The 143,016-nt window shown below is 38.0% G+C and overlaps 9 protein-coding genes, 2 long non-coding RNA genes and 4 pseudogenes across 16 annotated transcripts; 11 read left to right on the top strand and 4 right to left on the bottom strand.

Moving 5' to 3' along the window:
- The first annotated feature begins 1,138 nt into the window (after positions 1–1,138).
- On the top strand, positions 1,139–5,512 carry LOC131794700 (uncharacterized; annotated as a pseudogene).
- A 3,033-nt stretch (positions 5,513–8,545) lies between these two features.
- LOC136276928 (uncharacterized) lies at positions 8,546–9,906 on the top strand (annotated as a pseudogene).
- A 5,057-nt stretch (positions 9,907–14,963) lies between these two features.
- Positions 14,964–17,655, top strand: LOC131794711 (tripartite motif-containing protein 2-like; annotated as a pseudogene).
- A 2,390-nt stretch (positions 17,656–20,045) lies between these two features.
- On the top strand, positions 20,046–23,187 carry LOC131794709 (tumor necrosis factor alpha-induced protein 8). 2 transcript variants are annotated; one of them, XM_059112250.2, is made up of 2 exons: positions 20,046–20,222; positions 20,321–23,187. In XM_059112250.2, the coding sequence occupies exon 2, from the start codon at positions 20,405–20,407 to the stop codon at positions 20,990–20,992; it is 588 nt and encodes a 195-aa protein (XP_058968233.1). In that variant the 5' UTR covers positions 20,046–20,222; positions 20,321–20,404; the 3' UTR covers positions 20,993–23,187. The 2 variants fall into 2 exon arrangements, with proteins under 2 accessions (XP_058968233.1, XP_058968232.1); XM_059112249.2 differs by having other exon boundaries at positions 20,047–20,222; positions 20,318–23,186.
- Positions 23,188–24,612: 1,425 nt separating this feature from the next.
- On the top strand, positions 24,613–42,098 carry LOC131794675 (uncharacterized protein KIAA0825). The gene is made up of 25 exons (XM_059112207.2): positions 24,613–24,933; positions 25,586–25,769; positions 26,054–26,909; positions 27,469–27,612; positions 27,953–28,168; positions 29,157–29,203; positions 29,301–29,444; positions 30,107–30,225; positions 30,433–30,583; positions 30,975–31,165; positions 32,357–32,501; positions 33,299–33,435; positions 34,038–34,128; positions 34,640–34,691; positions 35,310–35,520; positions 36,795–36,858; positions 37,116–37,168; positions 37,723–37,856; positions 38,267–38,374; positions 39,066–39,118; positions 39,423–39,573; positions 39,811–39,919; positions 40,071–40,165; positions 40,750–40,796; positions 41,521–42,098. Exons 1-25 carry the CDS (start codon positions 24,779–24,781, stop codon positions 41,869–41,871), a joined length of 4,008 nt encoding a protein of 1,335 aa, XP_058968190.2. The 5' UTR covers positions 24,613–24,778; the 3' UTR covers positions 41,872–42,098.
- An 8,692-nt stretch (positions 42,099–50,790) lies between these two features.
- Positions 50,791–52,852, top strand: LOC136280621 (uncharacterized). The gene is made up of 2 exons (XR_010717417.1): positions 50,791–52,131; positions 52,562–52,852. It is a non-coding gene; the product is annotated as an uncharacterized lncRNA (long non-coding RNA).
- A 3,803-nt stretch (positions 52,853–56,655) lies between these two features.
- Positions 56,656–67,351, bottom strand: LOC131794676 (maspardin). The gene is made up of 8 exons (XM_059112208.2): positions 67,083–67,351; positions 65,763–65,924; positions 64,829–64,909; positions 61,876–62,021; positions 61,172–61,280; positions 60,121–60,228; positions 58,907–59,047; positions 56,656–57,797 (listed from the first exon to the last, which is right to left on the bottom strand). Exons 1-8 carry the CDS (start codon positions 67,155–67,157, stop codon positions 57,657–57,659), a joined length of 963 nt encoding a protein of 320 aa, XP_058968191.1. The 5' UTR covers positions 67,158–67,351; the 3' UTR covers positions 56,656–57,656.
- A 309-nt stretch (positions 67,352–67,660) lies between these two features.
- LOC131794722 (tetratricopeptide repeat protein 28-like) lies at positions 67,661–75,566 on the top strand. Its single transcript, XM_066165554.1, has 3 exons — positions 67,661–67,685; positions 70,955–74,510; positions 74,656–75,566. The coding sequence occupies exon 2, from the start codon at positions 70,994–70,996 to the stop codon at positions 74,492–74,494; it is 3,501 nt and encodes a 1,166-aa protein (XP_066021651.1). The 5' UTR covers positions 67,661–67,685; positions 70,955–70,993; the 3' UTR covers positions 74,495–74,510; positions 74,656–75,566.
- Positions 75,567–78,900: 3,334 nt separating this feature from the next.
- On the top strand, positions 78,901–85,420 carry LOC131794701 (tetratricopeptide repeat protein 28-like). 3 transcript variants are annotated; one of them, XM_066165602.1, is made up of 3 exons: positions 78,901–78,919; positions 80,304–83,739; positions 83,886–85,420. In XM_066165602.1, the coding sequence occupies exon 2, from the start codon at positions 80,331–80,333 to the stop codon at positions 83,721–83,723; it is 3,393 nt and encodes a 1,130-aa protein (XP_066021699.1). In that variant the 5' UTR covers positions 78,901–78,919; positions 80,304–80,330; the 3' UTR covers positions 83,724–83,739; positions 83,886–85,420. The 3 variants fall into 3 exon arrangements, with proteins under 3 accessions (XP_066021699.1, XP_066021700.1, XP_066021698.1); XM_066165603.1 differs by having other exon boundaries at positions 78,906–78,919; positions 80,500–83,739; XM_066165601.1 differs by having other exon boundaries at positions 78,910–79,069.
- A 74-nt stretch (positions 85,421–85,494) lies between these two features.
- On the bottom strand, positions 85,495–89,657 carry LOC136280443 (uncharacterized). The gene is made up of 3 exons (XR_010717231.1): positions 89,461–89,657; positions 86,806–86,885; positions 85,495–86,363 (listed from the first exon to the last, which is right to left on the bottom strand). It is a non-coding gene; the product is annotated as an uncharacterized lncRNA (long non-coding RNA).
- Positions 89,658–89,885: 228 nt separating this feature from the next.
- LOC131794737 (tetratricopeptide repeat protein 28) lies at positions 89,886–94,114 on the top strand. The gene is given in 4 exon segments (XM_066164895.1): positions 89,886–89,959; positions 90,641–91,056; positions 91,059–92,176; positions 92,178–94,114. Coding segments are annotated over 4 exon segments (2,325 nt in total). The 3' UTR covers positions 92,895–94,114.
- Positions 94,115–97,040: 2,926 nt separating this feature from the next.
- On the top strand, positions 97,041–115,860 carry LOC131794680 (long-chain-fatty-acid--CoA ligase ACSBG2). 3 transcript variants are annotated; one of them, XM_059112214.2, is made up of 20 exons: positions 97,041–97,205; positions 97,522–97,647; positions 102,922–103,301; positions 104,660–104,748; positions 106,063–106,183; positions 106,479–106,562; positions 106,703–106,804; positions 107,163–107,210; positions 107,789–107,890; positions 108,560–108,628; positions 109,198–109,256; positions 109,462–109,584; positions 110,078–110,129; positions 110,610–110,855; positions 111,396–111,512; positions 111,937–111,970; positions 112,292–112,431; positions 113,044–113,235; positions 113,718–113,772; positions 114,167–115,860. In XM_059112214.2, exons 2-20 carry the CDS (start codon positions 97,557–97,559, stop codon positions 114,244–114,246), a joined length of 2,184 nt encoding a protein of 727 aa, XP_058968197.2. In that variant the 5' UTR covers positions 97,041–97,205; positions 97,522–97,556; the 3' UTR covers positions 114,247–115,860. The 3 variants fall into 3 exon arrangements, with proteins under 3 accessions (XP_058968197.2, XP_058968196.2, XP_058968195.2); XM_059112213.2 differs by lacking the exon at positions 97,041–97,205 and adding an exon at positions 97,246–97,402; XM_059112212.2 differs by lacking the exons at positions 97,041–97,205; positions 97,522–97,647 and having other exon boundaries at positions 102,634–103,301.
- Positions 115,861–117,814: 1,954 nt separating this feature from the next.
- On the top strand, positions 117,815–121,659 carry LOC131794702 (tetratricopeptide repeat protein 28-like). Its single transcript, XM_059112241.2, has one exon. It carries the CDS (start codon positions 117,815–117,817, stop codon positions 121,535–121,537), a length of 3,723 nt encoding a protein of 1,240 aa, XP_058968224.2. The 3' UTR covers positions 121,538–121,659.
- Positions 121,660–121,900: 241 nt separating this feature from the next.
- Positions 121,901–130,170, bottom strand: LOC131794682 (general transcription factor IIH subunit 2). The gene is made up of 17 exons (XM_059112216.2): positions 130,098–130,170; positions 129,332–129,409; positions 128,771–128,807; positions 128,285–128,371; positions 128,108–128,158; positions 127,968–128,022; positions 127,304–127,409; positions 126,853–126,943; positions 126,660–126,747; positions 125,858–125,934; positions 125,209–125,239; positions 124,913–124,958; positions 124,332–124,389; positions 124,194–124,239; positions 123,482–123,596; positions 122,807–122,852; positions 121,901–122,081 (listed from the first exon to the last, which is right to left on the bottom strand). The coding sequence occupies exons 1-17, from the start codon at positions 130,154–130,156 to the stop codon at positions 121,968–121,970; spliced, it is 1,185 nt and encodes a 394-aa protein (XP_058968199.2). The 5' UTR covers positions 130,157–130,170; the 3' UTR covers positions 121,901–121,967.
- Positions 130,171–132,092: 1,922 nt separating this feature from the next.
- LOC136280435 (polyunsaturated fatty acid 5-lipoxygenase-like) lies at positions 132,093–139,222 on the bottom strand (annotated as a pseudogene).
- Between the last annotated feature and the right edge of the window lie 3,794 nt (positions 139,223–143,016).

The raw sequence follows: 143,016 nt of genomic DNA, 5'->3' as shown, positions 1-143,016 counted from the left end.
TCGTGAAATACGATGATTTTGGAACCCTCTAGGAGATTATCAACAGGCTCAATTATATATATTGTCGTGCCTCGGCCACAAGGCTGTCTTGCATGAACTTTCAAGCGGAACCTCATCATTATCATCATCCTCTTCTTCCACCTCGAAAGGGTGTGCAGGATCTTCCCGTGATTGTGATTGAGAATACTTTTGGCCCGCCTCAGAGACAAAAAACGATCTGTCTTCATAGGAACTACTTCCTCCAAATTTGTACTTTGCATATGTTGCATTATAGTAGCCAAAGACTCAAACAAGTGATCAATATTCTCAGCTTTAAGACGCTGAGGAACTGCGTCCATGACTTCTCATGACACCTTCTCAAATTTAATGCTCTGGTTTGGTTTCACGACCCGAAGGAAAAGCTTGTTCACATGGTAGACGATGTACAGAACGACACGGTCTTCCGCTAATAACAGTGTTTCAATGTCGCTGACTTTCAGTTTTTCGACCGGGTTAGCTCCTTGAATGAAGCATTGTTTTGACATTAAATCTGCAAGTTCTCTAGCACACCAAGTTCGTTAATGTACATAGCTTTGTTCACATCCTCTTCTGACTGGCACATTAAGCAAACGAACAACTTGAAAGGGAAAATGTTATCGTTGCCAAAAGAGACTCTGAAGTGATCCTCTTTGATACTTGATACTCTTTGATTTCGTTGTAAGTTTTCGATTAAAAATTTGATGAATTAAGCATAAGGAACACTTACCCATCGAAAGGTGTGATTCTAAGGCTGTATTGTCATTACAGTAAAGAACCCTATTAAAAAGCTTCAACGGGTCTTGAACAGGACAGTAAGGACGATGAGTCTCACTCCCGTAGGTGACCAAGACAGAATTTCTTCTCACTATATCTGCACAACATCATGCAGACAAGTGATGAGAATAAAGAAAAATATCAATTATGGAATTACTAATTGATCCGATACCAAATTTTCCAAACTAACATGGTGAGAATCATTTGGCAGACACTAAGGAGAATTATTAATGAGATCTTGAGAGTTAAAGGGTTAAACAGGCTTTCATCTAACAGAACTTTACACTGCCTTTTCGGAGTAAGTGACTATTTGTCCATGCAAGAAACAACTGAATAATTAACTAGCATGCTGGTAATTCCAACCACATACTATTCTACAACCACTGTTCAGCATGTAACTCCAGCAATATCTAAAAGTTATAGTGAATTTTTATGTCCATTTTCCATAGATACCAAATGATTTGCCTCAGCCCGAATTAGCATGGATGGGACTATACTTTACAATTACCCAGCTGTCTGTGATGCATGTACAGATTGGTGATGGTCTGTCTGTTGGGGATCAGGAGAGTGACTGTGATGATGACGACAGGCGGGAATTGATCAGTCATTATGCCAATGACAAGTACCTCAGTAAATGGGAAGTGGCTGAAGAGGAAGAAGAGATTGAAGAGGAAACAGAAAAGTTGGATGGGAAAGAGCCAAATATAGAAAACTCAGAGTAAGTTTTCGTGTTTGTTGATTGCAGCATTTTTAATCCTTTACACCCTAACATCAGTGTTTTTATTCTCCATACTGTTCTCTATACATTTCCTAAGCAGCTGACGAGGAGAATTTGTTTAACAATCAAGAGGTTCTGTAGTTGCTGATTATTTCCTTTACTCTCGTAACCTTAATGAGTGATACAGGGGTGATACTGTGAGGAGAAAATAATTTCTGCTCTTTCTTAGGGATTAGAGGGTTAACCCTTCAAGTCTTTTTAACTCCTTCAATCTGTAAATTGACGTATAAATTCTCCCCCACTGTAGTCTTCAATATTTTGGTTTCTTTTTGGATAATTGTTATAGTTTGTATTATAGATACTGGCTCAAATTCTTTGTGAATGAGTTGCAAAATGACTCATTCTAGAAACAACTGTAGGTATATAAAGGTACAAACAAATGGTACATTTTCAATAAAAGTTGGTAGAGGGTATAATTGTGTAATTGTTAAGGGAGTTATAAAGCTTGACATAGCTTAGATCTAAATCAAGATCATCAGAGTGAGATGTGGACAGTTTTTATTCTGGCTTAAAACAGAGTATCCTTGACCTTTCAACTCAGTTCCAATTGATTGGCACATGTGGTGACTGGTAGTCACCACTATCCGTGTTCCACAGATCATCAATTGTAGTTGAGTAAATTGTCTTCTCTTCCCTTTTTTGCTAAGAAGAAAGAGGCAGCTGGAGACAAAACTGTCCAACGTTTAGTGACAGCCAGTGACTGTGATGATCTCTCTCTTGTGTCGTACAACAGTGTTAGGGACTGTAACCCATCGGCTGCTCCAAAGACAGCCCCCACGTCAGTACATCATCACCTAAGACTGCTGTCTGAGTTCACTGGTGATGGATTGAAGGTATGTCCTAACAGACCAACTTCAAGTAGATTTATGCCACAGGCTATTTTGTATGGAGCCAACTAAGAACATCTATTAAAATCTGAGTGGTTTGACGGTTTTTACTGTTATTGTTATTATTTTTTATTTTTTTTTAATCGTTATTATTATTATTATTGATAGTGATATTATCATTATTATTTATATTGACTTTATTATTATTTTTATTATTATTGTTGTTATCGTTATTATTTTGTAAATATTGACTTTTAGACTATTTATCGCTCACAAGTATTTGAAAGATTAAATTCTAAATACTTGCTGTTTATTTTGATAATTTTACCTGTGAACTCCTATTTTGTTTCAGCTATGCAAGTTCTTCAAAGTTAAATACATTTTTGTACACAAGACACAACTTGTTTTTGTTCCATACCCATCGGTAAATATTCTAACTGAGTTGTGAATAAAGCATTAAATTTTTTTTATTATTATTATTATTATTATTATTATTATTATCAATATTATTATTAATACTTTAGTAGTATGGAACTTCTCTTTCAGGATGTCCACCCCCACTAAGGGTACACAATTTCTAGTGTTGAGGGTGTCCCAAGTGGTCTTAGTTTTCATTGTAATACGCCAAAAGATGTCGAAGCCTTGTTCAGACTGCGTGTATGGAGATACATTCGAGTTGTTAATGTGGTTGTGGGTTTCTCTCCACAGCTTTGGCAAGGTTACGGAGGAAACATTTATTTTAATGCCGTCCGTTGTCAATCAATGCGGATCAACAGTGCCAAGTATGGAAAACTGAAAAAGGACTTTACAAAAAGATGGAAATCTAAATATTGCACCCCATTGAACAGAAAAGATGATTATCAGACACAACTAGTGAGTTCAGCCAAATCAGATATGGACATAGCGATACCCTCCAGCAGCAATCTGGGCAGTCTACGTATGAGATCTTGTAAGGAGAAGAAATGCAGAACAGCCACGTGTAGACACGGCAAAATTCCTAAACCTCCAACTGGGAAGATATGTAAGGGGTTGAGTGAAAAACTTTTAACTGAAACGTTTAAGCGGTTACAGGAAGATAGTGGTTATGGACTGAAAGGGGAATCTTTGTCTGTATCTGGGGGACAAGTTGGCGATGCACTGATCGATCCTATAGATAAAGTGAGGCAATTTAATACTCAGTTGAAAGGTAGAGACATTGCAGTGAGTTTGGAGAGAGGCTTCCCTACCTTACTCTCAGATAGTTCATTTTTCTCACACAGTGACCACAGAAGTTCAACTGTTGTCACTGCCAACGCAGACCCATTTGTAAAGCTTCCTGTTCTTGGGAACTCCGACGGGAAAAGAAATAGAAAAACCGAGAATGGAAGTTCAACTGAGAACAATTCGAACGAGCCAAGGCCTGTGTTCATTATTCCATTTGGTGCATTTGATGATCCTGAAAGTGAACCTGAATTAAAACGAAAAGCAGATAGAAGAGAGAAGCCTTTGTCTAAGAGCCTTCGAAATGACAATTCGCCAGGGTCTTAAAAAGAGGCGGAAAATTCTCCGGAAAAACTGGACGATTCTGTTATAACAGAATGCCCCGTAGATAAAGTTGCAGACGGCAGTGCTTATAGTCAAGAAAACGATCAAAATTTAGTCAAGTATTTAGTAACATCCTCTGGTGTTGTCAAGGATGAAAAGGCGTCATGTAGCCCTCGATCACCCAAACAAACTGTACCCGACTTTCATCTAAAGAGAGAAATAAGCGAACCTTTCTCTGAGTAACTATCTGAAGGCTGTACCCACACGAGGTTCACATGAACGGGATAGTCTGACATCTCCCAGGTCAAATCTAATGCCAAAGATTAGCTAGACCAAACGATCGCGAGCCTTGCCGACATTTTACATAGTAAACAATTCCTTGCATCAAGTTAATCACGCTGGATTCAATTCACCGCGAACGAATACATCCCAGGTGTATGGTGGATATTTTCCGACCACAACGATATTTTCCGAAATGAATCGAAAGTGTTTTACGCAGAGATCAGCACCAGTTTAGAGAAGAACTCCTCGCCAAGTGGTGATGATAAAATGCAAGGATTCTTGAGAAGAACGAGAAGCACAAGCCCTACGAAAGTCCTTTCAAACTCTCAGATTCGGTTTTTGAAGGCCAGTTACCTATCCAGAAAGTCACTCTCACGAAAAAGTGTGGAACGATCGCCAAGAGCTCAAAACTCTCTGAAATCTGACCAGAGTTTATTGCACGTACCTGTTACAGGACACCAATTTTCGAGGTTGAGTGGAGCCAGTGATAGATAATTATTTTGCACTCTGGTGCTGGGGTGAAAATGAGACAGGGTCAAACGTTTGCGCATGTGTGAGCGTTGAAACGGCCTAGAGTCTCCTAAAATGGTCTTCCTACATCGTGCTCACAGGCCGGCAAAAACTTGGTCTCACTGGAATTTGAAATAGCTGAAGTTTTTCTCCAAAAACTTTATCTCCCTTTAAAGATTTCTTTTTTCAACAAAAACTGAGATTTGCCAAGAAAAAAAGTTAGAAATTTGTTAGTGACGTGAACGACATGAAGATGACGTGACATGACTTGAAGATAACGTGACGTGATAAAGACGTGACGTGAAGATGACACTAAAAAATCTGCAGTAGTTTTTAGGAGAATTCTACTCTAACAAATGTTCCTGAACCAGTGTCTTATCGAGACCGTTGGATAGACCATGTATTAGCGTGGCTTTTTAGATCTTTTATATCCATTACTTCCTGTTAGATCAGAATTTAAAGGGTAAATAATATAAATAATAGCTTAATATAATTGATGAAACCCCATAGGGGCTTATGAATTGATATAGTGTTAATATATGTGTTCCCATACTTTTGATACGAGCATAAATGGTGTACCAAGAATTGTGAAAGAGTGGTACGATGATGAATATCGTGACTTACCTACCCATTTAATATCTAGGGGTGCTTTAATTATACGAAAGATGTGTTTGTTGTTAACTGTGGTTGTATTGCTGTGTGAAGTTCAAATATCATGATCAATAGCAGGTGGCGGTATTTCGCCTGCTTTTCGGCTAGTCTCGAAAGACACCGAAGGCCAGTAGTGTAGCAGTCAAAAAGTCGCCAATTACAATCTATATTGCCTGTAGGTTGCGAAACGAACGACTAATTGCCCATCTATTTCATTATTCTTCAACATTCTTGAGAGCGTGTCTGCGCCTTTAACCTTATAGTAACTAAGTTTAAGTGCCTAAACATTTACAATGAGTGCCATAAAAAGTTCAGGCAGTTGTGATTCGTTCCACGTCATGAACAATTTTTAATAATACAGAACTCAAATGTTTCTTCCAATCGGAATTCTTTGTCCATTAACAGGTGAATATACAATTCGTAAAGAAAACCACTCGTCTCGATCACAAGAGAAGCCGGAAAATTAAAGCTATTAATTACATGAAGGCCTCAAATTAAGCTGAGACAGTAACCTTCAATTCATTTACCACCAGAAAGTGTTTGTACACAACCAGCCCATCTACAGCAGCAAGAACAATGGCAAACATCAGTTCAGCTGGAGATGTAGTACAGCCGCCGCTTGTAGGCATAGTGGTATTTTTCGTTGCCTTAAACGTTTTTCTCTCCATCAGTTCAATTCTGGCCAATACTCTTATCCTAGTTGCCCTTCATAAAGTGTCGTCTATTTATCCACCTACGAAACTCCTCTTTCGATCTCTGGCGATCAGTGATCTTTGTGTTGGCCTAACTTCGCAACTGCTCTTTTGTGTAACCCTTACGGGTAGAATAACAAACATAAGAAACAATCTATTCTACTACAGCGGTCGATTAAGTATTATTACAAGTTATGTTCTGTTGATGGTTTCTGTCTTGACATCAACTGCAATAAGTGTGGATAGACTTCTCGCGCTGCTGTTGAGGCTAAGGTACAGACAGACTGTGACATTGAAGCGCGTCCGAAAGATTGTAATTGGCATTTGGTTTATTTGTTGTGTATTAGGCGTATGGCGACACAGTACAAGGGGGAAAGAAGTTTCTCGGGTCACATTCGTTGTTTTTCTTGTACTGTGTTTGATAATCTCTCTTCTCTCGTACATCAAGATCTATCTTCTCCTGCGCCATTATCAAGAGCAGGCGCAAAACCACTTTCAACAGCCAAACAGACCAACGATGCCATTAAATATGGCAAGATATAAAAGAACGGTTCATGGCATAGCTTGGGTACAGTTGACATTGCTTGTTTGTTATCTCCCCTTCTGTGTTGTGCTCATGTTATTTTCATACGACAAAATACCTGAAAGTGCATCGGGGATGGCAGTTCTTCGTTTCACAATTACGCTTCTTTACCTAAACTCACATCTGAACCCAATCCTTTACTGCTGGAGGATTATAGAGGTGAAGGAAGCTGCAAAAGATACGATCAGATCATTAAACTGTTTTAAGTCCGACTAGACGTTCTCTTTTTGTCAGTTTTGACCTGTGATTGGAGAACGGAAAAACTGTGCGAAACGGATGACCTTGGACGAAAAGAAAACGAAAGCGGGAATGAGCTCAACAGCCCGAGTAATTAATTTAAAGGTGTAATTCTCCAATTTTTAATGTTACGTGGTCCCCAATTTGAACAAGTGGTGCCCACCGGCTGACTTGACAGTATCTCTTCTCAGAACCTCTTCTCATCTATTTCATCGTTTCATGAAGTTATTCACTGCTGCTTTTCCCACGGACTAGATGGTCATAGAATTGCTTCATGAACTCCAATGTAGCTTTGACGTCCACGACCCACAAAGAAGCCAACGCAGATCGTGCTCCAGATCTCAAAAAAGGCTGGCGCTCGAGTGATTCCGAAAATTCGTTCGGCTTTAATTTGCCCAAAGTACCACAAGCAGTAGCTCGCAACTGGACCTATGACACATCGCCCATAGTCAGTATGAAATCATCCTTTTCAGAGATTTTATTCGCGTAACGGATAGGTGCTAAGCATATCTCATCTCTGACTGCATCACCATGCGCGGCTAAGTGGATTAAACTTATTTCGTTCATCTCCTTCAGCACAGCGCGCTTAGTGTTATGTTCGCCAAACAAGATTCTCGAGGGCTCAAATTCTAGTAGCTTGCCAATCATCTCTGCTTCCATCCTCGCACATAGTAGTTCAGATATATATTTTCCTTCCTCGTTCAACAAAACTACTCCAAAATCGATATCTCCCACAATCAGAGCATCCTTCCCCTGTGATAATTAATCCACTGGGCTGTCGTGGATTGACTTGAGGGTAGTTACAGATGGAACCACCCTGCTCTCATACTGATGTCTCTGACAGATAATTTCCATTTTCGTCCTCCATAGCTTGAAACAGTACCCTGTGCAACTCTCTCTCGGGAAATACGATGATTTTGGAACCCTCATGGAGATTATCAACAGGCGCAATTATTATGTCGTACCACAGCCACAAGGCTGTCATGCATGAACTGTCAAGCGGAACCTCATCATCATCATCGTCCTCTTCTTCCACCTCGAAAGGGCGTGCAGGATCCTTCCGTGATTGTGATTGAGAACACTTTTGGCCCGCCTCAAAGGCAAAAAACGATCTGTCTTCATAGGAACTACTTCGTCCAAATTTGTACTATGTATATGTTGCATTATATTAGCCAAAGACTCAAACATGTGATCAATATTCTCAGCTTTAAGACGTTGAGAAACTGCATCCCTGACTTCTCTTGACACCTTCTCAAATTTAATGCTCTGGTTTGGTTTCACGACCCGAGGGAAAGGCCCGTTCATATGGTAGGCAATGTACACAACGACGCGGTCTTCTTTCAATAACAGTGTTTCAATGTCGCTGACTTTCAGTTCTTCGCCCGGGTAAGCTCCTTGAATGAAGTATTGTTTTGACATTAAATCTGCAAGTCCTCTAGCACGCCTAAGCTCGTCAGTATACATAGCTTTGTCCACATTCTCTTCTGACATAGCTTAGATCTAAATCAAGATCATCAGATTGAGATGTGGACAGTTTTTATTCTGGCTTAAAAACATATCATCCTTGACCTTTCAACTCAATTCCAATTGACTGGCACAGGTAGTGACTGGTAGTCACCACCTTTCCTGTTCCACAGATCATCAATTGTAGTTGTTGTAGTTGAGTAAAATGTCTTCTCTTCCCGTTTTTGCTAGGAAGAAAGAGGCAGCCGGAGACAAAACTGTCCAACGTTTAGTGACAGCCAGTAACTGTGATGATCTCTCTCTTGTGTCGTACAACAGTGTTAGGGACCGTAACCCATCAGCTGCTCCGAAGACAGCCCTCACGTCAGTGAGGACAAGTTGGCGAAGCACTGATCGATCCTACAGATAAAGTGAGGCAATTTAATACTCAGTTGAAAGGTAGAGACACTGCAGTGAGTTTGGAGAGAGGCTTCCCTACCTTACTCTCAGATAGTTCATTTTTCTCACACAGTGACCACAGAAGTTCAACTGTGGTCACTGCCAACGCAGATCCATTTGTGAAGCTTCCTGTTCCTAGGAACTCCGACGGGAAACACAGAAATAGCAAAATCGAGAATGGAAGCTCAAGTGAGAACAATTCAAACGAGCCAAGGCCTGTGTTCATTATTCCATTTGGTGCATTTGATGATCCTGTAGAAAAGTGAACCTGAATTGAAACGGAAAAAAAAAAGGTGGGAGAGAGAAGCCTTTGTCTAAGAGCCTTACAGATCGAAATAACAATTCGCCAGGGTCCTTAAAAGAGGCGAAAAATTATCCGGAAAAACTGGACAATTCTGTTATAACAGAATGCCCCGTAGATAAAGTTGCTGACGGCAGTGCTTATAGTCAAGAAAACGGTCAAAATTTAGTCAAGTATTCAGTAACATCCTCTGGTGTTGTCAAAGATGAAAAGGCGTCATGTAGCCCTCGATCAGCCAAACAAACTGTACCCGACTTTCATCTGAAGGGAGATATAAGCAACCTTTCTCTGAGTAATTATCTGAAGGCTGTACCCACACGAAGTTCACAGGAACAGGATAGTCTACCATCTCCCAAGTCAAATCTGATGCCAAAGATTAGCTACACCAAACGATCGCGAGCCTTGCCGACATTTTACATGGTGAACAATTCCATGCATCAAGTAAATCACGCTGGATTCAATTCACCGCGGGTGAATACCTCCCAGGTGTATGGTGGATATTTTCCGACAACAGGCCGAAATGAATCGAAAGTGTTTTACGCAGAGATCAGCACAAGTTCAGAGAAGAACTCCTCGCCAAGTGGTGATGATAAATTGCAAGGATTCTTGAGAAGAACGAGAAGCACAAGCCCCAAGAAAGTTCTTTCAAACTCTCACATTCCGTTTTTGAAGACCAATTACCTATCCAGAAAGTCACTCTCACGAAAAAGTGCCGAAAGATCGCCAAGAGCTCAAAACTCACTGAAATGAAATCTGACCGGAGTTTATTGCACGTACCTGTTACAGGACACCAATTTTCGAGGTTGAGTGGAGTCAGTGATAGATAATTATTGCCTTCTGGTGCATAGGGTGAAAATGAGACAGGGTCAAACGTTTGCGCATGTGTGAACGTTGAAACGGCCTAGAGTCTCCTAAAATGGTCTTCCTCAATCGTGCTCACAGGCCGTCAAAAACAAGGTCTCACAGGAATTTGAAATAGCTTAAGTTTTTTCTCCAATAATTTTATTTCCCTTTACAGATTTCTTAACAGTGAATGGTTTGGAGACTTCTGCGAAACTTTAGCTTTTCGTGAATTTTGTGGGGCACCGGTTGGTTTTATGGAGGTCTTTGTGTAGAATTTGCGCGGGAAATGGTGCGCACCTGGCACTGATTTTTTGCGCATGCCCATCGTTTGACCACTGCCTCGACAGTAGACCTAGACAGACTGTAATCAGGTATTCAGCGCCAATATACAGGTTTGGGAAGAGTTTTCAAGGCTAAGTTTACGCCTGCAAGTTTTACTCGGCAAGTGCTGTTGTCGCACTCCTCAGGTTTTCAACAAAGACTGAGATTTGCCAAGAGAAAAAGTTAGAAATTTGTTAGTGACGTGAACGACATGAAGATGACGTGACATGACTTGAAGATAACGTGACGTGATAAAGACGTGACGTGAAGATGACACTAAAAAATCTGCAGTAGTTTTTAGAAGAATTCTACTCTAACAAATGTTCCTGAACTAGTGTCTTATCGAGACCGTTGAATAGACTATGTATAAGCGTGACTGTTTAGATCTTTTATATCCAGTACTTCCTTTAAGATCGGAATTTAAAGAGTAAATAATATAAATAATAGCTTAATATAATTGATGAAACCCCATAGGGGCTTATGAATTGATATAGTGTTAATATATGTGTTCCCATACTTTTGATACGAGCATAAATGGTGTACCAAGAATTGTGACTAATCGTCATCATCCGCTTGGCGAGCTATCAATCTTTTCCTAATATCCTCTTTATTTGCATTTCTCAACAATATTTCCCGGACGTAAACTGTACTTAACACGTTGAAAAGCAGACTTTACTGAAAGAGGCTTATTTTAAAGTCCGTTTAATTTTGACTCATCAACACTTATTGCGAGGTTGTGAAGAAGCCTAATTGATGCATAACGTAATGAAAGACAAGCGCGCGTGTTCTGTCGCACTTCGTAATAAGACCATCACACTTTGTAATAATTCTTGCTCTTGCATTTTCCAATACTTCGCAACAACACTTACCACAATTTGCAAAGTGCGACGTGTGTTGTTACGAATGCTTCAGCGTATTTTAATAAAATGTGCGATGATCTGTCGTAACAAAGAGATACAGCTGTTCCCAAAGTGCAACTTATATTTTGGACATTTGACTGATAAACATACTTTAAACTCGGTTTCAAAGATGCAAATTAATGCAAATTTGTGGCATAAAACTGCTGCTTTTTTTCTTTTTAAGAAAACTTCTTGAAATAGATAGGAAGTTAAAATTAAAGAAAAGCACGAACTGTTCTTCATCCTTGTTCCGAAACATACCCGACCGTTTTTCTTATCGTATGTGTTGCGCAAGCAGTTTGGAAGAAGCCGATGTAAATGTCATTCAACTTCCTAGCATAAACATCTGGCTTTCTCTTGAACAAATTTGAAATAACTTAAAGATGGCAGACAACCTGGTGCTTTATTAACTTCCTGCTTGTTCGCAAAATAAATTAACTTATCTATTTAAACGTCTACCCGGATGAAGACGAAAAATCCATTTTCATCCCATTAGCGTATATATATGTTCTAACCTTACAATGAAGCACGAAACCATTCGTTACGTGTCATTTGCGGGGGTAAAAGAGAAGCAAGGTCTAATTGACTATGGCAAGCTTCATCTTTTATTGGCTCGTTAAATGTCACTGCGCAGTAAGAACTTAGAGAAGTGTTTATAAAAAGAAATACTTCGGAATTCTTTTTCCGTTAACAGGTGAATATGTATATAACTCGTAAAGGAAATTACTCGTCTCGATCACAAAAGAAGCCGAAAAATGAAAGCTTTTAATTACATGAAGGCCTCAAATTAAGCGGAGACAGTAAACTTTAATTCATTTGCAACCAGAAAGTGTTCGTATACAACCAGCTGATCCGCAGCAGCAGGACCAATGGCGAACATTAGCTCAGCTGGAGATGTAGTACAGCCACTGCATGTAGGCATCCTGGTATTTTTGGCTGCCTTAAACGTTCTTCTCTCCATCAGTTCAACTCTGGCCAATACTCTTATCCTAATTGCCCTTCATAAAGTGACGTCTATTTATCCACCAACGAAACTCTTCTTTCGATCTCTGGCGATCAGTGATCTTTGTGTTGGCCTGACTTCGCAATTGCTTTTTTGTGTAACTCTCACGGGTAGAATATCAAACATAGGAAATAATCTACTCCACTACAGCGATCGATTAAATACCACTACAAGTTATGTTCTGTTGATGGTCTCTGTCTTGACATCAACTGCAATAAGCGTGGACAGACTTCTCGCGCTGTTGTTGAGGCTGAGGTACAGAAAGACTGTGACTTTGAAGCGCGTCCGAAAGATTGTAATCGGCATTTGGTTTATTTCTTGTGTATTAGGCGTATGGCGACACAGTTCATGGGGCGAAGAAGTTTCTCGGGTCACATTCATTGTTTTTCTTGTACTATGTTTGATAATCTCTTTTCTCTCGTATTTTAAGATCTATCTTCTCCTGCGCCATTATCAAGTGCAAGTACAAAACCACTTTGAACAGCCAAACAGACCCGCAATCCCATTAGATATGGCAAGATATAAAAGGACGGTTCATGGCATAGCTTGGGTACAGTTGACATTGCTTGTTTGTTATCTCCCCTTCTGTGTTGTGCTCATGTTATTTTCATACGGCAAAATACCTGAAAGTGCATCAGGGATGGCATTTCTTCGTTTCACAATTACGATTGTTTACCTAAACTCATCTCTGAACCCGATCCTTTACTGCTGGAGGATTATAGAGGTTAAGGAAGCTGCAAAAGATACGATCAGATCATTAAACTGTTTTAAGTCCAACTAGCTAGGCGTTATCTTTTTTAGTATTGACCTGTGATTGGAGAACAGAGAAACTGTGCGAAACTGATGACCTTGGACGAAACGAAAACGAAAGCAGGAATGAGCCCATATTCAGTATGAAATCATTCTTTTCAGGGCTTTTATTCACGTAACGGATAGGTGCTAAGCATATCTCACCTCTGACTGCATCACCATGCGCGGTAAAGTGGATTTAATTCGTTTCGTTCAAGTAAATTAGCACAGCGTGCTTGGTGTCATGTTCGCCACGCAAGATTCTCGAGGGCTCAAGTTCTAGTAGCTTGCCAATCATCTCTACTTCCATTCTCGCACATGGTAGTTCAGATATATATTTTTCTTCCCCGTTCAACAAAACTACTCCAACATCGAGATCTCCCACAATCAGAGTATCCTTCCCACTGTGATAGTCCATTGGGCTGTCGTGGATTAAGTTGAACCACCCTGATCACATACTGATGTCTCTGACAGATAATTTCCATTCTCGTCCTCCATAGCTTGAAACGGTACCCTGTGCAACTCTTCCACTGGAAATATGAGGATTTTGGAACCCTCAAGGAGATTATCAACAGGCGCAACTGATATGTCTTACCACAACTGCAAGCCTGTCTTGCATGAACTATCAAGTGGAATCTCATCATCATCGTCCTCTTCTTCCACCTCGAAAGGGCGTGCAGAATCTGCCCGTGTTTGTGATTGAGAACACTTTTGGCCCGCCTCAAAGTTAAACAACGATCTGTCTTCATAGGAACTACTTCGTCCAAATTTGTATTCTGCATATGTTACATTAGCCAAGGATTCAAACAATATTCAATATTCAATATTCACAGCTTTAAGACGCTGAGGAACTGCATCCATGACTTCTCTTGACACCTTCTTAAATTGATACTCTTGTTTAGTTTCATGACCCGAAGGAAAAGCTCGTTCACATGGTAGGCGATGTACAGAACGACGCGGTCTTCCTTCAATAACAGTGTTTGAATGTCGCTGACTTTCAGTTCTTCGCCCTGGTTAGCTCCTTGAATGAAGTATTGTTTTGATCTGCAAGTCCTCTAGCACGCCTAAGCTCGTCAGTATACATAGCTTTGTTCACATCCTCTTCTGACTGACACATAAAGCAAACGAGCAACTTGAAAGGAAAAATGTTATCGTTGGCAAAAAAGACTCTCAGGTGATCCTCGTTGCCAAGAAAGCCTCTAATGTCCTCGTAGACGTTGACACTTTCTTATAACTTTGGGCCAAAAAAGACTCTCCGATTTAACATAAAACTCTTTGATTTCGGTGTAAGTTTTCGATTAAAAAAATCAATAAATTAGGCATATGGAACACTTACCAATCGAAAGGTGTGATTCTAAGGCTGTATTGTCTTTACAGTAAAGAACCCTATTAAAAAACTTCAACGGGTCTTGAACAGGACAGTAAGGACGATACGTTTCGTCCCCAGGTAAGCACGGTTTAGCTTCAAGGGTAATCTGATACTTGACCCTTCGTTCAAGTTTCGGGGAACGTCCTTCTAAATGGCCGAAAACAGTATATATTTTGGATGCAAGTTTTACTGAAGAGAAAATAAACTGACATACGGACAAAAACGAGCAAAAGCAAGAAAAAAAACAAGACAAAGCAAAAACATACAAGACTCCAAGATAGCTTTGACAAAAAGAACTCGTGACTTTTTTCCTAGTCTGCAGTGTTAGCGTCTTATTACATGAGGGTAAGTCAACATTTATACCAAGCCATATTTGATTTGGAGTTAGAGGTTAGAGTACGTAGGGGCGGGGAAAGGCGAGAGGAACCACCCTTCCCCTATTTGGTCCAAATTTCCTTCTTTCCCCAGCCTACTGCTGCTGTAAAAATAAAAAATTGCAGCTATACTTTTCACTAAGAAAATACTGAGTGCTCCCTTGCCAAAATTACGCCTGCTCTTGCTGGCTACTATTGTTTAAAATGTTCTCAACGGAACAGGATGGTCGTATTTGGCGCGTTGCACTTCCAGACGAGGCGTCAGAAGAGGCACGGTTCCTTGATCATGCGTACTACTTTGTTTGCTTTGAGATGAGACAAAACAAAATGGCGACCGCCATGCTGAGCGACGTGGTTGCGGCAGTCGAACTTGAAATCAGTTGTCCCATTTGTTTGGAGGACTTCGAAGAACCTAAGTGCCTTCCAAATTGCGCTCACAATGTCTGTCAACATTGTCTTGAGGGAATGCTGAGGAAGAAGAAAGATTTTGTAGAATGTCCTGTATGTCGCATCGAGTCCGCTATTCCTCAAGGCGGTATTGCTGCTTTCCCAAAAAATCACCTCATTGTTCGCTTGATCGAGCGTACACCTGGAAGAAAGGAGAAAGAGGCCATCAAAGAAGCTCTTAAAACTTGTAAAGGTAAATTAGAAGGTGCCGAAACTGCTCTGAAGGATATGGAAGATCGCTATGTTACTTCCAGAAGTAAAGCACAAGAAATCAAACAGAAGATAAAGTCGATCGCCGAAGATGTTATCACAAAAGTACGGGAACACGAAAGCAGAATACTCGATGAAATTGATCAAAAATTGACTCAGAATCGCAATGAGGTAACGTTTGAAACTCATAAATCCAATGCCACGGAGCTTTGCGAAAATGCCACAAGCTGTATTCAGACTGTTGAGGACATACTGCATAATGGTGAGGTAAGCGATCTGAAAGATCTCAAAGACGCCCTTATCGAAGAGTTACACGAATTCTCGGAGTCCTTGGAATCACGAAAGTTTTGGGCAAACTGTGAGTTCACTCATCCATTTGATGTGTCATTGTCTAATACTGACCCAGTTGATAAGTTTCTCCAGAATGACTGTTCGTTAGGCAATCTGCGTATAAACACGGCTTCAGATGCAGATCTGGATTCTGCCTCAGCAGCTGAAGAGATTCCTGAAGTTTCTGTTTTCTCAGGTGTTTGTTTTGATACACCTGTTGATGTGAGAAATATGGACTTCTCAAACTGTGGTACTTTAATTCAGACAGTGGATAACTTGACTTGTGAATTACAAAAATTTAACCCCTTCTCAGTTGCAGTGGCCAGGAATTCAGGCCATTTTGTAGCACTGGATGAAGAATTGAAAAATGTTCACATCTTCAATGAGGAAGGAGAACATTCTAAGAGATTTCGTATCATGTATGGTGACTTGTGGGACATTGGTGTTTCAAATGAAAATGAGATAATTGTGTTAAATCGGGAAAGCAACCGAATCTTGCATTATGATATGAATGGAAACTTTCGGAAAAAATTTGTGACTCCTCCAAGACAAAATGTGAAGTTTACATCTATATCTGTTGACATGCATGGACGGTTTGTAATCACCTCTAGTCCATGTTATGAAGAAACTCAAGAAGATACTGAACCTTGCATTCTAGTATACAATCAATCAGCAAAACTTACAATGTCATTTGGAGATGGGATTCTTTTATCACCCCAAAAAGCAGTATTTCTCAATGGTAAATTTTTTGTGGCTGATGCTGGGAAAGAGAGCATTGTAGTCTTTGACAAGAGTGGGATATTTCTCGAAGAGATTGCCAAAGGTTGCTTGGAACATCCATGCAGTGTTGCTGCTGATTATACCCATGGAAATATTGTGGTTTGTGACCGTGGAAATCCTTCAGTAAACATATATAGTCAAACTGGGGAGCTTCTGCACCACCTTCAATTTGAGGATATTCCCTTGCAAGTTGCTTTTACCAAGAACTTTGAGAATCTACTTATTTGCTTTGAGGTTGATAATGGCAACAAGAATATACAGATGTTGACATATTCATAGAACAGTATATCTGAGTAATCATACTGTGAACACATATATCTACATGTATGTAATAAATTAACTTTTTCACTCCCATGAGTTGCCTAAAACAAATTTCCCCCCAAGATATCAGTATATTTTCAAGCAGCAAGGCAATGAGAAGACAGAAAAACACTAATTTAGAAATAATGTTTAATTTGACACCAATTTTTCTGCCAACGTTCAAGGAAAAGTTGAGCCAACAGTGTGGATATTCGATATGTAGATCCTGGGGGTGAAACAGTGAAAAATAATTGTCTTTGTAGCTAAGTTTTGTTGATAAAGATCTTTTTTCAGCTTGTATCTATTTATTATTATGATCTAAAACAAAAGAGAGATATTATTAACCATGGTCTAACACCTTTATATCAGGAAGAAAGTTTAACTGAAAAAGCATACTTTAAAAGCAGCAGATGATACACTCTAACTGAAATATAAATGTGTTATCAAGGTGTAGAAGAGCTGCTCCCATAGAACACCAATTGATAGGATTGTTTAAATTTTGGCCGCACATCTTTCCACCTTGAATAATGAACACTGCAATAAAGTTATTTATGTGTTCTACTTATAGTTTTGTTTTGAAGAGTGTCACCTGTGTTCTATTGTACGGTTAGCTTGGAAAATAGGTTAAAAACAACCCTTTTCTTTTTCATCCCTTCAGCTCCTATTGAAAGTTTCATGAGTATTTGATAGTCTAGAATTGCTATTGGCTCATCCTCAAGCAACTATTATGCATCTCTGACATTAAAATAGCACATTTTTAACTTTAGAAAGTGGGTAACACTGTTCATATCAGATTTGTTGATCATACAAATAGCTACTGTATTTTCCCTCCAATCAGAAATTATTGTAAGCTCTTCTCCATGTTTAGTTGGGAAAATATATTACATTACACTAAGCCAGCTAAAACATAACTTACATTTGTCTATTTCATGTATTAGAGAGTGTAAGTTCTAATGTCTTTTTACTGTTGAAGAGCAAATGCAGCCATATTTGACCTGAACCAATGAGTTAACGCTTTAATTCCTAGAAGTGATTGACTTGTAACTTCCCCTTATAATATCCATACATTATCACCAAAGCAGTAATGAGAATACTTAAACTCATCAAGTAGAAGTGATTATCTTGATCTAACACCAAATTCTTGTAACTAATTCACAAGGAAATGTGTAGGAGCTAAAGGAGACAATTAACAATCAGACATGTAGAAATGATTTTTTGAGAGCCACAAAAAGAATACTCAATTTCTGGCTGCTATTTATCAAGAGCCTTAACCCTTCAACTCCCAGAAGTGATTAAATGTAACTTCTCCCTATAACATCCACACATCCATCCATGTAGTGAGAATATTCAAGCCTATCAGAAAGAAGTTAGTGGTCTTGATCTAACACCACATTCTCGTGACTTATTTACGAGGAAATGTGTAGCAGCTAGAGGAGAGAACTAACAGCCAAATCTTGGGAGTTAAAGGGTTAAAAACAAACAAACAAAATAGAATAAAAGGGGTAAGTTTCTAAAGATACTGTGGTGCTGCGTCGGTGGGAGAGTATAGCAGGTAATTTAGTGTTAACAACTGAGTTGAAAACGTAAATTGGCCACCGTAAAGGGTAAAAAAGCTGACGTTTCGAGCTTTAGCCCTTCATTAGAGCGAAATAGAAGTCAAACAGTGATAGCAGAAAAAGAGAGAAAAAAAAGAAAAAAGAGATTTTAGTAATAATGATAATATGAGTAATGTTTATAGTTGAATAGAATAAAGAAGAGAACCATACCTAACATAACTGAATGAATTTTCACTTCCTCTTTACATCCATGTTTTTTTCAGATTCCAGTTGTCTGGAGCCGCGATTGCGATAGAGGTCGAGGCTTATGGCCAGCATGATCAAGATGATTGGATTAGTATTAATCAGCTTTCAAACAATTCAGTCTCTTTGAACTTTCGGCGGGCACACTCAGAAAAGTGAAAGAATCCAGGCTAGAATTTAACACCACTTGACTAACAACCCCGATGAGCAATTGTTTAGCCCTCTTCGGGTTGTCTGCGAGTTTTTTTTTGTTTTTTGTTTTTTTTTCAGTTCGTTATTCCGAACTTGTTTAGCAATTTATGATAACAATTGCAATTGTGAGGTTAAATTCCTTTAAAAACTTGGAGATACAAGAGTTGTAAAGATATGAAGGTCAGTTACAGATTTCTTTACCTTCATATGAAGAAGGAGACTAAGGAGGCAGGTTGAACGCAAAGCCTGGTAATCTTATCTTCTTCTAGAGAGGTAGTAATGATTGATGGGTGTGTCCTGAATGTGACGATACCAACGTTAAAGCGAAGGCTGCAGTGTCAATGACAGCTGGTAAGCGCTCGTCCGACAAGGTCATAATGATTCATGGGATTAGACCTTGAGAGTTCCAATCATCACATGTTACTGTCAGCTTCCGGCGAGCTCGGTCACCTGCTTGCAATACGTAAAAATTGCGTGAATAATGGCCGACACGGAACCAAGGAATGTGTTCGATCGCGCTTGAACAGATCACCCACAAGCAGACTACATGACACACAGAATTTTTCTCCGTCTTGTCATTGAGAGGCCATCTTTGGACCTTAAAATTCTCCATTTTACAGTTCAAAACGATGGGTGTGATCGCGTGTTTCTGTTTTGATTTATCGGAAAATTTCCCAATCGCGCCTTATTAAAAGCAATCGATAAATTGAGATTATAATTGAGAACTGGTGTGACAATTAGGCACCCTACCAAAGAAATGATCAACCACCCAAGCCACAACACGAACTTAATAAACGTTTCCGCAGATGACCCGGCCAGAAATGATTTCTGTTGTATCTGATCACATTTCCTTCATAGACGTGCGATCAATTAACGAAGTATTTTTTTCCTGTCAGCTGTGACCTTCCTCTGATTATTGTCGAGACAGCCTTTGAAAAGGAAAGGCTTGTAATGAACTGAATATTGGCAGGCAAAGGACCTGAAAAGGACAACACCTTTATCTTCTTCATTGACACACCGAGACAACTGTGACAGGTTTGGGAAATATCACTGCGGTTTTGGTCATAAAACAATTAGCGAGTGTAAACAAATCGAATTGTAAGCGAGACTTCGGTGTCTCTTACGCTGTGGACGAAAGATCCGTTGTTTACAAAATGTCGATGGCTAATGAAAAGAAAAGTTATCTGTAAAGTCTGGATTTTAAATATAAATGTAGATAATTCCCAAGGGTAGCAATGATGAGAAGCATGATATTCATATTATAATATTACAAAGTTTACTTATAACAGAATCACGTGTCTTTGTCGTGTCAATCATTCGGCTTTAGTAATCTCACTGAATTTTATTTCGATTTCATAGTACACTGTGTACATGCATTACTGCGTTGCCCGAGGGCTTTAGAAAGCGAATTACTTCACACTTTGATTATAAAACGGACGAAACTGGTTGCATGGAAACCTAGCATTAGCGAAGCCTTTAGAACTCAGGTATTTAACGCTCTCGAGAAGTGTTTCAGCTTGCAAATGGCCTTAGTGGATATGAGCTTTCAAGAGTAACCGCTCTTCTTTCTATTTGTTTATAGCAGTAGACGTATCCCTGCAGGTTTATTGTGTGCAAGTGGGGAGATTAATCTGTTCTTTTTACGTGTTTCCATCATTGTAAGAACAAAATGGCCGAAGCAGCTGAACCTGGTAGTGGATTTAACTCGAAAAGCGTTGCGTTGCGAGCGCAGAAGAAAATCCTGGGCAAAATGGCCTCGAAAAATGTGGCGAAAGCTTTCGTGGATGACACCACAGGCGAACTGCTTGATCAGCTATACAAGCTAGCGAAACTGGAGACAGGAAATAAGAAAGAAGCTGAAAAACTCGTGAAAGACTTAGTCAAAATTGTCGTCAAGATCAGCATACTGTTTCGAAATGACCAACTGAACCGCGAGGAAATTCAAATAGCAGAGAAATTTAGGAGAAACTTTCGATCTGCAGCCATGACTTTTATTAGTTTCTACGAGGTGGATTTCTCTTTCGATAAGAAATTTTTAACCAAGAACTTGGAGGACTGCCGAAGCCTGATTCATCAAATTATCGATCGGCACCTTACAGCGAAATCGCATGGAAGGGTTGATCACGTTTTTAACTACTATGCAAATGGTGAAATGTTAGAGCGTGTGTTTCAAGCAAACCGCGATGGACCTTACGGCACTATCCTTAAAAACATTGTAGACAATCTTAATAAGCTTATGGAAGAGGGCAGTTTATAGAATACTGGGCTTTATTGAGGTTTGCCTTGTATGTAATTGTGCATTTGCTTTGTGACGACCCCTCTTGATGCAGAAATAACAAGCTTTCCGTTTGGCTTGATATATCCTTTTCAAAGTATGCAAGGCGTGTGTTTAACATACACAGCCTTTATTGTCATGATATTTATTTAACCTTTGCTTATATTAGGCCTGTAAGCGTTGAAATTTTTGAGGAAGAGCCCAAAATATTATTTGAAACCTGGAAAATTTTGTCGCGACCGCATATGTTTCTAATGTTTACTAGCACCAGCTGTCCGACCTTCCTGTTAAAATTACATGGATTTCTACCATTTTCGTGAATTCGCAAGGCGGAGGTTGGTCGTCGATGCAATCGCTATTTTTGGACAACTCGCTGAAGCCAAAGTTTCCCTTGCGAACTGTGAAATGGTTTTAAGGGCTTCTCGGTCTTTTCTGAGTTACTCATAGCTGATTTAATTATTAAAATTTTGAGACTTGTTATAATAAAGCAATCGTAGATTTTCAGATGTTCTTAGAGTTTCATATCATCGTAACCATTTGAAAAAAATTCGCTCTTTATGTACGATTTAATATCTTAAACTTTAATCTTTATCAGTGGCCAATCTCATGATTCTTTTAAAGGAGATTAAAGCCGACATTTCGTGCAATTTAACTCTGCCATTAACTCTACTTCCGTTACGAGAACCTTTGAGTTTTGAATTATTTCTTTTATTTGAGAAACTATTTCTGAGATGAAATCTTCAAACTGCAAGTGCTATAGAAAGATTTCTCGGATTAAAAAATATCCCAAAGAATTGTATAGTATAGTAGAGAAGTGATTAAGTGACTAACTGTTTAGATCGTGAAAATTTGCTATATGTTTTAAGTCGATTTTAGATAATGGTGACATTCAAAAGAATTATTCCGAAATCCTTTTGTTTTATTTCCAATCAAACATACTGTTGATTTTCAAAAGAAAGAAAAAAAATTTTGTTTTTAATTTTTTTCTCAACAAATTAAAATGTAGGTACAGTATTAGAAACAAATGACTTTAAAAAGGTTGATTTTAGATGTCTGTAAAAGGGTTAGGGATAATTTTAATATTTAATGACTTTGGTTGTAAGTAATGGTTGTTCCTAGATTTTTAGTTATGAGTTGAACATGATTAAATTAATTCTCCAGTGGATTTTATTTTGAGCTTATGGGCTTTTTTGTTCTCTCTTATCTCTGCTAAATGTTCCTTGAAATTAATTTTAGAATTCAATTAGCCACCTTTAATTCTAAATGATCTAAAATTCTAACAGTTCATTTTGGAAAAAAGACATCTTGTCATTGTAATGACAAAATTAGAGACATTTGCACCAGGCAATTTTCGGTTTAATGAGAGGTGACAAGTCATGGCTAATTTTTAAACTGGTGCTGATGTTCAGCTTTGATTATTTATTTTGATGAGTATTCTTAACCTGGCACATAAAACTATTGTGCATGTTCATCTGCACGAGTAATGGGATGGGGTAAAACTCTTTCAAATAATGTACTGGTCAGTTAAAGTTGTATAATGTAACAAGGAGTGTAGATTCAACAGGACTATTGTAATGTGGTTTTAGGTGTGCCTACAGTTAGGATCAGATCAGTAAAGAACATAAGATAGATGTTGCCAATTCATAAATGGCTGTAGATGCTCTTTTGATATCATCTGAAGATAGTGTTGAGGCGATTTTCCACCGTTGTCTTATAACTATATTTGGCATCAATTCTACCTGCACTATGTACATGAAATCTTTTAACAGAGATTGAAGTCCATTGAGTGTCCAGGGGAAGTTTATTGAAATATGATCCTGTAATTCTTTGATCAAAACAGAGAATAAGGCTGCACATATTTTACAAAATGAAAAGAGAATCCTTCTCAGCTGACAAATAGAGACAGGTGAAAGATACAGCCTGCAAAATGAAAAAAGAAGTGCTATTAGCAGGATCTCATTAAGGAAATGTGTTGATCTCATTTGAATCCCTTCTAAGTAGGTTTAATCCTTTTAATCATATCAACATGGACTGCATGTTGTCTATAAAAAGTATCTCAAATAATGTATAATAACTTTATCATACCATTGACAGTATAATTGAGTGTTTTTAACAACTTGTTTCAGGCACAGTCTTTGACATGACAGCACATTGGAATTTAGAGGAGCTTTCTACAAGAGAATAAAGCTCAGAGTGAATCAAGCTTGATTTTGATGGTTTTTCTAGCCCTAAGCCCCTGAAAATGACTGGCATCCAATTTCTCCTTACAGTATCCTCCCTGAATCACTTATTTATGTCACATGAATCAAGAAAATGATCAACTTAAGAAGCTCTTGATTTTCAAGGAAATTCTAGTTGTCAGCACCTTAGAAAATGCACAATAAACAGTATGGAGAATATGCATACTGATGTTAGGGTGTTAAGTGTTTAGCCTGGCTGACAAATTCTCCCATCATCGAGAGTGGAGCATAAGCTTATTTTACACACAATGACTGGCTATAACACTGATAAATAAAGACCATTAGTATAAGGAAAAGAAGCAACAAAGTTATTCTGCATTCATATCATACCACATCAAGGTGTTCAGCCTAATGTTAATTGCTCTGCTCTGCATGTTCTCACCAATGGATCATGCATGCCCCTCAAAATTTAATAAACACCCTTCCCACTTCTATGTAACTCCAAAGTATGAGATTTTTGAAAGAGTGCCAGGTTTTTTCTTAAAGGATCCCCTTACATCCAGGGATAACCAAACTTTGGCAAAGATATTTGAAATATTTCTGTGGGTGTTGTGATGATTTGATACAACTTTGTCTTCAGCACCATTTTTGGTAAGATCAGTTTTGATGATTGTATAATTGTTTCTCTGGTGAAGGACACAACTCTATATGCTGATGCAAAGTTTTGTGCCTGTCTGCTTATCATCAATTAGTGGATTATTAGTTAATCCAATACCAAATTGTCAGAATTAATTAGCATCTAAAGTCTAAAATCATCTGTCTAAAGTGTAAAAAGCTGGTATTAACACACGTAGCTACCAGTAATTAATACACAACTTCTGATGAAAATAGATTACTTCTTTTTCACCTGATTGCGATAACTTGTATGTGCAATTCCATCTAGTTAGTAACATTCTTAATACAAAGCTACCGCAGTCAATTTTTTTTAAGTTTAGGTAATTATGAACTAACTTTCAGCCTTGCATAATTCATTCAGATTTATCAAGTACTAAAATCAATGTAAGTCTATCGAAGTTAAGCAGTTATCCTTAGTCACTTTAAGGCACTACGACTTCAACACAGTCACGAAGACTTGCACACAACCATGTCCTCCCCTCAGGCCTGTGCATAGGAAATGTGCACAGAACAACTCTTTCAATTTAATTAATTCGTTGTTTCAATAACGGCTGAAGGAATCGGACTTAAAGCGATTAAAGGTCGCGCGCGATGAAATATCGCGAGGTTTGTTTACGTTTATTTGCAAGAATATTTCCCGCGTTTATTTCATGTGTTTATTTACCGCGAGATACTCGGGCCCATAAAGTTAAATATGGTAATGATAACCTTGTATGGTAATTTTTACCAAAACCATCTGCGCCTCGCGAAAAAGCTTCGTGAAAAGAATACAAACATATTGAAATCGTGTCAATGTACAGTTTATTATCACTGCTGAGATTTAGGCAAAAAGGACTCGCTTCTAGTCGTTAAGCGATACAGAATCTCATCTGTGACTTTTGCGCCGATTTTTGATGTTCGTGCTCGCTTCAAGATGCCGAAAAGAGAGCCGAAGACGAAGGTGAAGAAACATCAAGTTGAAGAGTTGTCACTGCTGGTAAATGGTTTGAGCTTTTCATCGCTGGATGTCGGATCCATCAGGGATGCAATTCAGAAACTTGATGCTCGATTAGAAGAAAATACAGCAAGGTAAGATTTCAAGGAGATCGATTCCTCTTTAGGCGGTTTTCACGAAGTACAGATGTGGTCCTATCTTCTTGATCAAACAAATTAATTTACATTTTCGTCGACTTGCTTGTTGTGAAAACCTCAGTCATTCTAATGATTTACACTATTAATATAACTTAATAAAATTCATGTAGTAAAAATCTACAACACCTCCTGGCTTCACTTGCATTTTTCTTTAACCCTTTAACTCCTACAAGTGATTAACATGAAACTTCTCCCTATAATATTCATACATTATTCAGCAAACAGGTAATGAGAATATTCAAACTTGTCAAGTAGAAGCTGCCATCTTGATCTAGCACCAAGTTCTCAAAACTAATTTATAAGGAAATTTGTAGCAAATAGAGGTAAGAATTAACAATTAGATCTTGGGAGTTAAATGGTTAACAGCTAGGGTCTTAATTGAGATGTGGAAGCAAAGGAATAGTGTAGGTTGCTTGGATAATATAAGCCTATTACAGAATGAAAATACCTCAGACCATTGAAATGAAGCTGGCGAATTCCCTGATCCTTGTTACTGGTTGAACCCCTGTAATGTGTGCCTTTGTGTCCAGACATAGTGTTTTGTGTGTTAGTACTATGAATGGTGAAATAAGTTCCTCTTCTTTTACAGCTTGCAAGAAAGCTGGGGCCAGTTTGTGGATGTTTGCAGCACAATTTCTAATGAAAAAACTCAGGATCCACCAGAATGGTTGAGCTCCAAAGATGCTGTAGATTTGTTGGCATCTTCTGATGTTATACAGACCAGTTCTTGTCCATATGAACCTATTGCACTCAACTGTTTCTTAAACAATGTGGTGAGTTTGTAGCGACAATGCAATTCATTTTTCTTCCTGTTTACTCAAAAAGCATACTTTTTCTATCTTCTTCTTATTTTTATTCTTGTTAGTGAACAGTTAGTTTTATGTGCAAGAAGCTTAATTTTGAGGGTTACACTCAAGATAAAAAACCTACACTTAATAATAATGGGCAAAATTTTTTAAATTAGTTACAGATACATTACAAAATGGATTCCAATTAAATATTTCTTGTTGCGATTTCTAGAAATAATCGATAAAATTGATTACCCTTGTCTTTGTAGATTCAAGCCTTAGAGCGAAATCCAGGTAAAGAAGAGTCGATATTTGAAGATCTAGTCCAGTTTGCTTCCCAACAAGGCATTTTAATGCCATTTGGTGCACCAGAAAAGAATGGAGATGGTGATGAGACATCTGAGTTACCTCTGAACACCATTGTGATAGAAGATGAACAAGCCACTGATGTATTGTGGGAAGCTATTAGAAGAAAAATTCGCAAAGGAATGTGGACACTTCTAGCAAATCTACCTCTCTCAAACCAGCACAATGAACTTAACTGTGATCAGCAAACTAAAATTAAACTTTTAGCTGACTTGTGTTTTCTGTACCCAGCTGAAGACATCTGGAAGGGATACCAGAATTATAGAAAAAAGCTGTTGGATCAATACATTGCAAGCGAAGCTTTGTTAGAGGAAGTAGAAACAGACCTTGCCATGTCATCTGAGACACCCAATGATGTAAGGATGTTTGTCAAGTTATGTAAAGCTTCTGAAATAATGATTTACGAGGATGCAATGATTCTGCAAGAAGGAATTTTCTCCACAACAGTACCTAGTGTTGAGTTTATACATGAGTCATATTTATTAAGAATAACTGAAGAATTGCATTCTGTGTGCCAAGCAGTGTATAATAAGGAAAAGGAAGAGCAAGTACTTTTGAATGAACTAGGACAAGCATCCAGTCACAGAAGAGGCTCAAATGTATCATTTGGAAGCAGGAGGGGCTCCACTTTATCAAATGTGAAAAAGATTAACTCTAGAGATATCCTTTTAGCCTATAAACATTGCTTCATGGCAGTGGTTCATTTGGAAAGACTTGTCAATAAAGTAACAAGCCAAAAGGACACAGAAGGAGGAGCAGGTAAATTGATGGTAGTGATGCAGAATCATGCCAAACAATATATTTGTTTGGCATGATTCTCAGATATGAAAAATATGATATGACAAATATATGTATTTTTATTACTGTTAAATAAATGCTATTGATAATTTTCTTTTGGTTAATAAACTTCAGGAATTTTGATAAATATTCATCAAAATGCAGCTTGCAATCAAATCCCCTCTCTAAAGACAGAAAGATTTAGTGTGTACTTGTATTGAGTGGTCTCCATTTGACAAAAATAAATTGATTCCCTGACTTTTATAGCATCACCAAAGCATAGGGTACAAGGTCTCTCTCCTACACTTTTTGTACACAGGCAAGAATCAGAGGAAGGGAGAATCTTTTCTGTGATGGTTATTTTTTTTTTGTCCTCTGGGGTGACTGTAAATAGGTTTTCCAATAATTGAGGTCAAGGAATATTTATTATTATTGATAGAAAGTTGTTCCTTTCTTGAGGTATTGCTGCACATTATTGGTTTTTACACTCTCCCCAGTCCATATTTACACTAACTCAAATGTTATAATTTTGGTCATCAAGGAATTAGAGGTACCAGTCTACAGAATGCTTCAAGGTCTCTCTCTAGTCCTGTCCTAAGTCACAGGAATCCCAGTCGACACAGTTCTAAAAAGAACCCTGATATGCCACTTTATGTAGCAGAGGGAAATTTGCCTTTACCATTTGGTAAGTGCTGGATTTAGAGGCCATGTTCAGATTTTTAGTTTCAGTGTATGTTGTTTGTGTTATGCTTCTAGGCAGGATACTTTTACTCAGAGTGATAAATGGAAGGTAACCTTCGCACAAAATGTCTTTCAGAATAGAACTCTATTCAAGACACCGACTTTTACAAGTAACAACTGTAACAGAAATGATGAACCACAAGGCCTGGACTGAGAGCCTTCTCCTCCCTATTTTTCCATCTTTTGTCTGTGTTTGGTGGAAATCTGAATTAATTGAATTAGTAGTAGTGCTGAGGAAGTGATGAGGTTATTCATTCAAATTTTTACTAATGATTTATGTTCAGGCTCTGGCAGTAGTAGACTTGACTCTCAGCCCCTCAGTAGTGTATCAGCTCCAAACCCCAACTCTCTGTGGCCATGGAGAGAGGAGTTTAAGAGTCACATATCTAAGTTATCAATGGCTCTGAGTGAGAGCATCAAACACACTTGTGAAAAGGCTCTGGAGGAAGGCATGCAGATGTACAAATCTACTCAAAGAATTCCTACAGTCAGGCTTAGAGGTGTGAAAATGAAGAAAGGTAAAATGGTTTCCGTGTTTACATAGCCTGATGTAAACACGCAGGAGGTTGGGAGAACACGAGATAAGTGTAGGAAACCACAACGTGAAGCGGAGTGGTTTCCAGCTTATTGAGTTTTCTCTCAACCTCCCAAGTGTTTACATCAGGCTATGTAAACACGGAAACCATTTTACTTTTCTTTTATAAAATAACTAATGAAAGAGGAACGAAAATGTGTTTACATATGCTCATGTAAAATGGTTTTATGGCCAATCAGAGCACGGGTACTATTTGAATTATTTTATAATAATTATTGTCAGTCATGAATTTCCCTATTCAGTAATACCATAATGATTATATATTTACACTAATTATTGTACATGTAGAATAAACTGGGAAAAACACAGCATGAATTATGAGGCAAATGAACATGTTACACTTGCCAAGGGTTAGAACTGACTTAGCTAAAAGCTATTTTTATTGTAATGGTTCTGTAAATTTTAATAAGCTAAATTTTTAATGTTTTATGATTTTATTCATTTTTACTGTAACTGTATATAGCCCATACTTTAAGATTAACTGAACTTTTCCTAGGATTTACCTGTAGAAGTAGTATTTTAGCATGATTGTGTAGCTCTTATTATTTTAATTTTTATCAGGGCCCCAATCTATAGCAGTGCCTAAGTTACCTGAATGGGATACCCTGAATAAATAAAGGTCTTCTTCTTCATCTTCTTCTTCCATACATGCATTTGGGGCAAAGATGTGTGTGGTGCAACTGAATACCAATCTTCCATTTTCACACTTTCCTTAAATTTAAAACTGAATTCAAATCAACGTTTTGTTTTTTTCAATTTTCCTTTTAACTCAATAGTTCCAGTCAAGAATATTTGACAATGTCTTGTTGTGGGATTCTTTGTTTGGTGACACAACTAAACAGATTCTGAGGCTGAAGTGTTTTTTTTTTTTTTGGTTTATTTCTCTCAATCAGATGATTTCATTGGTGGTAAACAGGACTATCCCAGGAGGATTGATAAGGTATGTTGATTTTTTAATTTGAATTACGAGGTTCAAGTATGATTTACTGTCAATCAATAAGAATTAAATTTCATGTGATCATTTGATAAAAATTTAGTGTTGTGCAGCCATTATGGAAGAAGCTGATGAAGTTCTACCATTAGCCAGCAGTCAAGGAGGGAAACTATTCCACGTCATCAGATCATCTTTTGTGGATTCTCTTGAAGCATCTCTGAAGAGTTACCATACAAGATTGACACAGGTACATAGCAGTCAAGGTTTTGCAAGTCACACAGTGGTGTTTCCAGTTTTGACTCTTCATCAGAGCACCTTGAACTTAGCTTATCTTTATCGTATGTTAACCTCTTACTTCCTGAGTCTGAGGGCAAATTCACTCAATGTATGTAAAAACATTCTTCCCTGGATGGTCTGTAAATTTGGTGTTACTGTACATCCAAATGGTATTGTTGGTTGATGACATTCTCATTTCTCATTACATTTTTTTTTCAAATGCATTTAAAGAGAAAATGCCTCAGGTGTCAGTGCTCTTTCCTAATTTGAGAATAAGACTTTTTAATTAACTCTTTGTTTATTGGATTCCCCTGTCTATTTTCAAACTCCCACAAACTGGATTGCAATCATAATCAATACAAAAATATGTACAATGTAACTGGGTTCCAATCCAATTGATTTATATTAGACAAGATAGTATTTTTTTGTCCCAAAAATATGATTGCAAATAAATTTTAAAAAGTGGGACCATTGTATGGAAGATTGAATCCTTTATCTCTTCAAATGAGAAACCTGTTTCTTGAAAAGAAACGCTCATCTAGTGTCAAACCAGATGAGACTGTGATTAACTTTTGAACAATGCTGTACCTTTTTGTCAGTGATTTTAATTTGTTGCACTGTTTTTAATTTCAGCTTCTGTCTGACTTTCCCAAAGTGTGTGATGTGGAGTGCCTCTTCATTGTTCTTGGTAGTGCTGTTTTCATCAGGAACCACCTGGTTCACTATGAAGATGTCTTAGGCTCTGAACCAAGGTACAAGGTTTTATTCATCAACAAGTGACCTGCATATCAGTGCTAGAATAAAATGTTGAATATACTTTCACATGACTGTGTGATTGTTTTATGAAGCAATATTGTTTCATGTGAGTAAACTATTACTCTTCTAGGGTGAACAAGGTGGTCCTTCACTCAAGTACCAACGACAAAAACTTATGTCTTACATTTTCTCTTTATTTTTAGACGCCCCTTTCCTTTGTTACACCGACAATTCAGTGATCTTGTGGATAGTGTTAGTGATCAGATCATCAGTTACCATGACAATGTGATTTCTATGGTCATTCTACAAGATGCTCGCAGTAATAACTGGTCAGACTCCAGACCTTTTTTCGAGGTGATTATGGTAGTTATTACTTGAAACTGTGGCTCACACCACTGTGATACTTGACTTAGAGTTTAGGGTTAGGGTTGGGAAATGTTCATGTTTGGACCCTCAAGCCAAGGAAAATTTAGAAAATGGAGAAAAATACTTAACTATACCAGTACAGTGTACCGCCTTCCATATAGGAAAATACTGTGAATGAGTTCCAGGAAACTGTCAGAAAAAATTGACCCACTTGGCTTAAGTGCAATAATTAAGGAGGGAACTGAATGTTAGAATGTGCCACTAGAGCACTGATAAGATCTCTGACAATGTTTTATCATTTCAGAATGGTATTCTAAGGAGTTGGAGAAGTTGTAATAATTATTTTGTCACAAATACTGCTGTATGAATTGCTCTGCAGGATCAAAGGTGTTCCTTTTCTGTTCAGATGTGGAACTACCATCTTCAAGGTTTGCGACATGACCTTTGGAATTACTGCCCTCCTGAAAAAGCTCAGGAAATGTTTACATCTGTTCTTCACAGTTCTTTAGTTACCATAGTGACAAGATACAGCCATGTTTGTCCTACAAGCAGACGAGTGAAACAGTTTAGGTACATGTGTAGATTTAAGCAGAATTATTTGATTTATGATGTTTAACTCATCTAAAAAAGAAAAAGAGGATTACCAGTAATTTCTATCATTTATGTACAAATCATTTTTACTTCACCAAATGGTCTCCAGAAGCACTAGCACCTGGTGGTTTGTTTCTGAGGCGCTGGTTACTTCAACAAGACAAAACAGCAAAATGCTTTTCTCTAATAGTATATGAAATACACTGTATAATTTTCATTAATCTTTGCTTTCTTTTGGTTTATGATATCTCTCAGGTTATTATTTACCTCAGTTAATATGATTAGTCAATTTAGAGGGCCTTTTTTACTCCAAAGTCAGAAGTTTGTTTATATTGAAATCTTTCCCTCTGTTTGAACTAAGAGATATTTTGATATTGTACGGACCTCAACTCAGTTAGTAAGAGTACATTTCTCCGAAAAGAAAGAAAACAATTTGTACAAGTAAAAGTGTTGGGAAAGATGCCAGCAGAGGAGATGCATGTGCCCTTTAGGCACTCACTTGTTTCTTGTAGGCTTCTGTTTTTTATGGCTGGCTTCTTGAGAAATTTCTGGTAAACGCTGTTCATTTATGTGAATTGACCACCGTTGAAAGTTTCAAAGCTGACGTTTAGAGCGTCAGTCCTTTGTCAGAGCGAAGGGTTCTGATAATACCGAATTATCTTGTTATACCCTCCCACCGACACAGCACCACAGTTTAATCTTAATCTCACCTTAAGAGACTTACCCCCCTTTATTCACTGTTCGTGTACGGTTTGGCTCCCTTTCGGATAATGTGTCAATGCATCAAGCCAAGATGGACCGAAGAGGCTGCTATTTTTGGCCATAGGAATTGAAAACAGGATTTTGATTCACTTCAACCACGGTTTGCAGTAGTCACACAGCATACACGTATAGTTGTTGTTTTTTGAAGGCACTTTGATACATTTCTAAATAAGCATCGTGGAAGGATACTTTAACACTACTTAAACCTTTATATATGTTCGAACGCTTTCTGTAATTTCTATTAACGATCTTCGCAATTTTTTGTGATAGGTATATAAAATCTTGTGATTGATACATGTACCTAGGTTAAAATATTCCTTGTTTGTTTTGCTTTTGGCTGATATTGGTGGTTACTACACTTGCCCGTAAATGAGTGAGTAATAATGATGTTTTACATATTTGTTTCAGATCAGACATCACGGCCATGTTATTGTCTACATTATCTTTTTTGTGGTCGTGTTGCAAGTCAGTTCCAAGTTTGTTAGATCCCAAGTGTTCTGTGGCTCCATTTCCAACGATTCACAGCCTTTGCTCTTGTCTGTTAACCACACTGGTAAGATTAGAGCTTTTATATAGACTTTTTAGCCTCACCATTAATAATTCGCGTTTTAAACCGGGTGTAAATTGCCGGTTTTTCTAAATAATGTGGCCTAGGTTCACAGCCTTTGCTCACAGCCTTTGCTCATTTCTGTTCAGTAACCACACTGATAAGATCAGCACGTTATATTGACTTTTTATTATGCAACTCACGTTTTAAACGGGTAAAAATTACTTCAAAATAGAGTGGCCTGGGTTCGATCCCTCAAGGGATTGATCCCAGGCCACAAAGGCAGGACAAGAGCATACTAAGTTTCATCCCAGCGCCTCATCTCAATATTTTCTTCATGAGAATTCTCGCTTACATTCTCCGTTTTAGCATACATGCAGCCAGTATAGTTGATTTAGTTTGGAGAGCCGACAGATTCCTTCATTAACTGTTTTTGTTAATTATTTTGATCTGACCATGCACATCGCCGGTATAGAGACATTCCAATCAATAGTGTTCTTTGAACTATATAACCAATGGAAACTAATATTCAAACTTATCAGATAGATCACGATCTTGCATCAAGTTCTCAAAACTAATTTATAAGGAAATGTGTAGCAGCTAGAGGGGAGAATTAACAATCAGATCTTGGGAGTTAAAGGGTTAATTTGTTCCGTCAAGAAGAGTGATCACCAGAACAAAAGATTTTGCACGGTCAGGGAACTCTTTGCCTTTACCAGAGCATCGTTGTTTTCCGCTTTGAATATAACGGCTTTCACATTCATCCATTTCTACAACTGTGTTGTTGGTTTGCGTCAATACAGGCTGTTGTGGGTTCTCCCTTGGATTCTCTTTGTTCTCATGTTATGGGGGAAACATCAGGATCCACAGAGACGGCACAGTCCAAAACAGCTTGGTTGTCATGGATATATCCCGAAGTTTTTAAAAGTCACGAAGGAAGGTGAGAAATAATTCCAACCTCGTTCCTTATTTTTGCTCCACTTCCTCCCCTCTCCTTCCTTTTGACCGTCGCTCACCCCCTTAGTACAAATTTCTTTCTCTCCCCAGCCTTCCACTCCCTTGAAAATCAAATATGGCAGATACAATTTTCACCAAGAAAATACTAAGCACTCGTTCTTAAAAAATTTGCGCATGCAAACCGTCTAACGTTGATGCAGGAGATGGGGCTAGCGGTTTATCCATCCGTAGCAACTAGACAGTTCAATCGTTTGTTCTGTAATGATAAAAGGAATTGAGTAGCCTGCAATTTACATAGAGAATACTTTTTAAAGCAGCTCTCGGTTGCCATGTTGACTTTTAATGCATGAATTGCACTAGAATCAGGTATTACAGGTCAGCACATGTCTGTGATGGGGGCGGCTGATGTGAGCTGCTAATTGTGGGATGCTGTAGGACCCTTGTAGTTTAGTCGATGAAAGTAAAACCGCGAATGAAGAGAATTTAACACTTCCGTTGGTAGCTCTCTTGTCAAAACAAAGTACATGTAGAAAGAACTAAATAATGTTCGGAATTATTGAATTTTCTCTTTACCTTTGTTTCTAGTTTGGCTGCATTAACAGACAGACAAGCAACATTTGTGCTTTTTAAACTCATGGTCAATCAACCAGGCCCTCAGTGGCCGTTATTCATACGAGTAAGTTGTAATCCATCGATGCTATGACTAGCTAGATATAACGTCACGTTTTTAATACTGTACCAGAATTGCTGTTAAGAAGCGACGGAAGCAGTGCCTATCTCCATCCAGGAGTATAAATGGGTACCAGTGAATTGTCAAGGACACTTGATGAAATGCTGAGTGGGAGGGAGGGGGGGGGGGGAGGTATTCTGCGATGAATTGGCTTCCCAGAAGGAAAATTTGCAATACTTTAACTCTCTTCAAGCTACGGAAACTAGATAAGGTTCAGCAGCCATGCGAGCCAGTCAGTAGAGTCTCGTGTACGGACTTAACCTTACACCTCTTATCTTCGCTTTTGTACTGAAAAAGTGTGTGCGGTGTTTATCAATCTATGCCTTTTTTTGGCGATCCTCTGCTTCTTTGAAATTCTTATTCAATTGTTGTTCAGTATGTTGATTTAAATATATGTATGTAGAGAATTCGTGAAAAGCACATCTTAAGACTGATGATCCCATATCTTACATCTTAGGCACTTCTGAGTAGAAATGCAAAACTGCCTGTCACAATTGTGAAGTATGGAGGTAAACGATAACAGCTTATTTAGTAAATTTAAAGTTGTAACAGCAATTCTTAAACCGTTTTTATTCAACCAGAGTTCTAAGCGTATTTTTCAAAGTCCGACATCCTTTGACGACCTAAAATCGCAAAATGGTCTGTGCCCAACACAAAATTTTAGTTGCCAAAAAACAAAAGGGAAAACGAACGGAGAAAGACAGTTGTCTGTTTACACAGTCAATGATAAAAATTTAACACCTTTTTACATGGTTTCCGAAGACGGGCCGCTAGAATTCAAACTTTCGTTTCAAATTTACTCGTCAATTTTTTACCTACTGAAATTCGTTTCCTTCCTCGACGCTCACAGTTTTAAAAGCTGTGTTTTTATCATTACCATTATTATTATTATTACTATTATTATTATTATTATTATTATTATTGTTAATTAAAAGAAAAATTTGTAATGGATAACTTGGATTTAATCCACTCGGTGTTATTGAAAACTCTCCATAAGTAGTACATTATTTGACTGGTTATATATTCAAAGACCAACTTTTGCCTTCAAATGTAAATGAAAGGCCCTTAATTGCTGCCCTGTTGTCAGTAAGAGTTGCTCGACGCTAATCAGTGCTTACTCTTTGCAGAACTCAGTAGTCTCAGAACTCCAGTAAACGGCTCACATAGTGAACTTGTCCAGGCCGCGGGATCAAGCTTGTTTGAAGAGGAATCAACGTCATCAGTTCAGAGTGCAAACAAGTTTAAAGAAGGCGTGGTGTGTTCATTGTATCACATTCTCTTCCAGTGCTCAAACGAAATGCCAGGGCTAGTCAATTATCTCATGGCAATCGTCAGTAGGTAGGGATTCAAATGAAAAAGGTTCTTTTATTAGTTGTGAAGAAGTTTTATTGTAATCTTTACACTTTTAACCCTCTACTTAGGGAAAGACAAGTTCATGTTAGTTTTCAAGCAATCAGGAACATCAAGGGAAAACGTTTCTTACCAAGATATTTTTCCCCCTTCTTCTGTTTCATTTGCGCAGTTCCCTGAACTTCGTTTCCATGTCCAGCCTGCTAGTAATGAATTTCCAAAATTCAAACGAAATTGTGTTTGATTGTAAATGGTATATACAAAATGAAAGAAAGTCTTAATTTGACCTGTCGATAAAAGACGAATTGCTTTCCACTGGCTCTTAAGAGTCAGAAAAAAATTCCAGGCTTCGTCGGGCATTATTCTCTTGTCACAAGTATAAAAAAGAATAACATCTCTGTCCCACGCTTATGAAAAACATCCGTCCTATCCAAAAGAGTGTCTTGTAAAAGAAAACGAAATTCCGATCAAGTTGTTGCACATACTGCAGCACTAGGTTGGAAACTGAATTGCGTGAAAGAACATTTTTTCGTGAAAGTATTTGTCTCAAAATGCTCTTAATCGCCTGCAAAGTACCTTCTCTTTACTGTAGATGAAGGGCAAAAAATGTAGTGTTATTAAACGAAATAGACATTACTCGATTTGGCGCCTCAAAGCTCTCTAGCTTTTTTTTCAAGCTTGCGCTTAAATGATAGTTGAGACAATACAGTGGGAGAATCGTTCATTTAACATGAAGAAAAAGTGGCATGATTTGGATTTACTAAACGTAAAGCAAACGTTTCGCATTGGCCTTACATCGCTATCTTCCATTCATAAAGGGCCTCTCCTGAAACATTCTCTTGGAAACCTTAGTATTAAACATGCCACTTTCTCTTGTTACCTCAACACCTCCTTAGTAACAAATACTTATGTAACACGCAGCTCGTAGGTATTTTTTAAATATATTTATATCGATGCATGTTTCGAAGAAAAACGTCCCTTTACGTGAGCTCTGCCCGAGCACTTGACGTTCGAATGGCGAGGGATAGAAGGGCGAATCAAGGAATTTCTCCTGGTTATAACATAGCAAACTCCGCCCTTACTACCGATTGGTTACTATCGTACCTGGTACAAACCTCCCAACGGGTTATCATACAAACATACCCTGACATAAAAAACATTATGTCTAGACATAATGTTTGTCTTTTGAGGGACAACACATTGATTGTATTGCTTATCTTCAGCTCGTTTAAAGAAACTCTTTTGACTATTGCTTTTTGAAGGGAGGCTAGCTGGAAACTTTTTGATGATGGCTCCTCAGGATTGAAGATTTCAGATGCTACGGAGGTATAAATATTATGAAATAACATCCCTTGTATAATGTCAATCGCGCCCTCAACAGATATCGCGTCATTGCGATCTGGTTATTTTTGCTTTGTCGCACAACATGTATTATACTTGTCTCATGTCAAACAGTTGTTGATCCAAACAACTAATTAAATCCTTGCCCTACAGTTACAGAAGTTTTTAAGGAGGTACCTCAAATATTTCAATACGTTTAAGACTTAATTTTTGTCACTTTCCATTTTTTCTTATAAATGTAGAGCCCTGTTTGGCTTGAGTGTGTGTTTAAAACGTTTGACCCATATGTTGTCAGGTAAGTCTGTTTTAAAAATGTTTAGCTGATGATTCTTTTGATTGCTATTACATTTTAACAGATCGAAGATTTCAGTTAAGGGAATGCAAGATTTATCTTCTTATTTCCTCTCTAACATTTAAAACAGTTTTTGCATCAGGACAGTGAAGAGGCAAAAGAAAGGGTCACCGCGTTTCCATTTTTTCTCCAGTGATCATTACGTGAACTTGTTAACTTCCGTGCAAACTCTTTTTTCTTATTTTCCGTGCAAACTTTTTTTTGAGTACTTTTACTTTGCCAATTGGCCGGATGGGATAAATCTGAGGTGATTACCTTTTGCTCGAAAGTTGTGCTCGAAGGGTTAATTATCAGCTGGCTGTACTGAGATTGTATTGTGTTTTCCACCATTTTCCCATATGTTCTTCCATTCCCTTCGTTGACAAGAACAACACATTTGTTGTTCTTTTAACGAACGAAAGATTTGCGTCAGTGACTACATCAGTCACAATCCCATCCTCAATGATGCACTTACTGTACGAGAGGATCTTGATCAATGTTTGACTTTCTCTTGCCAGGTTTCTATATCCATCACTGCTCCTGTTGTGTGAGCAGGACAAGAAAGTGACAAAATCGTACAACTTTACCTCGATGAGCGCACTTCCTTGCGGTTGTCAGCGAAAGAAGTCGCCAAAGACTAGAGACACGAAAAGTAAGTTATTTAACCCGTATATTTGCCCTTGTGTAATAATATTTCTCTCGAAATTTGAACAAAAATCAAGCTCAAAACAGTTAATATCCCGGCCATCTTTGCCGCACAAGAACAACACTGAGAATTGGAGTTCTCCACGAAGCACATTGTAGTGTGGTTGCTGTGCTGTGAGTGCATCATGTTTACTTCTGAATGAGCCAAGACAGAGATTATTAGCATAGCTTGCAAAATGTGTTTGTTGCTTCACTTTAGTCTTACTGACTTTTCTCTGTATCAGTTGCAGTTCCAAATTAAAAGAATCCAAATAAGTGTTTTTTTCTTACCAGTCCTTTCTAAACTTTTGTTTGTTTTTCCTTAATTATCTAAATGGAATCATTTTCCATGGTAAAAATGGATGCTTCTCATTGCAGGTCAGACCGATGTTCAGTACACCGCTCTTCAGGATTTGTTAAATCAGCTGACAAAGCATTTCTGTGCCATCCCGAAAATTATGTGTCAGTTTTTGAACAAGCTTCAAGGTATTAATTTTACTTCTACTTACTACAGTGGACTCTCGCCCTGCGGACACCTCGCTAATACGGACGCACCGCCATAGCCAAGAGCCAGTCCCCTCAGGCCAGCCCCCCCGGCAGAACGCATAAAGAAATGACTGAAACAAACGCCCGTTATTACGGACTCTCGCTTTTACGGAAATGCGGACACTTTTATGCCCCCCCCCCCCCCACCCCTAGCGCTTCATTTTACTTGTTTTTCTCTCCCACCACAGCGGATACTTGAATACTTCTTCTAAAATCCTAACTCGCTTAATATAAAGCGACATTTCGTGAGGCCACGTTAGAAACTTTATGTTTGCGTAGATACATATTATTTCATGTGTTCGAAGCCCGCTATCACCGTTCTGTTTTCATTTTTAATTTTTTATTTTCTCAATGCCCACCAAAGTGATAATTAAGGTACTGGAGTTTATACTCTTGGGCATAGATATGGTTTGGGCCCCCTCTCTGGGTCATTTTACCCTCGCTTATCGGGCCAAACTGCCTCTGAGTCGAACCCTGAACGTATTTATGTCTGCGAACATAAACTCTGTTCTATTTCCTAACATATTTTTAAACTATATACATACGTTACTCGATTCAGGTTTTGTTACTATTAGGGTCAAATGGTGAATAATTTCTGTCTGTTATCTTGATAAGACTTCTTAATTTACAGAATCGGTGCATCAGAAGTCGACTGATCAATCAAGCGAGACTGCCGGCATAACGGTAGGGCAATTCTCTAATGATGTTGATAATCTGCTTAGGAATTCTTGCTGGTTAGCTTGTGTAAAAAAAAAATGCTTGTTCCGCTCGAAACGTGATTTTCAGACGAAGTCACTTTTCAGGGATGCAGTTAGTTTCTTTTTAAGTTTTGCTCGCAATGGATGATCAGAAATGCGACTTAACCGACGGGTGTTTGATCGTTCGGTTAGTCGGTCGGGCCGTCAGTTGAAATCCTTACTGATTTGTTTTACGACGAGTTATTAATCTTTTAGTGAGTTGATGTTAATTAGTGAGTCCAATCTTGCAGGTCTTGGCCAGCATTCTGTATCGTTGGCTCATGGATTTCGACAAAGTTTGTGTGGCCTGTGAGGCCCGACTGAGCCCGGAGACTCAGAGAAGCGTTGCTATGTTTGCTGAAATAGTTTGGCATGTTTTTGTCAATTTGGGAAGAACAGAAGGTTGGCGATTCCACTGAATATTATGCTTCTTCTTCTAATGACCCATGTTTGATCTAGCAGTTCGTGAAATTCTTCTTATGAGGGTGTGTGAAAGATAGCGAAAACCCTAAGAACCCTAAGAATGGTGAAAAACTAAGGATTAGTTTCCTCAACCACTGAAGGCTGATAAGAGTTTTTACTGAAAAGTATTTCTGATAATTGAAAGATTTGACCTGTATTTTTTTGTGTTTGATTTAGGAGGTGTACGTAACCCAGCTCTCCCATCTGATCTTGATGCTCTGTTGATATCCAAGAGAGACTGGTTGAACCAAAAGGTTGGACAAATCAAAGCCTACATAGCAAGCCAGTAAGTACCGCCGCTATAGTGGAAGTCGTGACAGAGGAACTCGTTGCGTTACAAGTCCATGTCTGCAAACTGACTTATAACTGGCACAATAGAGACGCTTCATATGACTATGTTCAGCAATCAGAACAATTCTTCTTTTCTTGTTGTGCAGGCCGTATGAAGAATTTAGTGTGGAGACTGTCTGTGAATCATTAGCTGATATTCAGTTCACTCACATGGCGTCAGCACTCCTTGCGGAACCAAAAGGTAAGATACAGTATTTGTATTCTTTCTAAAACACGCCGCCATTGTGTGAAAACAATTGGATCGCCTGGATCTTCAGTAGAATCGGGGTGTGGTAAACCTTGGCCGTTTTGTGAAGTAAAATCGCTCTCCTTCCCATCGATGCAGAAATTTTCTTCAGTTCTGCCGATATTTCTTTCTCCTTTGGGGAGTAGGCATGGCGTATGGATAAGAGCGCGCTACTTGCACCGCTGCGGCCGATTTCCGTACGTGACGTCACATGAGGGTTGAGGTTATCGTTGGCTATCTTTCTTGCTCCGTGGAGTTCTTATCCGGGTTACCAATTTTCTAGCCCCCTTAAAGACAAACACTCCAAATTCGAAGTTTGACGTTGAAAAGAGCGAACGAAGCGCCATCGCGTTGAATTAACCCTGATAAATTTCCATTTCAATTTTCACTTCAGTTATCTTCAGTAGGTCAGCGCGTCCCATAGGCTGTAGAAAGAAAACGTCATTTTATTTCGTGCAATCAATCTTCGATACGTGTTTTCAACGGCTTTATGTTCCTGGATTGTTAATCAATGCTTCTGAACTGTTTTTTTCCTGCAGGTGCAGCGTGTCTGAAGCATGCGTATAATTTCATTCAGGTCCAGAAGGTAATTTAACAAGCAAATAATTTGTTACATATGTAGTTTTTGGGTTAAACGCTGGCTTAAAAACACCTGACATTTTCTTCACCTGGTCTAGAGGTTTGTTTTGGGTTCATGGTGTGGCTGAGTTTTTGTATTGAGTCTTGTAATAACTATGAAAACCTTACACAAGTCCTGGATTGCTCTCAGTCACCCATTTATCTTGACGTTTTAATTTCCCAGAGCGCATGTGCGTACGTTACCCTCGTCTCTAGTTTCTAGCGCCTAGCTTTTTTCGACATGCAACAGATCAGAAAAATTTAGATTCACTTTTACAACTTATGCGAACGGCTTATGTCGCTTACTGTTCTTCTTGTCTTTGGAGAGGACCTGGAAGAAAAGACAGCGAAGAAATTGCATTCCTAGCAATTGTCGGATGTGGTGAACAAGTTCGGTGGATTTTCTGTCGTATAATTCTTTTATTTGAATTAAAAGTGGCTATCTGAAAGTTGTTTGCCAGCAAATTTTGTCAGGGATCGTCTGAAGTAAAAATCCTTTGAAGAGGCTGGTTAACAAAAGCGTATTTGTTTCCACGATAAGCCCTTCCGAAAATGACCGAGATTTTACTTACAAACGTGAGTATAGGAATAGTTAATAGATTATTTCGAAAATAAATTCTGATGGAAGTCATATCTTTAGCAGCGTTTTTTTTTTTTTTTTCATGGCTAACCAATCTCTCTCAATACAACAGGACTGGCTGATGAACTTGGTTCTCGTCCCAGGTCATTTACTTCCACCTATACCGTCAAACTCAATTCCCGGGACCGAACAAAGTGAAAGGTATAACCCGCTTCGACAGTTTTCTCTGATTGGTGAGTGCGATTTCAATCAAGACAAGATAGCCTCGTTCCCTTTTGATTGGAGCACATTACTTCAGAGTTGTCTTGGGGCGTCCGCGGACATCGTGAAGCGTCTGGCTTTCAATAGAAGCGAAATGCAAGGAGGGGCTTTTCTAGAGGACAGCCAGAGACAGCTTGTAAATGCGCTTAAGGCACATTTTGGGGTTACTGTGGATGGTGGGAATGATGAACAAAGGGGTTGAAGAAGGTCCGCCTGTTTAGACAAACTGAAACTTATGTATAGTCACTGTTATAAATCGTTAATTTTTTCTTGAGACTAGCGAGCATGAATTCGACTAATGTTGGTAAAATTATTAATTAAGAGAAATATGAATAATGTAACCAAGGTTTATTTGTCTACTTATGAAAAACAGCTTAAACAGATACATTGGAAATACCTACAATAAGCTGCGGAATAAACTCATTTATTTGTCCTTCGTGAAATATCCTCTCGTGTTTTTATTTAATTTTGTTATTTTACGTGAAAATTTGTGGAATTTTGTTCTGTACTTTCTCCATCTCTTGCTCTTGACTTACTTGTGCGATTTCGTTAAGAAGAAGGTAATTTATATCTTTAAAAATATCTAGTTGAGGCAACAGCATGATCTTTACCCGTGGGATTTTAATGAACTGTCGACATATTTGCTCAGCTTCGTTTCCCGTGTCCTCTCTCTTCTTCCCCTCGAGGAGCTAACATATGCCACAAAGTTAATGAAGTTGGTGCTTAGTCGAGAAGAACAGAGACGGGTATCCCAAGAAAAGCTAAAAGCCATTTTTTAAGCTAGAGGAAAAGAGCAACAGGAAGTGATAATATCTTTAGATATAGTTTTAAGTAAAGTCTTCCGGAAAAACAAGATTACGGACCAGTCCAGATCTGACGGAAGGTGTAAAGAAGCCAACGAATTTCATCAAGATTCTGGTGCTCTTTCGAATCGGACTAATTCACCAGTGCAAGTAAAAAGCGAGAATCAGTCCTTTATCGAAGAAAAGAGCGAGGTGTATCACTTAGCACAAGTCAAGCTCTTTGTATCTGGGTATCTTCACTTCTCAGGAGCTCATGTTATGCAAGATGCATAAGCCGCTTGCTGATTGGTTGAGAGAGATTATACATCTGTCTCATGACCTGAAAAACGATAGATAAGTTCAAACTTCCTTTTTTTCCAAGAATGTTACGGTATGTCAATTTTTTCCTGTTTCAATTGATTATGCGAATATTTAAACGTACTTGAACTTTGAAAAATTAAAACCGAAATATGAAAGCAATGCTATGACTCATTTCCTCGGGAAAGTCCTTGTTCAATGATTTCCCGTTTTTCTGAGAATGTCAAGCAATGGAAAAATGCTGTGAGATCATATCGCTAGTCTCCTACAGTATTCAAACATTTGATGTTATAAAACGATTTCATCACATTATTCCATTAAATAATTCCATCAAATGGAGAGTAGTATAGAGAGTTGGCGTTTGTACAAGATCACTTTTTTAAAGTGATCTGGTTCAGCCAACTACTGTACTACTATTATCGTACTGAAAAACCGCGAAATACTTGTTGGCAAGGAAAATTTTTTGGCTCTCATCTTTCAACTTTTCATGCGAACGTAAAAGTTGTGTTCGAATTTCGTCAGATACAAATGTCAATCGAAAATAAACAGAAACTATGAATAGAACAGAAAGCTACACGAGAACCCTTCTGTTTTTCCTTGGTACCTAACGGTTATCGCTTCGCGATGACGCCATCAACCAGGATGCATTGAAAAACTCGGTGCTATCATATCCTCCAAATTTAGTAAAATAATAGCAAAAAAAATTAAATATGGCAAAGCTGGATGAGACTGTTACAAAAAACAAAATAAATTTTCTTTTGTGTACGTCTATTCTTTTTAAGGATACTTTCTCTCCCTCAGAAAATGACTCCGGAGATACGTTTCTCAAAATCTCAATATAGGTATAACCTCTGTTCTCTAAGCGTATTTTGAAACTCTGTACGTTTTTTATTAAGCGTGGAGTGTGACGAATTCGTTCTTAACAGGCGAAGGACTTCTAACAGGAGTCGTGCAGGCCCGTAAGCACTTTTTAACTTTCGAAGAAACGGCAACAGACAGTGAATCCTCATTACATTCCACTTATATTCACGCTATCTTGCTGCCACAAAGATATTCACTCGACCGCGACAGGATGTAAATGACTCACTTTTTGTATTACGACCATGATGCAACGTAATCAGATTGCACACACCGCCTGACAGACAATATTTACGTTATTCGTTAGCGATGCCCCTCAAGCCTAGTCGATGACAAGCGCAAAGCGTCACATGATCCATCTTTCTTCACACTCAGGCTTCACACTTCAAGATGGCGGGGTTGAGATATCCCACAAAGATAATTAAGTCGGGGCTTAGGATAGAAGAGCTGGAACATTTAACCGAAAAAAAACTAACTGCCATTTTGCAAGCTAGAGAAAAACAGCTACAGTACGTGCAATTGTCTTTTGATATGGTTCTACCTATGATCTCCCGACAAGACAACATTACGGACCCGTTCAAATCTGATGGAAGGTGTAATCAAGCCAACGAATTTTATCAAGAACGAGGTGCTCTTTCGAATCAGATCGATTCACCAAGAAGAGAACAATTCAATAATGAGTTGTATGGTGTACAAAGACACAACGAATATCTCTTAGCACAAGATAAGCTGTTTTATTTGCTAAAAGAGGACCAAAAGTTGCTGGAAAATGAATTAACTTGGAAAGAAGGGGTGCTTATCAAAAACCAAATCCCTCTAAGCGCAGAGGAGCTTTGCGACACCATTGATGAAGTCACCCTGGTATTTTTAGACGAAGTGGAGCGGACGCCTGCGGACTCTATTTCTGGTAAGATAGATCGAGGGAAAGAGCTGAACGAAATGATAGACTGCGTCCAGACGATAGTAGCGAATCGAGGAGTTGAAATTTCGCTGTTGGATTATGATATCCTCTCAGATGACGGCTGGAAACAACACTTGAATGTGTATGCCTCCTTCATAGCGCTTTGGGTCGTCATGGAAGAAGTTAAAAGTTAAGGTTACATTTGAACTGAGGTCCATAGTTGCCCAAAGCGACCATCTTACTAAATATTGACTTAGTTGACATGATGATATATGTCACACGAACCCAGGAAGATAAAGCAAGAAGTATACATACAACAGCGTAAAAATTAACTTCTTTATGTCTGGTTTAACCAGCTTTACTTTAAATATCTATTTTATCTATGGCGTTGTTTTAAGAATCATGAAAGAATTAGAAAATTTGCGGTCTTTTTTGTTTCTCGTTGCACCCTAAACGCAGTGCTCCAATTTGCTAATTCATACAATACAGTATTTAGGACATCTCAAATTGTTTGAGCAACAAATTGGCCTGCCTGAAGTGAGCCGAAGTGATCATTTAACAACGGTTCGTTGGCAAGTTATATCTAAGTTTTAGGATCAACTAAATTTGTGAATTTGTTTCAGTTGCATGGCGATTTCTATATAAGGGAATTCTGGATGCCAAATAACGGCGATTTCGATTTGCTCACGTCGCTTTTCTTCAGAGGACTTAGGATGCAAAAATAGGTCCAAATTTAGGTTCATGAAATGGTTTAAATAGGGCGACTTTGTAAATATTTCGATTTAACCCCAATCATAATGTATGCATGCATTTCTTTCTTTCTTCTCCCGTTTCTCCCCTGTACCTTACACCTTACACCTTACATCTTACTGCGGTTTTTATGAGGTTTATTTAGTGACTTATTTTGTTTTGTTTTCTTGTGTCACGCGTGTGGCGACGACCAATCCGCGTGTCCTTTCAGGCGTAAGTCCTAGTTAGAGAGCTATGCTCCATAAACCATGTAATGTTTATTCCCTCCACGAAAAATGCATACATGCAAATGAACTACTACTCGGGGTTTTGAGACTGACAAGAGTAACTCAACTGAACATGTATGTACACCAGAAAATCGCAAGGATAACTCAGAGTTGTTCAATAGAGTCTCCCGTCTCGGACATCCTTTCCTAAGATTATTCCAGAATTAATTTTATTAAAATAGATCCAACAAACACAATAATACATTGTAAAATTCACGCATGCGTGTTTTCATAGGAGACCTTTATAGTCCATCTATGGGTGATAGAGACCTCCAAGGGAACAGTGTTTCAAAAATACATAAATTTTGTTCTACTGAAAGTGTAAGGCCAAAGAAAAACTTAATCGACAGGACCGAGATTCGTACGGTAGAGAGGGTATGGCCACTTCCACGACGAAACTAATTTAAAATGTCCTTAGCAAACATGGCGATCTCTCTTGATTCACGCATTCCGTTAAACAATTTCCATATACCAACTGTTGCCTTAATTCTCACAACGTGCTTCCTCAGTCGTAGAGCTTTGGGTATAGCAGCTGGGAAACTAAATTCACTTCACTGGGAATAAAGAAGCTGAAACTGGTATTCTACTAGTTCCAAAGTAGTTGAAGATTCTAAATTTAGCATAAAATTTACCTTTAGGAACTTGGTTGTGATACAAGTCATAGCTACCAACTTTTCAACACGTTTGTGTAGATTTGCATTTATCATTCAGAAAGGAAACTGTTGTTTAACATTTTCTATATGTATGTTAACTCTAAAAAAGTTTTCTACACACTGTTTCACAAACTTTGCCTTAATTGTTTCATTTGAGCAGAAGTATTCAAGAAATGTTTTTCAGTGTTAAGAATGACATAACATGATCAAATCCTTCCTCGTTTCTTGCTGAGAAATTCCCTTTTTAAAGAGTTGTTTGTATATGATTCGATTGCTGCCAAACTCTATCAGGCAGATGGAAACTGTTGCTTTACCATGGCTTGTCTTTTCTCCTAACAGAAAACTACCAATTGACATTTTGCATCATGCTGACTAACTGCCTCTCCAAAACCTGGAGTCGGCACCATCACAAAATAATGTCTATCTAATTACGAGCTGCTCTTGTTCTGCCAAACATAAAATTTTGTCTCCATACTTATTATAATAAAACTATTTATTTATTATTCGTCCTCCTCATCAGAGGACACCACAGAAGGCGGCTCTGCCGATGGCAACAGACCGCATGATACCATGTCCTCTTCCGTCATACATTTGGGATCCATGGCACTGAATCGTTTTCCCATGAATTGCCGAAGATGAATCTGCAAATTAAAAAAGAGATCAAATTAAAGATTAGGAGCATAAATAAAATGCAGACCTGATTTACTGATATCTCTGTTTATCAGCTTTCAGCTTTAGCCTTGTTTGGTTCACCCTTTAACTCTCATGAATGATCGAGACAGAATTTCTCCTCACAATACAAGTCAATACAATATTGACCAGATAAGTGATAAGAATTAAAAAGATATCAATTTGGGAATAATTAGTTGATCCAATACTAAATTCTCTGCACTAACATTATGAGAATTGTATAGTTGACAGTAAGGAGAGTTACAAATTTGATCTGGGTCAATGTTTGGTTGGGGGAGGGGTAGGTGCGCAGTTGCGAGGATCATATTGTAAGTCAGGTCAACTCAAATCTAGCAAATCTACTGCTGCTGATCGTTATCCGAAAAATTCGCGAAGCGACGCGACATGCGTGAGTGTAACATGATAGCTTTTTTTCATTATGTAAATTTTCCGTTGTCTACTCGCCGCTTTTTCAAACCCAGAAGTCCTTTGTTTCATACAACAATGAAGGAAACTTCTAGCATTGAATAACAAAGGCATATGAATCGCGCATTTTTTTGACCGTATGCGCAAAAAAATCGTATATACGCGTCTGACTACCCTGCGTCGGAGCGCATGAAATTCGTCTGCGCAGTTAACGTAACGTATATGGATGCAAATGACTCACTTCTTGTATTACAACCATGATGTAATGCAATCAGAGTGCGCACACCGCCTGACAGACATTTTATTCTCTGGCGACGGCCCTCAAGCCTAGTCGATCCACATTCCTTCACACTTCAAGATGGCGAATCTAACATATCCCACAGAGTTAAAAAAGCTTGGGCTTAGGTGAGATGAGCTGAGAGAGATATCCTTTAAAAAGCTAAAAGCCATTTTGCAAGCTAAAGAAAAAGAGCCAAATGATGTGAGAGATTCTTTAGATAAGGTTTTAAAAAAGATCCTCCGACAAGACAACATTACGGACTCGTCCAAATCTGACGGAAGGTGTAAGGATCCCAACGAATTTTATCAAGTTACTGGTGCTCTTTCGAATCAGACCGATTCCCCAAGTAAAGAAAAAAGCAGTAATCCGACCTTTGTCGCAGAGAAAACCAATGCTTATCACTCAGAACAAAATAAGCTGTTGATTTGCTAAACGAGGTCTGCAAGCTGCCGGGAGAAAATTTAACTTGGAGCGGTGGGCATCTTTGCAGAGACGAGACACGTCTAACCGCAGAGGAGCTTTGCAACACCATTGATAAAGTCACTCTAGCATTTTTTGATGAAGTGGGGCAAGCAGCTGGCTCTGTAACTGCTAAGCAAAAACGAGGGGAAGAGATGAACGCAATGATAGAATGCCTTGAGAAGATAGTAGCGAATCGAGAAGTTACAACTTCGGTGTTCGCAGATGATATCCTCTCGGATGCTGGCTAAAAGAAATGGAAACGTCACAAAACGTTTTTGCTCTCATCTTTCAAATTTTCATGCGAACGTATAGGTTGTGTTCAAATTTCGTCGGATTCAAATGTCAGTCGAAAATGAACAGAAACTATGAATAGAAGAGTAAACTCCTCGAGAACCCTTCCGTTTTCCTTGGTACTTAACGCTTATCGCCTCGCGGTGAAGCCATCAACCAGCGTGCATTGACAAACCACAACAGCAGTCTTCGGTGCTATCCTTGGCAACGTTCCAAATTTGATCAAATAAGGGCAAACCAGAATCAAAATACAGACAATCAGGTTTGGCAAAGCTGGATGAGATTGTGTTACGAAAGGCGATATAAATTGTCTTCAGTGTGCCTCTTTTGTTTTTAAGGATACTTTCCCTACCTCAGAAAATGACTGCGGAGATACGTCTCTCAAAACCTTAATATAGGTATATCCTCTATTCTTTTAAGTGTATTATGAAACTCTGTACGCTTTTTATTAAACGTGGAGCATGACTAATTCGTTCTTAGCAGGCGAAGGGCTTCTTCTTTTACGAATCCCGTCTTTACGCCAAGTGAATGACACGAAAAAAAGTTCGTTTTTTAGAAAGTCTCTGTCTCTTTGTTATACGTTTAATATATAACTCGCGTCTAGAAATGAATTTTCTGAATTTGTTATTATTCACACAGCCATAGGTTGTGAATGTAACTGCTACCATTTGTATTTCGATTCCTTCTGAATCTCGTCAGTCAGCTCCTAAGAGCGAATTCGTCACGGAAGAATAAAAGGAGTTGCGCAGGCCCGTAAACATTTTTTAACTTTCGAAGGAGCGGCAATAGAGAGTGAATCCTCATAACATTCCACTGATATTCAAACTACCACTCTGCCACTTAGGCAGCCACCAAAGATGTTCACCCGACCTCGACAGGATGCAAATGGCTCACTTTTTGTATTACAACCATGATGCAACGCAATCAGAGTGCGCACCACGCCTGACAGACATTTTATTCTTTGGCGACGGCCCTCAAGCCTAGTCGATCCACATTCCTTCACACTTCAAGATGGCGGGGCTAACATATCCCACAAAGTTAACAAAGCTTGGGCTTAGGCGAGAAGAGCTGAGAGAGGTATCCGAAGAAAAGGTAAAAGTCATTTTGCTAAAAGCTGAAAAGAAAGAGCTAAAGGATGTGAAAGGGTCTTTAGAAGAGGTTTTAAAAAAGATCCTCCGACAAGACAACATTACGGACTCGTCCAAATCTGACGGAAGGTGTAAGGATCCCAACGAATTTTATCAAGTTACTGGTGCTCTTTCGAATCAGACCGATTCCCCAAGTAAAGAAAAAAGCAGGAATCCGACCTTTGTCGCAGAAAAAAGCGAGGCTTATCACTCACAACAAACTGAGCTGTTTGAATTGCTAAACGAGGTCTGCAAGCTGCCGGGAGATTTAACTTGGAGAGATGGGCTTCTTTACAGAAACAATACACCTCTAACCGCAGTGGAACTTTGCAACACCATTGATGAAGTCACTCTAGCATTTTTGGATGAAGAGGGGCCAAAAAAAGACTCTATAACTGTTAAAACACGTCGAGGGGAAGAGATGAACAAAATGATAGAATGCCTTGAGAAGATAGTAGCGAATCGAGGAGTTACAACTTCGGTGTTCGCAGATGATATCCTCTCGGATGCTGGCCACAAGAAATGGAAAAATCACTTGAATATACATGCCTCCTTCACAGCGCTTTGGGTCGCAATGGAAGAGGTTAAAAGAAAATAAAGTTACGCTTGAACTGACGTCCGTAACTGCCGCATCATTACGAATCATTTACTTAGTTGATGTGATGATATATGTCACAAGAACCTAAGAAGGTGAAGCAAGACGTGTACATACAACAGCGTTAAATGTCTGGTTTAACTAACTTTACCTTAATTAAATATTAAATAACTGCAATCGCTTAAAAATAAGAGCCTGCTTTCAGTGTTTATTTTTTCTACGGCGTTGTTTTAAGAATCATGGAAGAATTGGAATATTAATGTAACGTGCGGTTTTTCTCGTTTCTCGTTGGCCCTAAACGTAGTGCTCCGATTTGCTCATTCATACAATACAGTATTTACTGTATTGCTGTATCAAATTGTTTGATCAACAAAATGCCCCTGAACTGAGCTGAAGTGATCATTTAACAACGGTTCGTTAACAAGTCATATCTGAGCTTAGAGACCAATTAAATTTGTAAATTTGTATTAGGGGCATGGCGATTTCTAGAAGGAAATTCTGGATGCCAAATGGAGGCGATTTCGATTTGTTCACGTCACTTTCCTTGAGAGGACTTAGGATGCAAAAATAGTTCCACATTTATGTTAATTTAATGTTTTAAATAGACGACTTTGTAAATATTTCGACTTAACCCCAATCTTAATGTATGCATGCACTGTGATTAATTACGGCTGTGCTGTCAAATAAACAAAGGCAGATACTATTTTCAGTTTCAAAACTTAACTCTTTCCTATCAGGCCTTTGCCAGATCGTGCAAAATTGCACGATGACGTAAACCTCTTCGGAAATGCTCGTATTACGTCCGATCGCTCTAAAATTCCGACTGTGGCGAGTAAACATTCTAAGCCAATCACATAGCAAATTTTAGCTCCGAACTATCAAAATTGACCTTCGGAGCCCTTTCCGGAAATCATTTTCGTACGACTTCAATCTGCGATAATGGCGTCTGGTGCGAAGCGCCAGAGATACAGCGTAGCTGAGGCTTTAGACATCATTTTTGACGATGGAAGTGAGCATGGTGGTATGTCTAGTGGTGAGGAATCTGAAATAGACAGAAAACTGGAAAATCCTAGCGAAGAATCGAGGTAAGTAATCTATAAACATTCTTGCGATATTTAAATGCGTGACGCACGTGATGTTGAAACAGCGTAAAATTAAATTTACTTTTACTTTTCTCGCTCGAATCCTTGTTTTTTGCCTTGAGATAGACCTGTAGATGTATATTTGTGAATGTAAAGCAATATATATTGTGATCAAACATGACTTTGGAGCGACAGAGTAAATAATCTTCAATGGAATTTGACAACGCAACGACCTAAATTATCAGCCGATGACAGATCGATCGCATGACGCAGTGCGCGTCCGAACTAAATCAAAACAAATCCTTTATTTCAAAACGATAGTTGTATATAGATCGACCTGTATATTATCTTGTATGTTTTGTATGTTTTTTAGATGTGGTTCTACTTGTTACACGCTAAAAATTCTCAAAAAAAAACAAATTATGCTCGAGAATGAGTGGAATGATATAAAATGACAGTTTCCGGTTTCACTTCTGAATTGTTTACTCTTGAAAATACTGGTGGTGCATTGCAAGTGAAAGGCTTTTGATATATGTTGCGCTTTATGTATTTTGAGGTTGATTATCTCATTTGTCCCTGTTTCAAGGCAAAATTTCAGAAGTCAAACAAAGAAATATAGTTCCAATGGTTGCACTGTAGACTTCAAGAGGGATTAGTAAATTTGGGCTTGGGGTGATGATAAGATAAGGTCAGACTAATTAGTCCGTATGTCAATCTTCAAACAAAGAACAATAGTTCCAATAGTTGCACTGTACACTTCAAGAGGGATTAGTAAATTTGGGCATTTCACTTCTGAATTGTTTACTCTTGAAAATACTGGTGTTGCATTGCACGTGAAAGGCTTTTGATATATGTTGCACTTTATGTATTTTGAGGTTGATTATCTCATTTTTCCCTGTTTCAAGGCAAAATTTCAGAAGTCAAACAAAGAAATATAGTTCCAATGATTGCACTGTAGACTTCAAGAGGGATTAGTAAATTTGGGCTTGGGGTCATGATGAGGTCAGACTAATTAGTCAGTGTGTCAATCAGTGTTGACAAGATATGTGTAACACGTCTCAGATTTGTTATCTTTCAACCAATTTTTTATGGAAATGTTGCTCATATAACAAGGAACCTTTTTGGTTAATTTTTGCCTCAGTACTTCATATCATTTGGGTAACACTTAATTCACAGTTCAAGTTTTGATGATATTGTATGCTAATTAAAGTTAGTTTGAAAGCATTCAATGAGGTTGTTTCCTTTTTCTTGGAGAGGAAACATGCATTTCAGGAAAGCTTATTTACTGCTGTTTCAATTGAGCTATAGCTTACTTCTCTTGTGTAAATACTTGGTGAGGAATAAATTTTTCAATAATCTGGGTCAATTTTTATGGTTTTGGGGTACAGTTTGTAAAAAAATTCTAATTAATTCTGTATTTGTTCTTTTTCAGCCAGAGTCTCTGGATAATCTTGCCCTTAATTTAAGGAATATTTTATCTTAGAAATGTTTCCTTGTAACTCCAATCCATTCAGGCCCAGGCTGTTTCAAAGTCAAAAGTTGTACAATAATTTATGCAAATTGTATGCCATTTTCTTAGCAGGATTTAAAATCCATGGATTTTTGGAGGCAAATTATATTTTTTCTGAAAAGCTAATTTTGTCCTCTTTCAAATGACATATAGCACTAATCACTAGTGTAAATACTGTTGACAAAAAAAATAAAAGAAAAAAGGTTGCCATCATTTGTCTTTTTTTTTAGGGTTATAGGAAAGAGTTAATTATTATAACAGTCTCGCGCTCTTTCTTCTCTCGCTTCTCACCTGTACCCAACAATCTTTCATTGTGGTTTTTAGGTGGTTCAATTAGTGACTGATTTTGTTTTATTTTCTCGTGTATGACACGCGTGTGGCGATGATAACATTATGGAGACCGCTGTTTTGAGAACAACTCGGTAGTCTGACTGCACAAGCACAAATCGGTATCACTACGCACGGTTCAGTCCGGTTGTTTTACAAAAATCAAATCACTATAATTAGAGATAAGAGCATCACTCACTAACACAGAACTCCACGTGATTGAAGAGAACGGAGTGAGGCATTTCTCATAGGGACAATGAAGCTAACATGATTGAGCTAGACAAGATATGCGCATGGACGCTATCAAGCATGGCGCATTGACAAACCACAAACCTGAATTAGATAAGACCTTCTATTTTATTGTAATAGTTTTCGCACTCTTTCTTCTCCCTTTCTCCCCTGTACCGTTACACCTTACTGCGGTTTTTATGAGGTTCATTTAGTGACTTTTTTTTTTTTTCTTGTATATGACGCGTGTGGCGACGACCAAACCGGGTGTCCTTTCAGGCGTAAGTCATAGTTAGAGAGCTATGCTCCACAAAGCATGTAAAGTTTACTACCTCCACCAAAAATGCATACATGCAAATGAACTACTACCCAGGGTTTTGAGACTGACAAGAGTAACTCAATTGTGAGAAGATGTCTCACATTAAGGTCACGAGGATGAAGGAAAAGATTATCAGATAGTTTATTGATTGATAACCAAATTCGTCTTGTCAGCATCTTTGGAAATATATAGAGAACAGTATGGAGAATATGCATAATGCTGTTCGGGTGTAAACGGTTCATTTTCTGAATATGGAGACCGCTGTTTCGAAAACAGCTCGGTAGTCTGACTGCACTGCTTAAATTGTCGTATGAAGTAAACTGGTTAGTATCTGGATATCTTTCATTTCTCAGGAGCTGATGTTATGCAAGATGCATTAGCCGCCTGCTGATTGGTTGAGAGAGATTATACGACGGTCTCATGACCTGTAAAACGATAGACAAGTTTTTTCCGCGAATGTCACGGTCTGTCAATTTTTTCCTGTTTCATTTGATTATGCGAATATTTAAACGCACTTGAGTATTGAAAAACATATAAAAACGAAAAATGATAGCAATGTCATGACTCATTTTCCCGGGAAAGTCCCTGTTCAATGATTTCCTTTTTTTCTGAGGATGTCAGGCAATGGAAAAATGCTGTGAGATCGCTAGTCTCCTATAGTATTCCAACGCTTGATATTATAAAACGATTCCATCAAATGATTCCATTAAATAATTCCATCAAATGGAAAGTAGTATAAGGAGTTGGCGTTTGAACAAGATCACTTTTTTAAAAGTGATCTGTTACAGCCAACTTCAATACTACCATCATCTTACTGAAAAACCGCGAAATACTTGTTGGCAAGGAAAAGCTTTTTGCTCTCATCTTTCAACTTTTCATGCGAACGTAAAAGTTGTGTTCGAATTTCGTCGGATACAAACGTCAATCGAAAATAAACAGAAACTATGAATAGAACAGAAAGCTGCTCGAGAACCCTATCGTTTTTCCTTGGTACTTAACGCTTATCGCCTCGCGATGACGCCATCAATCAGGATGCATTGAAAAACTCGGTGCTATCCAATCCTCCAAATTTAGTAAAATTTGCCAAAAAAATTTAAATATGGCAAAGCTGGATGAGACTGTGTTACAAAAAACAAAATAAATTTTCTTCTGTGTACGTCTGTTCTTTTAAAGGATACTTTCTCTCCCTCAGAAAATGACTCTGGAGATATGTTTCCCAAAATCTCAATATAGGTATATCCTCGGTTCTTTAAGCGTATTTTGAAACTTAACGTTTTTCATTAAAACGTGGAGCGTGGCGAATTCACTCTTAACAGGCGAGAAGAGCTGAGACAGTTATCGGGAGAAAAGCTGAAAGCCATTTTGCAAGCTAGACGCAAAGGGCCAGAGGAAGTGAAAATATCTTTAGAGATGGTTTTATGTAATATCTCCCGACAAGACAACATTACGGACCCGTCCAGATCTGAGAGAAGGTGTGAAAATGCAAACGCATTTTATCTAGATTCTGGTGCTCTTCCGAATCAGATCAATTCACCAATGAGAGAACAAAGCAGGAATCAGTCCTTTAGTGAAGACAGAAGTGACACATATCACTTAGCACAAGATAAGCTGTTTGGTTGCTTACAAGGAACCTTAAGCTGGGAGATGAATTAACCCAAGTTGGAGCGGTGGGATTCTTCACAGAAACAAGACACCTTTAACGGCACAGGAGCTATGCAACACCATTGATATAAAGTCACTCTGGCATTTTTAGGTGAAGTGGTGCAAATGGGCTGATTCTGTGTCTGCTAAGCAAGATCGAGGGAAAGAGCTGAACGAAATGGTAGAATGCGTTGAGGAGATAGGACTCGAGGAGCGAACCGAAGAGTTAGAATTTCGCTGTTGGAGGATGATATCCTCTCAGATGCTGGCTACATAGACTGGAAAGAACACTTGAATATACATGCCTCCTTTACAACGCTTTGGGTCGTCATGAAAGAAGTTAAAAGATAAAGTTACACTTGAACTAAGGTCCATAGCTGCCGAAAGCGGCCATCTTACAAAATATTTACCTAGTTGACATGATAATATGTCACACGAACCTAGGAAGGTAAAGCAAGACGTGTACATACAACAGCGTAAAAATTAACTTCTTTATGTCTGGTTTAACCAACTTTACTTTAAATATGAAAGAGCCTGATTTCAGTGGTTCTTTTTTCTACGGCGTTGTTTTCAGAATCATGGAAGAAAAATTTATTTAACTTGCGGTTTTTTTCGTTTCTCGTTGCCCCTAAACGCAGTTCTTTAATTCGCTCATTCATACAATACAGTATTTAGGACATTGCAAATTGTCTAAGCAGCAAATTGGTCCTGAGGTGAGCTGAAGTAATCATTTAAAAACGGTTTGTTGGCAAGTTATATTTGAGCTTAAGGATCAACTAAATTTGTTTTAGTTGCATGGCGAATTCTGGATGCCAAATGAAGGCGATTTCGATTTGTTCACTGAATTTTGAGATTCCTCCGAATTTAGGTTTATTAAATGGTTTAAATAGGACGACTTTGTAAATATTTCGATCTAACCCAATCTTAATGTTAGATTAATCACGGTCTCTAATGTCAAATAAACAAAGGCTAATACCATTTTCAGTAGCAAAACAACCAGATTCGACCTTCTGCTTTATTGGAGTAGTTCTTGCACTTTTTCTTCTCTCGCTTCTGCCCTGTACCTTACAATCTTTCATTGCAGTTTTTAGGCGGTTCATTCAGTGACTGGTTTTGTTTTGTTTTCTCGTGTATGACACGCGTGTGGTGACGACAACAATATGAGACCGCTGTTTCGAGAACAACTCGGTAGTTTGACCGCACTAGTACAAATGGTCGGAAACACTACGCACGGTTCAGTCCGTTTGTTTTAAAAAATTAAATCTCTATTAGAAATAAGAGCGTCACTCTTTAACACGGAACTCCACGTGATTGAAGAGAACGGAGTGAGGCATTTCTTACAGGGACAATGAAGCTAATATATGATTGTGTTAGGCGAGATATGTGCATGGACCGCGCTGGGAATCTGAATGATGTCCAAGTATGTGCACCAAAAAAATCGTGAGGATTACTCATAGTTGTTCAATAGAGATTTTCCTGGCTCTGACATCCTTTTCTGAGGTTGTTCCAGAATTAATTTTATTAAAATAGATCCAACAAACACAACAATATATTGTAAAATTCAAGCCTTCTGCACGCGTGTTTTGGGAGAAGACCTGTATTATTTATCTAAGGACGATAGAGACCTCCTTGGGAACAGTGTTGCAAAAATACATAAATTTTGTTCTACTGAAAGTACGAGGCCAAAGAAAATCTTGATCGACAGGACCAAGATTCGTACGGTAGCGAGGGCATGGCCACTTCCAGGAAGAAACTAGTTTAAAATGTCCTTAGCAAACATGGCGATCCCTCTTGATTCATGCATTTCGTTAAACAATTTCCATATACCAACTGTTCCCTTAATTCTCACAACGTGCTTCCTCAGTCGTAGAGCTTTGGGTATAGCAACTGGGAAACTAAATTCACTTGGGAATAAAGAAGCTGAAACTGGTATTCTGCTAGTTCCAAATTAGCTGAAGATTCTAAATTTAGCATAAAATTTACCTTTAGGAACTTGGTTGTGATACAAGTCATAGCTACGAACTTTTCAACACGTTTGTGTGGATTTGCATTTATCATTCAGAAAGAAAACTGTTGTTTAACATTTTCTATAGGGATGTTAACTCTAAAAAAGTTTTCTACACTGTTTCACAAACTCTGTCTTAATTGTATCATTTGAGCAGAAGTATTCAAGAAATGTTTTTCCGTGTTAAGAATGACATAACTTGATCAAATCCTGCCCCGTTTCTTGCTGAGAAATTCCCTTTTTAAAGAGCTGTTTGTATATGATTCGATTGCTGCCAAACTCTATCAGGCAGATGGAAACTGTTGCTTTACCATGGCTTGTCTTTTCACCTAACAGAAAACTACCAATTGACATTTTGCATCATACAGACTAACTGCCTCTCCAAAACCTGAAGTCGGCACCATCACAAAATAATGTCTATCTAATTACGAGCTGCTCTTGTTCTGCCAAACATAAAATTTAGTCTCCATACTTATTATAATATAACTATTTATTTACTACTCGTCCTCCTCATCAGAGGACACCACAGAAGGTGGCTCTGCCGATGGCAACAGACCGCATGATACCATGTCCTCTTCCGTCATACATTTGGGATCCATGGCACTGAATCGTTTTCCCATGAATTGCCGAAGATGAATCTGCAAATTAAAAAAAAAAAAATTAAAGATTAGGAGCATAAATAAAATGCAGATCTGATTTACTGATATCTCTGTCTATCAGCCTATCAGCTTTTAGCTTTAGCCTTGCTTGGTTCACCCTTTAACTCTCATGAGTGACCAAGACAGAATTTCTCCTTACAATATCAATACAATATTGACCAGATAAGTAATAAGAATTTAAAAATATCAATTTGAGAATGATTAGTTGATCCAATACCAAATTCTCTGCACTAACATTATGAGAATTGTATGGTTGACAGTAAGGAGAATTACGAATTTGATCTGGGAGTTAAAGGGTTAAATTTCTTTGGATCAATGTCAGTGTCAAAGCAACTGCGCACCTACCCCTCCCCTGACCCAACAACAGTCAACTGATATAAAGGTAGGGTCAATGTTTTGTTGGGGGAGGGGTAGGTGTGCAGTTGCGAGGATCATATTGTAAGTCAGGTCAACTCAAATCTAGCAAATCTACTGCTACTGCTCGTTATCCGAAAAATGCGCGAAGCGACGCGACACGCGTGAGTGTAACATGATAGCTTTTGTCATTATGTAAATTTTCCGTTGTCTACTCGCCGCTTTTTCAAACCCAGAAGTCCTTTGTTTCATACAACAATGAAGGAAACTTCTAGCATTGAATAACAAAGGCATAGGAATCGCGCATTTTTTCGACCATGTGCGCAAAAAAATCGTACATACGCGTCTGACTACACTGCGTCGGAGCGCATGAAATTCGTCTGCGCAGTTAACGTATACGCGAGCGGTACTGTATGTTTTTGTTGGCCAACTGTTTTTTTTTTTTTTCAACAAATCAGTTAGCAAGTTCTGATTATTAATTCTACAAGTTTCCCTGTAAACGAGTTACCAGAGCCACAAATCTATTTATTAATTCTCTGCACTGTCTTCCAAACATTTCTTATAGTTTGAGCAGAGAGAATTTGATGTTTGATAACTAAAGTCTCCACTAGTTTAGATTTCTTCCTTCTAACAACCACTCTGTCTAAAAATGCATGTGTATTCTGAGGGGAAAATCCTTTTTTGTCACTCCTGGTTAGTAAAATCTGAAAAGTGTTTCTTGTTTCTTAGCACACCTGTAGGTAGAGATTAACATCAGCACTCCGGCAAAGATATGGAAAGTTGCCACCCTTCTTTAAATGAGCTCTCTTGGCATCTGGATAACACTTGTAAAGTTCTTCTTTTACTGGCTGTGAGAGGGCACAGTCATCAAAAACCTACGACAGACCCCCAAAAAATGTGCCTTTTATTAAAATAAGATTGAATTAAAATATATCAAAATATGTTTTGTTCTAGAATAAGTATAGTTCTGAAAAATAACATGTTATGAACTAAAAATTATTGGTCATTACAAATGAGATTTGTCTGAAAATAAAATAATAGAATTTATAGAGTAAATTACATCCATTTGAAATCACTGGTGATCCTTGCAATCTGATTGGCTCTAATTGGCACAAATCAGTCACAAATCCCACCATTGTTTGCTCTAAATTGCATATTTTCCCCAGCCGATATGAACTTTTAACTAAAATACATTATCCTATCAGATTTCAAGGCGTGTTTAATTCAAAGGAACCAATCAAATTGCAGGAAAATGGAAGAAAAATTTTGCAACTTTTTATAAAACCAGCCCAGTACTGGATGAAGAAAATACTTGTACATACTATCACCATGCTCATTGGCTGAGAACTTGTCAATTAATCCCAAACAGTGCAGAAAGTTAAAATTGAGGGCAGAAAGTTAAAATTGAGAGCAGAAAGTTGAAATTAAATTGATTGACAGGAAAAAGGAATATATAATTATTGCATAATATATAATAGTAATCACATGAGTTTTCTTGTGCAAATTGGAATAAATCTGCACTCATAGACTTTTCAAAGACTACAGAGGCACTTGACCAACAGGCTCATGCACTTTGGTAAGCCTTATGCTGATTTATCCCAAAGTTTTTTTTTTGGATTTTTTTGGATTTTTTTTGGATTTTTTTTTTGTTTTTGATTAATCCCAAATTGCATGTGATTACATATAAAAATTGAACTCTGCTCAGTTCAATTACCATCAGTTATCAAATGCCCGAAAAAGACAATGGTCTGTATCTTTCAACAAATTAAAAATAACATTGTTTTCTTTTTACAGTATCAGCAAAACCTAGCTAAATGAAATTTTGTACGTTAAAAATGAATGACTGTTCAAGTTACTTTTAAGGATTTTAGGAATTACATTATATAGCTTAAGAGTCAGTTTCACTCATATTTCTCTATTGGATATAGGTCTGGTGGTAACTACTTACATCAATAATAGTTGTAGGAATTCCAGCAAGTTTCTGTGGCTCAACATACGAGTCCAAACAGTTAAGTGTCAATCTTGATGCCAATTCACTTCTTCCCAAACTTTCCAGCTATAAATCAAGAACATGACCACATTTAAGATATGCTAGGTAAATATTTTAATAAGTACTTTGTGTGTGTACTTGAGGACTGAATGGCACTCCTGAATCTACAAATAACATGACATTCAAAGGTTAAAAACATTTATCCTCATTGTTTGCATTTTGCATCATGGTAAGTCTGCCAATATAGAGCAAACAGGTTGAAAAGCTGGATAACCTCATGAGTGATTTATTAAGAATGTTTAGCTTCTTCCAAATGCTGTATAGCTAATACTGGCCAACAAAAACTGCAGAATTGCAATTACAATAAAATATAATCTACCTTAGGTGTAAAAACTGTTTAAAGTGTACTTTAGCAGCCTTGTAAAGTTGGATGCCTGTGTCAAGCTATCATTTTCCATTAACACAATGAAGAATTAATCACCAGTAATAAAGGAGTTAAAACACCCAACTACTGTAGCATGTAGGAGGCACAAGTTTGCATCCCATTGATTCCAGAATTTTTTCAGGTTTGTTTCCTGCAATTTCTTTAATTAAAGCTTAAATCCCTTTGTAACCCTTTCACGTCAGATCTCATTAGTAATTCTCTTAACTGCTTGCCTTAAAATTCTTATATGATTTTATTTTGGAGAATTTAGTACTGGATCAACTAATAATCCCCTAATTGACATTTTTCTTTACTCTCATCACTTGTCTGCTTGATATTGTAAGGAGAAACTATTTTATCTCAGTCACTCATGGGAGTCGAACAGTTAACTTCAGCATCATCTGCATGTCAAAATATAACTTTTTTAATTTCACTGTGAAACCAAACTGAATCTGGTTTCATCATGAATTTTTACCTATCTTATAAGTCTTGTCTTAGTTATATTTTAATTCTTTATCATTAGAAGGCACTATATTTTGAAATTTCTTTGCATGTTCCTGTTTGATTAATGCATGTAACACTTACCCTCTCCACCATAAAGTCTATTGAATCAGCTATGTCCTCATCAACTTCTTGTGTTGTGAAATTGTTCATAATCATTTTCTTCAAGACAAAGGCAGGCATTACCCAAAAGCTGTTAAAAAAGAAAAAAAAGAGGAAATAAATGCAAAAATTAAAATTAAGGAGACTTGCTAAGTTATGCTGAGATCAATGATGTCTTTACTAGAACAATTACCAAACTTCCCTTTTAAAAATTAATTCTTTCCAATGGCTAGGGAGGTTACATCAACCAAAATCCTAGATAATGCAGGAAGCAATAGACTTTTCATTGTCAAGGTGATTGCATTCTTACTAGTGGGCAACAATAATCTGATACAATTGTTTTTAAAAGTCCATCCTGATCACTTCAGTCAGGCAAGGTAGTCATTAAGAGCGAACACATGTACAAGTTTATCACTTCTTATCAGGGGATGTGATCATGACCACCAAATGTATTCTACAAGGAGGGGAAAAAATAATCGCCCTATGCATTGTTGTACTAAACTACAGTAAGTAATGTTAAGTGTGTCCTTGAGCCAAACAACCAACCCAGTCAGAGCTTATCCCAGTTTCCATAGCATGAAGTGACTAGTATCAACACTCACCACTCATCCCTGGATTGGATACTCTTACATCTCAAAGTAACCCCCAATTTCTTTTGTTATTGTACTTTCAGTTAGTCAACTTACCTAGAAGCAGTTGAAGTCTGCTGAAAAACAGAAGTATCAGCAAAAGCATTGCACAGAATCAGTGAATGTACTCTTGGGCTTTTGTGAGTCATTTCTGCAAACTTCTGTGCAAGGAAACCTCCAAGAGATGCCCCAAATATATGGACCTAAAAAAGAGGAAAATTTATCAAGTAAGGACCACTGACAATTACTTTTCAAGATACCCTAAAAATCACTTGTAGCTAAGTGCAGTAACAAGCTCATGTGAATTAACATAAACTTTTTAGGAGGAACAAATTTAGAATTTTTAAATGAGTAGTTGGTAAAGGGTACCTGCTTTGCAAGGGGCAGCAGAGACTTATTCACACCTTTACCACCTTCCCCCCCCCCTTCCTTATTCAACCAAAATTCTTAAGCATGTAAGAGAGAGAGAGACCTTTTTACTTTTACCAGGTATTTTTCCAGATTTGCTTTCATGGTTATACAGGGACCATCTACCTGGATTTATCCTTCACCCCCCTCTGGATAACTCCAGTGGTAATCATTACCAAAACAAAAAATTGTATTTGCAAAAGATGTGACTCTCAGCCTCTTAAGAGAAATAGTCTGTAACTTTTGCACTTTTTCAAAAAATTGCAGCCACTTAAGCTCACTGATTTGGCTGAAATTTGGTATAAAGGCTGATGTTAGGGTCCTATTCATGAAATGGATAAAGTTCCAGTTATGTTGTTTTTGCTTGACAAAATTGGTAAAGCCAGCCTAGTCTGGCCATACTTGCCCACCAACATGGTATATCAAAGCTGTTCTTAGGACTTCAACTTGAGTCCTGTCGTAAAGATTTCCTGACATCTCTTGAAAGAAATATAAATGTCTATCCTTTTTCTTTAAATTTATTGGCCATAAAAGTGGGAGATGACAGATTTTGATCACAAGTTATCTCAATGTTCAAAGGTAGATGTAGTTTTGTACTACCTTGAACAGTAAAAAATTTACCCCAACTTGTTAGCCTGACATCTCCTATGTTATCTCAATCCAGAAGCTACCTTTACTTTGAATAATGTTTGTTCATTGATAAATTGATTCCATTAAAACAAAAAATGGTAGCAATTTAAAGGTCAAAGGAGAAAAGTCATCAATCTAGGATAAAGGTCTAGGTACATATTTCCTCTGGAATAAAAGCAAATTTCTAAGTTTTCCCAATAGTATGGAAGAATCTGTTGATTTTAGGCAAAAGCAAATATCTCTGAGCAACACTGTAGCAATAGGATAAATATTTGGTTACCCACTAAATGTAAACAATCGATTTGCCATTAACACATGAAGGGGTTGATTTTAATTACCATTTTGAGAATGAAAAATTTTGAAAAGAAAAGATTCTTGCAAATTCCAGCCTAGTTCTTTTGATGGCGGTTGGTGAGTTACTCAATTTTGATGCCTATAAGCTTCAATTGAAATTGATACTACTTGTCACACCTTGTTATGTAAATTACATCATGTTTTTGAGCCAGTCTTTGTTTTGTTTTTTGTTTGTTTTACATTTTTATTTCTATTAAGAAAACCCAACGTTTCAGGATGCTACCTTGCAAATTGTTCTTTTTCACCAATGGTGAGCACAAAATGCATACATAAGGTGCTTCCACTAAGGGCATCGACATGAATCGAGTGTTGTTTGAAATAAACATCACCTTGTTGGAATGTGCAAGCAATCGTTAATTTAGCTAACTCTAAGATCTTTTCTGTTTTGAGAGACTGTTTGTGGAGGATATTTAAAAAAATTTTTTTTGTTGACTCTATGCTAGCTACTTGTATACAAGGTCTAGAGTTTTAAAGCTTAAAAATTGAGTAGAAAGTCATGGTCACTGAGTTTTCCTTTTTCAAAAAAATGATATTGGCTAGGGCATTTGAACATGATTTTGGCCCCAGGAGCAGGAGTTTAAAGGAATTAATTTTCAAATGTTCAAATACCTGCAAGGAGGAAGTTGAAGTTTCAAATTGATCATCACATAAGCATGAAATTTGTCTCATGACCTACTCTAACCCACAGTAATTGAATTTTGCATCTCAAAGAAGCATCAATGAGGTTTAAACCTCGTAAATGAGGCTTCATGTCTCAAGTACACCATGATAGGTATATGAACTTGCTCTAGGTGATGGCATATGTGAAACTATCCTCAGAAAACCTTGAAAAACCACACTTGACCAAAATTATTCTTGAGCATTCTCTTCATGTAATGTCATAAAGAAATGGAAAAAAAAACTGAATTGCTTAGGGTTGGTAGTTCTCGTTAAATTGAAAGGTTTTTCCATAGTATAAGGATGTGAAATTTCTGGACAGTGAAAGAACCCTCACTATTTTCTTCTGATCAGAAAATTAATTTAAGAGCTTTAAAGACTAGGTCCCAAACATAGCAAGGTCACTACAGGTTGATAATTTTTTTTCCTTGACTGTCTTCTTTCCCCTATTTTTTTAATTTCCGAAATCTGTTCATCTATGAACAAACATTATTCATAGTAAATGGTAACTTCAGAAGTAAGGTAAGGCTGGAGTTATTAGGTTACTAAGTTGGGATAAATTTTTCACTGTTCAAGACAGCCTAAAGTGCCCTTAAAATGTTTGGATCATATCTTGTTAAAACCAGATTTTTCCCATGTTTGTTTCAATAAATGTTAAGAGGAAGGGAAGATCTTTCATGGATAACACAAGATTTTGAGAAAGCTTTACAACAGGACTTGAATTAAATCCAAAAGATCACCATCGATCTGCCTATATTGGCAAGCAAGTATGGGCAGACCATGTGCAATTTCCTAAATTTTTTTTTGCCAAGAAAAAATAACTGGAACTTTTTAATACCCATTTCATAATCAGGAACCTAAAACAAGACTTCATGCCAAATCAATGAAATGAAGTGGCGGACAAAAGTTTGAAAGTTACAGACTATATGCTTTTTGTTCCCTCTGCAATATATACACCAACCTCATCTAGTTTCAGGTAATCCAAAAGTCGTCTGAAGCCTTCAGTCCACTCACCATATGTCCAATACACAGGATACTCTACCTGAAAACATTAAAGAAGATTTAAGATTTAGCATGTTTTGAGGAAAAATTGAGGCAAAGGGCCTTATACACCTAATACACCTGAGTCAAGTCAGAGTCGCTTGACTCTGATGATGACTTTTGCTAAGATTGTGGATATACCAGACAAAATCCACTGACAACAGCTTTTCTCAGGATTACCCTCACCCAGACAAAAAATAATATGATCAAATGGTTTCAAATCATTACTTAATAACACTATGATCACTGAAAAGGAAACAGCTCTTAAAAAGATATCCATTGGACTTGTGATTAAAACCTTTAGACCCTGATATCAGCATGCATATTCTTGACACTGTTCTCTACACATTTCCTAAGATATTGACTAGGAGAATTTGTGCAGCGATCCAAAGCTTCTTTAGTCGCTGATTATTTCTTTAATTCTTGTGACTTTAACCCTTTCACTCCCACAAGTGACCAAGACAGAAGAGTACTGGCCATCCTTTGTTTTCATAGTATTTTTCAGTAGAACTGATAGGAGATTTAAGAAGGACAGGGTGCCTATATTTTCTTTTCATCATGTAAAACACACACAAACCAAAATTCTTCCATTTGCCATGACAAAGGATAACCCTTGAAATATCAACTTTAGAACTTCTTTACAGTAGCCAGTTTTCATTATCAACTCAGTTAGTACAACCAGATTATCTTGTTATACCCTTACTGACACAGCACCATAGTTCCTTGAAAATTTACCCCCTTATTTCATTTGCCTATTTTATATACTTGGTTGCTTGGAATTGCATTTATTCTAAGGGAGTGCTCTTTTGAGGATAGGTGATAATTGAATTATTTATTTTAATTATGAAACTTACAGATATCACCCTGTAACCAAGACTTGAGAGGGTAAGAATTTGTTTGAAAAACACATCAGCAGTACCACTTGCAGGGGGTAAACAAACAAGGGGGCACTGTACACTACGAGGACCTGCATCATATATCAACCACTCTTTTTCATCATCATTATCAACAACAATCTGTAAATGAAAAAAGAAACTATACTACATATCAAATTTATTATTTATTTAGTAGCGCACAATAATTGAGAGGAATTCTCTTGAAATTTCAATTTGTCAAAGAAGAACCACATGCATTCATACAACTCCAGATCAACCATGAAAATTAGGTATTATGTCTGAAAAGTAACTGTATGGATTCACTTGTTCAGAATTGAAAGCCCTCCATGTCATTGTCATCATCATCATCTTTTATTTGCCTTATGTACACAACACAAAAAATTTATTTACAGCAGTTATAGCTAGAAGGCGAGGAGACCCAGGAAGCCACTGGGCTTATGGGAGAGCCACCTCAATGTCAAGTGTGAATCTGGTCAATTTTAATGGGATTGACAGGAAAAAAAATTACCTGATTTCCTCTCCTGCAAAGAAAGATACCCAAATTTACTTTAACCCACAATTTCAATGTTGTGGGTTATGAAAGGGGAGCTTAGAGAGTTTGCTCTGTACAAGTTAGATGACAAAAACCAAGAGAGTAGACATCTACATTGGATGAAGAGAGTCAAGACTGGGAACCTACAGAGAGAACATTTCCCTTAATAATGATGGGATGGTTAGATGGGGAAATTGGAAAAGGGATTTTTCCAAGTTGAAGAAGACATCTCCCGCACAATGAAATTAAGTAAAATGTACCTTGCACAAGAAACGATTTGTAATCTACGCAAAATAATAAGCTAAATGAAGTATTCTATAATACAAATAATTGTCTAGTCCTCCTTAATACAGTGAACAATTTATCATACGGTCAACGAGAAGAGATCCAGAAAATTTTGTAAAATGCAACGAGGCATGTCAAAAAGCATTTCCCTTTGACTTCCGTCTAAGTGTATATATGCAATATTGTTTAAATATTTTTTATTAGCACTTATATTCACAATATGGAGGAAAAGTTTCATCCATTGAAGAAAAAAACTTGTCTTGAGCAATCAGTGCATGTGAGACCTCGAGTGATCAAAGTTGGACCGATCATGTTAGCGCAAGCATTGCACGAGAAATGTGCATGATCCTTGAACAGATCAACGCGTATTTGAATCGTTGATTCGTAACATTCTGAATTTCAATATTTTGAGCAATAAACTTCGTGAAAATAGTATGAATGTGTACAGCTTTTTTACTTACCCGTTTCAAAGGGACAGAACTGCGAAAGCTTATGTATTCTTGAGATCGTGTAATTGCGCTCGCACCAGCCGCCATATTGATAAAGCTCAACTAGATTCCAGATCTCCTGTGTGTTTTTTTTATGGATGAAGAAGCGACTGAAACAATCGAATTTGTCCAACCTAAAGCTTGAGGTAAATCATGTACAAAACTCCTCCATGAATGCTTAGTAATTGAAGTTCCGGAGGCTCGAAAGGAACTTAAACTGAAATGCAATCCTTTAAACTAAAGTTGGACTCAGTCCTTATTGGGGTCTGAGCAAACACATCGTGTTGATTGAGGACTGGGACTAATGAAAATGAACGCGCACGAAATTTGTACTAAAGGAGGTTTTTTGGTTTTTTTAAGGAAAATTCTTTATCTTTCGTTTAAAAGATGCGTGTCCTTTACTCAAAAAAATAGGGAAGCAGGAAAGCAAACTAACAAGGAAGATAAGTCACAAAGTCCGGATGCAGATTACAAAGTCCAATGAACAATTTTAGGAATCTTACATGACGTATATATCGAAATCGCAGCACAGCAGTTGTTGTGTAGTTCCGGGTTTGCTGAACTCAAGACGACGGGGTAAGCTAGATTCTTTACCTCAATCATTTTATGTAGATAGAGCAATGCTAATGCATGGAAACATTTCTTAAAACTTAGCCGGATACAAAAGGGAACGGTTAGCTTCTTCGAGTGATAAGATTTTGGAGAGAGTCTTCCAATTTTGATCATCAACATCAACTGTAATCGTTACTTCAAATGAATTTATTTACCCCCAGTAAATCGCGGTATATATCTAGATATGACTAGGTGAATGGAACGTTTGATGTAGGATACATACTAGTCTTACGTTCCATTTCAAATGTCAATCTTGCCTACAAACTTTCCTGCGTAAGTCTGCTCGCAATGAGTTAAATTGTGCGTGACCGAGTTGATCAACTTCAATACGCCGGTAGATGTTGCACCTTAAAAAAAAGGGAAGCATAGCTTTGATGGTACATGATATTTATAGAATGGGAAGACAATATGAACGCTTTATTGTTATCGAGAAGTCAAAATGGTTTACTTTAACGCGATTATTGCGCGAACCATTCACCATTATGACTTAGTGGAGGAATTGCCAGTGATCGGACCCCATCGATTGCGTGATGATCCCCGAGAAGGCTAGAAGGAAATACATGGCGAAGGTTGTTTCGCCGGTCCAAAAAACGATTTTGGAGAGAGACCAACGCTTTCTCGCCGTCTTTATAATTTAAAAATGGATTTAAACAATGTTGATGCGAGGGAAATGTAGGTTTTTGTTTGAATAACCATAAAATATGTAATAAAATCAACCAAAAAAACTTCTTTCCTCGTGTAAGGTTAATTGTGAATTTGACATCGCGTAGTAGTCTCAATACTACAAGTTTGCTTTAAATCGCCAATAAATAACTTAATAAAGCCCTTTTTAGGTATTTACAGTACTTATATAAAGTATATTTCTGGCTTTTCCCTTGACTCGGTAATACAAAGGGGCGCTACAACAGCTACCTCGAGGCAGCAGGGCATTGAAATGGTTTGTCTGAGCACAGTTGTTGTGATTCATTTAAGCGATTGTAGCGAACGCACTGGTAGATTTTCAAATTTTAATTATTTATCCAGTGCACGTGATTTCTGAAATACGTGAAGATGACCCAAATCTCAGTACAATGATAGCAAACAAGGTACATGTAAATGAAAATTTAACGAAGATCAAGAATATCCCTGACAGTTAGGATAATTCTAAGCAAAGATAGAGACACTCAAGTAAAATTGGCGCAAAAACTTATTTGAAAATGCTATTACCGCGTAGAGATTGGAAACTAGGAAACTGCTGAAAGTCGTTGCAACAAATTCTTTGTTGTGATCGCTGAGAGTGAATCAGCGTTGATCATCGGTTCAAGATTTGAACCATTTCTTCTGTGACAATGAGTATTGGTACAAATGGACTCATAAAAACCGCCTTCCAACTGAATAGAAGGCTTTCTGCAGCATTTAAATCACTGATAGTCTTCCAGTCGCTTCAACATGGAGAAGGGAAGCAGGCCTCCGCCGTTTTCAGGGCACGCCCACAACACCGGACACCGCCTGCTCTGGAACAAAGTAAAGTTTATTGATAGTGACGCCCATTTCTACACACGTAGGGTGAAAAAGGTAATTCTTATAAGACTTCACCCTCACAACATCAACAGTGACAGTGGAATAGAGATCCTAGAAGGCTGGATGCTGACGATCGAGAAACACAACAGCAGGAGACTCGTGCGACAACGGACCGAAAAGGGAACTTGATACGAAGATGCACCAATACAGCTGTGGAATACCATCCAATCACATCTGAGCACCACAGCATTTAAAATAATTTGGTTTTCTCAACTGAGTGGATAATGTACACTGGCCACCATAAAGAGTTTTTAAACTAACGTTTCAAGCGGTAGTCTTTCGTCAGAGCGAATGGGGGAATTGTGGCTTTTGTGTGTGTTTTTATGCAGAAAATGGAGTTAACGAGAACAAACTTGCAAACTCCAAACTTCCCGCGTGCATACATAAGTCAATTTATTATTTTCTCAGAGGGCACGGTAACGAATATTGAAATCTGATTAGTTCATAGCGCGGTCCGTACTTTCCTATCGGGCACGGTAACGCTTTCGTGAGTCGCCGAGTACATCCCAACCTTCGTCGCCATTTATCATAAATTTATCTCGTTTTTCCGGCTAAGCAGCATTTTTAAGCAAAGACGTCGGTCACTACCTTGAGCCGATAAATAACTTGTTAATCCTCTCTTTTCTCTCTCTCAAATCAGTTTGGTTGACAGAAAAATATTGATAGAAATAGTAGAGATGGTAAGTTTTGAACTCGGTAAAGAATTAAGAAAGATGTTTTTCGTCTTGTCACGAGCGTGGGACAAAGAAATATTCTAAGACCCCATGAGGAATCGAACCTCAGACCTTCGGATTTGCGCTCCGATGCTCTACCACCGAGCCACAGAGACTCTACAGTGAGTGAGGTCTATTACGAACTGTCATTAAATTGGTTGACAAGCAACCTAAAAACCGTCTGTAATTAAAATATATTAAAGTTCACACGGCAACCAGGTGGACAATCAGACATGATTTGGGGCTACTCTGGTTTACAGATTTAATGAATGTAACCGAAGAAGTTACAATTCATAGACCCAATGTTTCGACACTCCTGTCTAGTGCCTTCATTAGGGGTGACTTAAACGCTGCAACAAGAGGTCCTTTTATATGATCACTAATTAGCTGCCTTTTTTCTGACGAGGTGTAAATAGGCGTCAGGAAGTAAGCCGCCATCGTCACGATTTAAAGGAGCGTGGGCGGAGTTAATATGCCAAGCTTCCAAACAAAGGCGCTGGTAGTGACGCCAATTTAGTGGTGATAATTTTAGAATTATCCCACCCAATATTCTATGGTTAGTTAGGCATGTGTGCTTCGATAAAGTTTAATTTTCCTTTTTGCAAAAGAAAATCGCTTTTTGATGCTCTTTCAAACGTGTACCAAACTGAAGTTTGGTCTGTCCGTTGCAAGGAATAGAATAAATGGCGTCGGTTCGTTGTTCTTTCGTGACAGGATTCTTTTGCAAAAAGGAAACTTCAGCGTTATCGGAGCGCACATGCCGAACTAACCACACAATTCCATAACCTTGGACTTTTTGTTACTGTCCATCGGTTTGGATACAAATTGAGATGGCGAAACAATTTTAAATCCAAAAATGACATGTTCTACTAAATTGCTTATACAAATAAGTTGATGTCATATTGGCCTTAATGTGGATTCCTTAGCTTCATTCATTTGATTTATATTCGTTTTTAATAGATTGATTACTGAACAGTGAATCAGTGAAACAAAGCACTTATGGAGAACGCAGAAAAGATACTCCAGGCTCTTTTTCTTGGCATCTCAATCGCGTCGGTTTTGCTACAAACTTGTCGATACAGAAAGGCTATCGAGCTGTTTACTGAATGCTGTGAGTTTCTGAATAAGCACGCTTCGAAGTTAGAGGCCCAAATATCAAAGTGCCTTCAGCACTTTGTCTACACCAGGTTATCTCAGATTTATTTCCATATCGGAGACTCTAAGAACGGCTTTGAAAACAGAGAAAAGGCAAACGCTCTATATCCCCAGATGGCTGGCAGTAGAGATTCAGCTAAATGTTTCGCCAAACCTCGTAATGAGCACGTGCCCAAGACCTATGACTCTCCAGATAATGAGGAGGATCAAGAAACTAATGAAAATCCATTATCAGCCAAGAATTATAGAGACAAGATTAAGGAAGCAGTTGAACTTGACAGGCTCAGTCATTTAGCTCTTTCTCGTTTCGAATACTCCCAAGCCAGACGCCATTTAGAAAGGTTTGCTAAACTGTGTGGTGAGCTTGGGGACAAGAAGAAAGAGGGAAATGCACTCTGTCGTCTCGGCGAGCTACATAAGTCACTTGAAGAATATGATCGGGCGCAAACATATTTTGAAAAGGCCTTGCTTATGGCGGAGGAAGATGGGGACATCTACATGCAAGGGGTAGCCATGGGCAGACTTGGGACTTTATGTAACTTTCGCGGTGAATTTACTAAAGCAAAATGCTTGCGTAAGAAAGTGCTCGAAATAAATGTGAAAATCGGTGACAAGAGAGGAGAAATCGTTGATTACAGATTCCTCTCTGGTGTTCTGCTCAATCTTGGTGAATTCAAAGAGGCTCTAGAATGTTGCCGAAAGGCACTCACTCTTAATGAAGAAATCGGTGACATAAACGAAGAGGCCTCAGCATACAGTGATCTAGGTGATGTTCATAAAAAGTTGAAAGACTTCGAAATGGCAGAGCACTGCTACAAAAGAGCGATAGAAATATATCAAGAAACTGGTGACTTGGAAAGTGAAGAAAGTGAAAACATTCGACTCGGAGATCTTTACCGTTTTTTTTGTGAGTATGACCTTGCACTTAAAAGCCATGAACGGAGTCTAATCTTAACAAAGCAAATGGGTAATAAAAGAGGAGAAGCTAGGCAATACTGCAACCTTGGAGCTGTTTATAAAGATCAAGGAGACTACCTCATGGCTAAGGAGTGCGGCGAACAGGCGCTTGCCATCAGCAGAGAAGAGAATCACGTAAGGGGGCAAGCCATTGATTACGGCAATCTAGGAACTATCCACCAGCATTTAGGTGATTACAAAACGGCGTACGAACTCCACCAAAAAGCACTAGAGATTAAAACTCAAATTGATTTCAAAGAAGGAATGCCTGCAGATTACCTTAATCTTGGTCACTGCTGTAAGCATCTTGGTGAGTACGCAAAAGCGAAGGAGTTTTGGCTTTTAGGACTTGATATCGCTAGGACTGTTGGCGACAGTCAGAATGAATCGAATATAATTGCTAGTTTGGCAGATGTGGAGCGCACAATTGGCGAGTATGAAAGCGCAAACGCTTATTATCAACAAGCACTTCATATCAGCCAAGAGGCTGGAGACCTCAAGCAACAGGTAACTCTGACCTGCAACCTTGCCGGACTACTTGCTCAGTCTCAAGGTGACGAAGATAGAGCCAAGGCAGATCTTGAAAGATGCTTGCAAACACTGAAAAGAATTGGAGATAAGGAGGGAGAGAGTACTGCTTTAGCAAACCTTGGAATTCTTTATACTTCACTGGGTAAACATCGTGAGGCGATAGAATACAACGAACAGGCTCTTGACATTGCAAAGGAAATTAATGACAAAAAGGGGGAAATGGTTATCAACAGCAACTTAGGACAGCTTTACTTGTATCAAAAAGAATTTAAGAAAGCATCTGATTGTTTTAGTACTGCACTTTCAATCTCTCGAACGTCGAAAGACTTAATAGTAGAAAGCCGTACCTACTGCGATATAGCAATGCTGTGTTTAACAAGAAACGATGTACCAAAAGCTTTCTCGGCCCTCTCAGCAAGCATAAAGGTGCTTGAAAAAATGTCGGTCATACATGGAGAAAGCGAAACCTTTCAGATTGGCTTTGCAGACCGTCACAACGATCCTTATCGATTAATGGTTGTTGTCTTGCTTAAACTAGGAAATATTGATCAAGCTTTGTCAGTGTCGGAGCTTGGACGTGCAAGATCATTGGCTCAGCAAATGGAAACTCAATATTCCGCGAAACCTTTACCTAGTTTTGATCCTTTTCAATGGATTGATCCAAAAGACGTTGTCCGGAAAAAACCCTACACGTGCCTGTCATTTTGTTTTTATGCCGGGTATGTTTTTTACTGGGTTTTAAAGGCTAACATGAAGACAATCTGCAAAGAGATGTCATCGAGACAATGGCTTTCAGCAGACAGTCAACCTCAACGCGACTTCTTTCAAGATAAGTTGAAGGATCTGGCAAATAAGTGCTACAGAGAGTTTTCACTTTTGTCGGGAGAAAGATGCGAAGATCGCTATTTGGTCCTTCATGATGAACATTCTGAAGCTAGATCGCCAACCAAATCTGAAGGAAGCCCGAAGCATAAACAAAGTCTCAAGGCTTGTCAAGTCGAGGAGAAGAATGAAGGTGGATCAGAAGAAGACCAACCCCTCAAAGTGTTGTATAAAGTCACCATAGCTCCTGTGGCCTATCTTCTGGAAGGATCTGAAGAGATAGTTGTTGTCCCTGATCGTTCTCTATACATAGTTCCATTTTCTGCATTGATGAACGAGAAAGGAGAATTTGTGGCAGAAAGGTTCAGGGTTCGGTATACTCCATCATTGACGACTCTTAAGCTGATCCAAGACAGTCCTGCAGATTATCACAGTGAAAGTGGTGTTCTCCTAGTTGGCGACCCTGCTGTTGGTACACTTCCTCGTTTACCATGTGCTAAAAAAGAAGTTGAGATGATTGGAAATATTCTTAATGTTCGACCCTTAACTGGTGAAGAAGCTACCAAGGAAGCGGTACTACACAAGATACACTCTGTAAGTCTTATTCACATTGCTGCACATGGTGAAGAAGAAAGAGGTAATATCGCATTAGCTCCATCCAACCGAGAGAGGGATGACTTTCTGTTGACAATGGCCGACATTTCAGCAGTCAGATTGCGAGCCAAACTGGTGGTGCTCAGTTGCTGTCACAGTGGAAAAGGACAAATCAAAGCTGAGGGAGTTGTTGGCATAGCTCGAGCCTTCTTAGGATCTGGTGCTCGCTCAGTGTTGGCGTCTCTCTGGGCCGTGGACGACGAAGCAACAATGGCGTTCATGAAGCAATTCTACCAGCACTTGGTGAATGAAAAGAGTGCGAGTGAATCTCTTCATGAAAGCATGAAATGGATGAGAGAGAACCCAGACTACTCGGAAGTGAGAAAATGGGCACCATTCGTGTTGATTGGAGATGATGTGTCATTCCAATTTGCCAAATGAGTGGAAGTCCTGGGATGTAAGTACGATGCAGTGATACAAAATTAGGTTTAAAAAAATATAATAACGCAATTCAGAAGCATGTCTGGTACACTGCAACACGTGACGAAGCAAGCGTGTTTTTCAGTGACGGAATCGGCTTACAATTTCTTTTTGTTTAACAGCGAGAGAGAATTGTTCGTAACTGGAGGAGGATTTACCAGGTGTCTCAACACAATAAACTGTGAAAGATGTCGCTGTTATGAAGGGACTCTGAGAGGAAATACAAGTTTAGCTAATATCTTTATTTCATTAGACTTTTAATTTTGAAGTGTTAAATTATTATGAGTTTTACTAGACGTGTCCTTCATTTGAGAAAATCTCAGTGCTATGCTCAGAGATGCGAGGACGGAGACAGCTTCAAAGAAAATGTAATTTGAGTCGTAAAAGAAGACGAATAAGAAATTAATTTATCATTTAAACTGCGGTATTATACAGGGATTCCAGGTTGATAAATGAATGGCAAAGCCTTCACTCTTCTCGATCCATAGTTGTTTATCAAAATTTTCTCGGATGATGGCTGCTAAAACACTGAAAAATCCGTATCGCTTAAAGACAATGACGTTCAAAATTTCCCAGAAGGAGAAAGTTAAGTTATCAGTGGCTTTGGTAGTGGTATTTCTCGCGGCTGAAAACGAAACTTGACAGCTGGAAGATTTTGTCGCTGAGGAAAAAGTCATTAACTGACAATTTTGTAAATTGAATTTTACCTCACTGTTTGTTTTTGTAATGATTCAAGGAAGTTTTCTTATCTTGAGCCTTATCGCCAACCCATTTTACAATTTTTCGGAGATTTGGATTCCATTTTTTCTATTATATAATTAAGTCGACTTTCTTGTCCGTAAAGGGCTATTCTGTTTATACAATAAACAAATTAATACATGGGCATGCGTACAGATGAAATTTCTCTTCGAGTGTTTAACTCAACAACTTACAAGTGAGTGCATGCAGCTCACTCGTGAGCTATCGAGTCGAACACTTGAACGGAAATTCCATATCTACGCGAGCCCATGTATGATTCTTTACATAACATTGTAAATAGGTGAGTGTTAATTAAAATACTTATTTGAAAAGCCTAAAATGCGACTGTCATGAATAATAAACCTTGTGTGTCAAACAAAAGACAAGAACTTCCAAAGTGTTTAATTGTTCATCTTCAAAAACTAAAAATGAATAATTGTGATGAAATGAAAACCATAGGCTTAAATTTTAATCCGAGTTAATCATCCCAATCCTTAACCATCCTGTGGCTCCTTAATCTATTCTTAGCTTTAATCCCAAGAAATCACTCTTGTAATCTTCCACAGGGACACAAACAAACGATTTTCATCTATACTCTCAGGGTATCCTACCATAACATCGAGGTTGTAGCTTTCACTGACATACTGTAGCAATCGTGAATACCCCAGTCGAGAGGAAAATTAACTTTAAAAGGTAATCAGATATTTCATCGAAATATTATGGGCCAGCACAAGATTTCATTTGTATCATTTGATCTCAAATGCGATGGCTTCAGTTCCTCTGATGTCGAAATCTTAATCCTCTAACTCCGATGAGTAATTAACATCCTATTTCTCCTTACAGAAGCACAGCACAAAGGTTATGAGAACAGAAGAAATGATCACCAACTTAAGAAGCTCTTGATTTTCAGAAAAATTCTCCATGTCAGCAACTTAGGAAATGTGTAGATGAAAGTATGGAGAATATACATACTGATGTTTGGGCTTAAATGGTGAAACCACTAAGTTCAGCAAGAAATTAAAAGAGGCCGTTTTAATGTAAGCCTTAACTGTTTACATAGTTGGTCCTTTCTTGATTATCAAAATTAGGAAAACGAACCGAAACTTTCACAGAACGTTACAAATGATATAGACGTTGTGACACGAAGAAAAAGATATTTTCATATCTACTGAAGATTTTAAATTGATGATGACACCAAGCAACCCGAACCATTCCCCCTTAATCCTCGAACGTGAAATATGATGGCGGCGATTGAAAATTCAATAGATAATATTGAGGTAGCGTGCAACAGTGATAGTTAGCCTTTGCATCGACAGGCTCAACGAGATTTATTTCTTCCAATTCAATAAAAAAAATAATGTGTGGATCAATGACATTTTAATACGAGTGAATTAAAACGACCTCAAGGATACTTTTTCTTTCTTTTAACGTTTTAGTTAGTGGTGTAGGAATTTTATAATTTATCTGAATTTTATAAATTTTTGACACAACACCATAGAGATCAAAAACTCAGAATTCTCCTCTACATGGGGTGGTGTCTAAATTTATAAAGTTCATGCCACAGACTTTTTCTTATTTTGCTCATGCTGAAGGTTACTTCTGGTTCGCAAGAACTAACTGCTCTCGAAAGATAAGCATAACTGAGCATAAGCGAAAATTCTCTCTATATTCCATATTCTTTAAGCTGCTAATTTATGTTAACTCTTTAACCGTTAAGCATTTCATTTCTCTCTACATTATCGTCCCTGAATCACACGTTAAGGTCACGAGAATAAAGGAAAGGATCACTAACCATGTAGATTGTTAAACAAATTCTCCTTGTCAGCACCTAAGAGAATGTAAAGAGAACAGTATGAAGAATATACATCCTGATGTTATGGTTTGAAAAGGCTCAATCAGTCAGACTAAAATCCCAGATTTTGAAAACGTGACTTCGCGGCCCGGTGACAGGATATGACGAACGCTTCATTGAAATATTTGCGACAGGTTGAAGTAGCAATTTTAAACTTCTCTTTTGATAAGTTCAGCAACCACTCATGTTATCATACTTTAATTCAAGAAGGGAATTCGAGATACTTAAACAGGCCTATCAGCCATGTTCAATGGCTCAGTGTCATTAGGAAATGCGCAAAACTCACTGGGATTTATCAGACGAGGAGAGAAATTTCTCACTTAGGCTGTTTAAAGCGAACAAAATGTCGAGATATTTACCTGTGTAAGACATTCATCTTACGGGGCTGTTCTAGAATAAATAAGAAACCTTGTGTGTCAAAGTTAAAAAATGAACTATAAAATTATTTACAGGGTAATTTAGTATTATTAACCGAGTCAGAGCAATTGGAGAAGCGCTAACGCTCTAAAAGTCATCTTTAAAACTCTTTACGATGGCCAATTAACGTTATCAACTCCGTTGATAATACTGACTTAATTACTTTGTTATACTCTCCCACAGACGCAGCACCACAGTTTCTTTAGAAAATTACCCTCTTTGTTAAATTATTTGATTGTTCATCTTGAAGCAATTGAAATTGAAAAATGTTCTGTTAAAAATAAAAACTTACCCTGAATTCCTTAGGGTATAAAGGAAGAAATGGACTTTGTGACGTAATCGGTAAACTAAATAGAAATTTATCGGTCAGCTCAAGATTTTACTCGTATGTTTTGGTATCAGTTGCGACGGCTTAAGTTCCCTGCTATCGAATTTAACTCTTACGAGTGGATAGCATCCTATTTCTCCTTCTTTTATCACTGCTGAATCAGTCAAACATTAAGATAAAAAAATAGAGGAGATGATAGCCAATGAAAGATTATAAGGTTTATAATCTCTTGTCAGTAACTAAAGAAGCTTTGATTGTGAAATAAATTCTCCTTGTCAGTACCTTAGGAAATGTATAGAGAACAGTGTGGAGAACATAGATGCTGATATAGGGTATAAAGGTTTAAACCATTAAGTCAAGTAAGAAAGAGAAGAGATCGTGTCGCGTTAAGTCATGTTCAAATTAGCGCTTTTTCGCCACCTGAATTATACTGCAAGGTTTGTGTCTTTTTGATTAAAAAAACTTAATATTATTAATAATAATAATAATTATAATAATAATAATAATAATAACAATAATAATAATAAACGTTATCCACGGGCTCCCCGGGACGTCATTCAGTCTACACCCGCACGAGTGCGATGCGAGTAGACTCGGCATCATCCCTTTTCAGATTTATTAAAAATAAAGGTTATCAGGCATGGAAAGGCTGCTAAGGCTATAATGCATTGAGTTTGTTAAGGCACTTGACAAATTAAAAAGGCTTGTCGTGAATTTTTTTTCCAACTAACAAAAAATGCTGCAGAAGAGTGAAATGCAGCTCAAGCCATAGAGATTAAAGTGAGGGCGAATCTATCATTAACTAACCTCTTCTTCTGTAATCACATAGCTTATTTGGAATATTTTACAGTTGATTCTCCTGGGTTTTTTCGTCCTAAGAAGACATGTCTAAGGATTTTGTTGAAAGATAATCAAAATTGATTTTTGAGTTCCGATCTCAAAGTGTTATGTTCCATTTCAGGATGCTTACATGACCCAATCATCGAGATCGCCTCCTCAGTAGTTCGCTGTTTTCCGGTTTCGCTGCAAGCGGAGGTTAGACGTTAGTACGGTATGTAAAGATATGATGCTCTAGCGCTGTTATTCATTTAGACAGGGAGTTTTGAACGTCTGAAAACGTTTCTTAAAACTCAGTAGGTACAGTGGTGAACTGTTGACTGCGATTAGTGTAAAAGTTACGAAGGAAAGAGAGTTTTAAAAGGTAATTATCATTATCGGCTATTGTGTAATTTTCAACTTTGAATGCATTCATTATCCCCAAAGTGCGGGATATATGACCAGAAATTGCTATATAATCGCAAAAATCGATGTGATTTTCGTTCTTAGCTTCAGTTTAGTTTCAAACGTCGAAGGTGGCTACAAAACGAACTTTTTAATTGCGATTTCCTTCGTAATGATTTTAATTTGGTCCATTATATTAATAATTCATTAGTTTATGTGTGTTAGATGCTTTAAATGAATATGACTCCAAAAGGATAAAACCCTTTTCATGCACATGATATTCAAGCGAAGAAAATAACGACATTACATAAGAACATGACAGAGTTTTTATTGGAACAAAACTGCTAAAATTCAATTGTCTTTCTCTTTCCATCTTGGACGAAGAAACAACGACCACGGCTTATTGTTGTGTGCGAGCACTCGATATTTTAGGATCTTTCGTTACTTGTGGTGTCCCGTTAGGTCCAAGTTAAGACATGTAATTGATGTGGAAGGCAAAGACATCGAGAGGCAATGTAATCTAATATTATAACATTTATTTGAATGGATCTTTAAACGTTGCAACACGGAAATTGTATGTATATCTTAAATTTTTCGAGATTTCGATGTCATACTCAAATTTCCTAAATCTATTCGATCATTCTTGTCTTTCCTCCTCAATTAAGGTGTGTTTTAATTTCTTTTCCTCTAGTGGTGACTTAGAAGATTTTAAGCGAAAATATGAGCGCTGTGAAATATGAGCGGTGTCTTGAGGTTCACCGGCAAAAAAAATTAGCCGTTAGGCGTAAAAATCGACAAATTTCAACTGTTAGTTACAAAACAAATTAACTGTAAAAAAGTTTTTCGGAAAGAAATGAAAAGTGAACGGTAAAAGCTACCACTCCATTTAGACCCGTCTTGATACGTTGTATGCTAGGTAGGTGTTTATGGATAAAAAGGTATGCGAAGGGTACTCTGCCTCACGCCCTCCTCACCCCCCCCCCTCCCCCCCTCTCCCTTCTCTGTTTTGAATGTCTTTTGCCGCTTTTTGTGACTCTATCGCCGACACAGGGCAGGGATCACGAACCTTGCATGTCCAAGTACCTTTTTTTCTTGTGCAGGATCAACGCGGGCAATCCCGAGCGGGACCCACCTTACCAGTGATATAATAATTCCCTTTCTCGTACAGGATAAACCAACTGTGGCTCTTTACCTCTTTGCTCACTGTGATATAGGTTCACTGCAGACCCTCAGTGGTAGTGATGATGGACAATATGGATGAGATTTCTTGGGCCCTCTTCACTGGCATTGCAGTGGCATCCGTTTTGCTTCAGACATGTCGTTACAAAAAGGCTATCGAGATATTCACCGAGTGCTTGGTTCTTTTAAAACAATTTAAAGCGGAAAAGTTAAATTCTTTCTCTGTCATAGTCTTTCACAGGTTGTTTGACCTTTACTGTCTTGTTGGTGATACCAAGAATGCGATTAAAATTGGGGAAGAGGCAATCCGTATCCATCTTCAAGGTACTGATATCCCAGCTAAATCGCGCTTCTATGTTGGAAAGCTTCTCCGCCGTCTGGAGCCCTTGTTCGACTTCCCTAAAGCCAAGGACTTCTTTGGAAAGGAACTTGGAATCTGGATAGAAACTGGTAATAAAAAGGAACTTGGAGTGATATTCATGCAAATTGGCAGACTACATGGGGAATTGGAAGAATTCAATCAGGCTAAAGATTTTTATGAAAAGGCAGTAGCAACTTTAAAGGAGGCCGGTGATCAAGCTTTGATAAAGCTAGGGGAAGCCTTAAATGATCTGGGAAAATACTATGAAATTCTTCGAGACTTCCAAAACGCAAAACGTGTGCAACATGAAGCCCTCGAAATAAGTGAACGCACTGGAAAGAAGAGCGAAAAAATTATGATTTACCGGAATCTCGGTGACATCCACACATCTCTCAAAGAATTTGACAACGCAGAAAAATTTTACAGGAGGGCACTCTCGATTAGTAAAGAGCTGAGAAACAAGAGTGGAGAAGCCTTCACGTATAAAGGCTTAAGAGGTTTTTATCATGGTAAAAACGACTATGCGATGGCTGAAACGTACGCCAGGAAGGCGCTCGAGGTTTACACGGAAATCGGTGACAAGAAAGAGGAAGGTACTTTAAATTGCGAACTTGGAACCCTCTGCCATTTTCTCGGAAGATACGAAGAGGCATTAGAATTCCACTGGCGATCTTTTGCTATTTACAAGAAAATTGGTGATAGAATAGGAGAAGGACAACAATACGCGAATCTTGCTGTTGTATATCAGTCAATGGGTGATTTCTGTAAAGCAAAGCAATATTTTGAGCAGGCATTGACAATCAACAAGGAAACGAATCTCACTCTAGGTCAAGGAATAGACTACGGCAATCTTGCAACTATCTATCGACATCTTGGTGATAATGCCAGAGCACAGGAGTGTAGTGAAAAGGCTCTAGAGTTAAAGAGTGGAACCGGCTTGCAAGATACCACACTATCCGAGTACCGTCACTTGGGAATTTCCTGTCAGAATCGTGGACAATACGTGCAGGCCAAAGAACATTTTGAGAAGGGTCGAAAGATAGCGAGAGAGGTTGGTGAAAGAAGTATGGAGGGATCAATTTTATCCGAGTTAGCCGAATTGGAGTCTATCACTGGCGAGTCTGAAAAAGCGAAAGCGTATTTCAAAGAAGCATTGCAAATCTTTAAAGACATCGGAGACATCGTTCAGGAAGCGTTACAGTTCAATAATCTTGGGACTGTTTATCAATTGGAAGGCGACATACCAACGGCCGTAAGATACCTTGAAAGGTCATTGCACATCTTCAAACAAATTGGAAACAAACATTATGAAAGTGTTGTTCTGGGAGCACTTGGAGATCTGTATAATTCGCAAGGCGAATATGAAAGGGCCATGCAACAATACCAACAAGGATTAAACATAGTGAAAGAAACTAAAGGGAAAACAATGGAAGCGAAAATCCTCAATTCCTTGGGGAATTGTTACTTCGATCAAAAGGATATGAAAAAAGCGATGATGTTTTTCAAACAGGCACTTTCGTGTTGCGAAAAGATTGAAGACCTTCGAGGAACAAGCATTTGCTGCTGTAGTATAGCATGCGTTTATCATTTGACTCTAGATCCTAAAAACTTTTGGTTGTATCTTAAAAGAAGTATTAGGGCTCTTGAGGAGACACAGAAATCAATTGGAGAAAGCGAGTATTACAAGATAGGCTTTGCTGACAAACACGATAGACCTTACAAATTAATGGTTACCACATTGATCACATTGAAAAAGTTTGATCTAGCTTTGTCAATTGTGGAGCTTGTACGTGCCAGATCACTTGCGGAGTTGATGGTAAAGAGATATTCTGCACCACCTTTGCCTGACTTGGATTCCAGCCAATTGACTTTTTTCCATCATACTGTCAGAGATAAGGATAAATCCTGCCTATCATTCTATTTTGCACAAGGAAATCTTTTCTCTTGGATTTTAAGGGCTAACCAAGAAACGATGCTTAAAGCGGACAAAACAGAAGATTTCCTTGAAAACATCCGACGTCAAGGCTCACGGTCGACCCAAGACTGGGTAGAGAATCTTGCAAATCAGTGTTACAGACAGTTTTCACTTTTGCCAGGCGAACAGTGTGAAGATCGTTCACTGTTTCCTCTTCATAAAGATTTTGACAGACGATCCCCAGCCGAGCCTCAAGAAAGCCCAAAATTTGAACAAGGCCAAAACACCTGCCAAGTCAAGGAGAAGAATGAAGGAAGTTCAAATGAAGAACCACCCCTCAAAGTGTTGTATAAAGTCATCATCGCTCCTGTGGCTGATCTTCTGAAAGGATCCGAGATAATTGTCGTCCCTGATAGTTCGTTATCCAGAGTTCCATTTTCTGCGTTGATGAACGAGAGAGGAGAATTTTTGGCAGAAAAGTTCAAGATTCGGTACACCCCATCTTTGACGACTCTCAAGCTGATCCAGGACAGTCCTGCAGATTATCACAGTGGAAGTGGTGTTCTTATAGTCGGCGATCCTGATGTTGGTACTGTCACGCACCAGGGAAGTGAGTTAACATTTAGTCCATTACCGTGTGCTAGAAAAGAAGTTGAAATGATTGGAAAGATTCTTCACGTTCAACCCTTAACTGGTAAAGAAGCTACCAAGGAAGCGGTACTACAGAAGATACACTCTGTAAGTCTCATTCACATTGCTGCGCATGGTGAAGAAGAGAGAGGTCATATTGCATTAGCTCCATCCAACCGAGAGAAGAATGACTTTCTGTTGACAATGGCCGACATCTCCGCAGTCAGATTGCGAGCCAAACTGGTCGTACTCAGTTGCTGTCACAGTGGAAAAGGACATATCAAAGCTGAGGGAGTTGTTGGCATCGCTCGAGCCTTCTTAGGATCCGGCGCTCGTTCGGTGTTGGTGTCTCTCTGGGCTGTGGACGACGAAGCAACAATGGAGTTCATGAAGCAATTCTACCAGCACTTGGTGAATGGAAAGAGTACGAGTGAATCTCTTTATGAAAGCATGAAATGGATGAGAGATAACCCAGACTACTCGGAAGTGAGAAAATGGGCACCATTCGTGTTGATTGGAGATGATGTGTCATTCCAATTCGCCAAATGAGTGGAATTCCCGGGATGTAAGTACGATGCAGTGATACAAAATTTAGTAAAAAAAATAATAACGCAATTTAGAAGCATGTCTGGCACACCGCATCATGTGACGAAGCAAGCGTGTTTTTCAGTGACGGAATCAGCTTACAATTTTTTTTGTTTTGTTTAACAGGGAGAGACAATTCTTCATAACTGGAGGAGAAAGTACCAGGTGTCTCAACACAATAAATTGTGAACGATGTCGCTATTATGAAGGGACTCTGGGGGAAAATACAAGTGCAGCTAACGCCTTCATTCCATTGAACTGTTAATTTTGCAGTGTCAAATTACTTCGAGTTTTACTAGACGTGTCCTTCATTTTATTCCTCAGAGAAGAATCTCAGTAGTATGCTCAGAGGTGCGAGGACGAAGACAGCTTTAAAGAAATGCACTTTGAGTCAAAAAAGAAGACGATTAAGAAAATAATTTATGACATAAACTACGGTATCATACGAGAATTTCCAGCCCCGAGAAAAGCGGTAAAAACACACGTTAAAAAAATTACGATTAATTTTGTTTCTTTTACGCCAATCAGCTGCTGAGACGTCACTCGCCTTTTGCGCCACTCGGTCAGGTTGATAAATTAATAGCAAACCTTTACTCTTCGCGATCCATAGTTCTGTGCCGAAGTTTTCTCAGATTATGGCTGCTATAACACTGCAAAATCCGTATCACTTAAAGAAAATGACGTTCAAAATTTCCCTGAAGGGAAAGTTGAGTAATCAGCGGCTTTGGTGACGGCATTTCTCGCGGCTGAAACGAAAATTGACAACTGGAAGAGTTGCCATAGGTCGATTTTGTCGCTGAGGGAAAATTCATATTCTGACAATTTTGTAACTTGAGTGTAACTTCCATTGTTTGTTTTTGTAATAATTCAAGTAATTTTTTCATCTTGAGCCGTATTGCTAACGTACTTTACGATTTTTCGGAGACTTTGGATCCTATTTTTTTCACTCGTTAATTAAGTCGGCTATTTTGTCCGTAAAGGGCTATTCTGTTTATACACTAAACAAATTAATACATAGGCGTGCTTAGGTATGAAATTTCTCTTCAAGTGTTCAACTCGATGGCTCACGAGTGAGCGCAGCTCACAAATGAGCTATCGAGTCGAACATTTCAAGAGAAATTCTATATCTACGGCCTAGTTCAAATGTCGATCTTTACATGTACCGAACCTAACGTTTCTATTAAGTACATGTAAAGATCGACGTTTGAATCAATTAGGATCGGCAGATTTGTATTCGGATCGACAGTGCCGTTCTATCCGACTCGGCTAGTCGGATAGAACGGTAAAAGATCGACATTGATTCATACGTCGTACTTTACATGTACCGAACTTAATGCATACATTATACATACGTTAAAATAATTATGTTTTACCCACAATTCAAGAAAGTTCGCTTACGTGCCATGCGCGAAAGCCTTCGAACCATTCAAACAATATGGCGGGAAAGGAAGAAGGCTCGTGCTCCTCTTGTTTTAAATCCACAAAATATACCTGTATACCCATTGGTAGGCATTAACCGCTGACTACAATGGAGTTATGTTCAGTTTTGCAATTAGGATCGACTAAATTCGGATCGACGTTTGAATCAACTGCCGCTCTTAATTATTCGAGTCGACCCAAATTGCAATTAGGTTCGGTACATGTAAAGATCGACGTTTGAACTAGGCCTACGCGCGCCCATGTATTATGTTCTACAAAACGTTGTAATTAAGTAAATGTGAATTGAAATACTGATTTGAAAAGCTTTATTTCTTTAAAATGTGACTGTCATGATTAATATTCCTCGTGTGTCAAACAAAAAAGTAAATTTTTTTTAATTACCTGATTAAATTATTTAAGTTATCTGATTGTTCATCTTCAAAAACTAAAACTTAAAAAATTGCGATGAAATGAAAAACACAGGCTTAAATTGTAATCATCCCAATCCTTAACATCCTGGTGCTCCTTAATCTATTTTTAGATTTAATCCCAAGAAGTCACTCCTATAATCTTCTACAGGGACACAAACAAACAAGTTTCATTTACTCTCAGGGTATCCTACCATAACATTGGGGTTGTAGCTTTCACTGACATAGTGTACCAATCAGGAATACCTCAGTCAAGAAGAAAATTAACTGTAAAAGGTAATTATATATTTCATCAAAATATTATGGGTCAGCGCAAGATTTCATTTGTATCATTTGATCTCAAACGTGATGGCTTCAGTTCCTCTGCTATCGAAATCTTAACCCTTTAACTCCTATGAGTGATTAGCATCCTATTTCTCCTTACTCTAGCACTGCTGAATCATACACTAAGGTTATGAGAACAACAAAAATGAACACAAACTTAAGAAGCTCTTGATTGTTAGAAAAATTCTCTTTGTGAGCACCTCAGGAAATGTGTTGAAAACAGTATGGAGAATACACATACTGAATTTAGAGTGTAAAGGGTTAAACCAATACGTCAAGCAGGAAATTAAAAGAGGCTGTGTTGAACTAAGCCTTAACTGATTACATAGTTGGTCCTTTCTTGATTATCAAAATTCAGAAAACGAACTTAAACTTTCACAGAATGTTACTTCTGTGCAAGGAAACCTCCAAGAGATGCCCCAAAGATATGGACCTAACAGAGAGGAAAATTTATCAAATTAGTACAACAATTACTTGTCAAGATACCCTAAAAAACCCTTGTAGCTTAGTGCAGTAACAAGCTCATGTGAATCAACATAAACCCTTTAGGGTGAAAATTTAGAATTTTAAAGTGATGAGGCTAACTGCTTCATAAGGGGCAGCAGAGACTTACTTATGCCTTTACACCACTTATTGAACCAAATTTTTTTACATGTAAGAGAAAGAGAGAGATACCTTTCTACATTTACTGGGTAGTTCTCAAAGTTGACTTTTATGGTTGTACAAGTACCATCTAACTGGATTAATCCTTTACCCTCTCCTGGATAACTCTAGTGGTAATCATTACCAAGACACAAAATTTTATTTGCAAAACGTGTAATTTTGCAGTCCCCTTTCTGTATCCTTTTTGTTCTCTCTGAAATATCTGCACCAACCTTATCTAGTTTCAGGTAGTCCACAAGTCATCTGAAGCCTTCAGTCCATTCACCATATTCCAATACATAGGATATTCTGACTGGAAACATAAAATAAGATTTAGGACTTGGCAAGTTTTAAATGATATTTTAGGCAAAGAGCTTTTATCATAATATGACTAATACTCTGAGTCAAGTCAGAGTCACTTGACTCTGATGATGACTTCTGCTAAGGTTGTGGAAATACCAGACACAAACCACTGACAACAGCTCTTCTTGGGACTACCCTCACCCAGACAATCAGACAAAATAATATGATCAAATATTACCCATGGTTTCAAACCCATTACTGTATAAAACTATGATAACTGAAAGGGAAACAGCTCTTAAGAAGATACCCATTAGACTTGTGATTTAAACCTTTAAGCCCTGATATTAGCATGCATATTCTCAATACTGTTCTCTACAATTTCCTAAGATACTGACAAGGAGAATTTGTGTAGCAATCCAGAGGTTCTTTAGTTGCTGATTATTTCTTTTATTCTTGTGACTTAATGTGTAATTCACAGAAGATATTAACCCTTCAACTCCCAGATCAAATTTGTAATTCTCCTTACTGTCAACCATACAATTCTTATAATGTTAGTTCAGAGGATTTAGTATTGCATCACCTTATTATCCCCCAATTTATTTTTTCTCATCACTTATCTGGTTGATGTTGTTCTGATATTGTAAGGAGAAATTCTGTCTTAGTCATTCAAGGGAGTTAAAGGGTTAAAGAGATGTGAGGAAAAACTAGGCGCTACTGTCTCTCAGGGGATGAAAAAATTATTACAGGTTTGTCCAACATTAGGTTAAAGAGGAAAAATATTGCTAATTTAAGTATAGTGTATAGTGTACTCAATACAGGATAACTACTTTCTTTGAAGTAAAATGGTCATAGTAGATGCCCATTGTGCAATACTCATGTAATCTGTATCAAAATCCTCATGAGAGTTATCAAAAACAAAAGTACTAGCAATCCTCTGTTGTCATTAAGTGTTTTTTAGAAGAACTGATGAGAGATTTAAGAAACTGGGAGGGTGCCTATTTTTTCTTTTCATCATAAAACACATATAAAACACAATTCATCTATTTGCCATGACAAAGGATAACCCCTTAAAACATCAGCTTTAAAACCTCTTTACAGTGGCCAATTTTATTGTCATTTATCAAATCAGTTAGTAAAACCAGATTATCTTTTTACACCTCCTACTGACACAGCACCACAGTTTCTTGAAAATTTAACCCTTATTTCATTTGCCTATTGTATTTATTCTAAGGCAGTGCTTATTTGAGGGGAAGTATTAATAGTGAATGATTTATTTTAATTATGAAACTTACAGATATCACCCTATAACCAAGACTTAAGAGAGTAAGAATTTGCAGGGAATAGACAAACAAGGGGACACCGTACATGACTAGAGCCTGTGTCATATATCAACCACTCTTTTTCATCGTCATTATCAACAACAATCTGTAAATGAAAAAAAACTATACTGCAAATCAAATTTATTATTAGCAGTGCAGAATAATGAAGAGTGGTTCCCTTGAACTTTTGATTTCTCAAAGAAGAACCATACATGTATTCACACAACTGCAGATTGACCATGAAAATTGGGTGCTATGCCTGAGAAGTTGTTGTATGGATTCACTTGAATGTTCAGAATTGAGAAAAGTTAAAAAAAAGAACAAACAAACAAACAAAAAAAAAAACAGCCATCAATTTTAATTGGAAATAAATTAATTTGATTTCTTCTCTTGTAAGGGAAGATACCCAAATTTACTTCAACCCACAACATTAATGAAATAAATGGGAGATTGGAAGGTTTGTTCTGTACAAAGTAGTCAAAAAAAAAACCAAGAGAGAAGACATCTACATTGGATGAAGAAAGTTAAGACTGGGAACCTACAGAGAGGAAATTTCCCATTATAATGGAAGGTTTGATAGGGAAGATTAGAAAATTGATTTTTTTAAGTTGAAGAAGACATCCCTTGTACAATTAACTCTTTAACTCTTAAGATCTGACTGTCAATTCTACCCTCTAGCTACAACACATTTCCTTGTAAAATTGGTTGCAAAAATTTGGTGTTCAATCAAGGTAATAAATTGTACCTGATGAGTTTGAGTATTCTCACTACCTGTTTGCTGTATAATGTATGGATACTATAGGAAGAAGCTACATGGTAATCACTTCTGGGAGTTAAAGGGTTAAATTAAGTAAGATGTACCTTGCACAAATAGTAATCTATGCAAAATAATAAGCCAACTGAAGTAGTCTATGATGCAAGTAATTGTTTGGTTCTGCTCTATACAGTGAACAATTTATTATACGGTCAACGAGAAGAGATTCAGAAAATTTTTACAAGTGGGAGAAAATATTCACAATGTGGAAAGAAAAGTTCATCCATTGAAGAAAAAAACTTGTCTTGAGCAATCAATGCATGTGAGACCTCGAGTGATCAAAGTTGGACCGATCATGCTGGCGCGAGCATTGCACGAGAAATGTGCAAGATCCAATAACAGATTAATAACGCGTATTTGAATCGTTGAAACGTTACATTTTGAATTTCAATATTCTGAGAAATAAACTTCGTGAAAATAGTATGGATGTGTACAGCTTTTTTTTTACTTACTACGAAAGCTTATGTAGCCACCATCTTGATGAGAGCGACTTGATTCCAGAGCTCCTGAGTGCTTTTTTTTTTTAGTTTTTTTTTTTTTGGGTGAAGAAGCGAGTGATACAATCGAATTTGTCCAATCTAAGGCTTAAGGAGTAATTCCGTACAAAACTCCTTCATGGATTCTTAGTAAATGAAGTTCCAGAGGCACCTGAGAGACTCACCGTGTTGACTATGGACTGGGACTAATGAAAATGAAAGTTCACTAAAATCGTACGAAAGAACTTTTTTTTTTTTTTTTGAGGACAATTCTTAGTCTACCGTTTAAAAGCTGCGTGTTCTTTACCTAAATAAAAATAGAGAAGCAGGAAAACAAAATAACAAGCAAGGTAAATTTCCAAGTCCGTGTACAGATCACGATACAACTTTAGGAAGCTTACATGACATATATATCGAAATCGCTACATCTGTATTTGTTGGCTATATCCGGCTTTGCTGAACTCAAAGCTTCGAGGTAAGTGAGGTTTTACCAACTATAGCATTGTACTTGTCGTGGATAGAGCGTTGCTAAAAATTTGAAAAATTTCTAAAAACTCAGCCTGATGTAGTGTTGAACCTTTAATTCTTATAGTGGTAAGATTTTAGGCAGAGCGGAGTAAGCCTATCAAGTACCCAAGAGTGACACCCTAAACGTTAATTAAACACTGGACGCTCGCAACATTCGTTTAAATAAACACAGAGCGCCGAGCTAATGCAAAACTCGCAGATCGGTTGAAATCGTGACGTGTTCATCTATTTAAAAACGTATCTGATCGTGTAAATTGCAATTAGTAAATATTTTTCGACTGGCGGACACGGAGTTATTAAAAAACCTGTCCGGCTGCCAGACATCTAGCCACAGAGTCAATTAAAATGAATTATGTATCCTCAGGAAGGCAAGGTATTTAGCCAGATATAGTTTGCTATACGTAAAGTTCCACTAAGGTTACTCACTAGACTCGACTTTAGGTCCGTTTCAAATGTTGATCCCCTAGTTGCAAACTTTCCTGCGTAAATCTGTTCGTATTGAGTTAAATTATGCGTCACCGAGTTGATCAACTCTTGTGCATTGGTAGATGTTGCAACTAATCAAATGGAAGGCATAGCTTTTATGTAAAATGATGTTCATGCATGAGAAGAAAATATGACGCTTAAGTGTTATCATCGAGTTAGACGGCAATCTAGGAACTATCCACCAGCATTTAGTTGATTACAAAACGGCATACGAACTCCACCGAAAAGCACAAGAGATTAAAACTAAAATTGATTTCAAAGAAGGAATGCCTGCAGATTACCTTAATCTTGGTCATTGCTGTAAGTATCTTGGTGAGTACGCAAAATCGAGGGAGTTTTGGCGTTTAGGACTTGATATCGCTAGGACTGTTGGCGACAACCTGAATGAATCAAATATAATTGCTAGTTTGGCAGCTGTGGAGCACACAATTGGCGAGTATGAAAGTGCAAATGATCATTATCAACAAGCACTTCATATTAGCCAAGGCACTAGAGACCTCAAGCAACAGGCATCTCTGACCTGCAACCTTGCCGGACTACTTGCTCAGTCTCAAGGTGATGAAGATGCTTGCAAACACTGAAACGAATTGGAGATAAAGATGGAGAGAGCACTGCTTTAGCAAACCTTGGAATTCTTTATGCTTCACTGGGTAAACATCGTGAGGCGATAGAATACAACGAACAGGCTCTTGACATTGCAGAAGAAATTATTGACAAAAATGGGGAAATGGTTATCAATAACAACTTAGGACAGCTTTACTTGTTTCAAAAAGAATTTAAGAAAGCATCTGATTGTTTTAGTACTGCACTTTCAATCTCTCGAACGTCAAAAGACTTAATAGGAGAAAGTCGTGCCTACTGCAATATAGCGTTGCTGTGTTTAGCAAGAAACGATGTACCAAAAGCTTTCTCGGCTCTCTCAGCAAGCATAAAGCTGCTTGAAAAAACGTCGGTTATACATGAAGAAAGCGAAACTTTTCAGATTGGCTTTGCAGACCAGCACAATGATCCTTATCGATTAATGGTTGTTGTTCTGCTTAAACTAGGAAATATTGATCAAGCGTTGTCAGTGTCGGAGCTTGGACGTGCAAGATCATTGGCTCAGCGAATGGAAACTCACTACTCTGCGAAACCTTTACCTAGTTTTGATCCTTTTCAATGGATTGATCCAAAAGATGTTGTCCGGAAACAATCCTACATATGCCTGTCATTTTGTTTTTATGCCGGGTATATTTTTTATTGGATTTTAAAGGCTAACATGAAGACAACTTGCAAAGAGATGTCATCGAGACAATGGCTTTCAGCAGACAGTCAGCCTCAACACGACTCTTTTCAAGACAAGTTGAAGGACCTGGCGTATAAGTGCGACAGAGAGTTTTCACTTTTGCCAGGAGAACGATGCGAAGATCGCTATTTGGTCCTTGATGATAAACATTCTGTGGCTAGATCTCCAACCAAATCTAATGGAAGCCCGGAGCCTCATCAAAGTCTCAACGCTTGCAAAGTCGAGGAGAAGAATGAAGGTGGATCAGAAGAAGAACCGCCCCTCAAAGTGTTGTATAAAGTCACCATAGCTCCTGTGGCTGATCGTCTGGAAGGATCTGATGAAATAGTTGTTGTCCCTGATCGTTCACTATACGTAGTTCCATTTTCTGCATTGATGAACGAGAAAGGAGATCGAATTTCTGGCAGAAAAGTTCAGGATGCGGTATACTCCATCATTGACGACTCTCAAGCTGATCCAAGACAGTCCTGTAGATTATCACAGTAAAAGTGGTGTTCTCCTAGTTGGCGATCCTGATGTTGGTACTGTCACGCACCAGGGACGTGAATTAACATTTGATCCATTACCATGTGCTAGAAAAGAAGTTGAGATGATTGGAAGTATTCTTAACGTTCAACCCTTAACTGGTAAAGAAGCTGCTAAGGAAGCGGTACTACAGAAGATACACTCTGTAAGTCTCATTCACATTGCTACACACGGTGAAGAAGAGAGAGGTAATATTGCACTAGCTCCATCCAACCGTGAGAGGGATGACTTTCTGTTGACAATGGCCGACATCTCAGCAGTCAGATTGCGAGCCAAACTGGTGGTGCTCAGTTGCTGTCACAGTGGTAAAGGAAACATCAAAGCTGAGGGAGTTGTTGGCATAGCTCGAGCCTTCTTAGGATCTGGCGCTCGTTCGGTGTTGGCGTCTCTCTGGGCTGTGGACGACAAAGCAACAATGGAGTTCATGAAGCAATTTTACCAGCACTTAGTGAATGGAAAGAGTGCGAGTGAATCTCTTCATGAAAGTATGAAATGGATGAGAGAGAACCCAGGCTACTCGGAAGTGAGAAAATGGGCACCATTCGTGTTGATTGGAGATGATGTGACACTCCAATTAGCCAAGTGAATGTAAGTTCCGGGATGTAAGTACGATGCTGTGATACAAAATTAAGTGAAAAATATAATAACGCAATTTAGAAGCATGTCTGGCACACTGCAACATGTGACGAAGCAAGCGTGTTTTTCAGTGACGGAATCAGCTTACAATTTTTTTTTAATGGTGAGAGAGAATTCTTCATAACTGGGGGAGAAAGTACCAGGTGTCTCAACACAATAAACTGTGAAAGATGTCGCTGTTATGAAGGGACTCTGAGAGGAAATACAAGTTCAACTAATACCTTTATTTCATTAGACTTTTAATTTTGAAGTGTTTAATCATTATTAGTTTTACTAGACGTGTCCTTCATTTGAGAAAATCTCAGTAGTATGCTCAGAGATACGAGGACGGAGACAGCTTCAAAGAAAATGCACTTTGAGTTGAAAAAGAAGACCAATAAGAAATTAATTTATTACTTAAACTATGGTATTATTCAAGGATTTCCAGCCCTGAAAAAAGGCGTAGCAACACACGTCAAAAAAATTACAATAGTTTTACTTTTTCGCCAATCATCTGTTGACACGTCACTCGCCTTTAGCGGTCAGGTTGATAAATAAATGGCATAGCCTTCACTCTTCTCGATCCATTTTTTTTTATCCAAATTTTCTCGGATTATGGCTGCTAAAACACTGAAAAATCTGTATCGCTTATAGACAATGACGTTCAAAGTTTCCCGAAAGGGGAAAGTTAAATAATTAGTGGCTTTGATGGTGGCATTTCTCGCGCCTGAAACCGAAACTCGACAACTGGAAGATTTTGTCGCTGAGGAATAAGTCATTAACTGACAATTTTGTAAATTGAATATTAGTTTGACTGTTTGTTTTTTTAATGATTCACGGAATTTTTCTTATCTTGAGCCTTATCGCCAACGCATTTTACAATTTCTCGGAGATTTTGGATTCCATTTTTTCTATTCTTTAATTAAGTCGACGTTCTTGTCCGTAAAGGGCTATTCTGGTTATGCAGTAAACAAATTAATACATGGGCATGCGTAGAGATAAAATTTCTCTTCGAGTGTTTAACTCAACAACTTACAAGTGAGTGCATGCAGCTCACTCGTGAGCTATCGAGTCGAACACTTGAACAGAAATTCCATATCTACGCGAGCCCATGTATGATTCTCTACAAAACATTGTAAATAGGTGATTGTGAATTAAAATACTTATTTGAAAAGCTTAGTTTCTTTAAAATGCGACTGTCATGATTAATAAACCTTGTGTGTCAAACAAAAAAAAGAACTTGAAATGTATTTCATTGTTCATCTTAAAACACTAAAAATTAATAATTGTGATGAAATGAAAACCATAGGCTTAAATTGTAATCCGAGTTAATCATCCCAATCCTTAACAATCCTGTCGCTCCTTAATCTATTCTTAGCTTTAATCCCAAGAAGTCACTCCTCTAATCTTCTACAGGGACACAAACAAACAATCTTCATTTACTCTCAGGGTATCCTACCATGACATCGGGGTTGATGTATTCACTGACATACTGTAACAACCGTGAATACCCCAGTCGAGAGGAAAATTAACTTTAAAAGGTAATCAGATATTTCATCGAAATGTTATGGGTCAGCGCAAGATTTCATTTGTATCATTTGATCGCAAATGCGATGGCTTCAGTTCCTCTGATGTCTAAAATCTTAATCCTTTCATCCCTATGAGTGATTAGCATCCTATTTCTCCCTACACTAGCACTGTTGAATCATACAGTAAGGTTATGAGAACAGAAGAAATGATCACCAACTTAAGAAGCTCTTGATTGTCAGAAAAATTCTCCTTGTCAGCACCTTAGGAAAAGTTTAGAAAACAGTGTGGAGAAATATACATACTGATGTTAGGGTGTAAAGGGTTAAACCAATACGTCAAGCAGGAAATTAAAAGAGGCTTTGTTGAACTAAGCCTTAACTGATTACATAGTTGGTCCTTTCTTGATTATCAAAATTAGGAAAAGGAACTGAAACTTTCACAGAACGTTACAAATGATATAGACGTTGTGACACGAGGAAAAATATATTTTCATTTCTACTGAAGATTTTCAATGGATGATGACACCAGGCAACCCGACCCACTCCCCCTTTATCCTCGAACATGAAATATGATGGCGGCGAATTCAAGAAATGCTTGAAAATTCAGTAGAAAATATGGAGGTAGGATGGATACAACAGTGATAGTTCGCCTTTGCATCGACAGGCTCAACGAGATTCATTTCCTCTAAGACAATGAAAAAATAATGGTGTGTGGGTCAGAGATATTTTGATAAGCGTGAATTAAGGCGACCTCAAGGATACTTTTTCTTTCTTTTAACGTTTTAGTTAGTTGTGTAGGAATTTTATAATTTAGATGAACCTTATAAATTTTTGACACAACACCACAGAGAACATAAGCTCAGAATTTTCCTCTTCATGGGGTGTTGTCTAAAATTTATAACTTTTCATGCAGCAGATTTTATCTTCTGATTTTTATCATGCTGAGGGTTGTTTCTGGTTCGCAAGAACTAATGCTCTCGAGGGTTAAGGCATAACCGAGCATAATTAAACGAAAACTCTTTCTATATTCTATGTTCTCTAAGCCGCTAATTTATGTTAACTCTTAAACCGTTAAGAATGACAAGCATTTCATCTCTCCCTACAGTATCGCCCCTAAGTCGAACATTAAGGTCATGAGAATAAAGGAAATGATCACCAACTAAAGAAGTTCTAGATTGTTAAACAAATTCTCCTTGTCAGCACCTAAGAGAATGTAAAGAGAACAGTATGAAGAATACAGCTATTTCAATTTACGTTGTCGGATAAAAGCCTCAAGCCTACAAGACAAGACCGAAGGAGAATATGGGATCTTAATCTGTTCTTGTTGCTCTTTTTTAAGACGCGCAAGGCAATACTAATTGTATTTTCAGCCTCCATGTCCATCTCGCGCCGACAACCCCGAAAGCCTAAAATTAATTCTAATCTACCCATACCGCCTTTCGGTCTTGTCCCGTACCCTTGAAGCTTTGATCCGACAACGTAAATTGAAATAGCTGTATACATTTATATAATAAGCTCAGTTATGCACGCATTCTGATTGGTTCTCACTTATGATCTATTGGAGGACAAACGTATAGATATCGTCATCATTAAAACTTTTTTCCGTATATTTTAATTCTTTATTATATAATACAAATAGATTCCAAGTTGCAGTGCGTCTGTTCAGTAATAGATCACAGAGGACGTCAAAATGTGGTAAGAACATAAGTGACAGTGGGCTCGTGTGCCACTTTTTTGTTCTTGCCACATTTTGACGTCATCTGTGACCTATTACTGAACAGACGCACGGCAACTTGGAATTTATTTGTTAAACTGATGTTATAGTTTGAAAAGGTGCAATCAGTCAGACGAAAAACCCCAGATTTTGAAAACGTGACTTCGTGGCCCGGTGACAGGATATGACGAACGCTTCATTGAAATATTTGCGACAGTTTGAAGTAGCAATTTTAAACTTTTCTTTTATTCAGTTCAACAACCACTCATGTTAACATAGTTTAATTCAAGGAGGGAATTCGAGATACTTGAACAGACTTATCACCCATGTTCAATGGCTCAATGTTATCAGGAAATGCGCAAAACCCACTGAGATTTACCAGACGAGGAGAAGAAACTTCTCACCTAGGTGGTTCAAAGCGAAAAAAATGACGAGATATTTACCTATGCAAGATAGTCATCTTATGGGGCTGGTCTTGAATAAATATTTAAAACAACGCCGTCGCACTAAGATCAGGGAGGAAATTTATTTTCATATTGATTTCCTTACAACTATCATTAAGTGAGAAGCACTGAGTTTTTTTAAAAGTATCAAAAAAACTTGATTGATGTCTGTTTTAGGGAGGTAAATTCAAAGTCACACAAAGACGATTGTAATATTTCATTCTCTTTCGGGAGCTCCTTCAATTTATACTAGAAACTTGAAAATACGACTATTTTCTTAAGACGTTTTTTTATTGAGTGCGGATTACTGTGTTTTTTCTGCATGCCTTTGCTTGCAACGTATATAAAACTTATTGTTCTTGTCCAACATCTTTAACACCATAAACAATGAGAGGTGTAGTAAACCCATTCAGAATTAGTAAAGAAATGACGCAAAGAAGCTTGTTGAACCCAAGCCATATTGCCAATTGTGTAACTGGCAATATTAGAGACATACCTTGAATTGTTTTCTTTATAAATAACTAAATCTGCTGCCAAAGAGTGAAATATAACTCGACTAAGTCATAGAGATCAAAGTGTATGTGGCGATAACTGAGGTACGTATTGATATTTTCAATAACAAAATGGAAATTTGTCCTTTCAGTCGCTCGCCAATGAAGCGGTGTGTGTAATTAGCACCAATCAACTTTTGTGTCTAAATTCAACTGACTCGTATGCATTCATACGTTTTTATCCACGGTTCAAGAACTTTGCTTTCATGACACACGTGAACTCGATATAAGCCACCTCGAGGGTAAGATTACGGAATTCGGAAACATTCAACATTTTATAAAGTTCACATTTAAATTCTGTCGTCAGCTAACCACTTCATTTGTAATTACATAGCTCAGAGTAGCCTTTGTTGAATTATAGGAACATTTAGAGAGCAAACCTCGAGAGTTAAGACTATGGCTTCGAATGGCAGCGATGTCGTAAACACAGCGCTGAACGGCGAGGGTAGTGATGTAACAGGAGAACTAGAGAAATTACGCAACGGAGGTAAGTTTCATGCATTCGAAACTCCTTCTTAATGACGCGGGGATAGTAATAAATCAAAAAGTATTCTGACTTTTGATTTCCCATTGTAGCTTTTCTGGCCAAATTAAAACGACTTACGCAAATGCACGATTGTGCAGTAGACAGTCAAATATTTGTTGCAACTTATTAGAATCCATAGATACTGACGGCTATTGCGGGGCTGTTCTGACGGCGCCACAGTTTGAGGTGACAACAAATCAGTAAACCATAACCTTAGAATTCACTACATGATCGATGACTGATTATTTATTTAAATATTTTCCATTTGCGTGTTTGATACTTTGTCGATTTGACAAACTTGAGTGAATCTCACGAACATAGTGCCTCGTCTCTCTATTGTTTATCATTCATCTCTCAACCACCCATTCACTGACCTGCAGCGATCGAAATTCAGTTTGACCTTCTCCAGCATTTGATCAGTATTTGCTTATAAAGGTTACACGTATCTTTGCTTTATTACTTGTAAAGATATTTGCATAGCTCTATTTTGTCATTCACGCACGCACGTCTTGTCCTCCGCGTGTTCCCCACGAACACGCAATCGCCCTGCGTGTTCGCCCGCGTAACTGGTGGATTTTCACATAAAAATCGCGTACATTTGTCTTAATTTGTTGGAAGAAACTAAAAAAATATGGTTTTTTCGCTTCATTTTCGTGGCGGAGCTTCTATTTAATTGTCAAATTTTAGGATTGAATGCCGAACACGGATCAAACTGTGGAATTAGCGACACGAACAACAAGACTTTTACACCTCTACCACGCGCGAGCAACTTTTTTTATCTCTCCTATTACTTCTGTTATCATCATGATTATTATCATGATTATTATTATAACTGCCATCATAAAATAACAATAATTATCATTATCTTATGATTATCATTATTGATATTCATATTTTGACAGTCGTTCATTTATCACTTCACGAGTCATTTGTTACGAACCAAAGCGTTGACTAGCTCCCAGTTGGCTGGTTAGCTCAGTTGGAAGAACACTGCACCGGTATCGCTCAGTTCAGGGGTTCAACTCCCGTACATGCCTGAATTTTTTCAGGCTTAACTTTTGCTACTGCTTAAGCAGTACTCATAGCAGTAATGATCACTCTCATCTTCTTTATTTTTCTTATCGAAGAACTGAAATAACATCGCGTGCGATATCAATGTTACCTTCAGTGTAGTAGGCTACAATATCACACCTACAATTAATATCTATACTACAATATTTTCACAATTGGCTGATACGATACCTACATGTTTTAAAACTTGTTTTTGCAATTTTAACGTAATTTCTTCCATTAAACCTGTGGTTAGGTTGAGGCTATTCGATATGAATACTTACAGTACAGAACTGACACACTCATTACAATTACCGAGCCAAAGCTATCTTTTGCATGCATTCAGCGTCAACTTTTTTCCCTTTTTTTATGAAAAAATGTGTTTCCAAATAATTTATTGTCAAGTTAGCGCAAGTGGCTGGAATGATACCTACGCGATCTGAATTGGACGTGTTCCATGACCAACAAACCACATTATAAGAAAAACGTATTCAACATTTACTGATTTTTTTAGCTACTGAAGTAATAACGGCAAAAGAAAGTAATTGATAGAACAGTCATTCACTCACTTCTGAGAAAAAAATCCGGTGCTTAAAATTTTCTCTCTTCATTAAGTAGATATTAGCTAACGCAGTCAAGTAATGACTTCCCTTAGACTTTCCAGGTATATTTATGGCTCAAACGGAAGTAGGAAACGAAATTGTTGACTGGGTCTCTTCGAGATAATATGAACAGTTTAAATTCTCTTGGTCGCTTGCAAGAGAAAAGGTGGATGATTGTCCAAAAAGTAGGATTGATGAAAAGTAATTATACGCCCTGAAGTCTTAAGTTGTGTTCGTATGTCTCCCTTTCAAGGTCTTGACTTCGCTCGACGACGATTTATTTCTGATCGAGTCTCGGCTATTAATATCCAGGGAGCTTATCGTATGCAGAATTGATTCAGAATCAAGGTAACCCACCGATCTTAGATCACCTAGGTCTTGTTGTTCAAAGCGCAGCGAACACTTTCCAACGGATCAATCGCTATTCAGCAGATAAGTGTTGACAAACCATTGAGTGGAGATTTTATCATAGGGTAGCGTCATTCGCCCTTCGAACAACCGGGGCCTGCTGGCTAGAAGGCAGATGATAGCAGCAAACTGTAGGTGAATATTTCGTGCTTTTCTCGATCCGAACAGATAGCTAATGCGCCTCAAGTTATGTATAGGTCTCACTTTTTATTGGGGAGGGAGTTGAGGGTGGATTACCTCCGATGGACTGGGATCCTTTTCAGTCCTATCCAATACTCCTAAAGTATGCCACAGAAACCAAGATAAGCTTTGGTGCAGTAAATCACTCCTCGAAAACCTTAGATTTGGCGCGTTTTCGTTTTATTTTTGATTTTCTGTAGCGTTGTCCAGCTGAAAAGGGGAACAGGCAGCCCAAGCTCCAGCTGTGAGATTATCATATTGCGAAATAACAGTCATGACGAAAATATAAGAGTTTGTATGGGAATATTTACGACAGCTCTTGGGAAGTAAAAATACAGTCAAATCTCAATCGACCCAGGATAAGTTATTTAGTTCCGCCACCGTGAGCAGACTTTGAATCATTTGCGGTCTCTCTGTTTCCTTTATTAACGGCTGTTTTGTCTCATTAGGTAAATGAATATCTATCCATCGGTTAAATAACTCGTTAATCGTAACCTCAGCCTAACTGTGATAGCTTAAAATTAAACAAGGTGTGTTTGACTCTTACCGCATAATTTTTGTCACTATTTTCTGTTTGTCTGACAACATTTTGTCTTTCCCAAGGCAGTAGATAAATAAAAGAACAATCTTAATGACAAAGAAAATCCAAAAAATCCAAGAAAATTTGATGAAAATAAGAGATTATTCGCAGAGGACCGCATTAACTTCTTGTTTCTTACTTTTTTCTTTTTCTGGGTACGATTTATTTATTTTTCGAATGGTAACCTGAAAATTCATATTCTTGGTATTTCAATTCTCACAGATTTCAACCGTTTATAAGCAAGATCATATATTATTTTCTCTCGTGTATAGCTGTTATTCGGTGACTGATGTCATCCAGAAAATATGAAGCACCATTTTCGTACCATGAGTTGATCATTCGACGTTTCACATGTCTCTTGTTATTAAATCCGATAGATAGCATGACTGTATACAGCTCACAACTAGAGAATTTGCCCGCGGCTATATTTTGCGGAGGAACTACCTTATCTGAGCTGTACGGGGTCTTTAGAACTTCATTTCTATCAAAAGAAATTGCGGATCAGTTGAGCCTCACGCGGCAAAAAGCCTTTTGCCTTGTTTTAATAGTAATCGACTGTTGGTCACAACCACCAAACACTAAAGCTGATGGCCTTTTCAACACCGCGCCCCGCAGCCATCAGACAAAACTTGTCCTCGATTCTTTTCGGTACTGATATTTTGATTTTTTTAAACTAAGTTGAGGCACTAAAGAAGGCTTCTTGGCACATCCCTTGATGGCAGGAAACAATCTAGAAAAAAACCACACTCAGCTTTCATCTGGCCACTACATCTGGACCTCGTGCAGTGGGCGTGGCCTTTGAACATCATGTTCCATGCACTACACGAGTCGTTTCCTCAGTTAGTGAGTGTTGAGTAATCCTTGACAGTAACACTCCTTGTTCTTCCTCCTGCAACGATCGTAACCCAGGTCACCATTCGAAAAATAAATAAAATCATCTGAAAATTTCTTTACCTAGGTATTTCATTTCTCAAAGATTTCAATCGTATGATTTTTACTCGGCGGCTGAGGTCATGGGTCGAGTCATCGTAACCTGGATAACTCTTGTTCGCAGGATTTTCCATGTTTCTTTAGAAACGTACATTTACAGTGTACGTTAAAACAAGAAATTCCCAGCCCACCCTCCAACAAGCAAACAAACAAATGAAAGAACTACGGAAAGAATAACAAACAAACAAACAAACTTAATAAATATCAATTCATTCTACCGCACCGTATGCGCTGTTTAAGTAGTTTTCGCTTACAACTTCCGTTTTCCGGCTGTAGGCGCAATTTTTCCCTCTGTGGTATCCCCGGTCCTCCCTGGGGGAGCTAACATGAATCTCGAAATTTCCTCGGTTTATCAATTTGCAGAGTACATCTCTCAATGCGTGCAAAGCTTTGCTCTGATTCGTTTGTCGATGTAATTTGTTTTGACAAGGAATACTAAGTCAAAAATCGCTCGCTTTTCTGCATTACAAAGAATTTTAAGTAAGTAGATTTATGTGTTAATACTCTTTGAGTTTCAAACATTTTTGGCTAACGACGAAAAGCTTTAGTAATGGCTATTTTTTACAATATGACCGCGTTCAGATGGCTCAGACTTTAGACTTCAGACTGCTTTCTTCACATCCACCATGACAAGTGCGTGATTATTGTCAATAGAACTCTGACATAAAATGTGAACCGATCAAAATCCAGGCACAGGTACATAGCCTGCGTAATTTTTTATTACAACCAGAACCAACAATTTGAACAAAGGCTTTCTTGCCTTCTTTGATATTTTTGTAGTTTATAAAAGAGATTATCATAGAAATCGCGATGCCGTGTTATTTTGTTCCTTCGCTATTTATGGTATCATGTTTTTTTCCCACGCACTGTGATATCAGATCTCTGGCAGGTGTGAACTACGCACATTGAATTTGATTGGTTTGCTTCTACACATCTCCTGCACGCCTCCTTTACGCCCCTGAATAGAATTTCAAAAAATATACTTGCATTTCCCAGCATTTGAATATTTTTTTTAGTCACCTTGACAGCCAGCTTAGCTAATTTCCTTTTTTCGTGAAGATTCCTAGGGGAAGTTTTAAATTTTTAGCTTGTTTGTGGGAGGTAAATAAAGTTTGCGATCAATTTCTATCTTCTCATTACGTCATACACGCGCCGGAGTAAATATCATTGCGTGGCGTAGAAAGGTTACACGAGGTTCTCTTCGGTGAAATTTGTACTATTTTCAGCTGGTTTGGTCGTGTTTCACAGAGCAGTTTGGGTCATATTTCTGCCTTCTTTAAATTGATCTCATGGCTGAGTCAAATAATGCCCAAAGTGCCGACGAAAACGGCATCAAGGTCGCCCAGCCAAGCGATATAGTTTTGGACTTGAACGAATCGAAAACGAAAGACGTTCGTATCGTTAACGGTTCTGTGCATTACACAGGCGAAGAAATAGCAGCCAACGGAGAAGTAAGTGGCAGTTCTGGCAAGGAAGTCCAGCAAAACAGCAACGGAATCGAGGGAAACATGAACGGTCATGAAAATGGCGACTCAAAGAGCCCGGTTGGGAATGAGGAAATTGTGAAACTCGCTCCTGCCGAGTCGACGTGGACGGTACAAGCAGAAGGTGCTGTGAAGCTGTTAATGGGATCGACTGGAAGCAGAAGTTGTACCCCACTTACCGTCGTTCAGTGTGTCGAACGAGCTGTGCGTCATGCCCCGACCAGGACAGCCCTTGCAGTCAAGCGAAACGGCGAATGGCTGAAATGGACCTACGCTGAGTATTACGAATCTATACGAGCTGCGGCTAAGTCATTCATAAAGGTTCGTGAAATGCTTCCCTTTATTGCTGTTGAATTTATAACATAATAACCGTCTTTCGAAAAGTGTTATTGTTGTACGAAACTTAAAAGCACCTAAGACTGAAAGTTGTATTGTCGAACAGCAACGCCATTGTTCTTGAGAAGATTGATTTTATTTATCTTTTTTCCATATGATTGGCAAAGGTGTTTGTCATATTTGATCGGAATAATCGTGGCATAAAAGTACAGAGATTATAGTTTTATTTCTTACGTAGTTCTGGCTAGCTAAGTTTCTTGGGAATTGTTTACCTCAAGTAGGAGAATTTAATTAATCTGAGAATATTGTTTTGTTTGCACCTTGAAGGAATATTTTTTGTGAAATTATGTTTTGTTTAGAAAGCTTCGTGTTTATTGAGAAACCGTGCAATGCAGCAAGAGTTTAATCTTCTGAACTGTTAATTTGATTTTATGTCGATGTGTTTATGTTCTTGAGGAATTTGTTTCCTCTAATCTTGTATTTGCATGTATTAGATCTGTATTGGCCTGTTGAGGAGTGTAAAATTTACAAGTTTAGCTCATTTGGTGATCATTTAAAACAGTTATTCAACATATTGAAATTGGACTTTGTTTGGTGGTGCAAAGATGACAAAGACCTAGCAAAATAAAGGAAGAAATCGAAACCTTTCACATCACTGGTTTGTTGCGATCATAAAATATTGAAAAGTGGTTTAAATTACATGTGAAAAATATTGTCTAGACTGCCTGCAAACGCAGGTTCTTTGACAAGGTTAATCACGGCGAGTGATTTGTCTGCTTTGAGCCACAGTACTGAACTAAACTAGTATGTGAGTTGAAATTAGCATTGTCATTGTCATTTTGATAAGTAGTCGTAAACATTCATCATATCTTTGAGTTACCCCTCATCTTTACCATTAAACTACGGATATTATCATAAGAAGGTATCTGCTACAATGTTCTTGTAGATTTGGTTAAAGCAACCAGATTAACTTAGCAACTTATTTATGTATTTCCATTTTTAACATTGTTTTCTGCAAAGAGCTGTATGCAATGATTTAAGCATAAGGTTATGAGGAAAGTATGGTGTAACAGACATAGGTTTGAAAGATGAAATGGATGGTAACACTAGTTTGTTATTTTTTTTTATACTTCTTTAACTATGTTATGACACAACACTGTAAGTAATTGAATATCAAGTGTTTGAAAAGGAGAACTCTGCTGATGATTGATCTGTGCCATGGTTAGGGATGTTATGCCTAGTTTTTGAGACATGTCATGTAACTCCCTTGACCATGATAGGCAAAATTCCAGGTTTGATGTTCTGTACTTCTTAAAATTTATTTTCAATTCATTTACCAATAGCTTGGTTTGGAGCGTTTTCATGGAGTTGGGATCATTGGATTTAACTCTCCGGAGTGGCTCATCTCAGATTTGGGGGCCATTTTTGCAGGGTAAGAGTGTAATGACTCTCCTTGTCTTCTTGATATGGTAAATTGTTGTTGTAAGGAGAAATTCTGTTTTGGTCACTTTTGGGAGTTTAAGGGTTAAACTTCAGATATGTTGTTGTGGGTGAAATGTGAAATGAAAAGAAAGCCCTGAGTTGCAATTTGTAGCAATATACCAATAATAACATTTTTCATTTTCCATCTCTATCAAAACATTCAACACAACAGCTGTACCTTCTCAAAACATTGTCTAGACAGGTTATCAAAATGCCTTGAAAGATTACCAACATGAAGTGGGTGTCATGGAAATGGCTGGAAAGTGAAAAATATGTGTCTAGCATTATAAATTTTTCATAGCATTATTATCTACAAGTAACCTAAGTGTATGCTTGGCAATAGAAAAGAAAAGTCACCTATAAATACATTGTTTGAGTGCTGTCCTCGCAAAAAATATTCTTGAATAAATTTTCTGAGTAAAATAATAAATGTTTTCAAAGTCTTTAACCCTTGATGCCCTAACACCAGTATGCATATTCTTCATTTACAAACATTTACTAAGGTGTTGACGAGGAGAATTTGTTTAACCATCAAGAACTCCTTTAGTTCATGATCATTTCTTCTTTTCTTGTGACCTTAATGTGTGATGTGGGGAGGCTATTGTAAGGAGAAGTTAGATGATAGTCACTCTTATGGATCAAAGGGTTCAAACTTGATGAGGACTCTATTTATTTTGAGCTTTATGGAGACCTCAAATAATTGTGCAGGAGATATGGATTCTTGAATATTTCTTACATTTACATGTACCTACTGCCTGTCTTGTAGTCATACTGACTACCAATGAGTTGTTAGCCAATTCACTTGATCCATCAATCTTCCCTGCGATTTTCTGAATATTACAGTTTATAGATAATCCTTCAGCCAGTCCAGTTGTTAACCCTTTAACTCCAAGAAGTGATTAACATGTCATGTCTCCCTATAATGTCCGCAAGTTCTTCAGTAAATGGGTACAGAGAATACGCAACCTTATCATTTAAAAGTTTTTGTCTTGATCTAGCACCATAATTTCTTAATTAATTCACAAGGAAAGTAAAACAGCTTGAGGGAAGAATTAACAATCATATCTTGGGAGTGAAAGGGTTGATGTTATTCTTCAGCTTTATTTACTTATATTTATTTATTTGTCTCTCATCTCCTTGAACCTCCCTCCCCCATCATTTGTGCATTCACTCGTGGGAATGTCTTTGAATACTCTGACAAGGGTTTATTATGCCCATATCATTTCAAAGTGTGCCTTTATAAACTGTATTTTTGATTTCACAGAGGTCTAGCTGTTGGGATTTATGCCACAAATTCTCCTCAAGCATGCCATTATGTTGCTGAAAATTGTGAGGCTAATGTCATAGTTGTTGAGAATAAACATCAGCTGCATAAGATACTTCAGGTGTGTAAATTACTATGTAACTGGTTCACATTTAAAATGATGGACATACATGCTGGTAGCTGATGGTTTTATGGTATGTTAAGCTATACAGTCACATATATGATATTATATATATATCTCTTTTCACCAAAAAGGTGTGCCTCTTTTACATAAGTAACAAAAAGAAAGAATGAAGGGGAAAAAAAACAAATAAATATATAACATTTTCTGTATCCTTCTGAAGCTCATCTCCTCTAGCTATTTGAAATGTGCATTAAGTATTCCAGTAATTTATTATCTTCTTTGCCCAAATTAGATCTGGGACAAACTTCCCCATCTGAAGGCTGTGGTTCAGTACATTGGTGAGATAGAAGGGGACAAGCCATCTAATGTGTACACAGTGAGTAAAATGTGTTTTGGTAATTCTGATTTAAATGTATAGTTCATTAAGGCTTAGATTATTAGATGACATATGGTTGTTAGTTCCTTATTTTATTTGAAATGGTGTGATTTATTTGCACTTTTCTTTTAAATTTCTAGTGGAAGGAATTCATGGAAGTTGGGAAAAGTGTTTCGGATGAAACCCTTCAAGAAAGAATGGATGAGTTGGTGGCAAACAAATGCTGCACACTTGTGTATACTGTAAGTTTTGATTTTTTACTTACTTTTTCTTGACTCTCAAATGTCTTGCAAACTGTTTAGCTGGTAAATAAGACGGCAGGTTCTTTTAGGAACTGTTGTCCTGTTTTGGCTACAAAGAGAAAAACAAGACAAGATTTTCTTTGTATGAACCTGTAGTGTGTCCTCAAGTCCTCAGTAGTTCAGAACTGAAGCACTGATCACTTGAATTCAACAGTCTGAAATTTGAACCTTCATAGGAACTTGTACCTTTTTTGGTGTGTAAAGCCATGCATCAGAAATAACATCTTTCTTTACACTCTCCTGAGTTATTTATCTGTGGCTGGTATCATGTAATGCATTTCTGTTACTACTTGTACAGTCTGGAACTACTGGAAATCCCAAAGGTGTCATGCTGTCACATGATAATGTAAGTAACTGTTTTGGAACTTAATTTTGAACATTGTGTTCCTGTATTAGGAAAAGGCTTTCATTTTTCTCATGATGTACATCAGTTTAAAATTAAGGGGAAAATTTTCTGGGGTTACGAGATGGTTTCTTTTAGAAGGATTTGGCTGTCCTGTTTATTTGATGGTATGCTAAAAGGTAATGTGTTGAACAATGAAGTTACAGAATATGAGTCATTGGCAAAGTTAATGGCGCTATTGTGAGTCTCCTATATCAAATAGATAAAATAGGGAAAAAAAAGAGAGAAAGAAGAAAGAAGAGAAAAATGGAAGACATAAAGTTCTGTACTTTGTAAGGTTGTTTCTGTGTTGTTAGCATAGCAAAGCATGGTTTAGTTTCCCCAGACAGTAAGTTGAAGGGCTGTAAGAATGGCAAACTAGTTTGATGTGGTTGTGATGTTGAAATACAGTGTAATGACAGGATAAAAGTGGGGTTAACTGATCTGAAAGTACTCCAAGGTTTAGGGTATCTTTCCTGTGTGATATGATCTATTGTGGCTCCACTACATGCAGCTTGACTTTGTTCAATATTTTCTCTCAGTTAACTTGGACAGGAGAGGCAGCTTCAAAGTTTGTGGGTATTGGAGAGAAGGACATAGAACAAGTGATCAGTTACCTTCCACTCAGTCACATTGCTGCACAGGTATTTTATGGCCGAATTAATGAACTTGGATTGAACACTAATTTACAAATGTAGAATAGACTCCCTATGGCAAATGTCAACAGCCACCTGCACTATTCAAAGGACTTACTCAGAAAATTTACATGAAAAACAATTCAACCACTATGACCTAAGTTTTGTGGGAATCTAAATCATCACCAGCTTGTCCCACTTGAGTCTTGCAGCTAATTACATCACTGCAAAACTGACCAATCAGCCAATTACATCACTGAAAGACTGACCAATCAGCCATGAACCAGGCCTTAAGAACAACTTGACTGACGAACAACTCTTCACTTGACTTTGGCAATGACCTCTGCAAAGATTATTAAAATGTCAGTCATTACCACTGTCAACAGTCCTTCCCAGGACTTCTCTCACCCACCTGAACAAACTACATGTTGATTAGATTGAACAATAGATGAAAAAGGGTTGCAGGATTATTATCATGTTTTAACAGGGTTTATTACAGGAAGACTCTCTATTAAAGAACAGTCAATTCTCGGTTCAAACCCCCAGACTGTACTTAAAACAGTGGCAGTTAAAAGTGTCTGTCAGTTGTTCCAATAAATGTGAAATTCAACAGGTCAACAACCTCGTAAAATAATAATATCTTATAAGATAAAAAATATTTATAATTAATATTTTCAGATGTTGGATATTTTCATGCCTCTTTATTCTGTTGCTACTGTGTGGTTTGCACAGCCAGATGCACTGAAGGTAAATGTTAATTTTACAGTATGGTGTTAGGAAAGAAAATACAACATAAAATTGTCAATACAATGTGGAATTGTCCCAAGTATATATTCATTACTGAGTGAGGCAGTTAATTGTTGCTTGCACTTTGTTCTCTGAATGTTAATTAGTTTGTGTTGGCAAGAATCTTACTATATCTTCTTCAGTCTCCAGACTGTGTAACATTTATTTATCATGTCAAAGACATGCAATATGTTCCTTCGCTTGAGAGTGTCTCTCTTTAGCAGTAGGAAATTGGGCTGGAAACTTCAATTATGAAAAAATGTTTTGATAGGTGACTAGCTTCTTGTCTCACTGTCAACAATAGAGTTAAGGAATTTGTGGTTTCAACTGAAAATCCATTGTTTGACAAAGCAAGCTTGATGTTTAATGCTACATTATGAGAGAAAGTGGAGAGTAACAGTCTGATTGATGTGATTGCATTTTAGCAAACCTGATTTACAGGAACTTGAATCTTCTGTGCTGTTCACTAGTTAATATTGATATGTGCCTTTTTGCATTGTAATAATGATTTTGAATATGCAATTCTGCAGGGTACACTCTCACAGACCTTACGAGAAGTCAGGCCAACTTTGATATTTGGAGTCCCAAGGTTAGTCAGATAATTAAATCAAATAACATGAAGTAGTGTCAGTAAAGATTCGCTTTTTGATAGACCAGTGTGAGGCACAGCTTAGTAGTCCCTAAATTGAATTCTTGAAATACTATTGACCAGTTTGATATGGCTGAAAATCTTTTTGTGGGTGATAAGGTATGATACATGAAGATAAAAGTGGCCTAAATATTTTCTCCTACAGAGTGTATGAAAAGATCATGGAAAAAATGAAAGAAATTGGACAAACAGTGACAGGTTTGAAGAGGAAGGTGGCTAATTGGGCCAAGGGTGTAGCTTTGCAAGGAAACATAAACCTTGAAAATGGGTATATACACATTTTATGTATGACCTTGATATCGAAACTTTGACAACATGTATGCTTGGGCTCACTCATAATAATATACATGTATTTACCACAAAGATATTTTAAGGAGGGTTTCCCTTTGGTTGTCACAAAGTATTATACATTAAGTGATTTAAAAGATTGACAATTTTCTCCTTTACATTAATTTCTGTTGTAGGGATATGAATTGCAATACTTGCTGTGTGTGCATGTAACATTGATATTTATGTAAATTCAATATAACTTGAAACCCATAAGGAAAACTACCACCAAAGAAAAACAAATTTCATGAAGTGGCCACACAGTCAAAATTGTCACAAAAGGAAATCAAATAAAAGCCTCTGATTGTTTTTTGGGGCACAGGAAATTACAGAAGTTATCTTACTAGTCAGTCAAGTATTGGCAGTGTTGTCAGACTGCAGGGTTGTTTTATTTCAAATAGTAAATGAACTTTTGCTTTTTTTTTTCTTTTCAGTCATTCAGTTCCATTTGGTTGGACTCTAGCCAATAGCCTGGTACTGAAAAAGGTACTTCACATGATTGCCACTTTAAAAACTTTGCCACTTTTTGTTGAGCCCAGTTTGTATAGCGCCGACTTAATTTGTCGTATCCTATCATAACTGAAGATGTGGAAATGATACAAGACATCTACTTGTAGGGAAGAAATACATTAAAGGAGATGAAAGAAAAAACAGATGAACGAGGACGACAAAGGAGGGACAAGATTTACGTTAACATCTTCAAAAAAAAAAACAAAACAAGAAAAATTAGATTAAGTTTGTCTTAAAGATGCAGCTCGTTTTTCACTCACAAATAATTAATTGTCCTCGTTGAGTGCCAAACGTTTGTTATGATTTTAGCCTGTTGAAATGATTGATTTTTCTCTTTCTTCTCATCACTCTTATGCTTTCAACTTATCAATATTTTAAGGGAAAAAAATCTCATTGTTCACTCATGGAAGTGAAAGGGATCCTCCAATCTCTCATTTTTTTTTCTTCGTTAATCAGATCCGCCTAGCCCTGGGACTAGACAGGTGCAGACTGTGTGTAGTCGGTGCCGCTCCTGTTACTTTGGAAACCATTCGTTACTTTCAGAGTATTAACATTCCTCTGTTCGAGCTGTACGGAATGAGCGAGAGTACTGGTCCCGCAACCATATCTATCCCAGGCTATGTCAAGGCTGGAAGCTGTGGTGTGGCTTTTGAAGGAGTGGAGGTTAAAATCCACAATAAAGACGAGGAAGGAAACGGCGAGGTGCGCTTAAATACTATAGGCTAAACAGTCTTGAGTAAGCGACACCAACGCTCTCACACGCCTTTTACCAATTAATCAAAACTATGACAAAATTTGACAAAGAAACTAGGAATCGGTTATACGTTTTCATGACAAAAACGACAGTTAACTCGGCGAATTGCGAGACAACAGCGGGCGCACTTGACGCGTTCTGTCCACTTGCTCAGGCATGAGGTTTTATCTGTTCCTCTCACTGTCCAATTACAGGCATGACACGTACTCTGTCCTGTTAGTGCCAATCGGGCCGGTGATAACCAATCACGTTCGAGAATTTTGTTATAATTTTGATTACTGCTTATATAGTCGGGCCAATTATATGATGAGCTAGTTGAAAATTTATGCCATTACCGTTTGAGGTCGCGGCAAATGAAATCTTCTAGTTTATGTGTTGCAGGCTAAATTTCACAAGAAATTTTATTTCCAATAACGAAAAACAATTTTTTCAGCAAGTTTCATGATATGAATGTTTCTTCCCTTACGTCTTCCTGTTTTCATCGTCAGGTGTGCCTCAGGGGACGTCATGTTTTCATGGGATACCTGAAGAACGAAGAGAAGACTCACGAAACCATGGATGAAGAAGGATGGCTTCACTCAGGAGATATCGGAAAACTTGACAAGGTGGATTTTCTTCATTAACTCGAGAAACAATTGTGTCTAAGTTGGAACGTTATGCACTCAAGGTTAATAGGGAGTAATATTACGTAAAGGAAGTGGGTATTTGTCTTGAAACTGCCGATCGTGAAGTCTCATTTTTTGCATTATCACACTTTGGTAACTGATAGTCGTAAATGGACTCAGCTGTTAGATGAATTATGAACGTAGTGAAACTTGATGGTAAGGCAAACTGTGGTCCATGCCCTTTGTCGCCCGAACAGAATACTTTTAACTAAACGAAAGTTCACCTTCCATCATTTTAAAGGGGGAGGCGGTGGGGAGAGAGAGAGGGGATGGGAGGAAGATAAAGGACCTCTTTTTGTTATTTCTGCGATCTTTTCCCACACCTTTGTTTTCTGATGTCGACCCTCTCTTTATTTCAATTTAGGCTGGGCAACTGTACATTACTGGACGAATCAAAGGTAATTTATACTTCCTTCTGGGCTGAATTTTAATGAGTCCTCATTATTATTATTATTATTATTATTATTATTATTATTATTATCATCACTATTATCATTATTTTTATTTTTGTTATTATTATTATTATTATTATTACACTTGTCATTATCACTATTTTTATTATTAGTAGTAAATACATTACATCATGCACCTCTTGCTCGCGCTTTGCGTTTCACGCTTCTTCTCCTCCCCAGTGAAAAATGGGAAAATAATGCCTGTGCTGCACGCCAGCGGAGGTTCCATTGTCTAAAAAAATTTGTTCCTCATTTTGTTTCCCACAGAGCTGATTATCACGGCTGGCGGTGAAAATATCCCACCAGTCCCAATCGAGGATGCTATCAAGGAGGAGGTTCCTCTGATCAGCAACGTCATGGTTATTGGAGACAAAAGGAAGTTTCTCTCTTGCTTATTAACGCTCAAGGTAAAGAGGTTGATTTTGATTGGATAATATAGTGGCACTCACCTTCCGAGTGCCATGAAAATCATTAATGGTATACATCCACAGCAAATGGAAATTAATGATGCTAACGTTTAGAGCTCTTGTCGATTGCTTGTTACAAAACAAAAAGCCAAGTTAACGACAGTGACCAATAGAGCAGAGGAAAGATCCTACGGCGCCAGTGAAAAGTCATAATAGACACAAGCAAACTGCTCAAGGGGTGGGAGAACGCTGGTCATCAAGTTGCGATTGGTTCGAGGCGTGCCAGTTTTCTTGACCAATCACCGGGCAAAGTAAAGCAAGACCAATGCAATCCCGAATTACAAAGAATATTACGAATAGTAAAGCGGCTTGAAAACTGAATCACTATTGCAATAGAGAAGTGAAGTGGAAAAGAAGGGGACCGAAAAACCCTTTGCATAAGGAAGACTGAAAAACTGAGAGCAACTACTACATTACTCCAAATGTCATTTGAGTGACCCAATTTAGTTAGACAGGATAGCTTGTAGATTCAGTATTAGCCATCATCAGTGTTTAACGTTGATATAAATGTAGTAGTTGACTTTCTCATGCATTTTGGCATTTTGCTATTAGGTTGTTGTTGACGTAGAAACTGCCGAACCTTCTGACAATCTCACCGATGTTGCCCTCGATTACTGTAAGTCCATCGGCAGTCAAGCAAAAACTGTTTCCGAAATTCTGTCGACCAAAGACGAGAAAGTAATGAAAGCCATCCAAGAGGGAATTGATCGAGCTAATGCCAAGTCCACGTCCAGAGCTCAAAAGGTATGGAACGAAAAACAGAGTTTCCATGAGAGTTTTTGAATATATATTTGATTTCGAAAAGATGGCGGTGCATAGAACAGTGTACTACAGTTAATCTGTAATCATCTATTGTATTGAACCCTTTAATTCCTAAGAGTGACTAGCATCTAATTTCTCCCAACAATTTAACCCTGAATTAAACTTAAAGTGCATGAAAATAGGCAAAGTGAACTCCAACTAAAGAAGCTCTCTGAAATTCTCTTCGTCAGCACCTTAGGATTTATATGGAGAACAGTATGGAGAATATGCATTCTGATGTTAGGGTCTAAAGGGTTTAACTGGGGTTGTCTTTCATTTTGACAGTTAAAAAGCACGACTAAAAGTATATTCGTTTGCAATCACTTCCTTAAAATTGTTCATTTTAGGCTTGATGTTGCAAGTCCTCTTGCGTTTGTGTAAACACGTCCTATCCGATAATTCTTAAAATATACTGTCTCTTGCAGGTGCAGAAGTGGCGCATCTTGGAAAAAGACTTTTCCCTTCCAGGGGGAGAGTTGGGTAAGAATTTGTTTGAATAATTAGGAATGGTTTACTCTTTTCTCAATTTAGCTCCGTCCTTGTTCTTTCACTCCAAAGGTCTGAGAGTCAACTCTCCCATATGATGACCATGCCTTCCTTTGTTGGCCACTCCTGTAAATTTTGTGTTTCATGCAGGCGATAGTCCCTCGTCCATAATTTTCGTAATTCTCAGTACTCGTCTGTTTTACAGTATATTAAGATTAAATGGAGAATTTGGATCCTGATCGCTCCAGGAACTCTGATCGGCAAACTTTGAGATTCGCTCGCTAACGTAACGAGAAAAAATGGCATTGAAAGGGACGCTGTAATATCATACGAGATATAGTTGATATTGATTTGTTGACCCTTATGTTATATTTGTACTTTATTCTAGGTCCCACTCTGAAGCTGAGGCGGCCAATTGTGAACAAAATGTTCAAAGATGAGATCGACGGTTTCTACGAAGAAGCATAAGATCAAACCAGTAAAACAAGACACATGAATCTAGTATAGATAAATGATATAACGGAATACATTGGTAGCTGTGTACGATTTCGACGTAATATATTGTCGACCCCTTTTTTCATGCTAGTTTTGAACTTTGGTAAACGTGTTTGTTTGTATATTGAGGGAGAACAAGTGATCATTATCCTTATTAAAGGAGAGGCAATCATAACGGCGTAGAAAAGTTTAAATCATCAAAGGGGATACGAATAACTTGATGGAGATTAATTATATATAAAGAAACATGACGCACAGTAATTTAATGCTTACATTTTAATCTAGTCAGGGGATTGAATTATGATCAGCACATTGGATTTGCGCTAAAATTCAGCTCGAGTGTAGAGAAAAGGGGGGTCTTCCCCCCTCTCTACCCTCCTCTCACCACCACCACCACCCCCCCTCCGGCCCTACCCCGCCGTCACACCCAGGGAGCAGGTTATGTCAAGGCTCTTTGAGAATTGTTTATAAATGTAACATTGTCGCTGTTAATTGCCCTAATTTTTGTATTTATTGCGGCAACTGTTCGGTGATTAGCTATGTTGGTAGATTTATAGGAAAACAACAATTTTGTGTATAATTTCACGTACGTGTAAGTCTCAATGTGCCTCAAAGCTAACCTTCGTAAGATGCAAGGAAGAGAATTTCTTCCAGTGAGGTCAAGTAGAAGCCTCCTCCTGTAAAAATAACGACGGCTAGAGAGGGTTTTCAGTTTTACGTTTATCGCAAGGCGGCAGTTTCTGCCTTTGCGTTTGACGAAATAGATTTGGTTAGTTTAAGCGTGAAAGAAACTTTCCCTCACCTTATAGCTCCCAGATATGATTCAAATGTAATTTACCCTTACAAACTTCGTACATTATCAAGCAAAGTCGACAAGAGTACACAAAATTATCACTCACAGGGTATAGTTTGGTATAATACCAAATTCTCCGCCTAATTCACTAGGGAATGTATGAAAGTCGGAAGGGAGAATTGCGAGTCAAATCAAGGGAGTTAAAGGTTAAAAGATCTGTATTCCTAATAGATAAAACCTATAGAGATCTGTATTATTAGGGGAACTGTATTGTTTGCTAAACTATTGCAGGAAATTCTAAATCTGAGAACCTAAAGACAGTTACTTCTCGTTACTGCATAAGAATTTACCATGAAGTTACTTTTCTTTTGAGCTCATATGAAATATCTCTTCTGTAAGATAACGTATAAATATCTTGGTTCACAAAAATCCTACTGACTAACAACTAAGCAAGGATGTTTAGTAATTTCGGGAAGAGAAACATGTAATGCGCTTTGGCGTCTTGCAAAACGAAGAACAGGTAGTTTTTTAAAGGGAGACTGTTTTTCATCTGTTTGTTGGGCGGAAAACAGCTCAGTAGGAATCCTGCAATTATTAGGCATCCTTACTCCGTCTAGTTTCAATTGATATTAGGTTTGTGCAGTAGTCGCGAACTACTGAAATTATATTGTTTATGTAATCACATGTATCTATCTAAGCTTAGTCGAAATATTGAGTAGTAAGTCATATAAGTGTGAAACAAACAGGGTCCTTGCGAAAAATTCGATTTCTATTAAAATCACTATCCAGATGTTGCTCTGTCGTTTGAACGACTGTTGTCAATCCTCGATCCAGCGACCGTGGGCCTATGTCGACCTTCACAGAATAACATGAATTCATCATTCCACCATTCATTACGCCATTTTATCGTATTAAGGCAACGGAGCGCCAATATGATTTTTAACATTGCCGCTGCTTTCTCTCTTTCTTTTCTGATTGTTTCTGTCTCACATCTTGGTGGGCCGTACGCCGGGCTGTACAGCTTTTTCTGGCCCGTGCCCACTTCTTTGCGTATGGCTCTCTTTCGAGTAATCAGTGTCGTAATTTTTTCAAGGAAAGTGCGCGTTTAAGTGCGTGCTGTATGATAAATGACTCAGCCGTTTAGAACAATTCCGTTTTCGAGTGATTGAAACAATTCTCAGCAGTGAAAAGGAAGTAAGGATAGGAAGCCTTTCCGTTCCTGAGCGGACCGGGAGCCTCGCGTGGGAATGGGGCGAAAGTGATTACTGAAATCTTATCTTACCTTATCTTATCCACTTTTCCTATATAAATAATTTTTTTTTCATCGATTAAATTTCTTCCGAAACCAAAAGGTCCTTTTTAAGAAAGGTTGGTGATAACTCCCATCATCCATTCTTTATTTTTCGACAGTGGAAGGCAAAATCTCTCTGAAATTGAAGAACGCTTTCACAGTGATTAAGAATTACTTGTTGCTCTTGGTGAATTTTCAGCCCTACTACCACAAAAGCTTTGTTTCCAGGATATTTTAGCAAAGATAAGACATTTACTGATTTCCAGTTCCTAAAATACCAAGCGGTGGGTATAACTTTTGTTGTCGTTGTTATTTTTTTAAATTTTGCTTCCGAGTGCTGTTCTTAGCTTTGCATAGTTTAGAATGGAAGTCATCCTTTGGTTCCCTTAATTAACAAAATTTTTTTCAGCGTGAAGAAGTAGGCTCGTTCCGGATTTCGATCATACAACTGACTCAGTTGCGGCAGCTTAGGTGATAACCACCTTTTAATTTTGAATTAATTTTTCAACATTTGGCTATTTTAACGCTTGTAGTTTTAATGTGATCGAGAGGTCTAATATAACCATATAAACGTTTGCTACTGGAGAAAAACATTACACAGACTGGGAAAATTGCAAATTACGACATGAAGTTATGGTCACGCCAAATGAGCGTTCATGATCAGTGGTCTACTTACAAGTTCTATAAGATGTTTTAGGGTAGATACAATTTTTTTCGAAGGAGGTGTAAGAAAAATAGTCAAAAAGTAATCGTTACTTCAGTTACTTTGCAAAAGCTACGAGGTAGGTTGTGGTTCTCCAAGAAATTTTAAGTTTTTACGATTGTCGTCTTGAGTCTGTGCCAGGCCTCTCCATTTCCGACCTTCCTCGTTCGTTTTTGGTCAATATTCTTTCCACCAATTTTGTATTTTTGTGTTAATGTTTTTGTTGTCTACTATCCTGTGCCGTTTTCATGCATACTATTAAACAACAATTTTGCTTGTCGAAAAGCAAAAATCAAACTATTGTGAAGTTCATCCCGCAGATTTCGGTTTCAGTGCATTAGTCACCATCCTCAAACTTCGTCAAACGCTCCAAAGTCCTAAAAACCTTAAAAGGTTTCGAAACGAAATGATATACCCAGGAGAGAAACGCACCAGGGTGTATTCTGTTACATGAGCTTGTGAAAGAGAAGTTTACAAGTTAGCCATTGCTCCCTATCAACGTCTTCAAAAAGCATGAATTATTTGTTATGATAAGCTGAGAGGGAGAGAGCCAAAAGAGGTAAATTAAATGCCAACTTGCGTAGTTTAAATAGTCAGATTGCAGGTTTAAAATAGTCAGATTGCAGGTTTAAAATAGTCAGATTGCAGGATTTATTGAATGACGAACCGAACAGACTGAGGGGAAGACGATGTAAACAGCAATGGATCCTTACCCCAATATTCTCATATTTTTATTCCTGTAGAAGCTTGTGACATGAACGAGACAGGTGAGGTTATACAGTCCGTCTTGATTGGCCTCGTTGTCGCCAGTTTCTTTCTCAAAACCTGTCGAGTTCTACAGATCATTGGATTTTGTAAGAAATGCTTGGTTTGCAAACACAACAGAGGAATCATACACAGAATCCTCATATGGTCCAAAGTTCTGCATCTGACCATGTTCGATATCTATTGTTTAATCTCTGAGGACTCGAGTGCTATAGAATATGGAAAGAGGCTTCTTCACACCCTTCATAGCTATGACGAGAAATCTTTAGAATGTAACCTACTCCTAACACTAGCCGTTCTCTGTGAAAACCATGGGAAACTAGTTGATGCAGAGGAACTCTTTCAAAAGGCAGCAGAAATCAATAAGGAAATAGGCAACAGTAGCGAAGAAGCCTTTTGCTACGAGAAACTGGGGATTGTCTGTGATTCTCTTGGTAAAACCGTCAAAGCGACGGAATCGTTCGAGAATGCTCTGAAGGTCAGAATACAAGTGGGTGACAAAACTGGACAAGCCAGAAATTACTCCAACCTTGGGGCCATGTTTCAGTCTCTTGGTAAATACATAAAGGCGAAAGAGTATCTCGAAAAAGCAATTTCTATCACAAAAGAATCAGGCGACAGGGATCTAGAAGCGAGTTCTCATGGAAACCTAGGGACAGTGTTGGAGAGAATTGGTGAATATAACAAGGCAAAAGAGCATCACGAAAAGTCACTCGCAATTAAGCAAGAAATTGGTGATCAAAAAGGTAAAGCTCCGACTTATCTGAACCTGGGCATTGTTTTTCTATCTCTTAGCGAGTATGCCAGAGCTAAGGAATATTTTGTTAAGGCTCTTATGATGTATCAAGAAGCTGGTGAAAGAATGGGAGAAGCTATATGTCACGGAAACATTGGAATAGTTTTACAGCGTCTTGGTCAATATCTAGAGGCAAAGAATTATCACGAAAAATGCCTGAAAATCAGGCATGAGATTGGTAACAAGGACGGAGAGGCATCATCTTATTGCAACCTAGGAACTGTCTTTCTCGTTTTAGGTGAATATACCGAGGCTAGGGGTTATTTTGAAAGGGCGATTGAAATCGTAGTAAAAACTGGTGACAAATTGGTTGAAGCGAAATGTTATGGAAATCTAGGAAATGTGTTCCAGCATCTTGGCAAATATCGTAAGGCACAAGATTATTACCAGAAAGCACTTTTCATAGAACAAGAAATTGGACACAAAAAAGGAGAGGAAGCATGTTATGGAAATCAAGGCAATTTGTTTCAACGTTATGGTAACTATGCAAAGGCTAGAGATTATTACGAAAAAGCGATTAGAATCCAACAAGAAATTGGTGACATCAATGGTGAGGCTACATCTTACGATGGTTTAGGAACTGTGTATCAAATTCTGGGTGATTATAGCAAGGCAAAAGATTATTACGAAAAAGCTGTGGCAATCATACGAAAACTCGGGAACAGAAGAGGTGAAGCCTCGTTTCACTTGAACAGTGGAACTTTGCTCCAATTCCAAGGTGAGTATTTCAAGGCAAAGGATCACTACGAAAAAGCACTTGCAATCGCCCAAGAAATAGGCGCAAGGAAAGAAGAGGCATTATGTAAAGGAAACCTAGGAACTGTATTTAAACATTTGGGTGAATATGTAAAAGCGAAGGATTACTACGAGAAAGCACTAACAATCCATAAAGAAATGGGTAATAGAGGAGGTGAAGCTTCTTGCTATGGGAACCTCGGCGCTTTGTTTCTCTCTCTTGGAGAATATGTCGAGGCACAACATTATTTCGAAAAAGACGTGGGGATAAGAAGAGAAATTGGAGACAAAAGAGCGGAGGTCACGTCGTACATAAATGTCGGAAATGTGTTTTTCAGTCTTGGAAAATACAAGAAGGCTGACGAAAATTTTCAAAAAGCGCTTTCAACTTCAAAACTACTTAGTTACAGACAGGGAGAAGCAGGATCTTACAGTATGATTGGACGCATTCATCGCGTTATTGGCGACCACCAAACGGCCAAAGAATACTTCGAGAAGGCTATGTCAATCAGTGAAGAATTCGGGGACAAGAAAGGATTGGCAAGAGATTATGAACACCTGGGAAGTTTATGCATTTCCCTCAGTCAAAACGTCAAAGCTAAAGAATATCTTGAGAGGGCACTTGCCATCAGCAGAGAGATCCGTGACGGCAAAAAAGAGTTCTTGATTCTTTGCAGACTTACAAACGTTTCAATTTTGGAAGGAGCTGTTTTAGATGCATTTGCACGTCTTTTTACGAACATTCAGAATTGCGAGGAATTGCGTGGTGCTGTTGGGGACAGCGATCAATTTAAGATATGTTTTGCACAACAGTGTGTTTTCCCGTACTGGATTCTCAGTGAAATGTTTCGTTTGGCTGAAGACTATAATCAGGCACTCTGCGTTCTAGAGCTCGGAAGATCCCGGGCCTTAACCGACACACTGTCAGCCCAGTACTCATTAGCAAACCAAGTGTCCACTGATTTCCAATCCTGGACCGGCATTGAAAATGTCATGGACAAACAGAGGAAAAGTACTTGCCTCTACATCTCGTATACACCTCGAAATTTGGTTCTGTGGATTTTGAAGAGAAACGGTGTCTTCAAAATCCACGAAAGAGAATTCAGTGATGTAATGCAGGGCGGATTATTGAGAACGTGGGATGAGTTTTTTGCTGAAAGCTTTCGACAGTTTGGCGTTTTGTCCCAAGGAAGTCATCAAGATCGCTATTCGTATGAGAATCAAACGAAAGATTTGTCAACTGAGGGAGGTAATTTCGCTTCTTTTCGACCTATAGAGGAGGACGAAGACCAGGAACCTGACCCAAAGCTACGTTTGTATTATGACATGATCATTGCTCCTATTGCTGACTTCCTTGAAGAGCCCAACGTCATCATCGTTCCAGATCGTCAGTTGTATCGGGTGCCATTTGCAGCTTTACAGGCAAAGAATGGGAAATTTTTATCCGAGATGTTTAGGATTCGCTTCGTACCATCGTTGACGACTCTTAAACTCATTCAGGACAGTCCAGATGATTACCACAGTCAAACCGGTGCATTGATTGTTGGTGATCCTGAAGTTGGTGAAGTCATTTATAAGGGTCGCCGCAAAGTAATACCACCGTTGCCTTGTGCACGAAGGGAAGCAGAGATGATTGGGCGACTGCTGAACATCGAGCCTTTGATAGGACAACAAGCAACCAAGAGGGCCGTTCTTCAGAGGATCAAATCCGTGAGTTTGATACATCTAGCAGCACATGGTAACGTAGACAGAGGAGAAATTGCACTTGCACCTCTCCGTCCCATTCACCATACTCCAAGAGATGAAGAGTTTGTTTTATCAATGACTGACATATCTCAAGTTAAGCTGCGAGCAAAACTTGTCGTTCTGAGTTGTTGTCACAGTGCACAAGGACAGATCAGAACTGAGGGAGTGGTTGGCATTGCTCGAGCGTTTTTAGGATCCGGTGCACGTTCAGTGTTGGTGGCACTATGGGCCCTGGAAGACAGTGCAACAGAGCAGTTGATGAAGTGCTTCTACGCACACCTTGCACGTGGTGAAAGTGCTAGTGAATCTCTTCACCATGCTATGAAGTGGATGAGACGTAATGGGTTTTCCCTTGTGAGCCAGTGGGCACCCTTTATGCTGATTGGAGATGATGTGACTTTTGATTTTAGAGTAATTTTCGGGGGAAAAGTCTAAGATTTCTTAAAGATTCTCCTGAGACTTTTCCGAAATGCTTCAACATTTAGCAATCATGCGAGGTTAAGAGGTTTAGCGTAAGTAAGGCGGTAGCATTTTGCTCGTGTCGCACAATTAGCTAACCAATTTGTTTCAAGTAAGCCTAAAAGCAAAAGCACGTACAAAGAGTCATGAGAAGAGGAAGGTACGATGTTAAGTTAGGGATTTGATTCACATTTCATGGAATGATTTTGAATTATCAGCAACATGTAACGGTAAGACAATTTAGTCTCATCAATAGAGATACTGACAGTTACCTAATTGAAATAAACCCGGCGCTTTTGCATGATCAGTGTAAATAAAAGAGGATGAAAGAAACGAAACTCAGAATGTTTTGTTTGTTTATTCATTGCGGTTATGTTTCATATTCTCTTTGCAAATAAATTTAACTCTAACCCTCCCCTTGTGGGGAGGCAGTACACCCGGGACAGCTGTGGAGGGAGTCGTGGATAAAGATGTCGCATTCCATGCAAAAGAACTGTGCACATTGAGGGCAAGAATATATCTGCAAGAAAACAAACGTAATACTCGTATCAAGATGATTTAATTTTAACAACTAAGTTGATATTATAAATTGGCCACCATGAAGAGTTTCTAAACTGACGTTTCAAACGTTAATCCTTCGTCAGAGCGAAATTGCACGTAAATCGGTCAAAAAATTCGGCCATTCAAAAAACACTTTTCCAAACACATCGCCTTCGGAAACAGTGTGGGTTTGAGGTCTGGGGTTCGATTCATCGTAGGAACTCGTGACAAGACGAATGACATCTTTTTTACATTGCAAATTACTCCGGTTATTGTACTTTCTTATGAAGTCACGCCAGAATGTATTTTGCGAAAAGTCTTGTACAAGCTTTATTTTTCTGCTGGATAGCAACAAATGGACATTAATCGTATGTATCTATCAAGATTTATTACTGTTTAGTACACCTCTGTGAAAAATGACAGTGGGAATCCGCTCGACTGTAATCGTTATTGTGCCCTCCTCCTTCAACCGCAAGGAAGGAGTGAAGCTTTTCTGGATATTTATTAGATCAACGAACAGCTATGCTGGTCTGTTCAATAATTCAATAATCAACAACATCAAAGAGTCACAAAACAAACGAAAGAAAAAGATAAGACAACCGAGAATACAACTTCGCGATAACAAAAACCACAACGGCATCGATCACAATCACAGTAAATCACACGAACAAAAGGAAAACAGCTAATTATATGAAAATTGCTCACCGTTTGTTCTGTAAACACTCTTTGGCAGGCGAAGCAATAATTGTGTCTATACAGATTAAAAAAGAAAAAAACCTGAAAACGACATCGAGGTTATAACGGAATCTTGCATTATTCAAATAATTTGAAAAAGATCGTTGAATGCTGTTCTTAGTGGTGAATCAGGAGGGAATGACACAATAACGTGATTTTCAGTTGTGTGCTTAACGTCTTTCATTATTGACACGCTCCGTGATTCGTCTGAAGAATGCAAACAAGGGCAAACATAAAACCAACTGCAACTAAGTCACTTGTGATTTTCCTCGCTCGAGGTCGTTTAGGTGTGTTAAAACCCAGTTTTTAGAGTCTCTTTGTGCTGGTAATCTTTGTTCTTGTTAGCTGTTTTGATGACTTTGGTTTCACAACACGCAATGTTAAAGAGCTGTGGTCCCAAGGGAACCAAAGATACGAACGTCTCATAAAATTTATCAGTCCATCAACTCAGACTAACAAATAGCAATGAGCAACGGTTGAATACTTTTTAAAAAGGTCATAACCATGTCATGCACAATGCAGATCACATTGAGATCGATTATAAAACTTCACCCATTTGGTATTCTGACCGCTACACGAAGTGCAGAATTGAAATCAGACCTTGATCTTCTCAATTTGCATCGTTATCTCAACAGTGTATTTTACCTGGGTAAGCTTTGTCCATCCACAGGAGTTGACAAATCTGTTTCAGTGAACTGAGGAAGCGGGAATAAGTGCTGATACGAACGAGCCAAATGAGGAGCAGACACAAGCGTTAGACCTGTAAAACACATGCCACATTACTATTAGTATTCCAGTAAAATATAACAATTCTCGAATGTCCAAAGACTTATCCATGTCTTTTCTACCATGGTAGAAGAAATTTAAAAGTTCTATCAAATCACATTGCACAAGCAGAACTGAATTACCCCGCGAAGGACACCGTTCTTAACATGTTCTTAAAGTTGAGTGGTAAAGTATTTCAGTAAATCAAGGTTAAAAAATTTCCATAAGCATTTGAGTTAATTGTCCTGTTAGACCACAGTTTTACAGCTCTTTTACTTTTATTTAATAATACTTTTCAAAAAAAAAAAAAAACAAAAAAAAGCAAAATAAAGACGCACTCAAATGACCCTCAGCCAGGGTATGGCCCAGGTATGTTCTTAGTGTGTTCTTAAAATTTTGGTTAATCTTAGCCTGAATGTTTTTAAAAAAAAAATAGTGTATCTGCGTTGCGTTGTTCACTTCTCAAAAATACATGCTGATTCATCAAGATATTATTACCCTCTCTGCGTCGATACCTACGAGAGCCATTTTACCTCTGTCTAAACAATGGGTCCTCGTAAAAAGTAATTGATTTCTTAAAATGGGAACTCACCACAAACTTTGCACTCTACGGGCAGGTCACAGTACTTGCTTTTACACTAAAAAATGGTTGAAAAAAAGTAGAATCAGTATTTGCCATCCCTTATCGTGCAGCTTTGGAAATAAGAGGGAATGAAAAGGCTCATCATACCTGCGGACAGAAGTATCCTGATGTGCTAAGTCCTTTAACACCGTTACTATCCAAATGACTACAAAAAATACAACAAAATACCAATCAAATGGATGAATGATAAGTATTCTAAAATACCGTAAAAATATTAGTGAAAACCTGTGCAGTAATGCGCTTTTTGGATGCCAAAAAGAGAAAAGAAAAGATGGAAAGGAGAATCTTCTCCAATCTATCCCAGTTTTAGTAGAATGAATCAAACATGAATTTGTTATTAATCCTCTTAAATGGGATTCAATCAAATCGAACCATAGTATTATGTGAGGTTCTTGGACCATTTAGTTCCAACCGTTTCTTCTAGTGGGTGAAGGAAGTACTTACTACGACTTGAGTTTAATCCCAGTGAAATAATGAATAAAGTGCAGTGCATGGCTGCAATAGCATGTTCGGAGTAAAGTTGAGGATGTTAATTAATGCCCCTTTGAGGCATCAGCTCTTAACTAAACCACTATTATTTCTCTGTACTTCTTACATGAAATTGTGCAAGTCGTGACAAATAGGGCACGCGGGAAACACTCAAATTACGTAATAATTATATGTATTACCACATGCACAAGGATGGTGGTCCGCTTGAAAGATGCTGAGGGAAACCTGTGAACAATTTCAGAAGAGACCAGAAATCAACCATTCTATTGTGGATTCACTGCAAATGAGCATTTCTTCTAGACGTTTGCTGGGCTAAAGGTTCATGGGGATTTTCACTTTTCATTTATCACATTAACATAGCATACATATCCTCATTAAAAGGACTCTTATAGCAAATGTGAAGCACAGTACAGTGTATGTACATGTAAAGCATTTCAAAACGATATGCAATGATTGAGACATCGACAATACTTACCCATTCGAATCAAAGCAGCTTCTGTATCAGTCTATAACAAATTAAGAACAATTTTAAAAATAATCTTGAAATAAAGCTGTACAAATGAAAAAACATTGAACCCTGGAGTAACAGTTGAATTTACAGGGCTACCATTCGGGAGAGAGAAGAACTGTTAGACCCCTGATGATATCTTCTTCTTAGGTTTGACAGACTATGGGTCATGGTGATGAACAACAGTACTTTTTGTAACTTCGCAATGAATAACTAGATCATTAACAACAAGGGTTTTTTTTACATAGAAAAACAGGTCAGAAGACCACACTGAAGTTAAATGAACAGGCCCACCTGAAAATCTCACCCTACAGGTGGTTGGTTGTTAAGCATGAACAACGATTTCAGTTACAAAAAGTACATTAACATTTTTCTTCATTCCTGTTAATAAGACTGTAGATGTAACAGTGAGTACTGATAAATCTGTCATTCTCATGGAAACAATCAAACAGTTTGAAAAGGTTTTCTATCATTATGATACTTCAAGACCAAATAGCTTTGCAGTTTTTGGATTCATGGAGTTCCTCCCTTGAACAACAAAAATACATTTGTAAAATAAAATTGGTTTCAGTGTTAACAACAGCACTGAAGGATTTATCTGTATCCCTGTGCATACCTTAGCCACAGGTGGTGTAACATGCTGCATTAATAATTCACGGTAATGTCTCTCATCCAGAATAACACCATAACTCCCTAAAAAAAGTTAACACAGCCAAGTTCAATGGATTCTCAAAAGTGTTTCATCCAGAATAACACCATACCTCCCTAAGAAATGCTAACCCAGCCAAGTTCAATGGATTCTTAAATACCAGTATGTTCCATTATTTTCAAGCACCAACAACAGCTTTACATCAATTTTGTTAAGAACAGTGTAGAGCAATTGTGAAAATCTTACATAAAAATAAATTAAATGACTTTTTGAGAAACCATAAATCCTCATAGAAACAGCTCTAATTTTAGCTTTTAAAGCCTTAAAATATATGAAAATGGCTGCTATTTTCTATTCTGGAATTGAAATCATCATATCAAGATTCATCATTCAGCATGAGAAAATGTGTAAGTGTAGAGTCAAAGCCACCTTACAATAAGAACAGCTAACCTAACCTACCCTTTACCTATAATGCCAAAATTAAATAGTTTTCTTTAATGAGGTTGTGGCCTTGCCGTAGTGACATCTGGCATCAGTGAAAAAGATCCTGAACTGATAACTAATTATAAATCTACATGATACCAATCTTGAGGAAAAAGACAAAAATCCTGGTTGTATTCAACCATCAACCAATATATTGTGTCCAATAAGGAAGCTTTTTTGAGCCTCTCAAGGTTTTTGTTTTGAGAAATCAGGAACTTATATTGTGCATATGCCATTTTTAATGGAAAAAGGCCTCAATAACATCAATGAAAAACAGATCACCAACCTTGTGTTTCAGCACAAACTGTTCTACAAACACGTACTTCCGCAGCCAAGCCTATGATAGAACACCTTATATTTTGTTGCTGAAGAGTCTGAGAAGAAAATGGTCAACAAGTCAAAAGTCAAGCAAACTAACTTGTAAGGATGAAAAAGAAAAAAATACCCATTTACACATCTAGAAGAATGCCAGTCCTTACATGAACAGTCTCCAAGACATCTCCTGGGTCACATGATGTAAGGCTTCCAAACAGAATAAGTATTTCGCGACTGGCATGGCCAGGCATATGTCTATAAATATAAAAAAGTGTTTATTATCTTTACACATTCCACCAATCCACTTTCAATCTCCTTAGCTTTAGAAGTCTGCATAGCAAGCAAGTGCTTACTAACCTGAATGCAGTGATGAAGCTGCTAAACTGAATTAGAAAGATTAAGGAGAGCCTGAAGCAGGTATGATCATTGTGGCCTCATGACTGAACATTCTCTTACCAGAAAATAAGCCTGTCATGCAGGTTCAGAGGTTTCAGTCTGTTTTTGTCTTCCTAAATGTGTATAAGGTGCTTTTGCATCATTGAAATCCAACTGGGCTTCTCATATTTCTTAAATTACTAACTGTAAAACCATCCCAGATGGCATGATGTAACTCACCTCAGTGACTGAACAGCAGATTCCATGGCATTCTGCAGTGATGGTTCTCCTTGGCAAGGTTTAGCAGCAGCTTTTTGGAGAGTGCCAATGTGAACTTGTGGATTACCTAGGTGTGAAAAATAACATTTAGTGCACTTGTCACTCTAGTGATAGAAAGAATAAAACTATATATCTCACTAGCATCATTGCTGTGTTATCATCAAAAAAATAATTTAATTATTGTACACATGTAGATCAAAATCTCTGTCAATTTCTTCACACTTGTCTCCAAAAATCACAAAATGCTCTTGTTTATAACTTTATTTCACCTAATTTGTTTTTTTAAAAAAGGGGGTAAGTTTCTAAAGAAACTGTGGTGCTGCATCTGTAGGGGTAAATTCATCATCAACTGAGTTGATGATGAAACTTGGCCACCCGATGTTTCAAGTATTAGCTCTTTGTCATTTGCTCTGATGAAGGGCTAAAGCTTGAAACATTTGCTTTGGAATCTTTTTACAGGGGCCAATTTGGATTATGAACTCAGTTGGACAAAATAAATTATATTGTAATTTAATTTTGGTTATGTTCAATTATTTTCTAGTCTCCCAGGATCAATCATAATAATGTCAGAGTATTAATGATTGTAAAAAATGAAGTCAGCAAAGGTTATCTTCAGTTGTCCTACCACTCAGTTCTGTGAGTTTCTCAGCTCTCTTGTTTCTGGTCACAATAATTCCAATCTGCAACCGAAGATTTAACACTGATAACACTGGCTCTTATTCATCAAAATCAGATGTATCACCTTGAAGAAAAATAATACTTTACCTGTGAAATAGGATTCTGATCAAAGTACTCAGTGACAAAAGTTTCCAAGAGCTGTTAGAAAAGATATTATATTGGTTCAAGATCACTGTCAATAATGACTAACTTTACATTGAATATCTCTGAAATAGGCAAAACCAAACTGAGGCATTGCATGTCGCTAATAGTTAACTCAGGTACCTTGACAGAACATGCAAGGCGTGAAGGTTTTAAATCTGCTTCCTCCATTGCTCTGGACATATCCACAATGATAAACAAGTGCCTCATCTGAAAACAATAAAAAATGCAATTGTCACATAAACTTGAGATATTTTAACATTCTGACATGCCTTTAATTAATACCTCTCCATTAAAATGTCATTAATATCCAAATTTCAGATGAAATTCCATTGCACTGAATAATTCAAAGTGGCTTCATCTACAGTCAAAGTTTTAACGCATTTGGAGACAATCTTGAAAGTTTTTTTGTTCCTCTCGTCAACCCAAAAATAATTTCATGTTATACTTTTAAATGGCAGAGATAAAATTTCTTAATGATTTCTGGGAAATACCTCTCCTTCAAGAATGAACATGTATCATTATTTCAATCAATTTAGAGAATGAAGAATAGATATTCTTAATGTGTCTGTAAGCTTTAATGTATTCTATTTACCACCTAATACATACCATCCCAAGTCGAATGTTACCACTTCTTCCCATAACTCTGAAAAATTTCACAACAGCAAAACATTTAGTCAGACTCACAGTTGTAAATGTTTACTTATTCTCAAAGTCTCATTCAAGAGAATTTGAATGTTTATTTCTTTATTTCTCATCTGTTTGTTTCATCGATCACTTTTTCACTGTCATTTTAAAAGGGTCATTTAGTGGATTCTTCACTGTAAATTGTTTTGAGAAATCTTAATCTTATACATACAACTGAAAGACTGAATAATTGGATCCTAATTGGCTGGCTTGGAAAGCAGTGCAATATCTAACTATCCATTGATTACTCTTTAACTTTTACATGAACATACAATTCATTTGAATACCCTCTTCCACTACATGTAAAGATGGTATTATGTACAAATTGAAAGGGGAAGAACTAGAAGAAAGAAAGAGAAAAAGAAGAATAACAAGAAAAAAATAGAAAAACAGAAACTACACTACAAAGATTCAGAGATGTTTGGTTATGCACCAATGAGTTCAAATTTCTAATCTGATGTTTTTGTAAAGTTTTTGTTCCACCTCCTTCTTTTGGTCCTGTGTGAAATTTCATCCACCACTGTTTGAAGAGAACCTTCAGCATCTTCTTGAATAACTTCCCTGGGCAATAAAAAACAAGTATTTATGAGTATACCATACTGAATGCTGGTTCTTATGTAGTATGTCTGAAGTTTTGGTTACTCGGGTTTATTTCAATATATGGTTTTATAGAACACCAAAAATCAAGCCATGCAACAACATGTAGCCATATAACTTGTTGCAGTTGATAGATTTAATGCTGCTGAATGATGATAATGATGATGACAAAAACATCTATACTGTTAAAGTTATACTAAGATTTCCACCCACCCCACGACTTTGTTATGCAGATGGTAGGATAAATAAAAAAAAAAATGGCGAAAAAATAGATTTTCTTTAGGACCAGGACTTTGTTGTGCTATAGTATGATGCTGTGCAGAGATCTTCCCAAAGTTATTTCATTTAATTGATAGACAAACTTTATTCCGTTTTTGCCTCCCTCAAAATTGATTTGTCAGTTAAGCAGCTCGGAAATTTGAGTGTAGTAAAACGAGCAAGGTAATTAATAGGCTAGGAAAAGAGAGCCGAGATCAGACAGAGAAAAAAAACAGGAGAGGCCATGCATAATTTCGCGCAAACGAGGTAATCCCGAGCATGTACTTAAAAAAAAATAACTGCCAAGGCTTGGGACGTGCGCACATAAATACATATGCACGTGATTCGTAAAAATAAGGCAGTTATAAATATTAGGATATCACACTAAACATACCACGTTCTTTCGTACTGATTTAACCAGCGGTAACCTCCTGATTCCTCCTCGTTCGCCATCTTTATTTTGCACCTGCAATTATCAGTGTGCAGCGGTTTATTTGTGGCACGTTTATTCCTTTGTAGGTTGAGTGTGTTGGACAGAATGCCTGTCATTTGACAACTGATGAGGGACATGCATGAGAGTGTAGCTTTCGATCTATTTCCTTTATTTAATAGGGAATGACATAACTAAGAGTCGAACTTTGCTGTGAACGTCACAGCCCCACCGAAAGAACGGTTCGAGTGATTTTTTTGCCACAAAACGCACTATCCTTGCACAACCGTTAGTTTTACGCGCAAATGATATTTATTTGCGTTTATAACTTTGGAAAAAAAAACTCAAAAGACGCGATAAAAGAGACAAAAAATAAAAGAAGAGAACGAAATTTATATGAACCGTTGACTTATCACCAAGATCTCAGGATTCCCAATGTTATACTAGGAGTCCTTAAATCAAGGTTCTGTCGGGCGGCACAACCCGTGTATGAATTCTTGGTAGGAACTATTACCAGTGTTCCAAGAGACTCTGTACTTTGTCATTTCTCTCAACTTTTCGTGTAAGAACTATCTCTTGTTTTTTACTTTTCGTTCGCAGAATGTAAAATACGTACTTAACCAGCGTGAGAGGCGAACCCTATATCTCTCGGGAGATGCGATATTAATCGTGCGTATGAAAATCTCCTAAAAAACATATAAAGCATTCTGCTGCTGGCCTTCATCGCACATGTGGCTCGTTGGTCGCCGGAAAGCAAACTGAAATATTCGCCAAAGTACACTATATCCTGCATGGGCCACATTGAATTTTCAAGGTTTGTATTTCTTTTTTTGTTATTCAGCTGTTTCCTATTAAGTTAAGCTTTTCATTGCTTCATGAGATTTCAATCTGAAAACCACCCTTAATGATCAAACTTATGCTCTGCGCTCTTATTTCATTCTCAAAATTTTTACCCACAATTTAAATGTGATGCTGGAGAACATTCGTCACATACAATGTCTTGCAGGGAGCTCAGATCCTCAACTGCTCCTCGCGTAACTAATACTGCGTCACCTGAGAGGTTCGTTCACACGGCTCTTACTTGGTGTAGGAGACACAGTTGACGTTAAGGTACCGTTCACACTCACTGAGCAAGTGACGCTTTCATGAATGGATATTTAATCAATTTTTCCACTTTTCGCCAGACTCGAGTGTGGAATGTCATTGAAATGTATATCTTGCGTGCGACAAATGCAATGTTTAAACCTTCAGCCCGGGCTTGACTGTCTTTTGACTTATGTGTGAAAAAAAGTGAAGAAGTAAAAAAATTTTTTTATCATTATGATCAGCTAGCTAAGGAAGAGGTTAACTGATTGAAAGCTTTGTTTCTGGTGCATTCGACAAAGTGTTATTCTTCAAAGTTAGCATGAGCCACGCGGTAATTAAAAAGTTGGTAATATAGGGACTGAGTGGAATATTTCCAAACAGAGCACGAAGCAGAGGTCAGTTTCTCAGTTCAAGAATGTTTTCAAAGCTTTTTCCATTCTTTCATGATCCTTTCAAGACTCGACAAGAAAATTTAATTATATATTAACCTTCCTGTTTCTCTGAAATATTTCATTTATGACTAATATTCACAGGAAACTTAGAGCTAAGAAGGATTGAAATGAAAAAAAAAAAAAAAAAAAAAAAAAAAAAAGGGAAGGGACTAGGAGAGATCCGTTGTGGGAAAGCGTAGTTTACCAGATCATTTATGACTCGCTGGAAGGTATTTATCTGGAAAAGTGGTTATCACCATCTACTATCTCGGTGACCAATGATTTAAAATTCTTGAGTAAGCTGGTTTCAAAATCAGATACAACTGTTTGGCCAAATTGGCCAAATTTCTAAGCCGTTTCTTGCTAGCACATTAGGCCAAAATCAATCCATTTATCGTTTGAATAATATCAATTAGTGATTAAGAAAGTAAAGCACAGTTGATTCCCATGGACATTCCAAGTTTATTCCATAACAATCATTCATTACAATAAAGTGTTAAAATCATTTTACAATTTTAGTGGTGTAACTTTCCTTGCCTGTAACAAGCCAGCCAAGCTAGAGATCACGAACACTTGAATCAACAGAGATAATAAGATATCTGTTCAGTAACAATTGAATACGTTACATTCGTTATTGCCTAAATATGAAAAAGGACATAATGATAATTGGATTACCCGTACTAAGCGAACTTGAGAACGACAAACATACTTTAAATTTTTACTTCCCATATTTACTGTAAGACACAGCCGTAGTCAGCAGACACGTCTGCTGAGCGGACGCAGACACTAAAGTTGAGCTGGTTTGTGACTCCATATCTCTATTAAGGTGGCATGTCATCATATTTTCAATCCATTTTCTCATTAGCTATCCGCCATTACACAGCGTACACAAGAAGATAGAGGTTAAAACAATTAGCTTTTTGAAATGACCTGTAACAACAGTCAAATTTTTGAGGTGACCGAGTCTGTAACAGATCAAAAAGTTGAGCTTCACCACATCGACGAAGAATACATTTGTCATTCCTAAAATATACCCGCATTTAACTTTTAAATGTAACTTATTCTAACTGTCTATTATTCATGTCTGGACTCCGTTTGGAATCCAAGGATGTTGTAGATATGGATAAGTGAGATGGCCAGCCTTAAGTCTCCGATAGTTCCTGAACTTAAGCCTGGGACTAACGGCATACTTAAGGTAATAGAAATAAAACCTAACCACTTGCTTTGCTGCTGGATTCTTGAGCTGCCCGTAGTAATCAAATAACGTGTCATAATGATATGTTCCCACGTTCATAGCTACCTCGATCTGGGCCTATAGGGAACAAAAGAGGTTGTTAGCACATGTGCAGGGTGAAAGGCTTGAAGGAAATTAAATGGTTTAAATGGAGAGAATTGAATAACTCGCGTACATGGCCATCTTTACTTGAGATAAAGCTCTTTAGAAAACTAGAATCGCTCTTAAGATAAAATTTCTAACTAACTAACAAAAGAAAAAGATGAGAATATCCTCCCATCTGATTAGTAGTCTACATTTCTATCTATGCGGAAGTAAAGGGAGTAACAGTCAAGATCTTGAGAAAGGCCTCCATTTTAAGGAGAGGAGTTGAAAATTCGTGAGATACCTGCCCTATTTCTTCTCTTTTCTTATTTCGTATTTGAGGAAAAATTTTTTAATTTGCCGTTCAATCGATCAACCGATTGACTGACTGATCATGACGTGTGACTATCTGTCAGTTGGGCCGCCTGACTTCCTGACGATCAAACAGCCTGTCTGACTAACTGACACCACTTTTCGTATTTCTTATCATTGTAAAGAAAGTTTTTTTTTGCCATTCAATCGACCAAACGATTGAGTGACTAACCTGTGACTATCATTCAGATCGGCTCTCTAACTTCCTGACCACTAGACGTATTGACAGTCTGAAAGACTCTCTGACAAATTTCTCCAAGATTAATAGTCCTGCTTATAACTGAATTACTGATGAAACAAATGCCCAATACACACCGTCTGTAACACCATTAATTTGTAATAAGAGAAATGGATCGATCAATCGAATGACTGATTGGCTAGAAATACTTACAAGGGATATGTTGCGATTTGGTAAATTCAACTCGGAGAACACTCCTGGCGGTACACTGGTGTCATTATAAAGCTTGGTTGGCAAGACAGGTGTAAAGGCTCCGTAGTCACTCACGGGATAATTTACCGTAGAATGCTTCACGCTTAACAACCACAGCAACCTCGTTATCACGTCTATAAGTTCGCTCTTAGTCTCTAACACGGCCGGAAAGTCTTTAACCTATCGTACAAGATGAGAAAAACAAAGATTGATAAACGAGTCCCTCTCGAAACGGAGACCAACGCCAAGAATTTATTTGGAAAGTCTTGCATACATATCTTTAGGAAAAAATGATCACCTTAAGCAGTTTTAAGCTTATTTTAGGTTTAGCAGGTTTCAGCTGTTATAAGAAGAATGATTGGCGTTTCAACCAAGGTTGTAATAATTCAATGTTGGTATCGCCTATAAGGGCGTAACCAGGATTTTCAGAGGGGGGATCACACTGTGTCAAACAGAGGGTACTCATCAGATTGCGAGGTCGACCACCACGCCGTGTTTTACTTAATGTGACAAAAAAGACCTGCAAAGGGAGGGGGGTCCACGGGAAACCCCAGGACCCCACATCCTCCCCTTAGCTACGCCCTTAGCCCATGATAGTGGTTAGGGGGGCTCTTGACCTATTTTCACCCTTAACAATTACTTTTGCTACCGATTACCTTGTAGTATACGGGCTCCAGTATTTTATCTACATTTATTGGTAGCAAATTTAGAGGCTGGATAATTAATACCAGGCTCTCGTAGTGAATGCAAACTAAAAGCTTCCGGTTGTGGTCCACTCCATGTCTTTTCATTACCTGGCCAGATCCACCATTCGGTCCAGTCCCCTCAATAGATAACTCATTTACATAGGCTTGTAACTCTTCGTCCTCCTGGACATCCCTGTCTCGTTTGTAAAAACTGAAAGAAAATGATCATGCCATCGGATATTTTTTCATTATTTTGATTTTTTTATTTTTATGTCACTGAATCTTGGCTGTTACGGGTACATTATGCTGTTGCCCGTGTGTCGGCTTTGTTTCTGAGAAAGGATGGCTCTATCTGTCACTGAGCTTCTGTACGGAGAGAAGTCAATCTTCTTTTTCACTATCTTCATTGTGTTTAAAATCGAAATAGGATTAATGTCCTTTCCTTTGAGGTAAGAAACTTTCAATTTGTTATCTTTGTTTCTTGTTGCCATACCTAACATTCATACAGTTCAGTTTTTATTTGTTCTTCTTTCGTCATATTTTGTTTACCTTGACAAAAGATTTCCCTCCAGTTGAGCACGGTATTCATGGACCAAAATAATAGCTTAGAATTTCTTGACATAGTTCTCAAAGGTTAAAATAGGTATTTATTTTGGCGAAGTTGACATTCTGATGATGAATCTACATCAAATTGAGTAGATGCAAGAGATTGGTAAAAACAGTTATGAAATACGGTTTCTTGTTCATAGAGGAGAATGGGAATAAGAACGGATAAGTGCAAATTAAAATTCGCTTTCATGTTTTAACTTACACCCAAATGTAATCCTCCACCATTCTTGATATTGCCATCAGTAACAATCTGTTGTCATCGCGATACGGAAAGTAAGGAAATTTGATTTTGTCATCAAGGCCCCGTTTCTGAAGAGAGAAATGCTTTTTTTTTCATTGCCTGAAGATTGCTATCGCTTCACGGAGTAAGGTAAGAATTTGAAATTAGAGGGGTTGTGGATAAGATAAAACTGTTTTTAATGTATTCATTCATTCAATCGCTCCAAGAGAGCTCGAGATATTTAGAGTAAGGTTAGTTATATCTTGGCTTGAGTTTCAAGTACCCTACGTGCTTTGAATTCATCTAAGCTATTACGGTGTGTCTTTTGTACTCTCAAGACGAGTATATACCAAACAGAAATTTAACACCTAAAGAAATACCTGTAAAGGTCTTTTTAAAGTTTATTTCCCGATAGTTCAAGCCAAGACGACGCACCCCTCGTATGGACAGGGAATTAATTCGATTTTTTTTCTTTCTTTTTCCGAAAAGGCAAAGATAATCTTATTTGCTACCTTTATGTCCTGATGAAAATCTGTGTCTTTCCAACCCAACGTCTTGTAGCCTCGCTCCAAGAGTAGTATGGTTCCTTTGTGGCCTATGGCGGTCAGAATGTCCATGTAACCACCTTCGTTGACCAGCGATGGTGAGCCCAAGGTGTTTGTGGCTAAAAGGCCCCTACAGTGGTACTTGAGGAGCTCATTCAGCGGGTGCTGAGAGGAAAGGTGACGGTGCATGACCACGCAAAAGGGTTCTGCCAAAAGATGGACCTAAGGGCCATTAAAATTCAATCATGAAGAAGTTTGAAATTGTTTTGAAAGCTCTAAGAGCGAAATAATTCTCGCAGGACCAGCTGCTTGTTGTAATGATGGTATATACAATAAACATAACAATGATGATGATGATAACATAATAATAATAATAATAGTAATGTTACCAAAATATTTATTACGACAATAACGACGGAAACGACGACTCCTGACCTTTAGAAGATGTTCTATCATCTGGCTGTGCGTGTAATCTGTTGCCTGGACAACCTGTCTGGCCAACATCCAGGACCCACCATCACTAGGGGCGAAAACGGGCGAATCTGGTGACAAAAAATCAGAATAGAAGAATAAATAAGTATGTAAATTGCTTTGACCCTTTAAAAAGTTTTATCAGTAGGCAGAAGGTAATCGTATAGAGGATCCTAGCAGAGACATCGACAACAATTCTTTCCAGGGCTATCCACATTCAGACGATTAGCTGTTACTTCCGTATTCAAGCCATTAAATACTTGGCAGATTCTACTCATCCTTGCAACAAACTAGCATCGGACCCTCATCCAGGGAGAAGTAATAATTCTCTTAGTCACTTCACGCCGCTTGAAAACCGGGATAAGCTCCGGCTTGGAGGGCCTATAAGCTTGAATACAAACTCTACCCTTAGTGCCAACTTATATCCTGTAAAGGGGTCTTCATTCTGGTATTCCATACTCCGATAGACAACATCAATATTTCAATGCCCTCGTGCAAATGTGACCATCAAGTTCCTATGTGCGCGAATTAAGAGTAGAAACGGGTGTTGATGGAGCGTTTCGATCTTTATAACATTGAAGTTCCCCTCCCACCCCTTCCTTAGAAGTGTTGTGCGTCATTATTTATCGACTGAACTGGGTGAAACTTTTACTGTGCCGTGAATCAGTCCCTTTTTTTATTCACTGCTTTTTAAGAATATTTCGGCAACTAGAGGGAAGATTTATAATGAGATCTTGATTCAGAGGGTTCTTAACAATATGCCCAACCTGGCTTGTAATCGGTCTGAATTGCTGCTGCTCGTAGTCGTTTTTCCTTGTTCAGGGCAAACAAAGCTATTGGTGATTTCGACGGCCACATTGTGCGACCCGGTCGCTTCTCAGAATAATCAGGGAAGGTAGCCATGTCATCAAACATTTCATATCGCAGAACATAAACATCGCCATTCTTTATAGCCTGAGAGTAATTGAGTTAAATCATAAGGATGAATGAGTTATTTACGCCAAATACACCACCTTTTAATTGTCTACCTTTTATCAAGTCAAAGAAAATGGAGCATCACATATGAAGTCTCTCATCAGAGTTAAATTTCTCATTAATTTACCTCTGAACTTGAACTTTTAATTATTAAATGCAGTTTAATTAGCTCAGAATTCAAACCCATGCACTTGAAGACTTAATAAATTCTCTCTCAGAGAGAGGAAAGTGATGTCCCCAACCAAAAAAATGTTTATTTGTACTGTTTTAAGCAGCGCAGTGCCCTTTCGTTTGATCCACATTGACCTTGATTACAAGAAACAAGCTCGAAATGTAGCAGACAAACCTGTGCTAACGATTCATCTGTTTCCATCGCAGCCTGTATCGCCTTTTCCCCAGTCGTAGCTGGGACTACGTGTCTTGACCAACTCTGACCATTCTGAGACCTACTTCAGCTAAAAATACAATAGAACCCAGCTCCTACTGAACATTGTTATAACCAATAAGCAGAGGATAGGGGCTAAGAGCTGTGGATGGAGGTAAATGACGCTTACCAAACTACTAGTGTTAATATAAAGAAATCAGAGTGCCGAAAGAAAACCCTATCGTAAAATCCTTGGAGCGGAAAATATTTTCTGAAAAAAAAACTTTGTGACGGCGACTTGGTGAAATCAAGAAATTCCAGAAATAACGATTCTGAGTACTCTTCAAAGAAATGAGTAACTTTCAGTTAAAAAAAAGACAGAAAACTGGCTAACGGATTTTTAGGCCACTCAAAGCGTCATTTCGTTGTTCCGATGCTTTAAACATCCACGAAACAGTCAGCAAAGCAGGCTAGCCTAAACTTAACACTCCTCTTCACTTTTAGGGGCACAAATTAAACTTACATGAATCGTCTGTCACCCTGCGAAGCACATGGGATTACAGCCACTTAGCCTCTGCTCAGTGAACAATATCATCCTCTCTCCAGTCCTCCAGATATTCTGAAATGGCTCGACATTCGTGACGTACCGATAGAACCCAGTACTTCCCTGTAGTTAAAAAAATGGTGCAATCAAAATAACGATGAAGGTTATATCCCACTTGGGCGAACTTTTTAGGCATTTGAATATTTAGTCGTTGATTTCCTCTAAATGACATTGTAAATTCATTTAGGCTTTGAGTAATGAGGAAATGAAGATTCCCAAGATTTGAAAGGAATGATTGGAGAACTTCTTTTTAGCAAGTAATGCTCGCGACAAATACATCATCAATTACAAAATGTAGACCATTCTTAACTCCATTTCTTACGTTTTGAATGCTTCAAGCTGGTTACGTATATAATGAAATCTAGTTCTCAACGAACAATGATTGATTGTGGTTTTCAATTAACTTGGAATAAAATCTCTCCAGAATTTAAGGATTTTGTGTACCACAGGCAGCCTTTGTTAATATGTCACTTAATAAATCAGCCAATAGTCAATCGTCTATCGGCTGATTGTTGTTCTACAGTCGGCCAATGGCTGACCGACCGTCGGTGGATGGTCGATTGGACGGTTATGCTGTCGACCAATTCTCTGCCAACTACCGGCGAGCTGTCGGCCGAGATCTCGATACCATTTTATTATCCCAAGTAAACGGCTTCCTTTTAAAACCATTTATTACTTACATCATCTCCCAATGTACTTCTAAAATCGTTAAAAATATTTGCATAATCCTGGAACTCTGTAATCTCTCCAGGATGTTGCTTTTTCCCACTGTGCGGTGAAGCCTTTGTTTTTCCTCAGCATACCAACGTAACCATTAAACTGTTCCTTTGCAAACTCGTCTTGTGAAAGCAATTGGATGAGTGTTAACGCGCTCATATTAACTAATGGCATAGGCAAAGGTTCGCGTACTGCCAGTTGATAAATTCCCTCTGGACTTCCAAGTCTTTTTCGCGAATATCTCGGCATTCGTCGGTAGATTTCTGACGAAGACCATGGGGCAATTTAACCCCCCTAAGAAGAAGACGCGAGAGAAAGATGGCGTGATAACTAAACTTTAATTTGATTTTCATTATTGATCGCTATTATATATCACAATTTAATTATCACAAGGATATACCAATCCATACCAACTGTGTGACAAGCAAGCAATTTAGTGTTAGCAACTGAGTTGAAAACGTAAATTGGCCACCGCAAAGAGTTTAAAGCCTGATGTTTCGAACGTTAGCCCCTCGTCACTTGCTCTGACGAAGGGCTAACGCTCGAAACGTCAATTTATGTACAATTTACAATGTACTCGCACAACAAAAAGTGTGAATGATTTTTATGAAGAAATCAAGCAAATCCCAAGATCTGATCAGGAATTTATTAAGCTCCTACGCATTTTCCACAACAAATATGTTTTTCAATTGAATACGAGTTACCATCGATCCTGCCACTGGCTATAAGGGTCAGCCCCTTTTAAGGCCCACTTTTTTATCGCGCGAGCAGGACCTCGTGTTTGGACGCTTTTCTCCGCCTCACGGCCCAGTTTTCGGACAACGGCCGCCAATTTCACACCATCCGACAGCCGCTTGTGGAACAAATTGTTGAAACTCTTGGCTTCAGAGAACTGGATTTCTATGCGAGCTATCACACCCTTGGCTGAAATAACCTTTCTGCCAGGTAATGCAAAATGATTTTTAGGATGGATCCTTCTGTGAGTCGAAGGATTTAGTACCGCTTTTTTAACTCATTATCCGCTGATAGTGACTGGCGTCTAATTTCTCCCTATCAGTATCAGTCCTGAAACAAACACTGGGGTCTTGAGAATAAAGCAAAAATTGATCCACCAGCTGAAGAAAATCTGTTAGATAGACAAGTTCTCCTTTTGAGTAACATAGGGAACGTGTAACATGATTGTATGGAGAATATGCATACTGATTCAATGTTCGAAACGTTTACCTCCAGCAGCTTGTCCTTGCTTGTCTTCTTTCGTCCGTGATTTTCTTCGACGCTGGTTGAAGCAACAGACCAACGATAAAAAAGATAGAGCTTGGAATTATTTCTTTTGACGCGGAAAATTCAAAGAGGATTTTTGGAAGTCCTTCACACCAACATCTCCAGATTTGTGGTAGGTTAAGTTCACTTTATCCATTTTTATGGAGCCAGGGGTCACTTTCATAGATATTTAAATGTACTGTGAAGAAAACAGCTGCACTCAGGCACGCTGATCGCAAAGATTGAAGGCGCATGCATGTATTTGTAATCAGTAAATCCGGATATTTGACTAAACACACAATATTTTATTCGTATTTTAAAGTAATATTGATTCTGCATACCAAAACATTTTTCTGGGAATCACTAAGCCAAGAGATGTACATCATTGCAATGCATACCAGCGGTGTGTGCCCACTGCCAATACAGTGTTTTCCAACAGGAAAGAATTTATAGACAAATTTTAATGTCTAAACAAAGTTTTTATCCGGGGGAAGTATCCTTAAAGATCTGTTCTCTTCTGGTCTCCACAAGCCAGAAGTGGTATATCAGAGGGTCAAGATTCAAGGAACTCTAGAGCAGAGTATTCCATTTCACAAACGCGGTTTTGGGGGGGGCCTTCCCTGATTAGGTAAATATAACTGTTGAATGCATCATTTCACTATTTCTGACCTTTTTCACTAAGTCCACTTGCCTGTCCTTCTTCTTCATCCGAAAGGCCCCTGGATTGTATTTGTTGTTGGATACGTCTAAGAACAGATATTTCGCCCTTGTTTGTCTCATCAAACCTCTTTTTTCGGACGTGGAAGATCCTTACTTTTGGACTGCAATTTCAAGATATGATATTGAAATGTGTTGATGTTGCGGGCCGCTTACCTTTGTTCTGATGCCCACTCCGGCCAGCAGGAGGAATGGTCTTATTTGCAACAGCATTATGAACATCACAATGCTCCGATTAGTCTCGAAACTATACTGTAAGAAAAAAAAATGGGCGCGGTTGTTACAAAACGGCGAGATAAATGTGCAGGGGTAAAAACTAAAAATGAACCCTTACATAAACACTGCAAATGCCAAATCCTGGTGTGGCGGTCTAAGCAACACAAAATCCGATATCATACCTGGTCATGAATAACTGAAACTCTGCCACGCTCTGATTGGGTCCGATAAGTGTAAGAGATTAGATGTCCAATGAAGATATGTTACAACACGGAAAAAGTTCTCTATTCATCAAATATCGACCATGCCAAACATTATACTACATAACATCGTTGTGTCAATTAACGACTGGAGACTCCTGTGGATAACTGGATGAGTATCATGAAGTAGTATACTTGGTTGTGAGAAATTTGCACACCATATGAATAACATTTTTATAGAACTATGGTAGCCATATGGCTTTCACCACATGAAATGGTTTGATGAGGTCAATTGATCTGAAATTGTGTCACGGGCCGTCATGGAAGTTTTTTCCAAACCGTCACGCAATTTATTTCCCTGCTATCTACTAACCTGCACCATATCTTTCCCTCTCATAAAAATACTCAAGGAGAAAGAGGGCAATGGACCCTTCTTCTTCTACTTTTGAGTTTCTCGTGCCTCTTTTCTGAGGTTGTTGAAGTCGGCTAAGAGGGGTTTTTTGAGAAGTTCACAAAGAAAAACTTATGTGCTAATTTTGGAACTAATGAATTTGGTTTTGTCTCATTGTCATATTTCTGGTCGTACTTGGTTGGAAATCCACTGACGAGGGTCAATTTCTTATTTCTTAAATCTGGTGGAAGAAATGTATTTTACTAACTAGCATCTTTTTGTGTTTTTTTAACTGCGTTTTGAAACTGTGCTGTGAAAAACTAATCATTGCTCACATAACTGAAACATGTGATCAACTTAATAATGTGCCGATAAACTTAAACTAAAGGACTTCATATCTGATCACATTTGACGCTCTCCTGAAATTTCACACTGAACTTAACAGTTTAATAAAATTACCTTGCGATAAATTTTCGGTTGCGCGCTTGAAACGACAGAAATGTTTGGAGGAGCTTTTCAAACCACTGATTCGATTTCTGCAATTTTTTTTCGCACTCAAACTGCTGGACTAATACGGTCTACTTACCATAATCCTATAGAATTCATGGAAGGAATAATCTTTTCTGAGACAGTAAAAAAATAACCACTTTGTGACAATCGTCTGTAAAAAAAAAGAAAAAAAAATAAAGATTGTGAATGGCACCCGAAACGCTTAAAAGTAGAAACTGAATACGCGAAAATAACAAAAAATTATGATGCACTATCCTACATTTGAAACGTTATTTTTTTTTTTTATTTTTTTTCAATTACGCACTCATTACCAATTTTCAATAACCGTTTTTATCATTTGTCTTCCATCCCTAACTTTAACCTAAAGGCGATGGAATCACTGCGTGAAATAAAAAGCTCTATGTTCAAGGAAAGCCACAATAGACGCATGAACGTTTGAGAACCTCCTCTTCGATTTCTTTATGAAAAAAAATTCTTATGTTCTTTTTCGTATCACACCTGGCTCTGTACATAGAATTGTATTATTTTGTTTTAGTAAGTGAATTGTACATTTTCATTCATGTTATCTATATGAATTCCATGGCTAGAAGATGGTATCTTCGTTGCCATAATTCTCCCTGTAAGTACACTTTTGGCAATTCCTGGAAGAGTTTCACTCATCAACAATAGAGCATGTAATCTGTTTCTTTACCAAATCCGCCAGACTTCGTATGTTTCCATTCGTAAGAAAAGTAGGAACTAAATTCATACATTTTCGAAAA

The sequence above is a fragment of the Pocillopora verrucosa genome, chromosome 4 (genome assembly GCF_036669915.1).
Source record: "Pocillopora verrucosa isolate sample1 chromosome 4, ASM3666991v2, whole genome shotgun sequence".
NCBI classification, from domain to species: domain Eukaryota; kingdom Metazoa; phylum Cnidaria; class Anthozoa; order Scleractinia; family Pocilloporidae; genus Pocillopora; species Pocillopora verrucosa.
This window is presented reverse-complemented; position numbering and strand designations above follow the sequence as displayed.

Coding starts and splice junctions, on each gene's coding strand:
- LOC131794676 (XM_059112208.2), bottom strand. CDS start 67,157: ATGGCGGCTGGTGCGAGCGCAATTACACGATCTCAAGAATACATAAGC. Junction 64,910..65,762: donor TTGGTTACAGGGTGATATCT/GTAAGTTTCATA, acceptor TAATGTTTTCAG/GTAGAGTATCCTGTGTATTG. Junction 59,048..60,120: donor TTCCTACAACTATTATTGAT/GTAAGTAGTTAC, acceptor GGTCTGTCGTAG/GTTTTTGATGACTGTGCCCT.
- LOC131794680 (XM_059112212.2), top strand. CDS start 102,786: ATGGCTGAGTCAAATAATGCCCAAAGTGCCGACGAAAACGGCATCAAG. Junction 107,891..108,559: donor TCAGTCACATTGCTGCACAG/GTATTTTATGGC, acceptor TAATATTTTCAG/ATGTTGGATATTTTCATGCC. Junction 110,130..110,609: donor ATAGCCTGGTACTGAAAAAG/GTACTTCACATG, acceptor TTCGTTAATCAG/ATCCGCCTAGCCCTGGGACT.
- LOC131794722 (XM_066165554.1), top strand. CDS start 70,994: ATGGAGAACGCAGAAAAGATACTCCAGGCTCTTTTTCTTGGCATCTCA.
- LOC131794709 (XM_059112250.2), top strand. CDS start 20,405: ATGGCCGAAGCAGCTGAACCTGGTAGTGGATTTAACTCGAAAAGCGTT.
- LOC131794701 (XM_066165602.1), top strand. CDS start 80,331: ATGATGGACAATATGGATGAGATTTCTTGGGCCCTCTTCACTGGCATT.
- LOC131794682 (XM_059112216.2), bottom strand. CDS start 130,156: ATGGCGAACGAGGAGGAATCAGGAGGTTACCGCTGGTTAAATCAGTAC. Junction 128,372..128,770: donor GTAACATTCGACTTGGGATG/GTATGTATTAGG, acceptor TATTGTTTTCAG/ATGAGGCACTTGTTTATCAT. Junction 125,935..126,659: donor AGTTTGTGCTGAAACACAAG/GTTGGTGATCTG, acceptor AACTTTTTTTAG/GGAGTTATGGTGTTATTCTG.
- LOC131794702 (XM_059112241.2), top strand. CDS start 117,815: ATGAACGAGACAGGTGAGGTTATACAGTCCGTCTTGATTGGCCTCGTT.
- LOC131794675 (XM_059112207.2), top strand. CDS start 24,779: ATGCCGAAAAGAGAGCCGAAGACGAAGGTGAAGAAACATCAAGTTGAA. Junction 24,934..25,585: donor TTAGAAGAAAATACAGCAAG/GTAAGATTTCAA, acceptor CTTCTTTTACAG/CTTGCAAGAAAGCTGGGGCC. Junction 29,204..29,300: donor ATCCCAGGAGGATTGATAAG/GTATGTTGATTT, acceptor ATAAAAATTTAG/TGTTGTGCAGCCATTATGGA.